Source organism: Anoplolepis gracilipes, unplaced genomic scaffold (genome assembly GCF_047496725.1).
Source record: "Anoplolepis gracilipes unplaced genomic scaffold, ASM4749672v1 Contig18, whole genome shotgun sequence".
Lineage (NCBI taxonomy): Eukaryota > Metazoa > Arthropoda > Insecta > Hymenoptera > Formicidae > Anoplolepis > Anoplolepis gracilipes.
In genome coordinates this window covers 1-144,179 of record NW_027328669.1, presented here as the reverse complement: position 1 = coordinate 144,179, position 144,179 = coordinate 1, and the positions used below count along the sequence as shown (strand labels likewise).

The window sequence follows — 144,179 nt, the reverse complement described above, 5'->3', positions numbered from 1 at the left end:
ATATGCATATGCATATAAAGTGATTAAAAAAAAAAATTTAGGAGATGATTCTTTGTCGAAAATTACAGATTCTTTATATAAATTTATATATTCTTACATCTCTTTTTGATTTTAATAATTTTTTATTAACATTTTTTAACGGACCAGAATGTGATCATCTAAAAATATACGTTAAAAAGCATGATTCCCTTAATTTATTTTTTCGTAAAATTAATAATTTTTTAAAATTAATTAATTAAAAAATGTTAAAAATTAGAAAAACTAAAATACATTATCATGTACAGCTTTATGTAACTATACGAGAGGATTAAAAAAAATATTATTAAATATCCTTTTTACTAGTGAAAAATGTCTACAAAAAATTGAAAATTTAATTAAAATTTCTGAAACTTGTCCAAAATTTAATAAAAAAATAAAAACCTAATCTTCAGCTCTTCTTTTAAAGAGTATAACTTTATAACTAAAAACATGAAAATATATAGTTATGAAAGATCCTCCTTAATTTTCGATAAAGAATCATATTTTACAATTTTTCATACTTATTTAGAATCACCCTGTATATATAAATGTGTTAAGAAGTATAACAAATTAAAACAGCAAAAAAATTTGTTCTTTTATAGTTCCTGTTGTTTTTTTTTCATATAAAATTAATTCTACACAAAAATAAACTCCCTCTCTTTCTCTCTTGTAAACGTTCTAATTAAAAATTATAATTAAAATTATAATTCTTTTACTGATAATAATTATAATAATATTTATGATAATGATTATAACATACACATATGTTTCATTTAATATTTTAAATATTCTTTTTATTATGTAAACATTTGCGTATTTAACTTTAAGGTACTTTTTTATTATATACTTAATTTCAAAGCTATAAAAAAAATTATTATTAAATATAACATCAAGAATGATTCACTACCAAACTTATCATACATTGTTGCACTTTAACTACCGCTATTAATCTGACCGCTATCAAGAAACAACGCGAGAATCTTATGTTAGTAGTGTATTTTTAAGATTTTATTTTATTTTTTTAACAACTATAATATCATGAATAAAAGCTTTTTTTCATAAATAATGCACATACATATATAATTAAACTGCATAGAATCGATGTCATCTTCAAAATAATTAGTCATAGGATGTCTTCAATCTTGTAAAAAGATAAAATAAAATTTCCTTCATCTTCTAAGTATTTTTGTTCAAAATTTCAGATAAAATTAGAAAATGTTTAAATGCTTAAAATTAAAAAACTTTTTAATAAGTTTTTTATTATGTGCATTTTTAATGGTTTTTATCAAGATATCACAAAAGAAAAATAACTTTTTAATGTTAGATTTGATATTGAAAATAATTAAATGGCTTTCGTAAAATAAACATTTTTCACTTGCATAACACTTACATTTTTTGCATTAACCCTTTGCGATATGATGTGTCACTCAATCTTTTCTGTTCAGTGTCTAATTATTTTAATGAATTTCTTGATGTTCAGTTGGTTTTTTTTGTTTTTTCCAGAACCTTTAGCACATGAACAAGTGTAATAAAAAAGTAGGTAACCGTACATTTTATATAATTATTATAAAAAATACATTTTTATAATTATTATAAAAAATTCATTTATGTAATTATTATAAAAAATAAATAAATAGTCAAAATTTGTGCTTTTTATAAAAAAAATTCATTTTCTTCTAAACTATTATTAATATCAAAACGATAATTTAAAAAATTATTCAGGACATTCCGAAGTATTTTTAAGAATTTTTTCAGATTTTTCCGCTTCATTGTTTTTTATAATAACTGAAAAATCAATATTTTATATTGTAAATTCAAATAAATAATTTGATAATCTCTTACAATCTGAAGATTTTTTGAGTCACTGAATCCAAATTTGGGATCAGAATTACCAAATTTTTTAATTCAAAACGGTCAAACCAAAATGGTACAATTTGGCAGACCTAAATATAATTTTTTTTAGTTTTATTTTTTTTATTTTATTTCTGACTTTAAATTCATGATCATAAAACTCATAAAACTTTCAGATGTAAAATTTCAAAAAATTAATAATACGAACATTCGTGCTTCAAAGGGTTAAAAATTACAATGAAAAATGTGTATTGCATATTCAGTATTTTATTAAGACATTTAAATGTATAAATGTTAATAATATGTAAAAATTTTAATGAATATGTAAAAACAGAAAAAAATATTATGTTAAAAAAATGTAACATGCAAGCCGCCTTCTTATTTTTATGTCATCGAAGATGATATCAATGTGGAAAAAACTGGATCTGCGTGCTTATAAAATTCATGCTTGTCTGTTTTTGCATTGTCAATAAAGCACCATATATACATTTATAATATATTTTAAATACATTTATAATTCACAACTTGATCAATCAGACCGATTGCTTACAATATAAGAACAAAATTACTAAAGAAAATTTTTTTTTAAATTCTGTGTCCCAAAAAATTCGATGATAATTTTCTGATTAAAAGAAAAGAAATTTCCGGAAAGAGAATTCCAGATTTTCGAAGGAGATATTGAGAACCACTGATTGATAAAATATATATATATATGTAATATGTACATTACAGGCGACCTAGGTGCAGTTGCATAACGATCTTACTTTTAAACAGTCGATTGCACGACCCATTTACTATATCAGCGTCGTACAATTACATAACAATTGTAGCATGGTTGTAACAACGTACTTACTTGAGCAACAATTGAATAGTAGTAGCATTATTATTCTTCTAATGATAAGAAAAACAGTCTTTACAACAACTCCATCTGTTTATGCAAATTGACTCGTTCTGCAAAAATTCAAGGAATATCCTAAAACGCACAGATATGCATATAAATATGCACAAAATAATGTATTATTTTTGCAGATATAAACAAATTGTTTCTTATCTCATTTCTCGTTATCAAAATAAACGTACAATGCAATAATGTCCCGACATTGACGCACTAGTATAAAATTTGCAAGAATTTTGAAGTTATATTTGTAAATAGGAAGAGCTAAAAAAGAGAGGAATGATATCACAATAATTTTTAATAATACACTCAACATATTTTTTTGACAAATTATTTATACCATTAATAATATATTTCCCCTAACATTAATATAAATGTATTAATTAATAAATTAATAAATGTATTAATTTAAATTCTAATAAAAATGCATTAATTTAAAGCATTATGAAAATATTAAAGATATTTAATTCCCATTTTCTGGCACTATTTTATCAAATCATTCCGTTTTAATTGAAAATGCGTGAAATATTTCTTGCGCGTAAAATATCAGTGGACGATTCCGCATTAATTTCATGCTTGTGAAGCTATGAAATAGTCTTTGACTCGCAATATCTCAAGAATCTCCGACGCATGAAATGCATCTGTTAATAACGTCTGTACTTTTACTTTTAAATATCGTTTTAATTACCTTAGCGAAAGAAAAAAATCTAGAAACTGAAAATCTTGAATCAAATAAAACAAAAAAAAATCCAAGTTAATTAACAAATAAAATTTCGCACGCCTACAAAAAGTTTTAAAACTCATTGTCAGATAACAAAAATATGTAAAATTATACTGTCGTATATTTTCGACAATATTTTTATTCTCGTTATAATCACGTGTATATATCGGGTAAACTGAACGCTACTTATTCGCAGCAGTTGGTCTTTTACTGTTTTTACGGAAAGACCAACGCGGTTACTGGATAAGAAAAGAATGGCACGTGCCAACGCAGTGACTCGACGCGCTTCGGGTGGCCGCTTGTAACACGTGCTCCTATTTATTCTGGAGTAATCTTTTTGCATGTGCACACTCTGTTATAGCTCTAGCGTGAGCAATATACAAGCAATAACTATCCATATGTATATCTCATATATAATATATAATATAAAATTATATTATATATATATATATAAATTTAAATTTTTTCATTATAAAAAATTAGGGAATAGAAAAATAATAATAATATTGTACAATAAAATTTGTTTATTTTATATATATATATATATAATAAAAATAATTATATATTATTATATAACTAATATATAATTATATTGTAAATATATTATAAATAAATAATATTAGATATAAGTATATATATATATATATATATATATATATATATATATATATATATATATATACACATACATATACATTTTTAATATATATTTTTCTCATATCATTAGTAATATAAATAAACATAAAAAATATATACAAATATGTAAATAAATAGAACGATTTAATTTTAACAACCATAATTCGAGATATAATCATCATCTTAATGCTTTGAATATTTTAATGTCGATTCGACGGTGCGACACGAAAAAAAGTCATCATACTGACACGGTGAATTGCCTTCGCTAGCAAATAAAGTGCGAAATTCCAGAAGCAAATATCAGACAGGAAATACGAGCGAAATGCGAGTTCTGAAAGCTCGAATTCGTGCATACACTTCGACTTTATTCCGCATCTAGCTCTTTCATCATCAACAATTCAAGATATATTTTATTGCGTTATGCCATTTTCAATAAAAAATGATATTTGAAAGAAAGATATATTCAAGAAAATATTGCACGTGTGTTCATAGAATGGTTTTATTACAAGTGATAATGGCAAATCATTAATGAAAATTTAGTTAAAAGTTTGTAAATATTATAAAAATTTAGTTAAAAATTATGAAAATATTAGAGACTAAAGAGAGAAATTAAACTTCAAAAGTTATTAAATAAATCGAGTTATTCAATAAATTAACAATCATTAATATTAAATATATGTTATTATCTGTATCATATAATCTTTATTAAATAATATATAATTTTAAAATAAATTTTAGTTAAAAAATTGTTTAAATTACCTGATTGAAAGTCAAATCTAAACGTTAAAAAAAGTGTAACATGCAAGCCACCTTCTTATTTTTATGTTATCGAAGATGATATCAATGTGGAAAAACTACATGCTTATAAAATTCATGTTTATCTGTTTTTTGCATTGTAAATTAAGCACCATTAATGTATTCATTTATTTATTTACACAATTAGATTTTTTTTAATGTGAATATTTAAAATCCCTAATCCAGTATTTGAATATGCATCTCGCGTGATGATGCCTACAGCGTAAAAAGTATATGATCGAATGAATAAGGATTAAGAATCATCCCATTAAGAACGAAAGAGTGACGGATAATCCATTGAAAAAACACTCTTGAATGCATTGTATATACATGTATTGTAATATGTATTTATAAGAGATACAATTTTTATATAAAAAGAGAAAAAAATAATTAATCGGAAAAAAGTTGGATTAAAAAAAGGGAAAAAAATATTAAAATATTATTTTAATATTTTTTTTTTAAAGTTTAAGGTAAAAAAGTATTATTTTTTTTAAGGTAATATTTTTTTAAACTTTAAGATAAAAAATTTCGTGTTAGAAATAAATATGGTAACAAGCATAAGTGAAATAATATATTTTTCATTTATGCTTGCTGTCGTTATCATTCATTTATTATAATAGTTATGAATCATTATTTATTTCTTTCCGAAGAGTATTTCTCGTGTACAGAAAGAAAAAATAATCTATGCCCGCAAGTAACATATCGTATTGTATTTTATCGACTTTTGAAACGTGATGATGATTCATCACGCGCGCATCACGGGGGTGACACGCTCTTAAAATGGCCCTTATACATCGCATACAATTTTATCATGCAGGATGTAGGAAGGGGTTGTGCCTCTCGTATACCGGTAATGCGATCAATAAGATAATTGAAGACTTTCTCGACAGTATGATCGCGGCGGAAAAGAACAATTCCACTATCTCGTTCACAGTAACACAAGGTCATTATTTTCAAGACGCAGCCTTCATTTTCGTTCTCCTAATTTTATTATACATATTCGCATAAACATGATGAAAAAAATACTTATATTTCTTAACATTAAAAATATATCATATATATATATATATATATATATATATATATATATATATATATATATATATATAACTAAAAGATCTTAAGGGGATACCGAAGTACCGACCGAGTTCTAACCTAACAAAACAATAATAAAAGTTGCAATTTATATACATAAAATAAAATAGGTTTTCCCCTCTCAGAATTGTATAAAAGAATATTTGTCAACTTTTAGAAATGAACTTAGAAGCCTAGAAAAAAAGTATTCCTTTAAAAACAAATGTTGTACTGCACAACATTCTAAGTTCATTTCTAAAAGTTGACAAATATTCTTTTATACAATTCTGAGAAGGGAAAACCTATTTTATTTTATGTATATAAATTGCAACTTTTATTATTTTTTTGTTAGGTTAGAACTCGGTCGGTACTTCGGTATCCCCTTAATTAAAACTTATTAAAGTAAAATCAAATAAATATTAAAAATAAAAAATAGTTTCGCCTATTTACGATTTTAAAGCTTAATTCGCGAAAAACGAAAATTATAATTACAAAACGGATAATTTATCGCGAAATTTAATTACGTCCTGTATATAATATGCCGATATTCCAATGCAAGCTGATTAAATGTTTTCGCGCATACCGTAGCAAACTCATTGTTTGTCTTGAAGTCACGCGGGATTCGATAAACCGGTATCATAAAGAGTACGCTAACTTTAAAAGGTCCTAAAAATTTCGTATAAAACCTACGACAACCTAAAAACCAATCAATACTCGATGCAACTGCACAAGTGTACATTTAAGAAATATCCACTTTCTCGTAAAAAGTCGGCTGAACAATTAATAATTATGACATCCCCATTGACCTGGCATAAAACTGTATTAATTATACAATATATTCCGAACCTGATTTTTTTCGTAGTAGAAATGTCAAAGTATAGATAATCATGACTTATAACATATAGTTGCAAAATTACATGATATATATATTGCGTATTTTTCGAAATATTTTCTCGAAAAATACGCAATTTCGAAAGAAATGTTTCATACAAAAGTTATTGGGTTTTAAGTGATTCATTATGTAGTAGGATTAGTATGATCCTGAGTGGCGTCGCCAAGGTCAGGTCAAGGTCACCTTATAGCCAAAACGAAAAAGTTCATTAACATTATTTGTTTTGCTCAATGTCCTTTTTCACCTCCTACTTGGTTGACCTTACCTTTTGAAACACCCTCTATAATTATATGATTAAAATATTTTATATTATAACTCGCATCAAAAAGCCTACATAATCATAATATAAAAAAATTTAATTAAATTATCATTATTTTTATGTTTTAAAAGTCTCACACACAGATTAATTCTAAAATCATTAAATAGCTTATAATTTATAGATGCATTAATAGTCACATTCAATTTTGTGATATTCATCATTAAAATCGTTTCATTTATAATAAAATTTCTATCACAAGAAAATAGGACGTTCGTCATAAATGGACTAAAAAATAGATTACTAAACATAGAGATACATTTATTATTATTATATCATTTAACAATTTAATAACGACCTACTTCTCGATATTATTTCAGACCATAAAAAATTGTATGTTATCAGATAGTTATATTCAGAGCCAGGTTACCTTTCGAAAGCAATCAGAATCAGTAATAAAAAAAGAAAATGCTTTCGGAAACGAACAGTTACGTGCTCACAGTCGATCAACCGTGAAAAGTCTGTCACAAAGAATAGAATACAATCGAGTAGCAACAAAACTCATACTAGCAAAAGCTGTAGTTAATATATCTGTGGTTTTTCTGATTTATCTACACGAGATAAAATATGATAACATAAAGAACAAATATCGCCGAAAAAGGAAGCTACGATTGGAGAATGTTTACATACAAAGATAGGCTATCTTTCCTGCCACCCCTTATTCCCACCTAATTTACTTTACAATATATAAAATGTAGACTTGGACTTCTAAACTATAAAGTGACAATTGTTATCTCTAATTTGTGTATCACGTGTGAATTATTTCATAAAACTGCAAAATATAATATTATTTGAGTTTTTTCTCGCAATCAGAAATTGAGCTAATACATAGTTTTCGAATTACTACTAATTAAACTTATGATATCGATAAAACTATTACTTATTAATTATTATAAAATTTTTTGTTATCTCAGATTCAATAAGCCTTATTGTTTCTTTTATCGATATCACAATCTATAATATGTTTACAATTGCCAACAGTTTCAAAAAAAATATTATTAGATCAACCAAGTATATACATCGCTACATCTCCACGTGTAAATCATACTATCAATGTTTAGTAATATTTAATTCATATCGTAAAATTGTATTCAACTGTATCGTTCAAAGATGCATTGTGACGAAAAGTGCATTGATCAAACTTTTACAAATTGCTGTGCCATGCTACACATGAACTCTAAATGTATAATATGTTTGTTTGTAATATTAACTAATAGCTTAATTAATTGTATTGTTTAACATTATACAATTTAATAAAGTCAAAATTCTTTACAAAACATAAAAATTGAAAATATAATTAAATTTAAATTTAAATAACTTATTTAAGAACAATTTGAATTATAATAATAATTAAGTTACATTATTCACAATAATGTATGTATTCAATAATGTTAAATTATTTACATTATTTAAATAATTTAATTTTAAATTTAATTTAAATTTCAAATTTAAATTTGATCGAGCTATTTAAATGTTATATTATGCAATTTATTTAAATATAAGATAATAAAAGTATATTTTATATTAAAATTACATGATTTCTCTGTTATTTATTGATTTCAAAATTTAGTTTTGTATAAATATTGAATATATACAGAGTGTATTTAATAAAAAGTTCATCATATTTTTCGCAGAAACCGGGTCTTCCATCGAAACATGTTTCCTACAAAAGTTTTGTGACTTTGAAGGAGACATAAGATGGTTGATTTGACTTTAGATGCAGATATCAAGGTTATGTAAAGATCAATCTAGGTTTTTTAATTTTTATAGTAATCTTTTTATTACTTTTAATATATTTTTGCTATATATATTTTTTAAATTGTTCTTTAGTAAATGAAATTTTTTAATAAATAAAATTATTTAACATTTATTAAAGCAAATCTCTCTTCAATCATTTCAACAATTTCATATATGTATCTCCGACATAACATTTTTTATGATCGGAAAATACGCAATTTCGCTTACAGCTTGGAATAAATATATCGGCATATTCAACTTCACTGAATGACCTGGCGCGAGATATGATTCATCTTAAAGGACGTTCTCGATTACAGCTCTGATTCACACAGGTGCGCAGGAGGCGCCGATCAGCACCTATTCTACTGAGAGGGCGGTGACAACCGGCGGCGGCTTCCGCAAGGTTGTGTTTCAAAATTTATTTCTCGGAGTAGAGTAGCGTTAAATTGACTAATCAGGACGAGAGAAACAAAAATTCCTTGTCCCGTGATTGGTCAATCAAATACTACTCTACTCCAGGGAGTGAATTTTGGAACGCAACCTTGTGTGAAGGTAGGTTTCCACCGGCGATCGATAAGAAACCGCGTGCTAACCGCGAAAAAAGGATGAAAGAAAAGTATGCTATTAGATCGAAGAAACGCGGATTTTTCACGAGGATACGTACCGCTTGAAATTGCTCCAATAGCTCCTGCCGGTCGTCGATCGCAGTGGCCATGTTTGTCCGAATATATAATCCTTCCGTCTTTCCTTTCTCCGCGACGGCGACCCCGGTCGATGCTTCTCTGTCACTCTTTCACGCCCGCCCGGCTCAACCTTTCTTTCTCTCTCTCGACCTCTCCCTCTCTCTCACTTCCTCTTTCAACCGTCTGTCCCTCTCGCGTATATACTCTGTACACACCGTGACACAATGCGGCGCGCAACGTGCGATGGCACTCACAATGGGCAATTTTCTTACTCAATATCGTCGCACGAACACGAATATTGCGCGATATCTGATACCGATACTAGGGAACAGCTCAACTGCCGCGTTTTGGAAAAAAAAATGTGTTTGAGACTCTGGAATCAGTCAGCCAAAGTTAAACGCGCAACGACAACCCACTCGTTCGGAGTCGCAGCGAACACTGACGTAGGAATTAGGAATGAGAAATATACAGAGAGAAGATAGGCGCGCACACACACAACCGGTCTCCGACTGACTCCGAGAATGCACGAGCTTTCCCGAAACACCCAGCGTCAATTTGACTGGCTGACATAAATCGTCCCCGAATTTTCACACTTTGTAGAGAACATTCTTACACTAAATCTCTACATTTATACCAGTATTTTCTGTTATCTAGATGATTATCTCAATAAATTATGAAATTATCTAGATAATCTGCCAGACACTAGCAACATGCTTCTCATGATTATGTTTTCATTTTCTTCTTAATTTTAAAGCAACTTAAAAATTTAAACAGATTTTTTTATAGCAATATTATCTTAAAATCATATAAATAAGATGTTTTATAATTTTATTTTTTTATATTATTATATTATTATCTAGACAAATTTAAAATAATTCATCTATCTTATCTGACATTAAAATAAAATTTTGTCTTATCTTATCTTATTTAGCTAGATGATTTCAACGTTATTTACGCAAAATACTGTTTATAACAAGTATACTCAATAAAATTATTTGTAGAATTATTACTTATCAAACCTTCTCATACATAGGATGTCCGGTTATAACCATATCACTTCTCGTTTAACTCATTCTACCTGCACGAGCGGTTATTACAGAACACTGTACATGTATTTATATTGTAACGTGAAAATTATAAATAGAAAAACTGTATAAGTTATATCTCAAAAAACGATTAGATTATATTAATATATCCCAGATAGCACAAAATGTTTATTGGACGTCCAATTTTGATTTTTATTTAGTCCAAATGTCCATGGATATAATGTAAACGTTTTAAAAATATACATTGGACGTTCAAAATACATTTATATTTAGACGTCTTAAAAATGTCCATTTTACGTATTTATAAAAAGAATTTTTAAGAATTCGTATGAAACTGTTATTAATTTTTTTTGTATCTAATAAAGATATTCTAATTAGAGTAATTCATTCTAAGTATCTAATTAAAGTGTTTGTGTCTAAATGAATAAATAACAATAGCGGATAAAAAACCTCAAAAAAGAGACAATACGTATATTCAAAATATGTCCAAAAGACATCCCAAAGACATTTACAGGATCGCGTGAAATCGTAGCTGATCATAGAAAATTCATGTGAAACTTTTTACTTTTCACGTTTCTGCCCTAAGGAAAAAGTTACATGATCAATACCCAGCAACAAATATACAAATTTAAGAATGGTTATGCGCGTAGTAAAATTAACAATTTTGGATATATATATATATATATTATACGTGTTTTTTTTTTGCTTGCTACTACGCCGCGCGCTCAGATTAACTCGTATTCAAGTTTTCATAAAATGTATATAAAGCAAAGAACAGATACTATACTAAATATGAAATTTAAAGTATGTCTTTTGTATCAGTTTAATTTCTAATATATAATCTCAACAAGAGATTCAAAACGTGAAATAGATTATTTAGAACTGGTCGGTTGAAGTGGAAATAGTCCGTTTTACTGCCTATTTGACAAAATCGAAATTTCTATATAACTTAAATACATATATAATTTATTATATTATTAATGACAATCAATTCTAAATAGAATTACAAAGCATTTTGATATAATTAATTGATTTGAATGAATTTAAAGGTGAAAACGTCAATAATAGATTAAAAATGGTCATGAAATGAATTACGAAAATTAACTCTAATATGTATTAAAATTGAACAATACTCTACCTCTCTACCTATTTTAAAAAGTTTTTTAATGTTTGAAACAGGTCCAATGTTGGTCTGTTTTCGTCCTTAAAATGGACTTTTCGGATATCTAGAAAAGTAACACTGAATATCTTTAAAATGTCTTAAAAAGGCTTCAGTCTGGATGTTTAAATACGTAAGAAACATCCAATATGTACATTTTTAATATGTATATAAAACATCACTGTGCTGTCTGGGATTATATAAGAGTAATAAAACGAAATGTCACAAAGAGTAATACATATATATATATATATATATATATATATATATATAAATGTTATCGGTAAGTTATTGATTCATTGTAATTTCCCACTCTTAAATGTAACATGTAATAGTTATATCCAAAGATCGACATCATCGGTATTTTTAGTAATATTTTCAACTTTGATTAACAATTATTTGAATAATCAGTAACCAAAGTCAAATTTTTTTTACATTTGATTAATCAATAATTAAAGTAGAAAACTTTTTTATTACTTGAATATTCGACAATAAAAATGAAAAAGTTTCAATTACTTTGAAAAAATGAATGGGTACAAGGTATGGAGAACTATTTTTATAAGATTAAGAATGTTTAAATGTACATGAAGTTTAATTCGATAATATTAACATAATAAAAATAAACGGCGCAATATATTGAAACAATCATAACAAAGAACACATCGAAAAGCGGACGTTTCGGCTTGACATTTCAAGCTCTCTTCAGCGCAATAATATTAATGCAATAGTTTGCATTAAAAAAATACATTTTTTTATATATGTAATTTAAATATATATTATTATAAATTTATTTATAAGAAAATTTTAAATTTTAATCAATAGGAAGGTATTAAAAAATGTAATAAAATTTAAATTGTGAGAAAACGATTTTGATTGTTTAGAGTGCGTGACGTCACAGTGCAATAGTTTCAAACGTTTTTGTTTTCTGTATTCTGTATTGCGATATTTGATCATTCTTGAAGCGTTTAAATTTATTGGATGTTTTAATTGTTGTACTTTTACATAGAGGTAGAAAACCGGTTTTGTACGTGTTACCTTTGCCTACTTTCACAATAACTGGATATTTTAATAAATAAAAATAGTGTGTTGTCACTGTATATATTGGTTAGGTTTGGGGACGCTATTTCACGCTATTTAGCGCTACTAGCGTCTCCCCGAATGCAGATATTGCACTGTGACGTCACATCGCGTTCGAGAGGACTCGGTCGTTTCCGGATCGTATTCGACAATTTCAAATAATGTAATTTTTATTATTGATTTTCTCGCTTAATTTGCATTAAAAAGTTACGAAAAAAATAATTACACTTAAAACTATAAATAAATTATAAAATACAATTGTTTTTCAAAATCATGCAAACTGTCAATTGATCATACACGTAATAAAATATCTCAGATACAGTCAAAACGCTCTACTAAAACATGCATTACAATAATGAGGTTATTTTGGAAACAAATTTATTTGCCGGTACAAGTATAAAAAAATCTGATAGATCGCAACTCATACTGTAAGTAAGTTGAAATAAATTCACTTCATGAACCTCATGGGAAACGTTCATATAGTCACTTCTCGCCAATTTATGTAGATTGGGAAGTATGTGTTTCAATTACTTTATTAATCACTATTCACAAAATTGAAAATTTTTCAATTACTTGATCAATTAGTAATCAGAATGAAATATAATTCTAATTACTTGATCGATCACTAATCAGACCTAAAAATTTTTCAATTAGTTCATCCTTCTTGTAATTAGAATTAGATGTTTCTTAATTATTTAGATAATTATTAATCAGCAACAATTAGAAATATAGAAAAATAAAAATGAGTTGAACGAAATATTTTTTTAACAAAATTAATTGAATTAGACTTTTTATGACTGATAATTCAGTTAACAAAATAATTTCTTCGTAAATAAATATATTAATAATAAATAATAAATAATTTCTCTAATGAACAAATATATTAAATCGAAATGGAAAATGAAGAAATCTTCATTTGTTGAAAAAATATATTCCATAGAATACAGTGACTGTTTCTCTCAATACAGTATCTACAATATATAAAGTATATAAAAAAATAGAATTTCAATAAACCAAAATTGGTTTTAAAATCTTAAGCGAAAATTTACTTTAATAACTCATATAACTTAATTCATAATGCATAAATAGTAAATTATTATTATCTAGTTATTCTCTAGTATAACTTATTACAATTTGAAATTATTTCACTTTAAGTACTGATTGATTGAGTAATTCAAAAGAATATTTAATTTGATTACTCTTTAGTTACATAATCGAAAATATTAAATATTTAACATTTTAATATTAAACATTTGTTGAGATTATAATTAAGAAATTGAACTAACAAAAAAGATATACTTTGGATTTTATATTAGTACTTATTGTTAGTACCCATCTTTTGTAAGCTTTAAATGCATTTTAGAGCAAAAACTTAATATGAGTTAATTAAATCTGGATTATCGCATAGCAACAGACAAAAGAATACGCATATAATAGTATTATATATTATTATAAATTATTATAACTGCAATAATATTCTGTTACATTATTATAATGTTGCAAAATAATATGTGTATACATACAGCATATTATTATACATACATAGCGTCCGTATCCATAAATGCGTCTGGATAAATATGTTACAACTGCTTGAAGTTACAAGAAAATTTAATGAAATAAATTTGCGCAAAACAAGTTTTTCGTTTGCAATAAACCGCATGTAAAAAAATTTTTTTATTCATGTCTTTTTGGAATTGTGAAGGTCATCTTAATTTTTTAAATTAACCACCCTGATTTCCTTATAAATTGATTCCCTACAATATTCGGCGTAAAAAGTTAGGATAAGATAGCAAAAAATTGAATATTTTATACTTTAATTTGACATAATTTTACATAAATTATGAAATATCTCGTAATATTCATTTTTCGATTATTTTACCTCCAATATTTTTATCTACAAAATAAGAAAAATTAATTGGTGTAAAGAAAAACACATAATTATCATAAAGAATAATACTCGTATTTTTTATTAAAAACAACTATGTATTCTTTTACACTAATTGATTCCTCATCACTCTATGCATAAAAATATTAGGGATAATCGAAAAATGAATATTAATAAGAATAAGAATAAGAGATCTCATTAATTTATATAAAATTATGTATAAAAAAATTAATAATATAAATTATATATAAAATTAAAGTATAAAATATTTTGTAAAATATTCAATTTTTTTGCCATCTTGTGCTAACTTTTAACGCTGAATATTGTGAGGAATCTATTTATACGTATAAAAAAAATTAGAGCGGCTTTATTAAAAAAAAATTAAGATGATTTTCATAACTCGAAAAAATAACGAGTAAAAAAATAAAACTCTTTTATATCATATTATGTAGCACAAGTTATATATAATGATATAAAACTGTTAGGGTGTTCGTCAATAATGTACTGACAAGTAAATATCTCGCAACTGGTTGAAATATAAAAAAGGTTAACAATAAAAATTTTCACTGTTTTTAGTTCGCAACAAAGCGCAGGTAAAAAAAATTTTTTACTCGACTTTTTTTTAATTTTATAAAATTTATCTTTTTTTTAATGGGATCACCCTATTATTTTTTTGTTGCTTGTAAATTTTGCTTAACATTTCATAATAAAAATCATTAGCTTAATAAATTATTGCAAAAACATCCAGCACACATTCAAACATTTTTTTCCTAACCTGTAAGGTATAATTAAGTTTAGTTTTAATAAAAGTTATTTTTTTTCAAAGTTCTATCCAATTATATTCAACTTATATTTCCATATTATTATATTTGAAATTTCGAAATTGAACCCAGTTGCACTTATTTCCGATTTGTGTGTCCTGAGAAATGAAACTAATATCATCACCAATAAATACTTTAGTATCGTTTAGAAATGAAATTTTTTACCGTAACTTCCTGTGACGTTTTCAAGAAAAACGTGTAGTCTGAATTACCCTGTATATAGGTAATAATATAAAGAAATAATAAAGAATATTACACCAAAAAAAGACAATAATTGCAGATATTGAGAAAATGAGAAATTAGATTAATTCTAAGTATCATATTAAAAAGTAGAGAATTAAAAGTATATGAAATATATATATATAGCCCTTCATGAATTAAATATAATAGTTTCTTTGACGTTAATTGATTTATTGACGTATTATAGATTTAAAACATTTGTGATAATATATACATATAACAATCTTAAGAAGTAGGTACTTAAATTGCTTTCTTATCGAAAGAAGCGGATCTACAAATAATAATAAAGGCCTATCATAAAATGGTTTAGCTTTATCGCTATATCTATTAGAGTTTTCAATCGAAAATTATAGAACTGTTTCATTTTACACAATATGTATTTTTATGACAAATGATAATACCAAATAAATTACGCATTGATTAAGATTATAGCAAAACAAAAGACTAAAACACATATATCCAATAGAATAATAATAATAATCTATATTTAAAAAAAATATGCAAATATTTTTAACAAAATAAGTATAAAAAGATTTTATAAATCAATAATAACCATACTAGTAAGCCAATTCTTGAAAAAATGTCTGTCCTCTCAAAAATATCCAACGCAAAAATTACATTTCTCTCTAAAAATACATTTATTACCGATTATAAAACAATTTTGTTATATTTGTATGTGCATATGTAACATGACAAGCTCGCAAAGTCATAGGCACTTGTCTTAGGTATCTAACGAGTAATTACATAATACAATAATACAGATTAATATGATATAGTACGATAATGCAGATATAACATATAGATATACATATATGAATATGTTGTGATAACGGTATATAAATTTTTTCGAATATAAGCATATCTTTGGTAAAGCGCTCGTTATATTCAAAGAAATTGAAAATACTAAATATTGTTAAACACAAAATATTTTATATTAAAATGATGAAAAACACAAATATACATCGTTATATGAAAGAGAAATAAAAAAATATAAAAAAATCGAAACTTAGAGGCTAATGCTTTGGAAAATATGTATTACACCTATCTGTCAGAAATATGTACACTGTGTTACGTTTTCAACACACAAGATCAAAATTATCGAGCATTCCATCTTATCAATTTATATTAAAATATTCGTATTATCAAGAATTTTTGTTTTGTTAACCTAATATTTTAGATGAAACATATTTATTGTACGCTAAGAAACATATTGTAACATATTCGTGTACGGCTTGTTGCATTCACGTTTGCGATAGATTCTCTATTAATTAAATTAATTTGATATCCCTCTTACATTACATTCAATGGTGTAATATAATTGATGTAATATAATTCTTTGTCTTTGTTAACTTTTTCATAAAATGTCAAAATTCCTCTATCATTTTGCATAATACACTATGAAAAAAAATTAAAGAGACACTTTCTTCTATGCAAAAAAAGGTCATTTTCATGTAGTTGCAACTTCCTTAAAAATAATTAAAATAAGATCAATAAAAAGCCGTTTCAAAGTTTGAAGTTTCTAGTTTTACAATCTTTAAATGAATTTCAATTTTTTTTATTCGTTACAAAATGATATTGTAAAAAAGCAACGTCCGTCGATTGAACAAATTTTTCCAAAGCTTGTCCAAAAATACCGAATTAAAAAAAAATCTTAGCACAATTTCATTAATTGGGTGTTAAAAAGCAGAATTTTAGCTTTAATTTCTTTTTTTTAACGAATGTTTATTTTTTTCCCGAGATATTTATTATTAAAGCAAAATCAAGCTATTAACTTTATAACTGGTGAAAAAAATGATCGTAGTAATCATTAATAATCAATAAATAATAATTAAAAAAGCAATTCAAAGAGAAAAATTAGCACTTTAAAATGTTCTTATCGTTTTTTCATTCATTATTCATTTTTAAAGCGTAATTGTTACTTAAAGATCATGTAAAAATATTCAAATATTCTAAATCAATATTTAATATCCAAATATTCTAAACTAGAAATTTCAAGTTTTGAAATTTTTTTAAATCTTATTCCAATTATTTTTAAGGAAGTTGCAACTACTTGAAAATTGGCCTTTTTATATGGAAGAAAGTGGCCCTTTCGTTGATTTATTATTTTATTTTAAATCCATATTAGAAAAAATTCAAGATTTTTAATAAATAGTGTACAAAGCTCTTTCCTTTCTAGATATGATTTATCTGCTCTCGAAGGATATTGTTTTTCAATATCCAAATATTCTATGCGAAAATTTATATATAATATAAATGGTATATAAAATAAAATTATTTATAAAATAAAATACTGCATCCCAGAAAAAAATCCATGCTTTTAAAGAATTTAACTACTTATTTTTTAAATACTCTGTATATACGGGCAGAGAAATTATACAAGAGAAAAAAATATATAAACATATTTTATGTATAATATGTTTAAATGTATAATATGTATAAAAAGTATAATTATATTTTATATATATATTTATATCCTACAATCAATCTTTGATAATACAAGATATCTATTCAAATTTTATAAAACTAAAATTCCTTAATTCCCCATTTTCCATCTTGTTCTAAATGTTTTTATTTAGAATTCCAGATAAAAATTTTAGTTGTAATTTTTTGAAATAAGTTTTTTTATTGTTGGCGTTTTCTAAAGCTTTTCACTTATTAAAATAAAAAAAAAACCACTTAAGTTTCAAATATTAAATTTGAAAATGTGTAGAGGAGATCAGGGCTAGTTGTTACAATATCAATTCTTGACTTTTTATAAGATTCCTATAGTACCTAAAATATTTAATTTTTTTTTTATTCAAACCAACACATTTTTAGGCATCTGTAAATATTTTTTTCATTTGAACAACTACTGTTATGAAAATATTAATTTTTGAACTCGACCAAATTGTAACAATTTGCTTCACTATGGGGCAAGTTGTCGAGGCACCATTGTGTGTTTACACCAAAATTGTATACAGAAAACCATACATATATAAATAAGAAAACCGACATTAGATCATTAAGAAGACACAATTATATAGTTATTCACAAAAAGATTTATATTTATTTGCACAAATTTTTTTTCTTACTAATTTATAAGAATTTATACAAAAATTTACAAAAATAAAAATTAATCGAAAGATCAATACAAAAAAAGTTTTTTAAAGTAGAGTTTAAGAATCTATAAATTTAATCTATAAATTACATTTATATTTGTTGAGAGAAAGTTTCCTCTATACTAAATATTTGAAATGCACTAAATATTTAAAATATAAAAGAAAAAAAAAAGGAAGAGAGAGAAAGAGAGAGTGTGGGAGAAAAAGAGAGAAGAGGAAAAGAAAAGAGAATTTTTCATTTCCATAAAACATTTTCATTCTTCAAATATATACATATAAATATAATATATATTTGAAACACATATAATTTACAACTTAGTTAATCAGTGAATTATCAATTGCTTTTGCAATATATATAAGCAAAAAATTATCATAATTTTTTTTTAATTTCCTGAGTTTCAATAAAATGCCATAAGAAATCTCAAATAATTTTTCTACGTAAAAAAGAAATCCCTAAAAATGTTTTTCCAATAGACATTCTGCGATATGAAATTTTCTACAAAATATAAAATAATGACGGTTTTTTAATGAAAATTTTAATTTATTAAAAATTCTTTATAAAATGACTCTTTTAGTAAAAAGAAATGTAATTAATATTTTTTAAATAATTCTCTACAATTATATACTATATGATACACACAAATTAGTAATTTTATTATATTACATTACTTGATATCAATTCAAAATTATTGAATGACTTATCAATGATTCAGTATCTTGATTTTGATTAGCTACCTGAAAATATTGAAGGAATGAATAAACTCAAATCTCATTATTTTCCAATTTTTTTTTATTTAATAAATGATGTGATAGGAAAAACAAATAGGAAAACTGATCATTTATAATATCCGCATTTATGCACATAAATGTTGTGTGAACAATATTTACATGGATATTTATCATTTTTTTCTCAAAATACATTAAGCAATATAATAAAATAAATGTACAACTATTAGCTAATTAGATTATTAAGAAAAATTGTGTAAACCTTTTTTTTTTTTTTTTTGTTTTTTTTTTAATAACGAAACTGACGGGAAAAGATAATGAAAGAATTGTGAGAAAGAGCAGACGCAAAACGGTTGTATTAGCCTCTGGTGCAAAATCGACAGGAAACATCTACAGATTATTATTTCGAGAAGGCAGAGTAGATGCTACATTTAATATATCTGTTTGTTAATCATTTCTTTTTATTTTATACAAACTATAGCTTGCTTATTCTATGCGTTCTGATATATCCTAATATATATATATAGTAATTCAAAAATTCCGGATATTCTTTTTTTACTAACAGATTCTCTGAACAATTTGCAATCAATTTTTCCTTAGCAAAAATATTAAAATTTTTTGCAATTTTTCATTTTTTTCATGTAATAAATATTTTTTTATGACCGAGCCTCAAATTAAAATTTTATTAAATTACATCTGAAAAGAGCACTCTTCTAACTGAATAATTTTGTTAATCTTTTAACTTCTCTTTTCAATTGCTCGAAAATTATTCCCCTTGACATTTTCGCTAAGAATTGACGACAAAAATTGTCTTTAAATTGCAAATTCATCCGATCAATTTTGATCATCCTATATATATATATATATAATCATAATACACACATCTCTTACTTTAATTCTGTACATAATATACTCGGCGCAAATAAAATCCTCGCTTTGTGCGCTCAAGGGACACTTGAAAGCCGATGCAAAAGATCGACCGAATCCCTTTCCATCAAAACGCGACAGTATTTCCGATTGATTTCAAGTTTCATCAAAATATACTGAAAACGTTCTCATTGTCCGGGTCACTTCAACTCGCGATACATCCCTATTTTCAAAGTCAAATTTATCCACAATGTCAATTAATAAGGTAAGATAATACACACCTACGGATCGTGTAGTTAATTTATCGTTGTTATAAACAATCTGTAATTGCAAATTTTTCTAGCGTAGAAACTGCTTTATTTACAGTGTGACGAAAAACAATAAAAACAATAAAACAAAAGCATTTTTCTACGATATTGTAAAATTATTAAGACGTACATCAACGGTTCATCCGTGATTCGTCAGCGCGAGATACGCAAATTTTTAATAATTAAAAAAAAGAAAAAAACAAAACGACGAATGGACGAATAATACTCTCACAGTCGTGCGGATTAAAGTAAAACAGACGCTCATTTCTGTACAATTGAATTTCGAGGACGTGCGTAAAAAGAATATGGAAGCACAAAAAAAACCGATTTTCTAACATTATCATACATCGTGTAACATTATTCATACATTTACGTAAACGAAAATTTTTTATATATCTGTATAAATGCAAATGAATGAATGACTAGGTACTACTAGTATCTAAAAATAATATATAATTACAATATGAACGAAAATAAACAGGAAACATTCATCATAACGTTCGGTTAGGTGTGTTGCAATTCGATTATGCTATAATACTTTTACTTTTTAAAGTTCGTCTGTTCGTAAAACTGTAGTAATTGAATAATGTACGACCTCGAACAATGTCACTGGTTCCTTAGATAACGATAAGAGACAATCATAAACGTTAATTTCGTATCGCGAGTTCTTGAATCGAGAGTCACAAACTATCGCAAACACCCCGGAATCTCGTGCAGAGCTAACAGACGACATAAAGTGGGCTCCAGTGAATCCTAGACACGAGGAATGTCGCTCTTCTAGACGCCCGCTTCAGTGTCAGTGGTACTGCCATGGTATCCCTGGGGCTAAGAAAGGGAAAGAAGTGCATCCAGACCAAATGATTCAGTCAGATCTAGCGCAGATCTCGACTACCATGCTAAAAGAAAAAAAAAGAAAACTTCACTCTGAAATTATATGATAAAGTGAATAATAAAATAATGAACGTAAGAAAAATGTAAAAGTCAAATATGCCAAAAAATGTAACGTTTAGATAAATATTATATTTTTATGGGATGAATCATGTAACATATTGTTTGAAGAAATATGCATTGAATGAAAAAATTTTTTAATACAAGTTGTTTGATTTCGAGAGGGAAAAAAAGTGTGCTTTTTTTTACTTTGAATGGTGTTGATGATCTGAAGATCAACTTTATTACTTTTTAGGTGCTCATTTAGCATTAGTTCCTCTTTTCTTATGCAGTTATCATCGAAAAAAGTATTTAATAATGGCTTATTTATTATCAATAGAATATAAATCAACTATAATATCACCTGTGACAGGAATCTATATCGTGATTAGTTCGTTCCCCACACTCTATCAGATTTTTATTTGTTACATCAAAGATAAAGTTTACAGAATCACTCTAATTATACCAAAAGGTATAAAACAACGAATCATAAGTACTGTTTAAAACATTGATAGAAAATCATTGATTAGAATAAAACGATCATTTTCTCATCGCATTACAAAATGTACTGAAATGATGGCCAAGATAGTGAACATCTTTTAAATTAAAATTGTAAAAAACATTGATATGGATAGAAAAGACTCATAAATAAATAAGTATCCAAAAAGTGAAGATTAGTCAGTGAAATATCTTGACTCTAAAACTTGACGAAAAATATCGAAAGAAAGTTTTAATTTTTATGCACTGAATATGAAAATATAATAAAAAATTCCATTGAAATTGATCTTCAAATAATCTTAAAACTCCAGGTTCAATTAAGATAAAAAATAATCACATCATTTTTTTCTTCTCAAAACCATACAACTTTTATTTAAAAATTTTTTTCATTTGATGCATGTTTGTTCAGTTACTTTTAAACGACCTATTGAATGACTCATTGTTCGTGTGTGTGATGTATAAAATAAAATATGAAAAAATGAATTATAAGATATGTGGTAATAATAATCAAAATTTGATAATGTGCATTGTACATAATCTAATAAAAAAAAGTAAAGCAAAATATACTTTATTTTACTCCAAACACTTTTACTCTTACCGATGCATTTTGATCGATTTCTTTACAGTTGCTACAAATATAATCGTCTTCTTCAGCAATTTCTGTGCGGTCCAAACCAACACAATGCATGTGGAACCAGCCTTCGCAACCACCATCACACTGAACCCAATCAACTTCTTTACCTAAATAACAAATAAAATAATATATCTTAAAATATTGAAAGAAAAAAAATGTAAATTTAAAAAATACCAAATTTTTAAAGCATATATATTCATATAATATACATATATATTTATATGTACAAAAATCATGTAATATTTAATACATAATCTAACAAATTTATGTACATAATAACATTAACAATATTTATTGTAAATTAATTATTGATTATATATAGTATATGACAATGTACAATTATTATGTTTAGAGCATATTTGTAATGCTTAAAAATGTCATTAAAATTACGTTACAAATATATAAATAATAATGTCATTCTTACCACTAGGCCGCAAACAATTAACCGCCGCGCAATCGTCTTCTTCATCTGAGCTCTCTTGTTTGGTTTTTTTCGTGCGATTACCACCTCGCTTTTTAGGACCTTCGTCACCTTCACTCTTGCGTTTCATCTGCAATTTATATGTAACTAGATCATTGATATTCGAAAATCCATAAATTGTATCAATTGTCATAATAAATCATAAAATGTCTCACAATCAGATTTAAAAAATATTATATTTCTATAAATAAATAAATAAATTATATATACAGGTGTCCTGAAATTTGAGCATAATAAAGTTGACAACATGAAAAAGATTAAAAAATTAAATAAAGAAATTATTATTAAATAACTACTAAAATTTTGTAAAAAATTTCCTGAAAATCTCTTGATCTTCCAAGTATTTTTGTTGAAATTTTCAACTAAAGAGAATATTTAAAAAATTTTTTGGTATAACTTTTCACTCGTACAAAGGAAAAACATAAGGCCACTTAAATAAAAAATGTTGGAATTAAAAATATACTGAAAAAACGGAACAGCTTTCGTAAGATAAACATTTTTCACTTGCATAACATTTTATTTTTTATCTCATTATAAAAATTAAAATAAAAAATAGAAATAATTTAAATATAAAAAATGTGAATAAATTAAAATAAAAAATTTGTATTCAATATTTTGTTAAAATATTGAATGGATATGTATTATCTAAGAATGTGTGCTGATAGAACTCTTCTATTATGTACTTATTGTTAGTAGGTGAGAATTAATTATCATTCTGTGGGTATATATTTCAATTCATTACAAATAACCCCTTACGTGGCACGGACGCACTGGTGCATCCAGACAAAACCGTATTGTAAGTGGCACGGACGCACCGGTGCGTCCAGATCATTTTCGTGTTGTATTGAGTTTTAAGTGTAATAACTATTGTTAAGGATTTTTATCAAGTATTTTGGGTCACTGATTACAAATTTGAACTTAGTTTTTATAATTTGTTAATAAAAAAAAACTATAGTATAAATAGTATAAAAACTATATAAATTAAAATGTTGAAAAATTGTAAAAAAAATTTTTTTAAATTTTTGTGCGAACTGTGGTATATAGGGATAATTAAAGTTGCTAAATTGAAATTTAAGATTGCTACAAAATGTAAAAGTCAGTATTATAGAAATATTCAGATAAAGATTTTTTTTCTTCTATATTTTGACCTTAAATTTAGCTTCAGTGACCAAAAAAACTGAAATATACAAATTATTGAAAAAATTCGCCCTGTCATTTTTTTGGGGCGATTTGAGTGCATTTTATTGAATTTTGGCTGCCAATCAAGGAGTTAATAACTTATGTGTGTGAATAAAATAAAAATTTGATATAAAAGATTTAATTTGTGATATCATTGTTATCAAGAATACAAGAAGTTAGAAAAATCAAATACCTTGCGAGGTCCACGTTTCATGGGAACCGGTGAACTGCTCTGTCTCTTCTCCTTAATGATAGGACTGCTTTTGTTACGTTTGACTACATTTTTGTCTTCAATTTTCTGTCGTCCAATTTTTTTTGACAATTCGAATTCTTCCTTCCTTTTCCTTCCTCGTTTTTTTATGTCCTTCATCTCTTGATTGGCATTCACTTGAACTTCTTCGAACGACTTATATTTTCGCATGGTGTTATGATTATTGATGTGACTTAAGATGCGCCAGATATGTTGCGTCTCGTCCAAGGCAACTTCCAACAAATCACCCTCCATCATCAGTTCTTCTAAACGTAATCTCGCGTTTGACGATAATAGGCCAAACGATTCGCCACTGTTGTCATCCGATTGAGCTTTTCGCCGGATTTTTGAGACTGAAATAATACAAAATTTATTATAATATTTTAAATTTATTATACATTATAATTATTATCCGACCTAATATTTTAAATATATGATATATTGTCAGAAACTTACTGTATGAATACGCATGTTCGCTGCTATTAAAAGTACTACACGTTGGTTCATCATCCATAGCAATGACATCATCATCATCATCATCCTATAATATTAGAAATATAGTTTAAAAAATATATTTTATATTTTATTCACGTAAATCACAATGTTGTTCATAAAATAATTATATTATTCATAATATAAAAGCTGCAGATATAAATTTACAAATAGCAATTGATACTCACAGCAGTACTAAGTGCGCTATCATCTGAATGCACTCCACTGAGAGGCGCGATGGCCTGCACTCTTTGATGCAGTTCGGGATTATTCGCTGCTTTCTTCAACTCGCTGCTGATTATCTTCTCCGTCTTCTCCCTCGCCGCCGCTTCAACTAATTTTTGCGACATCACAGAAAGTTTCGCCAGTATCGACGAGATCTCTTCATTAGCTAATGCTTGTCTCGCTCGATCCTATGTATATATATATATATATATATATATATATATATATATATATATATAATTAAAATTTCAATACTATAAAGATGTAATTTACTTAAACGATATTAAGGAGCGTGTTTGATGAATAGACTTTACCTGCCAATTCATCGCACGTTCGGTCAAGCATTGCAACGCTTCACCCTCCGGCAACCGAATCGGAATTTTCTGGAGACTCACTAAGAGGGCTAGTATCGTCTCCAGGCGAGGTCGTCGTGAACGTAGACAACACGGACACAAGAACTTTATGTCCCTCGGACCTGGTGGTTTACCCTTGTTGTACGATGTCTTAGGTAACGGCACGCAATTTGCTGCAAAATAAAAATTGATAATTAATAAATTGATAATAACAGCGATCAAATTAATTTTTTTCTTATACGATATACTGTCATACTTACTGTGAAACCAATCCTTGCAAAGTTCACACTGAAGCATAATGCCGAATCTTGGTCGCCGACAGACGCAGTATTTGGTATCTTCCACATCGGCTTTCATCTTCATCAGATTTCTCTCCCTTAGGCTTCTCATCGCCTCCATTTCGCGCTGCTCCGCTAGCTTAAAGGCAGCAACCACATTTGCCGAATCACTAGAGTCATCCAATTTTGTATCACAGACATAAACAGCACCTACGGAGTCCTCGCCCTTATGCTTTTTAGTCTTCATCGCCTGTACACCAACGCCGATTCGCGGAGATAAAGCTTCCATTAATGTGTAGTGAGAATTCTTTCTCAGGAATGTTCTCGCAGTCCTCTCCTTCCACGTTTTTGCCTGCGAGAGCGTAGACTCCAGCGTCGGAAGAGCGTCCAGATGCAACGAGATATTTCTACCTTTCCTTATTAAATCGTCCAGAGTGTCATAATAAGGAAAGTTTTCTTTCGTTTGTATGTCATCTACGAGCTTTGTCCAATTCTTCGCCTTGTTCAGAGAATCCTGAAGACTATCTAAGCTCGGCAAGTATGCCTCAACTTCGTCCGCTTCGCGAATAAATTCCTCCACGCTAGTAATGGTTCGTCTATTTTTCATGTTAAGAAATACCTTCGCCTTCTCTTCCCATTTATCAATCGCTTTCGTTAACGCATGCAATTCCGACAATGTACTTTCGATACTGAAGTGAGGTGGTATTGTCATGCCTTTCTCGATTAGCTTCACTACCTCTTCACGACTGACAGATTTGGGATCGTCTTGGAGAGATTTTACTTCATCTAGCCACTGTATCTGTGCTAATTTCTGTAAAATAAAAAAATGTATTATGTCTAATCCCTCTCTTAGAGAATTAATATATTTCTATTATTACATACTTGTTTCAATAGTACAAGTTGAGGCAGATCAATGCAGATGGAATCTCCAAAATCGATGCACTTCTTCAATTTCTCAACATCACAGTCTTCATCTTTGGACTCTAATTCTTCTGCATCTTTTTGAAACTGCAATACTTGGTCGAGTATAAACTTCACGCCATCCGATTCTTTAAGTTCGCAGCACAGATTGGTTATTTCCTTATAGAAAAGTGTTAATTCTTCTACAGTGAGTTTATATTTAGTATCAACTGATTGCCTAGTCCTAGAATAATAACAGTATAAAAATAAATAAAAATTGCACAAATCCTTATATCATAAAATTTTCATTTTATTAACCTTGTACGCTGTTTATTGTTCAACAACTGTTGCGCGACACTCGCACACTTCTCAGCATCTTGCACAGCGGTGGTTAAAGCTGTGAGTAATTCACTCTCAGGGAATTTCTTGTTCTCAGCCTCGTTGAGAAGCTCCTTCAGTTCACTCAGTTCAATTTTGTCATTCTTGGGATCCATCGCCTCCTTCACTTTAGTCACCCACGAGTCGAACGACTCGGCTTTTAGTTTTAATTTCTGCAGCATGATCGGTAATTCGTCCAATGTATACCGATAACGTAGCGTATGTTTCTCCGGTGGACAGGTACACAGATCAGCGAAGTGTCTTAAGCAAACTAATTGCGAGTTGTGGCACGAGCATGTAACCGCACTCAGAAAACAGGTAGTCTTGCATGCTTCACACTGTCTCTCGTCATCTGGTAGAAGCTCGAACGCCTCACGTTCCGCCTCTGTTACACCCTGTAAATACAGAAAAACAAGTTATAAATTCGAAAAAAATTAGAAAAAAAATTCAAAGTTACTAACAAAAAAACCTCGCGAACCCAGAAATTCTGATTTTAATGAAACTTTGCATATATGTAAAAGGGATAAATAGATGAATTTAGAAATTTCCAGTTGCGATGGAAAAATGTCTTTAAGGGGTGAAATCATCCCTCATATATAAAGCAAGTTTTTTACTTTTCTCGATACATCTCGAAAATGAAGAGATATCAAAAAATGTTTTATACAAAAGTTTTATGGTAAAATCACCTCTATTTAATCACATTAATAAAATCAAAAATTTTCAAAAAAATTCTTTTTTTAATTATTTTTTTTTTAATTTACATGAGAAGTGATTTCACTCCTTAAAAATGTTTTTTCGTCACAATTGAAAATTTTTAAATTAATTTATCCCCTCTAGATGTGTACAAACTTTCGTTAAAGTCAGAATTTCTAGATTCGCGAGGTTCTCTTGTAAGAAATTTTTCCCTCACTATTTCCTAAACTTCACATGGAAAGAAAACTTGTCATAAGCGACGAAGTTCCGCGAGACGAAAAAGCAAGGAACGAGGAAAAATCAAGCTGCGTGTTTAGCATCATGAGCACAAGGCTTCGAAAACATAACCTTCTATACGTACAGTAAGTTACATAATAATCCGAGATCGCCGAGACGTGCTTGACAAGTGAGCATCGGTTTCAGTCAAGGCTAATGGTCGCAAACTACGATTATTATTTTAACGATAAAAACATAACAGAGTATCGAGAGACCATCGAAAATACGTGGCGGCATTAATTAGATTTATATAAACGTGGACAGTTTTGTACCGACTCCAACACGTCTAAACAACGCAATATCGCGCGTATATATATACGGATTTACCGCTCGCGCGCGCAGGCCACGTGTACATGTGTATACGTTATACGTGAGCGCGCGGTCTGTATGTACTACTTGGCCTGAATATGTTGACCTTTCGCGGCAAATATATTGCCAGTGTTCACATGTGGAATCTCTTCTGCATTGAAAATAAGACCGCATACCATTAGGTTTGTTCTTGTATAGCTACTGAAATCGAGTAAAATGAAATGGAGATATGCAATAGGTGCGTTCGAAGAGACGCTATTAGCGTGTTCTGTCCTTGTTTAACTTTCAGTAAATAATAAAGATAGAACGACATTTTAGCGCGAATAGCGTTTCCTCGAATGCACCAAGTGTGTTCGGTTTATAAACACTTGTCAGTTATTTTTCTAAATAATATGTAATTAATAATAATAGCTAATAATTATTTTTTTTTTAATATAAGTTTAAATAATAATGTAATAGTTTGTTTTTTAATAATAGAATTTTGTTTTTTTACTCATATCTAAAAACAATACAAGTAATAATATCTGAAGAACAGTTATAAAATACCTAGAAAATACTTGAAAAAAATTGTAATAAAATAGATATACTATTCCATTTAAAAATATTTAAAAACTAATATATTTAAAATATAATTTAAAAAATAATTGAAAAATGTTAAATCATTAATATAGATCTTTTAAAAAATAATTGTTGTTCCAATAAAACATTTTTTTATAACTCCATTATTTAAAAAAATAACTGAGTGTTTATATATTCTCAATTTATATATTTTGAAATTGAAAAGAAAGAGAAGAAAAAAAACAAAAAGTGCAGCAAATTTCACTAGAAAGAACAAACCTATTGATTCTTACATACAAAAAATCAAATAATTAACATAGTAGAAATATTTGATTGTGATTGCTTGATTTGCTTACAATCTTATAGTTATTAGTATTATGATTAAAACTTTTTTATGTGCAATGGTCTTTAAAAATACATAAAATATTGAATACTGTATATATTCAATAAACATATATGTGTGTGTGTGCGTGTGCGTGCGTGCGTGCGTGCGTGCGTGCGTGCGTGCGTGCGTGCGTGCGTGCGTGCGTGCGTGCGTGCGTGCGTGCGTGCGTGCGTGCGTGCGTGCGTGCGTGCGTGCGTGCGTGCGTGCGTGCGTGCGTGCGTGCGTGCGTGTGTGTGTGTGTGTGTGTGTGCGCGCGCGCGCGCGCGTGTGTGTGTGTGTGTGTGTGTGTGAGTGTGTGTGCGCGCGCGTGTGTGTGTGTGTGCGTGCGTATGTATATTAAATTTATAAATATATAACAATAATAATATATTAATAATATAAGTAAATAATACACACACACAATAATGTAAATAATATATGTTAATAACTACAAATACATAAATATAAATAAATAAGTAAATTACATTTATTCAATTAGAAATCAAAGAATAAAAAATCAAAACTAAATTGTTGTGCTGATTGATATAAAAAGACCAAAATATTTAAAAACTATTATATTAATAATAAAGTATTAAAAATTATTTAATAAAATCTTATTAAATTCTTATTAAAAGAATTTTCATGTGGAATGTCAAAGTTTTGTCAGTTATCATTAGAAATTTACAATACTAATAAGTGCTTATGTATATTTTAAATATTACTTAGAAAAAAATATTGATAATATAGATATATGTACAAACTTACCCATTCCAACAAGTTTTTTCGTAATTTTTTCTCATCTTCCACCATTTGTAGCATATCGTAATATGTAGCAGTTGCGACACCAATATCTAACAAATCTGGATCCAGTGACATTTTGCAAACTAACTCATCATGAGAAAATACACAAAATCTCCTCAAATTCGAATAATGCGTGATACAATCTCGTCCAACCTTAAGCTAAAATGAAAAACAATTTAGTATAATTTAAATAGAATATATAATTTGTATAATTTAAATAGAACATATAATTTGTATAATTTAAATAGAATATCTAACAATAAGTATAATGTATTATTTATACTTAAATTAATTTAAATTCTTGAATATAATAGTAACTGCATTCTTTATTCAATAAGGCTTATAAAAGCAAACTTGGTCGTGCATCTATTTACATACCCAATCAGCAGGTGCGAAATTGACGGCTTCAGCGAAATTGTAACCCTGATTAAAACCTGCGTGATACGCTCTCGGAAATGTCACAACAAATTCGCCTGCATGTTGGTCTGTTCTAAATACTGGAACTCCTGTTAAATAATCATAAGATTATTTTGATACATATATTTAGAAAAGAAACAAAATAATGTCCTTTGATCGAGAATTATTTAAATGTAAAATATAAACAATTTATATAAGGGACAAATTTTTAGCCAAATTTACTCACAATTTTTCTTTTTTTAACGAGAAAAAAAAAACATTTTTTGAAATCTTATTTCTTCTTCTAATGTATAATTAAATTAATTTTCTTGTTTAACTTTAAGTTTAATGAACAATGACGTACCTTCGTTCGTTAATATGTTCGGATTCATGATGGTGACAAGTTGATGCAATAAATCGGGCTGACTGTGAAACAGTTCTGGCGCAGCAGACTTCATGGAATGTTCAAAGCGCTCTGCCTGAGAGCCAGGCACACCATACCATGTCTTTGGTTCGCCCCAATGTAGATAATTAATAGAGTAGCTCCAATGGTCTTCGTTGTGCCAACAGAATGTAGCAAAGCACATACCGACATACATCCAGGGTACTTTCATGCCGCTGATATCGGCGTTAATATGACCCAAGATACTGCCTCGCAAGACTGGCAGATTATTTAAATTCCATGAAGATTCGGCATACTCCTGATCGCAAGTGAACAAATTGACGCTGGTCTTCGTCGGAAATCCGGATCCGTGATCCATCGTATGCAAATCAGCACCGTATTCCACGGTAACGTCCTCGTCGATAGACGAGACTATTCGCCAGAATTCCTTCTCCACCAGTGATGTTGGAACCATCTGCAAACAAAAATTTATTAAATATACAATAAATAAAAGCTAAATACAAAATAATAATAAAATATATAAAATAAAAAATTAATACATAAATAAATAATAAATAAATATATACATATATACACCTATGTGTGTTAATTTATTTAACTGTAAACTGTATTTTAAAATATATGTATTTTGTAATTGTCTGAACAAAAGAACTTACATGAACAGGCATATTAAAATAGTCGCTTTTAAATTGATCGGCCATTTCTCCGAATTGCTGCAACGTGTATTCCCTCTGAGCTTGTTCAAAGCCGAACGCCTCCATAGGCTTGGAAACTTCTTCGGCAACGCATTTAGGACATCGCCAATCACCTTTTGGTATTTCTGTCAATGGTGGCATAAGGCAAAAAGTGTGATAGCTGTCGTCGCAACCGTCGCACAATAGCATGTTCTCTTCATTGTCACCTCTTCCGCAATTGTGACAAATGTATTTTGCCAACTGAATAAAAGATAAAGGGAGAATTAATACATAATTAAGTTACTTGATCTAATTTTTTAATTAGAAAAATGCACGATAGATTGCCAAAATCATACTTACAGGATCGAAATCGTAAACGAGTTTCAAGCCGCGTGTTTTGTTAGATTTCTTTCCCTCTTTGGTATTAAAACCAGCCATTTTCGGGCCTGGTCCGTAAAATTGTAATTTTTTAAGCTCCTTGCTTTTGTCCGTGTCAAAACTGAAATGCCTACTTTTAATTTTATCCTTGCACTCGTTGTCCGAGTCGCATTCCTCCTTACAGTCCTCCTGTTTAATTGATACATCCTGTTTCTCTTCCTGGCCGGAATATCGTTTGGATCGCCGCGAGAATTTCTCGTTCGGCGGTTTAATTTGCTGACGAGATATTATACCGTGAGGCTTATAATCGCGATCCCTCTTCTCATTCACGTCCGATTCTGGTTCGATTTTCTATATAAAACAAAAACTCTTTTATATTAAACTAAAAAATTGGTTACAAGTAATTATATAAATATATAATAATTACTATCATTAAAGTAAATTATTAATATTATTATTAAATTGCAAATAATTGATATTACGATTTTTTTTTTTACTTACAATATCTGACAATGCCTTTCCTTGTTTAAAGACATCAAACGGATATAAAATTCTCTCATAGTGATTCTTCAATATGCTGCCTACGCTTCGTCCGGATGGGTAACCTAGTTTGTTAGCAATTTTTGCCCATCTTCTTTCTCTTGTTACAGTATCTATGCCTCCTGCAACATATAAGGATTAAAACCGTGAAAATGTAAACATATAAATAAATAAAACATATATAAGAGTAAAACTGACCTTCATCTGTGACTATTTTATGTAAGGAATATAAGTCCAGTGCTTTACGTTCCACAAGCGGAATCTTCAAGGAGGAACCTTGAAGTTCCCAGAATTTTGCAATTTGATCTAAGAAATTAAGCTTTATCCTGGTTTTAGCTTCTAATTCATTTAATCTTTGTATTCTCGGAACAAATTTAAATTTGTCCACGTCCACGGCAAATGGTGGCTGCCAATTCTGCAACAAACCATAGATCTTATAAATATTTCTCTCATAAAAACTTAATAAACTAAACTTAACTAAATTTATTCCAGGCAAATTATTTTTATTTCATGAAGATTAAAAATATTTTAATTTGAAAATTGCTTAACAAATATACTTCATATCGATTTTAAAATCATATATACTTAGGTTTTATTAATATAAAAAATCCTATATTAAAAATAGAAAATCCTTAAGTTATATATATATATAAGATGAGACATATACGTTACTATTATTATTTTATTTCTTTGTTACAAAATAGTAATTAAATTAATTATTATTTTATAGTTTATGCTACTTTAAAGCTTTTAAGCTTCTATGACTTGCTTCAGCTTTTATGACATGCAGTAAAATCAGGATTATATCTCTTTGGAATATATATTTATAAGTATTATTAATCGATAGTGCATAATATATGCTCGCGAAATAAGGTACAATCGAATCATGTTTCTAAATATATACATCACCTATATATAAACCGTCTATAAGAATTATGTGATGAAACAATGAAAGGAGATGATCGATAACGCTTCGAAAGTTTTCTTTTGTGATAATATACATATTATATAATTGAATAACAAATATAAAAAATGAAGTATATACGTTATTTTATCTGGCAATATAGAACGTTAATTAATAAATCTTTACAATTTTCATTTAACTTTACAATTCTTATTTAATCGTAAAGTTTATATTTAATTTATAAACTGTACTTTTTCTGTAAAGAAACTAGTAAATTCAACTAATCAATATCGCTTAACTAAATAAATTAAATCATATCATATTCTAATTAAATAAGAGAATTCTGAATAGTAATGGAATAAATTAATTTATATATGTATTATTAATGTATCCGTATACACATTTTCCAATTTTAGCGTGTTTTTATTTAAATTATTCCAAATAATAAAATTTCTAAATAATAGAAAATTTAAATATTATCAAACTAATAAGGAAATTTAGACTTTTATCGTAACATGAGCGATAACATGATAACATGATAAAAAAATGACAAAATTTTATATATATATATATATATATATATATATACATATATATATATAATAAAAAATATACGATAAATATAAATAAATAATCTAAAATAAATGATCCATTTCACATAACTATATATGTATGTATATACAAGAATATTAATATCTAAAAATTTATATGTTAAAACATTATGGTTCTATGTATTTATTCCACTATATATTTATACCTCTTTTTCTATATAAAGTTAAACATTTTTCCAAATTGAACATCATCTAGATATTTATATAGCGCGATTCAGAACTATATTTAATAATATATGTACGGAATGTCTGTATTAAAATTAAATAGATAACACGAATGATATTACATCAGATTCTAGCAATCACAATGTACAAGATGTGGAATGCGATCGACTCGGTAATACCTAATTTCTGACATGAAGCCACAAATAATGCCGAGTTTATTGTTATGTATATATTCGAGAAATGTAAACTGATGGAATATTTTTGATAATTCAACAATGGAAAATATTCGATAATTCAACATGTCGGCAAGCTTTATTATTGTAAATTTATATTTCTATTTCAATTTCATGATATTTGAATAATTTTAAAACAAAGATTATTGCTTCTCCAAATAAATTTTATTCTCACAAAGTATACTGATCTTTCATTTTAAAATAAAATTAATTTCAAAATATAATTTTTTTAAGATTTTCGAATATATTGACATATCGCAAATTAAAAAAAAAATTTTAATAATCTTTAAAATAAGTACTGAAATATCTCACACGAAAAAAAATTATATTTTATAAAATACAGGATTTTAAATTTATTTAGCTTTTCTATCAATATAATAATAAAAATTACTCGAAGAATAAGTAACACTGCGCATTAACGTCTTCAAACATCACACTAAACATTATTACATTACACTTACTGATGCATGTATCTTGGAATAGATAAACAAAACAATTTTAAATCTTTCTTCAATATCACACAATAACGATTAGATAAAAACGTAATAATATCGTAATTAAATTACCTAGTATTACTCATAAATTGATTGCATAAGAGCAAAAAAAAATACATACTAGAGTAAATTTTAAAAACTTCGTTGGGCAAAGAAAATAAACAACCGTATGCAGCTGAATACTTAATTATTAACTATTGATTAGTTACGACGTAAATAAAAATCAATAATCACTTGAGAGATTGTGGCGCTTTGATACTGCTTTTGGCACTTGTCCGAGAGAGTGGCAACGAAAGAATGACAATTTATAATCACATGCAATCCTATGTGCGTGTGTGATAATCTATTTTTTTTCGAGAAATACGTATGCGATCTTTCTGCGATATCTCAATTATTAATGATTACTATTACGTGTATGTGTCACTTATACACATTTACTATTACACTCTTAATAACAGAATCGTTCAAAAATTGCGAAACAAATAATCAAAAGTCGTGTGTGTGTGTGTGTGTGTGTGTGTGTGTAAATATATATATATATACACGAAAATATATAATGCGAATTTTGTAAACAAACAAAAATGTAGTATAATCAAAGTGAGGAGATTTATTTATTTAGAAAACAAATATTTATAAAAAAAAATAAATAAAATTTTGAATATATATTTTAGATATATATTGATAAATACACAAAGACTATACGCATAATTAAGCTGCCATTATGTAAGCATTTAAATATTCTTTTCAAAATAGTATTCTCATTATATTTTACCGAGTTTGTAAATTACATATCTACATTGGCAATATATTTGCATATATTCGGTCTCTCAGTATCGATTACGCGAGCTATGCCCTTCGCGGATTTGTCCAAATATTCTTGTCGCCTACACTTAAGAAAGAACTGGATCAACTACATTAAAATTAATAAATCTAATAATCTAACATTGCGCTAATAAGTACTTCTAGTCTTTTAAAACATAAAATTATTAATTAATTTGCGAATTAAAGTATAAAAATTTACTCTGTAGAATTAAAATTTTATGTTGATGACTTTTTATGTACAATCATTATACAACTTTATACACTCCTTATAAAAAAAAAAGTAGTTCGATATAAAATAATATTCACGATTTTGAGATTAAAATTATGTTCTGCAAATTTGTAATTCATAAATTATTTATTTTACTTTATTTTATTATATTTTAAAAGTGTTTTGCGCGCAATGTCAAATTCATGAATTTCAAAATGTATTATTAAACTTATTGACTTTGTACGTAACTGATTTATCCAATTCCTTCTTAAAGTCGTAAAAAGGAAAAGTTTGATTTCCGGTCCGAATTTTTCTTCTACATACGCGGAAACAAGATGGTGGCGCAAATCGTTTCTAATGGTGGCGTAAATCAACGACGTGTGAGAGCGAATCATAAGACCGTCTTCATAAAGGACACTGCCTCCGCTCGGATGGAAAAATCGCAAAAAAAAAAAAAAAAAAAAAAAATTCGCCAACGAAAGATCCAAAATCCTGTGTTACGATCGAGAGGTGACGGAGTGAAAGGTAACGATAGAGCGGAAAAAAAATTATGTCACGCGGAGAGATTCTCTCTCGCAAGAATAAATACGCGCAAATCGAGACTTTATATTTTCAAGTCCGGTTACACGAAATAATTTTCCCGAAGAACGAACGAGGAGAGAAAGTCGAAGGGAAGTCCAGAGTGACCCGGAAAAAGCACATTTTTCGTCGATAAAATTTTCTAATTACGTTTCCTTTTTTTCTCCGATTTTTCTCATTACCAGGTATTTTCTCGACGTCACGTCGTCAGGTCCTATTGTCACGGCCATTTTATCATATGGCGTTGTCGTTTCGTTATTAAACGTCGACAAACAGTAATAATTAGTTGCTAGACTTTATTTAATTTCATATATTCGTATTGCCTTTTATTAATATTGCCACTGTCAATCGTCTACTGCATTTACGAAAAGTCACTTAACACCTCCATTAATATAGTCGTGACACTAGTCAAACGAAAGAGAGAGAGAGAGAGAAAAAGAAATATAGTAAAATTCTTTTATTAATTAGGCTAAAAACGATTGTTATATAAACCTTATATTTTATATGCACAATATTACTACACTGTAACCACTGTAAAATGTTTGTAAAATTCCTTTTTAAAGCCGCGAAAAACCCAAGAAATAAATTAATATATCAAAGTAAAAATTCTTTCCATTTTGTTTCTCATATTTTAACGGTTTTCGACGGTGGCATGAATTTGTTTTTCTCATGTTCTTTTCGGTTTTTGGCTCGCATCCCGAATGCAATGTCGCAACGTGCGACACGTACAGTTACATATTACATATTACATACGTATTTCACAGGCAAGGGAAATATGGAGAGACGCCGTGGAAAAACAGCGTGCGCGAGTACGCGATTGTGCGTACATTCAAATGGCGTGTGCGTCGAAACGCCTCGATCCGAGGGAGATCAGGTCCTTGTTCCTTCTTTTTTTCTGGTCTCCATCGTTTTTATCATTAATAATTTTTTTACTTATTCTATAGAAAAAAAAAATCACATGCTTATCATATTCGAACGTGCGTTACTTCCTTTCGGAAGAAAAATAATGATCATCATTTTTCAATTTTAACATCCTTCGAGCGCGTTCGAAGAGACGCTATTAGCGCTAACAGTGTCATTCTATCTTTGTTGCTCATTAAAAGTTGAACAAAGATGACGACGATGATGATAATAATGATGAAAAGAAGACAAGCTCATGACGCGACGCATGCAGGAAGTAATAAGAGCCATAAACGTCCGGACCGTCCGCTCGACGTCCTGGGTACTCACGGGCGGCGGTTTGATCTTGCAGATGCCAGACTTCTCGGCGATCGGCCGTATTTTCGCGATGTAAGCCAGAGGATCGTGAAACTCCTCGTTGGTTGGTTCGAATACCGGCGCCTCTGGTGGCACCGTGAACTCGAAGTCGCTCTCGGTGCGGTCGCAAGCCATGTTGTCTTGGACGCAACGTTGATTCCCGCAGTTGCTCCTCGATCCCATGACCCGCTGGGGATCGGCAGTGGTGGCACCGCCGATCGGCGGCTACTTCCGACGCTCGCTGATTGATCGGCTGGCACGCACGTACGTACGTACGTACGCATACACGCACTTTAAATTCGAGAGAGCGAGGTGCCCACGCTAGGACGTTATGCTACTCAATTCAGATTAACCGTGTGAGTCACGTAACCCGCGACCCGTTCCTGGACCGACCATGTTTCCCGACGTGCGTATATTCACTGGTGCTTTTGACAATTAACGACGCGCGACGGATGCGAATCACGCGGACATAACATCAACGTGACACACTAACTTCTCGTACGACTCGCTGCAACTGCACGTAACACGTAACTGATTATTCCGTGTCCGTGTTTCGCTTGCTTCCCCCACCTCAAGTATACATGGGCTGCATTTGAGAGGACGCTATTAGCGTGCTCTATCCTTGTTCAACTTTCGGTAAATAATAAAGATAGAATGACACTTTTCGTGCTAATAGCGACTCCTCGAGCGCACCAATAGTCTCGAGTAAAAGTTAAAACCACTGTCTTAAGGCTTGTGTCCACGATCCGAGAACTTGGTCCGAGTACTAAAACTTGGAACACTGGCCTTGTTTACACCGACATACTTTGATACGCGTACTAAATACTACTGGCCAATCAGAGCCATTCCATTCTTTAGAAGACTGGCCATGATTGGCTAGTATAGTACTTAGTACGGGTATCAAGTGCTCGGTGTAAACTAAGCTACTGAACTTGGATGCAAAACTCGAATCAAAATCTCGGACGAAAAAATACATCACGTCCCATTTTTCCGTACTAGTTACTAAACTTTTCGTACTAGTTACTAGACTTTACTGGTTTAATTCTTTATTGCCAACGTGAACCTCTGATGTGAATTAAAGTCACTAGATGTAATCTAGTGACTTTAATATGAATAATATATGAAAATATGAATAATACATGAAAATTTTGGTAAGCAATTATATTAAATTTCTCTGTTTATACGAATATGAAATAAATTATTAAATTGAATAAATAATATATTTATATATTAATATATTTATATATTAATATATTTATATATTTATAATATATTTTTATTCACTTTGACTTTTATGTTGGCAAAATAACATTGATCAGAAACTCATCGTAACTAGAATCGTAATTCGACGACAACGTTATCTTTGGGCGTTTTCCAGCAAAGACACAGACGACACAGTGTAACACAGTGTCCATTAGTGTAAGTGAGACAACAAATGTTCTCCCTCATACTAATGGACACTGTGTCGTTGTGTCGCTTGCTGGAAAACGCCCTTTATTTGCCATAGTGTAAATACTATTATCCGAGAACTCGGAACGAGAACTTGGATTGAGATCTAGGTTATGTTCCAAAACGTCTTCTTCGAGTGAAATTTTACTCGAAATATATAGTACACGTAACGTATACTATATTATGTTGAGTAAAATTTTCCTTAGAGAGGACGTTTTGGAACGTAACCCTAGTATCGTGTATAAGCCTTTATGCTTAGAACGCACCGAGCGATCATCAGCTCCGTAAAGTTAGCCGAACCACTTTGATTTTTTTATAATTAAAATTAACTAATTGTTTGGAAATCGTTTGGAGATGATTGGAAGTCTAATTAAAACGTTTGAAGGTTCATCGTTTTTTTTTTAATTAAATAACTAAAATTTCGGTGTAAAGTTAGCTAAACATTTTTATTTTTCGTTCAATCGAGTTAAACAAGAGTTTATTTGATGCAGAATCGTTAGGTAGTCACGAATAAATTCTTTACAACGTTTGGAGGTCCATAGTTTATCCGAAAAATGAAAAAAATCATGTGCGGTAAAATTCCAAATTCTTTTAAGGCTGATTCATACTTTGGCAGAAAAGCAGGTAAATGTGAAGATGAGCGGTCCTCCTCACCGATTCTTTATATAACTTTATATAACTTTTCTATCCTGCACGACAAATAAATAGTACCTTAAATCAAGTTAAGTAACATTTAATCAACCAATCAAGAGAAAGAACTTTTTGTTTTTTTGTCCAATCGATTGGTCAATCAAAAATTTATTCCAAGCAATTCGGATCTACAATAGATGTAAGGTGCGTTCAGGGAGACGCTATTAGCGTTAACGGTATTATTCTATCTTTGTTACTCATTAAAAGTTAAACAGAAATAGAATGATGCTGTTAGCGCTAATAGCGTCTCCCCGAACGCGCCCGTAGTAAACCTTAAGTCGTAAGGAATTGACCAATCACAATTGAATGTGAAAAGAATAATCGAATGTAATTGGTTAATTTTTTACTGCTTAAGGCTTACTACTATTGTAAATCCAGCTTAAATTTTGAAACACAATTCTGCATTAGAAAATGCGAAGAAAGAACAAACTTATAGATACGTTGGACAATCATCAGATGGCGCTTTTGAGAAAATCGATATGAAAATAATTGCCTACAAATTTTATTGCTGCCATATATTCTTTTGTGTGTGTATGTGCGTGCGCTGAGTAAGTAAAGAAAGATTTTATAATTATATAATGTGTTTTCATATATTTTATTAAGTGACCAAACGTGATTTAAATTCAAGAATTTATATATTAAATTTAAGTAATGTTTTAAGGAACATTTACGTTATTATAATTGTCTGAGAATGGTTATGTTTTGTTAAATCATCAATTATAGGTATACAATTATAAATTTTTTTATAGATTCTAACTAACATGGGGAAGCAGTTCGGAAATCTCGCCAAAATTAATGGCATTGTCTTTTTCCGTCTTAGTCCATATGAACAAAAACCCTTCAAAGGATTAGTTTCTGAAGGTCTACCAAACTTGGTACGGCGCTTTCAAGATCGTGTATTCCGTGTTGCACCTTGTAAGTATATTTGATAATTCTATATTTAATATGTTAGATGCCATGAGAGTCACAATTGACTAGTAATTCATTTTTCTATGGCGATTGTTTGTGTGATCAATCATATTTAAACTAAAATATTTTTGACAAATAAGTTGTAATACTTCAAAATAAAATAAAATATATGAATACGCCTTAGGAAAGTCACAAGAGAAGGTGAGATGAATGCATATATAATAACATTGGCAACAATTGAATTATATATACACTATATATATATATATATATATATATATATATATATATATATATATTGTGTTTTCTAATTATATACTTTCCAGGAGTAAAAATTTCTGACATGGGTAGCAAACCATGAATTACTGAGCATAAAATACATATATATTAATAGTTGCATATTTATTTTTCAATTTAATTAGATATTTTAATGTTCTAATAATGAATTATTTATTTGTTACAGTTTTCATGTTTTCCTACTTGCTTATAAATTGGGCAAAAGAGAAGAATCTTGAGCTTTCTCGCAAAAATCTCAAGGATTATGAAAATGATACATGAAATATAAGTGAATAAATTTTTAACTCTAATAACATAGACATATTAGATGTATTACTTAGGTAGTATATTGTAAAATATTAATCAATCTTGTACATTGAAATAAAAACTGTTAATATATATTAGAAAATATCTATGAATTTGCTTTTTTTATATAAATTCATTGCTCCCTTTTTTACACAGAATATCCAAATAAAATATAAAATAATTTATAAGAAAAAGGACATTTTATATATTTGTAAAAAAATTTATTAAGATAAGATAAATCTTAATAATACATTTATATTTAATTAGATACAGCTTAGATATTTTGTTTAATTATACATATATATAATTACAGGACATCTAAGTATGAAATTATACAGTGTTTTATTTTAATCACTAGACAATCACTTATCATTTTAATCCACTAGACAAATATTTAAAAAAATATGGAAAATGTGGAAAACGTTTCAGATAAAAGTTGTTTGGCTCAAAGGGAGACATAAGATGGTGCTATTGATTTGACGTTTTTAAATGGAACTACCTAATTTTTTTTTTTATATAAATTGATTTTATATAAATTCATCACAATATTCTGTATAAACAGTTATAAAAGTGTATGATGGCCAAAAATTCAATAGTTTATGAGACATTTCATATCTTAATTTGACAATTTTATATAAACTATAAAATACTTTGTAAAATATTTATTTTGTGATTATTTTGCTTCAAAACTTTTATCTACAGGATAATAAGAGGAATCAATTTGAATATATAAATATATATATATATATTTACCTATATATTATATAAAAGTATTCAGAACGTGTTCTTATCAATAATTGCGTGCATTAAACATATCGTTCATACTTATATTTTTAGAATTTCAAAATTAAATATAACGTACACAGAAAAAAAAATATTCTTATTTTAGCAATATCTTTAGTTTCAAAATGTAAATCTTGAAATGAGATTATATTGCGTTAAACAAAGAAAATTTGCTTGGATAAAGAATTTTATATAGTTCATCCATCAAAAATACATTCTTGTTATTTAAGAATAATTTTCTTGAATGGAGAGGAAAAAATATTGGATAGAAAATAACACATGTTCAAATCGAAGATTATAATTTTTTTTAGAGTTAAAATAATTATTTTATTCTTGAAATGACCATTGTAGTATTGAAATAAGATTATATTTTTGAAATTTAAAATTTTTAAATTCTAAGAAGATTATAAATTGTTGCGTATATGTGAAACAATGAACGAGTTCATATGTGTATGTAAGTTTTGATTTGACACTTACTTTTTTTTTGCGTATTTACCGATAAAGGCGCGTATTTGAATATTAGCCAAAGTTTATAACATCATTATAGTATATAAATTAGTAGACGAACATAATGTCAAATATAAAATTTTGTTACATTTTTTAAATATTTTCAAGATTATTTTCTTCTATTATTAAGAATTTTTTATACATTTTTTTATATATTTTTATAATTTTTGAATCTTTATAAATATTTATATAAATCTTTAAATAAATATTAAAAGACAATTTTCTTTTTTGAAGATTTACAATTTATAATTAATACTACTAATGATTAAAAATTAATATTGATATTTCTTGTCTGCAACGAAATGTAAAAAAGATAATCATATGCGCGCGCAGGCAAAAATTTTTTTTAAACCGATTAGTTCTACTATATATACGCTATTCATTTAAGTTTCAGACAGCACGTGATATATTCAAAAATAAATACTATTCATAAATATTTTTACTATTTATGTTTTAAAATATTATATAAATATTTTATATACACATTTTATACCTTAGATCTACACTAATAAAGACAAAAAGATCATAAAAACTGTATTTAATATACTAAAATAGATTAAATATTGTATATATTTATGGTAGTAAAAAGATGATAAATATTTGTAATAATATTTTGTAAATATTTCTCAAATATTTGCTGAAATATTTATAATAAATCTTTATGATTTTTTAAATTTAAGATTACAAAAATATTTACGAATTAGTCTGATAAATATTTAAAATATTTAAGTAATTATTACAATAATTATTATTATATATACAAATATTTAAATAATTATAAAATTTTTTATAAATATTATATTATATTTTATTTAATATTGTGTGCTGTCTGGGATATCTATTGAATAAAAAGGGAATTAGATTTAATATATATAATATTTATTATATATATACAAAGCGCGCGACATTTTAAAATATTTTGCTATTTAACCACCCGATCCATCAAATTACGTTCAACAGGTGCTTTTCACCTTTCCTCGAGTCACATTCTTTATGATCTCCCTTTATAACAAGTAGTTTTATTGGTTCGAGATACCAGTCTTCGGGTGCGTTCGTCTTATATAGTGTAACATTATCGCAGCACCTCGCGCTACGCGTTTTTAAATAAAAAAATCACATATTTATTATTTGGCGCAATCCTTTTGTGACGGCATTATATCACTCTAATTGCCGTTATAGTAAACTCTAGAAAAAAAAATAAAAATACTTTTGCAGGAATCACATCAGCTGTTGCAACGTTGATTTTTCTGTACGATCCTGGCATGACCACGGCGTAGATTGCCGATTCCAACGAGTCCGACCGCCATATTGGTCTTGCTCGATGTTCAGCCAATGACACGTTGCGTTATGTGCGGCTTACCTGGAACAGGTAAGGATGCGTAGATCGACGGCGATCAAGTCGGATTAGTCGCCGGAGTATTTGCGGTCGAGCATGTTCGAGACGTAATTTTCGCCGCGTGTCTGTCTGTCGCCTCGAATCCGTAAGCTTCCCCCTCCTTCCCGTTTACCCCTCTCCCTCCGAGTCTGTCAACGTCTCTAAAGTGCGTGTGTTCACTGGGCGCGTTGGGAAAAATTTGTAAATAGGTAAGTAATCGCCTTCCTTCTCGAGCAAATATCGCGTACACGGAACGATCTTGTGTATCTCTTCATTGAGGATATACTTGTGGTACTCTGAGAATTACTAACACGAGATTCTGCACCGATCGTTGCAACGACCTAGGACGAATCATCCGGTCACGCGCACCTGTTGCCACCTTCCGCACCATGCATGGCCGCCCTGGTTGCGTGCCTGTGCGTGCTCGTCTACGATGATGACGAGCGAGCCTCAGTAGACGCATAGCATATAAAAATCACCTGGTAAAAGGTGCGGGCCGTACTACTTTAAGGATAAGTTGGACGGATCAGTTACGTCAAAATTAATGAAGCTAATATATTTTGAGATTCATGAATTTGACATTCCGCAAAACACTTATTTTTAGCCTTTTAAAACATAAAATTAATAATTCATTTGTGAATTAAAGTAAAGATTTGCCATGTAGAATATAATTTAATTCCCGAAATCGTAAATATTATCTTGTATCGAGCTTTTGTATCGAATTTTTTATAATGACTGTAGTACGAAAATTTATAATGATTATATATAAAAATTCATAAAAATAATTTTAATTCTACAGGACAAATCTTTACTTTAACGCGCAAATTAATTATTGGTTTTAAAGGATAAAAATACTTTGCGTAATGTCATATTCATGAATCTCTAATATCAGATTTATAAACTTTTGACGTAATTCAAATCCATCCAATTCCTCCTTAACTCCCGTTCATGTCACCGACATGAAAATATAACTAAAATACCGACATGAGATTCAATACGAATATCTTCTTCTTTTCCGATGAGAACTAGTGCATTATAATGTGGTATGACTGTTGGCAATATGAATATCTGTTGCAACCGGAGAGGTCACAAACGCAGAAGTCTGAAGGAATATAGAGCTAACACTTTTTATTTCCGACTGTTATGTTCGCTGCATAGCGTCACGTTTTAATTCCTGATCATGACATCGAAACTTTGCAAATGTGAGAAAACCGTGTAATTTTGAAGAACAAAATTTAATTTCGACTAACGTGAAAGTTTTAATCAAAGTTACAATTAAAAATCAGATAAACAATATTTAAGGAAATAAACTAACAATAAAATGAATAATAAAATTAGATTATCTCTATTGACATTCCAATTTTAAATAAATGAATGTGCTTAATTTTTTTAGATATAATAATAAAAAATATATATACACATACCTAATACTTTTATTTTCATAAAATTTGAAGAAATAATTTGATATTTTGTATAAAAAAGGAAAGAAATTTCTGTGTATTAAAAATCACCGCCGCTTTTTTTCTGACAGATTTAGGAATAATTCTATCGGAATGTTATGTGTGTATGTGTGTGTGTATGCGCGCGTGCGCAGTGCGTGTATAGTATGCTGATGCATGTGCGTGCGTGCGACTGTACGCTTTCAATGACATCAGAATAGAGTTTACGCTGTTTTCTAGTGTAAATTTCTAACTAATTAAGTAAAAATTAAAGATCGAAGTACTTTGGAAATTAAGGTAAGCTTCTTAATTGGATGGTATGTCATGTTTTAATTGTCGGATATGTTATTGTATCTAGATCACGTATGGTATGTTTAAATTTCTCTCGAGTCTCTATATCAGTTTAATATTTTAAAATCCAATTATAAAATCTAAATCTATAATATTAAAAAAAACATTTATTCGTAATAATATAAAAAAAAACATTTATTCGTTTTTATTAATCTTTATTATTAATAAAAAAGCTTGATACATAAAATCGATAACAAAAAGTAGGACACAGTATATAACAATAATTACAATTGAGAAAGTTAAAAAAGCTACAGTTTATATTAAATGTGAGATTTTGATGAATTTAATTTTTTTAGTGATTATGGGAGAAACACTCTAATTGTAATGTGTAGCCACAAAGATTATTTCCTCGTACTAATGTGCTTTATCTATAATGAACGCGCGATATCGATTATTATAGCTATTGTAGTATTGATTCGCCAATTCTTATCGGACTATCATTATCGTGATCTGTGTGATGATCTGATGATTCACTGATCGCTGACCTTTGATCATCCTCTTTTATTCTATCAAATAATTTTATTGTGTGAAATTTTAATTTTTTACCGATGATAAGCATTTAGTCACAATTTAAATCACAATCAACATTTTATAATTTTATGTATTTCTAAATAATAATTATAATTGAAACAATATAGTTAATTATATATCTAATAGACAAATATAATTACCTACATTTGTAAGTTATGTAGTTTATCATATTTTAATGTTATGATATGAGTTTATAATATGATAATTATTTTAATATACATAATCAATGATATTCTTATATAATTTAATTCTGTGAAGTTTTAGTTTGTACATACATGTACATACACGTACACATATAACTATATATGGTGAAATATAATACAACACAACATAGTATTAGAATTAAAAAAAATACTTGAATGAAAATAAATTATATAATCATATTATATAGATGTTCATTCTCCACAAAGGTAAATTACAATAATAATATTAATTGTAAACGTTCTATTCCATATTTACAATAACTTCTTTTTATCACGTCTCTCTTTTGATTTTCTCAAATATGTCGAGGACTTTGTAAGAAACGATTATTGTATTTGTTAAGACTTATTGTTAGAAACGCAGCATCGTTATTTGTAAATAGTAATCGGTAGTATTTGTAACTTGAAATCACATGAAAAACGTTAATGTTGGCATCTTTTCATTGAGTAGGTAAAAGTTCACGACAGACATCGTAAGAGAAGAAGAGCTGTAAACATTCCTCAGCCTTCCGTTAAGCTTTAATCTCGTGTCGCTGCTCGTTCGTGACATTTACGATCTGCATTCCTTCGTTGTGTCACACACAACTGCATTGTTTGCCATTTATAATAATCAGTAATGACGTGCTGTACGTACATATACATAATCGACAATGAATGACGTCAAGACTTTGTCATATTATATATTGCGTGAATATCATGTTTTCACGTATGTTTACATTCGATCGGACACGTGTTGATATCGAGATTGACGTTGTCGTTACCGAAATCAGACAAAAACTTTGTTCCAAACGGCCGACGATGATATGTAGGGGAACGTGAGGTAGAACGGCCAACGTAAGCATTGAGCAAGTTTTCAACATATTAAAAAAAAATAAATTGATTTTTTTTACTAAAAATATTCTTTGGATTATCCACTGTAAGAAAAAACACAAGTTTATTATAAAATAATAGTTTAAATAGACGAGATTATTGATTTAGTAAAAGCCTAGATTTTCGTGATATGCTTTTCATGCGGGGAATAATGGACCACCTCCAAAATTTGTTTATTTCATTAACATTGATGTCTAAAACTTCTTAAAAGTTGTATATTATAATATGATATATAGAATATAAGAATATAGATTTGTATTTTTAAATGATAACTATAAATTAATAAATAAAAACAATTCTCTTGTTATAATAAATATTTTTAAAACATGGAAAAATATCCTTTAATGTAATAATTTTTGGTATTAATTTTGAAAGACAGCATCTATGTATACTTTCTTTCTTTCTCTAGTATAGAACTAAAAAGTACAACATACATTTTGTGGGCTAATATTTCATTAAGCCTCAAAACATATTTATTTACTTTTGATAAAAAAAAAATTATAATTAATCAATATTTACATAGACACAGTATGAAATTAATAAGAAAAGATTATTTTAAAACATAAATGTATTTACGGTAATAAAAAATAGAATTTTATCATTGTTTAATTTATGTAAATATATCGAAGAATTACAACTCAGTCGCGGAGAGCACAGCAAGTGCATTAAATAATTTATAACAACTTTCAACTAAAAATATTGCGACCACTGATAACAGCACGGAGAAAGAAACACCTAATAGCAATAATTGCAACATATTTCATGACATGGTAGCATCTCTGTAAAAAGATATCGACTCTGCACCATTGTACCCCGCGGTGTTGTTCTACCCCACGTTTCCTTATATATAATTCTTTGAACCATGACAGGGAAAAAGACATTAAATAGCATACAGTAATCCACTTGAGCTCATCCAAGCAAGTCTTGTCATATCATTTCTCGTATCCCATCGTCAAATGACACCTGTAATTCACGCCTACGAAGTGCCTACGTAATCTCCCACGTGAGACTAGCATCGTGACACAGATCGCGAATGTTTATTACTGCACGTATGAGTTTTCGTCATTTCAATATTTATGATGAACGTATTATAAATCGAGGAAGGCTATTTTTACAAATTATGCTAAATCTATATATTTAATGAGATCATCGCAATGCAATTTAATTTGAATATGTATTTTCTTTGATGAAAAATAAAGCAAAAATTATTAATATAAATAATTTTATTGATGGTTTTATATATAAAAGTGAGACACTTTTTTAATTATAATAGAAAAATTATTTCAAAATCTTGAAAATTTTAATTCTATTTTTAATTTAATATTTTTTAACATAATGTTATTCTGAAACTTGCTCGTTGAATTTTGCTGTTTTTATACCGTACATATTGGCTTTAATAACTATGTTTCTCATAATCTAGCATACATAGAAAATGTAGCTGCACATAGCAATAGTTTGTTGACCTCTTAATACGTCTGCGATTTCATGACATACATTGAGAATACTTCTTATCCATATTTTGTGTCCATCAATATAATTTTTCACCATCTGTTTATAAACATTAAAAACTTTTTTACTTATAAATATTTTTATTTGTTAATCATGTTATTTCTATAAATATATAATTGTACTATGTTCATAATTCAAAATATTATACAAGTCACAGCTAACACTTGATAGATTATTTATCGCAGAATTTTATCGATTGATATTAATATTTTTATCTTTATAACACTTGTTACAGCAATGAAATAAAAAAAAAAACAGAAAGTCTTATATTTTCTGAGTAATATTTAGTAAAGTCAAATAAATTTCTAATACTGGTTTCTATACTAATTGTAAAATATTCCGAACATTTCATCAGTGTTTTTTTCGTGCGCAGACATTACACTGTAAAAAAGAGAGAAAAAAAGCGGAAGATATCGGAAACGCAAATTATGTTTACCATTATGAAAACTATCTTGAATTCCTTTCTAGACTCATTGGTTTTTTATTCGGTTTTTTTCCTTATATATATAAGGATGTTTATTAAACTATATCTCATATCTTTATATTTATTTAGTTAAATGCAAGGAAGATTTACATGAAGCACGTAATTAAAATAAATATTCTTTTGATCTCAGGATATATATTGAATCATATATATGGGAATAAACGTACAAATTCGTTCGACATACAGATGATTGATTGCGAAGATTGAATTAATTCTTAATGATTAATCAACGAGCCAAGTGGTCAAGTGAAAAGTTGATTCGGGTTGTGGTTTGGTCCATTCACTGCGAAACTTGTTCGCAACTCAACGCGAACGGATCAATGTAGGTATGCGAAGTGCATTGGCAACTTTCTTTCCACTTTTTCAGCGCTTATATCGAGACTCATGTCCGCGATGTATGTATTTACTTTCAACATGTCTTGTTGGTGCTGCCGGCATTCCGATCTTATATATGTATAAGAGTGGAAAACGATCAAAGTTTCATTTATATACATACATAGTTCCGTGTGAAAATATCTTTCACGCAAGGTTAACTTTCCGTGAGTTTTCTGATTTTGTTGAAATATTTTTTCTGAAAAAAATACTTTTTATATGCATTTTTAAAATATTATTGAAATATGTTGAAACAAATGTATAAATAAGCACTAATTTGATTTTAATTAATAATTAATTAATATTGAAATATCAAATTGTCTTTTGTGTAACTTTGTGTGATTGCATGCAGACTATATATTCTTATTGAGTCTTCTACCCTTTCTGTAATTTGCATATGCATCCCACATACCTCCTATCGGATCTATAGATATAACGTATTTGAGTGTATTAAGTAATAATTACCACATGTTCAAGGAGAATGACGTAATATTCACGCATGATCATTCACTTTTATATTTATATATTATATATTATATATGACAACAATCTCGCAATATTAACATTTCATAAAATAAATATACAGTAGTAATTGATAATCATTACAATTATTATAATCATATCTATAAAAATTTTTATGGGCTGCCGTGCATAACGAAATGTAATCAAGAGATGGCCATAATTTCAACATAAAAATTATGCTAAATATTCAATGTTGTATCATTATTGACGGAATGTTACTGTAATGTGCAGCATTGATCGTGAATGATTACAACTGTATTGCCGTGCTGTCCCCTTTCTTTAATATCTTTTTTACATTTTCTAAAATTTGGCACGCTTATCAGCTTGTAAACTATTAAGTGTATTTTTCATATATATGTGTGTATGGGTGTCCCATTTTAATTCCTCCAGTGAAATATCTCGAAAAATATGGAAAATTCGAAAAAATGTTTAAGACAAAAGTTGTATGGTTTCTAGGGGGACATAAGATGGTGTCATTAGTTTGACCTTCAAGAGTCACATGAAGGTCACGTGAAGGTCATTTTGAATTTTTAAATGGAACACTCTATATATATTTTTGCATATTCTTGTAGCTTATCTTGAGAGATTTCCAAAACACTATGATAAAATGTTTTTTCATTAAATACTTTTCGAGTTATAAGGCTTCAAAGTTGCAATATTTTGACATAAAATACAAGATATCTCGCAAAATATTCATTTTTCGATTATCTTATCCTAATACTTTTATGCACAGAATAACGAGACAAATCAATTGGCGTAATTAAAACACATAATTATGTTAAAGTAAAAATGTGTAACTGCTAGTTGCAAATTCAGATTTTTTCTTAAAGATAACTATGTGTATTTTCTTTACACCAATTGGTTCGTCTCATTATTCTGTGCATAAAAGTATTAGGGTAAAATAATCGAGAAATGAATATTTTACGAGATATCTTGTATTTTATGTCAAAATATTGCAACTTTGAAGCCTTATAACTCGAAAAGTGTTTAATGAAAAAACATTTTATCATAGTGTTTCAGAAAGCTCTCGAAGTCAGCTACAAGAATATGTAATAAAAAATAGTAGGTTTCATTTAAGAAATTAAAAATGACCTTCACGTGAGCTTCAAATGATTCTTCAAGGTCAAACCAATGGTACCATCTTATGGCCCCCTCGAAATCATACAACACATGTCTGAACCATTTTTCTCTCCAAAGCTTGGTTTTTGAGATATTCGACTGGAGGAATTAAAATGGGATACCCTGTATATAAATTACCGGTGCGAAATAATATTATTTATCACACACGCGCGCGCGCACACCCACAAAGACACACACACACACAGTTGAAGCACATGAATGTCCAAACAAATGTTGCAAAATATATATTATGAGAAAAGCGAGATCGCGAATTAAATTTTCTATGCACAAAGAAGTAAATCTTTTATAAATAAATAAAAATATATTTCTATCTATGAATTAATATTATCAATATTGGTTAATATAATCTTTATTAAAATGAAGATAATCATAATTTTCACATTGTATACTGCAGTCAATGATAAATAAGAATATAATCTAAAAAAATGACAAGAGTTGATAGAATTGTTTGCTAAGCGCATGAAAATTTAAACTCTTGTACAGATTTTAATTCACAGCTAAAGAAAGATACGTAGATAAAATACAGGAGAAGTGATAGAGATGGAATTATATTTTCCCGGATGACATTTTCTCGAACGCGCAATGCAAAATGCGCATTCGCGCATGTACAGTACCTGACAAAAGTTTATGAGTATACCTCGTATTTAAAAAAAATTGGGCTATTTTCAAACTCGATGAAAAATCATTGTAAACAAAAAATTAAAAAAGTATTTTGAAATTTCAATTTTAACGCGCTATCAGTAGTTTTTAACAAATTTTTTTAATCTTCTCAATTCTGTGCGCTTTAAAAAAAGATATACTGTTTTTTCCTCAAAGTTACATATTTGTTGACACTCTACAACTCGATAAAAAAAATTTCTGTCGAAGAATTTAAATTAAGTTTTATAAACATTTTACTTATAAAACGCTTTTTTAAAAATTTGTCTACGATTTGTTTTTGACTGAGTTATAAACTAAATTATATTTTTTAAATGATGTCGGTACTCGACGAAAAATCATTGCAGACAAAAAATTAAAGAAATATTTTGAAACTTGAAGCTTCAACTTTAATATATGGTATTAATAGTTTTTAAAAATTGTTTTACTTTCTCATTTTTTAAAATACAGGTTTCAAAATCGTATAACTCAGCCAAAAAACTCATGGAAAAATTAAAAAAATACGTTTTACAGATAAAATGTAATTTGTGATTGTAGTCATAAAACTTGATTTTAATTTTTCGAAAGAATTTTTTTTATTGAGCTGCAGAATGTCAAAAAATATGTAATTTTAAGGAAAAAATACATCCTTTTTTAAGACACAGAACTGAGAAGATAAAAAAAATTTTTATAAATTACTGGTAGCGTGTTAAAATTGAAACTTCAAAATTTTTTAATTTTTATAATGTTTGCTTTTTGCCGAGTTGTAGCGGTTTGAAAATAGCCCAATTTTTTGAAACATAGGCTTAAACTTTCGTTAAGTAGCATGTATGTACATACATGTTCATCAAAACATAATTGTATTGGTATATTGTATTGTCGAAAATATTCTTTAAAGTACAACTTAATTTTGAATCATGTGTATTTCGACAAACTTCGATTCTAAAAAGAAGTAACATCTGCAGTATAAAATTTAGTTTTTTATTTTTATATACTTATCAATTTATTTTTTACTTAAGTATCTAGAATATTTTTATTCTTTTTAATGAAAAAACGTAAAATTATCAAAGGAAAAAATTGTTTATTTCGAAGAAACAAACGTTATAATAAACAAAAAATTTTTTTTGAGGTCATATTTTTTTAAAAGTGATTGATATTTTTTAAATTAAACTTACATATTTTTTTATTATTATTTGTATCAGCAAAATTAATTCAATATGTGACCTATAATAGTATAATTTCGAGTACGAAACATTCAGAAATGTATAGAAATAAATACAAATAATATGAAATAATTATGATAGAGAAAAAAATTTATTTTAACAAAATAACATACTCAAAATTGATATCTATAAACTTTATAAAGAAATATTTCCAATATTGTTATAAACAATTGTTATGAACAATAATCACCTTTAGAGTTTTCTAATATGAGCTTATATTTTAATACATTTTTTGGTATAGATAGATAGATAGATAGATAGATAGATAGATAGATAAATAAATAAATAAATAAATAAATAAATAAAGAGAAATAGAGAGAGAAAGAGAATTAATTTATATTTTTATTCTAATTTGTATAATATGTATTTAATTGACATTTAATTTAAAATATTTAAATAATGATAAATGCCTTTTTATTATTAATATATAGATTATTTAAATTTAATATTTTTATTTATATAAGAAAAAAATACAATACATACACATACTTTTTATTTTTATGAAAATAGAAGATACCTTTAAATAATGATAAATGTCTTTTTATTATTAATATATGTAGATTACATAAATTTAATATTTTTATTTATACCTATAAGAAAAAAGTACGGTACATACACATATTTTTAATTTTTATAAAAATGGAAGATACTTTTATATATTCTGCACACACATATTTTATGTGTTTGTGTATTGTTTGCGATGACAGTTTCTATTATAACTCATTTTGAATTTTTAATATTTATATATATATATATGGAACAGGAAATATGTTAATGAGAATAGTTTACATTAAATTAAAATTAAAATTTCATTATAAGCAGAAAGCTGACATTCAGGGCGATAAGGAATTTCTGGCACGCAGAAAATACATTGACAACTTTAATATCGAGGAGAGACATACACATTGAAGCCCACTCTCGCCTTCCTTCCTTTTCCCTTCCCTTTTTGCCATGATTACTGTACGTTAGGTCGCTGTCGAGATTCTTATGCCCGCGAGCATTAGAACCACACCGTGAACAGGAATTCTTTCACGTCGAGTCGAATAGCTACCTACAATGCGTGAGAGAGAACTCGAGGTGAAACAATTATATTCAATATTTTATATAATTTCTGTAACATCTTTTTAGTGTGCATTTTTTATTTTTGTAATGTACATTCTGCTAGATTAATTATTTCTCTTTCTTAGCAAAATTAAAGAAAAGTTAACTTAAAATTATAAAACCTATATAAATATATAGTTTATAAATCGACTTTTGGAATATTCGTTTTTTTTTTTTTTTTTTTTTTTTTATTGTAGATTTTATGGGTAATCTAAGGACTTAAAATATTATACCTTGAAATGTCTTTAAATTAATTTTCTGCGAAAAATTTAAAAAACGTATTTTGATAACAAAAAATATATTCCCAATGTCTGTCATTACTTTCCAGATAACTATTAAGGCAATTATGAAATGAAACTTTAATTCTGTTAATAGTCTTAATATTAACAAACTGTGAAAAAACATGAAAATAAATAATAAAATAAAAATTATGTCAAAATATTATAATCAATACTTGTTTTCTTTGTAATATTAGTATAATTAGCATCTAGTGTTAAGCATCAACTGATAAGAAGAGATGCAAACATATTTGTTGATAGTACATTTATCTTAATTTATTAGATTCTTTCTTTTGAGGAATATTAAAAAACATTTACATGCCAACAATGCCGAAAGATATAATGCGCAGAATAGTGTCAAAACGTATGTAAATTTTTTATTAATAGTTAGACTTTATAAACAGAGTTTATTTGTTATTTATTTTTCCTCTTGATAAATGTTTAAAAGTTGATAGCATATTGAAAATATGTATTTAATTATTATGGTATATTTTTTGAATTTTGTTTGCACAAGGTTAATTCAAAGACACATAATATTAGATCATTGACTTGTTCATACAACATACAAAAAAAATGTATAACAAAAGATGAGTAATTATAAAAAAATAAGAATATTTAAATTATAAAAAAAATTAGAATGTTTAAATGATCTATCTTTTTAAATAAATAAAAAATTGATTTAAAAATATTCGGACCCTTAAAAGTAAACAAATCCATAAATATTATTTTTCGAAAAAATAATTACTTAATATTTTAAATATAAATAACTATGATTTATATATAATAAAAATAATAAAATAAATGTATGTGAGATAGCAAAATAATAAATTTTTGTTATACTAATGGTAACAATTAAATGTTTTCTATATATTAAGTTTTCTATAAATATATTCTCTCTTAAATATCTTCTATTTTAAACGTTTGCCAAAAGAAAATTGGCAAATAAACTGAAAATTTGAAGAAATAAAGTATAAAATATAAGTATAAAAAGCTAAGGTATCAGATGCATCAGTCCATTTGTTGACAGTGCTTCTCTTTCTTATTAGTCGCAACCACAACCAAGGTAATAGCGTAATTTCAGAAAAATTCAATAAGTGTTTTGTTACGTGTAGAAACATATATATTGTATATATATATAAGCCACATTTTTACAGACAACAATTAAAAATCCTTATCGAGTCATATATTGTTGCGCAATACTATTAACTTATTGTTAGTTGGTGAGTTTGGATGATATACTGTACGACTTTTGATACATAAAATAATACTTGATACATAAAATAATACTTTTAATAAAATGAAAATCACTACTTATTTGACTATTGAAACCAATACCTATTTCTTTCTTAATCTGTCTCTCTCTCTCTCTTCTTGCTTTCTTGTTTTCCTTTTTTTTTCTTTATCTTTTTTTTTGTTTTTATTAGAACATTTTAAATATTTTGTTATAAAAATACGTCATCATAATCTAACTTTTTAAACTCTATTGCCTTTATCAACCGTTTAGTTTATTATAAAAGAGAGCCTTGATCTTATTTATTTATAATCTAACTTTTTGTTTATTGATATTAAATACATAAAATAAAACCATCATCAATAAATATATATACAGGGTGTTTCATTTTAAGTGATATGGTCGATTATCTTGCGAATCGATGATTTTATTGAAAAATGTTTCAGAAAAAAGTTGCATGATTTGAAGGGTGACATAAGATGGTATCATTGGTTTGACCTTGAAGAGTCATTTGAAGCTCACGTGAAGGTCATTTTTAATTTCTTAAATGAAACCTACTATTTTTTATTACATATTCTTGTAGCTGACTTCGAGAGCTTTCTGAAACACTATGATAAAATGTTTTTTCATTAAACACTTTTCGAGTTATAAGGCTTCAAAGTTGCAATATTTGGACATAAAATACAAGATATCTCGTAAAATATTCATTTCTCGATTATCTTACCCTAATACTTTTATGCACAGAATAATGAGACGAATCAATTGGTGTAAAGAAAATACACACAGTTATTTTTAAGAAAAAATCTGAATTTGCAACTAGCAGTTACACATTTTTACTTTAACATAATTATGTGTTTTAATTATGCCAATTGATTTGTCTCGTTATTCTGTGCATAAAAGTATTAGGATAAGATAATCGAAAAATGAATATTTTACGAGATATCTTGTATTTTATGTCAAAATATTGCAACTTTGAAGCCTTATAACTCGAAAAGTATTTAATGAAAAAATATTTTATTATAGTGTATTAATGAAAAAATATTTTATTATAGTGTTTTGGAAAGCTTTGAGGTAAGTTACAAGAATATGTAATGAAAAATAGTAGTTTCCATTTAAGAAATTAAAGATAACCTTTACGCGACCTTCAAACGACTATCCAAGGTCAAACCAATGGTATCATCTTATGTCACCCTTCAAACCATGCAACTTTTTTCTGAAACATTTTTCAATAAAATTATCGATTTGCAAGATAATCGACCCTATCACTTAAAATGAAACATCCTGTATATATATTTTTTTCTTATATATTCTTTAAATTTCATATAATAATCATGGCATTATTGACACAAATATGTATATATATATATATATATATACATATTTGTGTCAATAATGCCATAATTTTTATATGAAATTTAAAAACTATAAAGTTTATACAGCTGTTTATAGGCATAGTATATTATGTGTACACAGCTGACATACATTTCTATCACCGCACAAAATGAAAACTGATTGTTGTGTCTCCTGTCACATAATAATTCTCTTTTCAAGCCATGATGTTTAATCTATCGTAAATTGCGAAACTGCCTTCAAATATTATAGCTCTGCAATCATTAGTAAGAAAGCAAATCATGAGATTAATTATCATCATTTAATGATCATCTCTTTATAGATAATTTCTATGTATTGAACTGATTTAGTATTGGCTGATTTAACAGTCTGTTATTTTATAACAATATAGATATGTCGAAATCGATAAATTTAGCTTTGTGTAATTCATTTATAGACTATGGCATAGAAAAATATAAGCAGAAAGCAAATAAATATTTTTTTATTTGTTTATGTTTTCAAATTGATCTGTGACAATATTCGATCAGAATATTTGTAATTGAAGAATTTGCTTACTGCTTATATTTTTCTATGTGTCATGGCCTTTACTCTTTAAGTACAAAGATACTTTATAGCCATGCATTTGCTTATGTGATTAACTCGAGGAACGACTAAGGAAGAATTTCTCTTGGAACAAATTCAGAATTTCACATTCCTCACGCATAGTTATACAAAAACTAATCGTCATCTTCTCTCAGTTTCTCTCGCGCCTATTAGGAGTAATTATTGACGAACGTGTATTGTAGATTTTGTGATGCATTAATCTACACGACACTTTCCCGTTTTCCTGTTAAAAAATGAAGGGAAAAATGTTGCTTTAACAAACCACAATGGTTTCAATATTATATACCAAATAACTTTCCTTATCAGAATAAGTTTCTATTTTCAAGTTTCTATAATTCATTTTCTTTGTTTATATAATATATATACACATACACAGAGGGTGTTTCCTTTAACCCTTTGAGTCACAACGGGTCACCCAGAGACCCACCTTTTTTTCGTAGTTTTTTATTGTTTTAACTACTTTTTTATCAACAAATACCGGACTTTTTGTTTCTACAAAGTCTCTAGAACATCAATAAGTGTAAAAAAATATGAACCGTCATTAATTGTTAATTGCAAAAATATCATATATAAACAAATAGTCAAAATTAGTACTTTTTTACGAAAAAGTACATTTTCTACTAATCTGACTAATTATGACAATAAATACGGCAATTTTTTTATAATCTTAGTACACTCTAAAATATTTTTCAGAATTTTTTTAGAATTTTCCAGCGTCTTGTTTTTGTTAAATCCTTCTTTTTTTGATCAAAAATATAACAATATTTTCTGTTCTAAATTAAAAGTAACAGTTGTATTTTTTTTAAAATTTTTTTTTCTGAAGGTTTTTTTAGATCGCAGAATCTGAATCTAAAGGAAAAAAAATTTAATTTCCAAAATTTAATACAGGGATCCAATATGGCAGGAGTAAAATTTTGAAAATCTCGTCTGCCATATTGGATCCGCCATCTTGAATTTTGAAAATCTGACAACGGATTCGTAATCAGCGACCCCAAAAACCCTTGTATATCAAATTTTATAAAATATTGACAAGTAGAAAAATTCGTGACTCAAAGGGTTAACTAGAGCATTTGTAGTTAAAATATCTTTGTTTGCTTTGATGATACGAACAAAAGTCAAAAGCGAAAATTGTTCGATACAAAGACATTAATATTGTGATAAAAATTTTTTTATATGTTATCTTTTATGAGATTTCAAGGTCATTGATATTTTTTTTAGTGAAATGATATTTTTATTAATGCAATGATGTAGGTTATAAAAGAATAAATTCAACCACATAAGATGTGTTGACTTTCAAGTGACTTTGTTTACAATTGATTTCTCATCATTTTGTGAATAAAAGAATTGAGATAAAATAATCGAAAAATGAATATTTTACAAGATATACATATTTTATGTAAAATTATCACAAATTAAAGTACAAAATATCTTGTAAACTATTCAATTTTATGATTTTATAACTTTTTACACCGCATATTGCGAGGAATCGATTTATACGTATAAGAAACTTTGCATTCCATTTAAAAAACTAGATTGATCTTTCAATGACCTTGAAAAATAACCTTAGTTAAAATTCCAAATTATTAACTTTTTTTCTCTTGGAATCCTATAAATTTTGTGTGAAATATTCTGTATATATTTTCATAAGAAATAAGAAGTGAGCAACATTACATGGATGCAAATTAAATGAGGAGTGAAGTGTCTGAAGGAGGAGTGAAGCGAACGATTAGCTTCGTTGAATGTAAAGTTTCACCTTCAACAATAAAGTTCAATAAACCGGGAGAAGAAGATAACGGAGAAGGAGGAGAGAGAAAAGAATTCCAGACATGTCCGTTAAATAAATTAGGGCTCAATGAAATGATTTCACTTCAGCGGTGTGTTAGTTTTTTGAGCGCCAAATATGACACTCTTTTGACTCACTCTTGCATCAGATATGCATCGCACAACGCGAATATGTTGCTATCATTTAAGTTATTAAATACAAACTATTGTCTGGCTGTGCTTGACGCTTGGCAACACCAATATCTACGACTAATTCTGTGATTCGGAATAAAAAGACGGCATGTGAATAAATTAAACGGGCAAACGCAAAGCCTGAAGGCCAATTAAGATTTTCTTTGCCCTCGCCCGTGACGACTTATTACGTATCTGACATACAATTCCTAATTCGTGACTTCTCTCTTTCAGTTATAATCAGGATCGGTATATCCTGTTTATGATGCCGTACTACAATAGTGGTCACAGTCCCGCTTATAACAAAGGTGAGTAATCGTACTAGATTAATTTCATTTCAAAGTAAATTATCATTTGCTAAAATATTATTTTTCTGCTAATTTTATTTGATTTATTTACTATTGCAAATTACAAGGAAATAAGGAGCTTTATGTAAATGTATAAAAATTAGAATAAAATAAATGGTATAACAAATTAGAATAATTTAATAAATTAAAAATATTTTGTATTATTTTAGAAATAAATAAGAGGAATAAATTAGGAATGTTTGGAAAAGAAAAATTTAATCAGATTGTGCTATAATAAAAAAATTATGTAAGGAAGAAAATTATTATTGTATAATAAAAATTATAAAAGGATTATTTGTGTATTATATCATAAAAAATTATATAAATATTTTGTATTATCTTGAAAACTGAACAATAAGAGAAGAAATAAGAGTCGGGTTTTTTTTGACCGAGTTAATTAAAAGCAAACCTCATATTTTAGATGGCGGTTCTAGCGGACCGTCCAGTACTTCTGGCGGTCGCGCCAGCGGTTCGGAATCGACGTATATGATGGAACACTTGGCCACATTCACCGTCACGAAGGACACCGGTATTATGTTTCCGACTGATGGTATGCGCCGACTTCTACAACTGGAGAAAAGTAATGGCATCTGGAGTCAAAAAATGCAGCTTCGTCTCGAACGAAACTGGGTTCTTATCATGGACAATGAAACAGGGGTAAAATTTATCTCTTTTATTTCACTTATAAGTATACTTTAAAAATTGAGAAAGATATTTATAGGACTTGATAATATTTTTAATTAAATTCATACTTTTCATCATGTTCTCTCGATCGTTTGCATAATTGTAGAAACTATTATGATCTTTCTCTTTCTCTCGAAAATATAATGATCTTGTCAAAATACTTAAGACTATACAAATATTACAATATATAATAATATTTTTCAAACTCCTCAGTAATTCTGTATAATAAGCAACCTCACAAATTTGAATGACTCTGACATATATTGTCAAGGTCATGAACCTGAATCTTTTTAACGTCTTGAAATGTCATCATCTGTGACATTAATCATTTTCACGTCATTACATTATGTCATTTTTGGATCCAACTGATCAAATTTTGACGTCAAAATGACATGTACTTGCTACTTGGAATATATCAAAGTCATTAAAATCTCTGAAATCGTTTTTATTATGTATAATTATTCAGTTATATTCAAATATGGTATTACTTTTAAAAAATAAAATTATACATACTTTTTATTTTTGATAATGTAAACGAAATTATTTGATATAGTTGAGGACTATTTGCATAATTTGTATCAACATTTTAATTTGACATTTTATACGAAGAAGTACAATCAATGACAGTTTTATTTAATAATATATTGAAAATTTTTAGGCTGTCATGGAACGGTTTCCGGCTTCCTCAATACAGGAACCAACGGCATTCACATCAAGGGACCCGATGGAGATGTACAATAATATTTTAGTCTTCACGGTAGGCGACGACAGCGGTTCCGGACAGCGAGTAGAGATGCATATATTCCAGTGCCAGAGTGTATCGGCACAGGATCTAGTTGAGGACCTGAAGATACTACAAACGGGAAAACTTGTTACGGGCGGTTCACCCAGAGCTCACAGAGGTCACATTCCACCTCCGCCGACCTTACCGCCTCCGGAACCACCTCTAAACGGTGTCAGAGAACAAGTGTCCACTTTCAATACAGCGAATGGTGAGTATACAATTATCGAAAATTAATATTTTATATGCGAAATTAGTCTTTATTTTAATTTTCGAGAATTATACCAGTTTGATATCCATCTTTTTTACTCACAAGTTTCTTATTAACTAAGGATTAATAGTGTTAATATCAATTAACCAAAGATTAAGAGTGTTAATACAGGGAGAATATTTTTATGTATATTTATTTACATAGCAGACGGTCAGAATGACATTTCCCGGGAAGAAAACAATGACGAGGTATCATCGACATCGTCAGAGAAATACGAGCGCGATGTGACGATTCTGAACCATTGCTTTGATGACATCGAGAAGTTCATTGCGCGTTTGCAGCATGCAGCTGCTGCATCACGGGAGCTGGAACGTCGACGACGTAACCGGAAATCGAAAAAGAGAAACCTCGGTGATGGTATGCTAACGATGAGAGCGAAACCACCACCTGAGATGGAGTTTGTTGATATATTTCAAAAATTCAAGCTCTCATTCAATCTGCTCGCTAAGCTCAAGGCACACATCCACGATCCTAATGCTCCGGAGCTTGTACACTTTCTCTTTACGCCGCTCGCGCTCATCGTAGACGCATCTCACGACACCAATTACGATCCGAATTTACCTAGTAAGGTGGTGTCGCCGCTCCTTACACGAGAAGCTGTCAATTTATTGATAAACTGTGTAACCAGCAAAGAGACCGAACTCTGGCACTCACTGGGTGACACGTGGCTAATACCGCGTGATCAATGGAAAGGTCATGTACCGCCTTACCATCCGATCTTCATGGATGGCTGGTCTCCGGAATATCCTATCCCCGAGGATAGAGACCATGATCACTTGGCGTCTTTGCTAAATGCAGATAAACAGAAGAGAGACGAATTACCGGAACAACAGAATGACCCTTATTATAATCACCGTGATGTGGACGAGTCACATTACAGCAGCGATTATTTAGAATACGACAGTCGAGAAGAGCGTGGCGGTAATGAGTACTTTGACAGAAATTACGGACCTAGTTCAGAATTGTATGGTAGAGAGGAAAGAGCAGACCAAACTAGGGCGCATAGCGACATTTCTGTAGATTCGATTGAGAGAGCTCCCAGAGCGTCGGCCGGTATAGACAGAGCGCAGGAAGCTTGGTTGGACGAATTGGCAGCACGCCATGCCAAGATCGTGCAAGTCACCTATCCACGAACGGCAAACAACGACAAGGAGCTCACCGTGGTCAGGGGCGAATATTTGGAGATCCTCGACGACAGCAGGAAATGGTGGAAGGCGAGGAATTCTCGGGGACAGGTTGCTCACGTGCCACACACTATCGTTACGTCCCACAATTCCACCGCTCACGCTGGTGACAATGATGTCTTTAACAATCCTTTGTATACGAGCAGATATCCGAGGCAGGGTCACGGCTATAACTACGAGGTGAGAATTTTTTGATAGATAGATTATTGATGAATAATTATGAGTGGTGTAGTATGCGATTCTGGCACAGTGAGTTGTGCGTCTGCTTGCTGTGCCTAAGATCTCGGGTTCAAATCCGACCAGAAATTTCGAATTTTTCTTCGATTTAATTTGATCGCCACCTCTCGGATGGCAATGGCAATCCACCAAAGAGTATCTTGCCACAAAAATTTCCTCTATCTAGGCCGTTCAGAACCAGCAGTAAAAAGTAGGTCCCTTTGACTTGCAGATAAGACGCACTCTGCGGTTGAAGTTAGAGGGATAAAACCATCCTCCTTCAGGAGATGACAGTTGAGAAAAAGGGAGGTATAGGGTTGTAAAAAAGTTGATATACACGGCAAATCCTGAGGGGAGTCCGGATTAAACCAATTTACCAATTTTTACCAAATTATGAGTGGCGTAAAGAATTCTAGATAATCAACTGTTTGAATCAGTTGCTGTTTTGTTGTCAATAATTGTATTATTGTTGGAAACATGACAGCAATATGATTAATCAATAAGATTAATCATGCTTGGTTATCTGAGATGTGAATAAAATTGTGTTTATAGATAACCAATGCTCATTTTAGCAAAAGTTTTGAAACATATAATAACCCCTACAGCACGAAATATTGCTAAAATATTGCATGAATATTTCAGTATTGTGACATATTACAAATATTGCAGCAATATTGTGCAAATATTATAAATTTAATATTTTATTGGAGATATTGCAAAATATTACTGCTATATTATAATACACTCACATATCTTTTGCTAGTTTGTTTGCTTACCGCTATGTGACGCACTATGCGTTATCTATTCCGTATTCAGGTTTTTTTTTATAAGAGTATCTAAAACCTGCAAATACAACACAACTATAGTAACATTATATATATTTTTCTATCAGCTTAATTTCTGATACAATCCTAACATAGGAAATTCACGTATTGAACTACTTGTTTAAAAATTAGACAAATAAGTATTATGCATATAAGAAATATTCTGCAATATTTTGTAAATATAGTATCACGTAGCAGAAATATATCAGCATCATTATAGAAATATTGCATAATATAGTCTGGGAGCGGACATATCTATATTGTGATAAGCTTTCAGGAATATTGCATGCAATATTCCAATCTTGCAAAACAATATTCCATGAATATATCGTGCTGCAGAGGAATTGTAATACTTTATTATTGTACAATAATACGATTTATGATCGCATGATAATTTAATATAATTATAGTAAGAAATCGAAAAGTTTAATGTTCTTTAGATTAAAACATCAAATTAAATTTTATAAATTTCTAATATTTATAAAATAGCATTTTGCGTGTATGTCGCAGGATTCGGAGCTCGAAAGAACCAGCACTAGTCCAGGACCGGAAGCTACGCATCGAGCACATGCGATTCCGCCACCAGCACCTGCTGATTGGGTGAGAAAAGAAAGACTTGGGAAAAAAGGTGAATTTCGATACTTTTAAGCTATTTTATTGCGATTGCAGGGGCGTTCTATATTTTTATTCGAATTGTGGAACAATTCCTAATATATTTTTTCAGCAAAATTACGAAATTATAAAATCCAGCGTTTTCTCTCTAAATAAGTTTCGATTTTAGAGCAACAAATGTCTTTCAAAATCGAAAGATGCTGCCTTAATTGGCGTGGTTAGGCCACTAAAGTCAATATAATATCAAATCTGATAAAGAGAGTTGATATACATAAGAGATAAGGAAACGCGCATTACGTTAGTATGTAAATGAATTAGCATAATTAACCATGTTAGATCATTGTTCACGTCACGTTCCAATTAGCGCATTTATCGAAGAATATTGTAATATCTGATGATTTTCTCTTGAACGTGTACATATAAAGAAGGTATCATTAATAAAAAGAAGTTCTCTAAATGTGAGAACCAACAATAAGTAGTAATAATTCGTTCTATTACGTGGATATTCATATAATATTTTTATTCTCGATGATTGATTATTTTATTCAATTTCTTTTATCGCGCTTAGCATAGAAGATATGATTGATAATAATCAAAAATAAAATATGACATTGAAGATACTGAACTATTTTTCAACATTTAATGATATATCCGAAAGCTAAGATATATACCAATATTGAAGCTCGTTTGATATGAATTTTATTAATTGATCAATATGCACAATATGAAAGTTAGAATTATCAAGTAGTAGTGACTGTCAACCTCCTCCCCCCCTCTTCCTCCTTAATATTTAAAATAACACTATTTAAAATAACAATAAGTAAAGAAAACAGTAATGACTATTATCAAGTCCGACATTTAACTTAGTTGAGAATTACCGGAGTTTTTAATATTGTATTTTTGTTTATCAATTGTATGATTATTGAAGATTATCATCATATATTATATTCTCTATATTTATCGACTAACTAAATTTAATTATATAATTTTATAATAGCAGAATGAAGAAATATATATATATGTATATATGTATACACACTCATATACATACATATATGCGTATTATATTATATTTTATGGAAACGTTAACCCATTGAACATTCTCTCGTTAGACAGTACTTATATACAAATACTTACATATATACAAATAAAGCAATGCAAGTTATGTCAAGTATGAAATTATATACATACATAAGGAATCCCGAAGTTCACAAATCAAAAAAAAAAACTTTTTAATTTAATTTTTCGAAAATTTTCGAGACCCTGTATAATTTTGCTTTTCAAATATTATGTGTATATATATATATATATATATATACATACACACACACACACACACATAGTCTGTTCAGAATCTGGTGCGACTAATTTTTTTAAAATTTTTTCTGCAGCGCACTCTTTTAATTATTGATCACATTATGAAATTTGATATTTTAATCACGACAACCTAAATTTTCAAAACGCTTCTGAACAGACCGTGTAATTATATATATTTTGTATGTGTGTGTATTTGTATGCAATACTCCTAAATAAAATTAAAGCTCTTCGAGTCGATCGAAAAAAATGAAATTTGTATGTAACTTTGCGATAAATGATCATACATCAATCAGTATCATACAGCATTTTAAAGTTGAAAGTCTCTTTTGAACAACAAAATTTCAATTTTGAAATCAAATGCATTTATAAAAGAAACATTTTTTAAACATTGCTTTATGATCATTTTGAAAAGTAAAATTACATACATTTAAAGTCATCATTTTTTTGATTGACTCGAAATAATGTTTTAATTTTGTCGAGAAAAATTTTTTTTATTTGAACAGCAAAATTAAATTAGTTAGATTCTAATATACTATACTATATTTTCATTGAAACTATAGCAGAATTGCTGTGTCTGTCCTTTGTCTTTATATTGGGAATTTCATTGTGAGAAAAAGTTTTATTTCGATAAAAGCTCTTGATAAGAATCCAACGACAAATACGGAGAGAGAGAGAACAAAAAATTTTTCTGATATCATAATATCATTTTGACATTTATTGCACGCTCTGTTTTATCAATAGCTTTTATTGAAGGAAAAAATCTTTTGTCCGATTCTGCTTGTACATGTCGTCGCATGCATTTTGTATTTATTAGATCGATGTAAATAAGCTTGTACAAATAATTGAAGGAAAATAGTAAAAAAAGAAGAGGAAAAAAAATCAGAAATAAAAGATGTTTGCCAACTCAATATTAAAAAAAGAAATTATATTTATATTTATAATTTCTCTAACAAGAAAATTTTTTCTCATATAATCAGTTCTTTTTCCCTCATATTTATATGAATTTCATTCAATTTATTTCAATATACATTGACTCTAAATATCTTTATATTATGTCAAAAGATAATAATAGAAGGTACAAGCATAAAATACGAAATTGATATCATCAAATCAATACTCATCACTTCTTAGCTTGCATTATTTATTATTATATATTTAAATTCGATAATATAAAATAAATATCGAGTGTTGAATTTAATAATAATAAGTGGACCAAGAAATCAATCAGCAATATACTCGCACGTAAACAATAATCGTGGACAAGAAAGCATTTATTATATAATCTTTCCCTGTCATAGATGTATTTCTTCTGTTCACTCCTTTATTGTTCAACTATAATATAATATGTTGATAAAATGCTCTCTAAAATGCAGTAATCGAAAATCACGACATATATAATTTCTACAAGAAATTTTACGATGTAAACAGTTTATTTCCTATCTTTTCTCTTTTTACGATGGAAACCTTAAATCTACATTTGTATAGATATGTGTCCACGAGTGGGTCGGGGATGCGATTTATGTCCAGTATTTCATTACACTGTAATTTATGTATATCACTCTTATTGTTAATAAATATATGCAGTTACAGATTATATTTGTTCGAAGTATCGTCGTCTCTTTTATTTTTTCTCTTCCCTATAAATTGATTAATTAAACTTAATTGTAGTAATATTTCATCATATTTTACACGAACACTTGGTTTAGTGCAGTGATAAAAAATACATTGTACACATTTAACACGTATATTTAACAAATGGTAATTTATTATCCCGATTTATAATTGTTCAAGTTGTAGAAAATTTTGACTATTGTTACTTGTAGCGCTTAAACTATGCTTAATGTTTGTTCGTCCAATACATCAAAGACTATCTGTGTCTGTATTCTAAGCTTTGGGGTAAGTCTTTTCATGTTTTTAATAGCTTTTCTAGATTGATTATGATTTATACATATGTGTACATGTCTACCAGTGAATTCTATCCTATATTGGAATGGCTAGTCCTTTGTTTGAAAATATGAAGAGTGAGAGGGAAAAAGCTGCCATTCTCTTCCGTTTAGCAAATTCTGATTGGCTAATGATTTTCTATGATCTTGTCTACTTTATAAACCATATTGTTTATAGTTTATACAATTCTTTATTGCACAATATTGTTACATTGTTAATCTTGTTTTTCTTTTCTATTTTATAATTTCTTTGATATTATACTTATTAACTGGTTGTAGTGGAGATTATTACTGCACATTTGAATAAGCTAATGTTTTTTTAGTTCGGATAGTACAAGACTAGAAAAAGAGGGAAATGGCAGTTTTTTCCCCTCTCGCTCTTCACATTTTCAAACAAAGGACTAGCCATTCCAGTATAGATAGGCTTGAGTTCACTGGTACCTACAGCAATGAAATGTTCCTGCGATAAATAATTCTTTATCGCATGGCAGTTTGTAATTTAAATTAATATTGCAAAAAATTATTTTATAGACAACATTAATGCTTACAACGCCATCAGTGACAGCAGCAGGTCGAGTGTTTCCTCTATCGAGAGTACCTCTCAATCGCACGGAAAGCTCAAAACACAGCAAAGTATCGTGGAGGTGCATTCCCCGCCTCGTGATATAGTATCAGATGAAGTATCCGATAAATCGGTGTCGCCATCGCCATCCTCTTCGCCAACATTTACCTCGAAATCAACACTAGCTACGTCAAAATCGGCACCAATATTATCTACACTGAAATTAGCATCAGCGTTATCTGCAGCGAAATCAGCACCCGCATCACCTGCATTAGCTTCGTCGAAGATACCTTCGACGCCTCCACCACCACCTCCACCACCACCACCAACGCCAATAGGTTCCATTCCGCTGTTCCAAACTCAAAAATCTGCGCCCTCGACATTTTCCACATCCAATAAAACGGAGGTTTCCAAAAGTATCAAGTTCTTTAATAGTGAGTTATAATCAAATTTTAACTTTTTGCGTAGAACATTTTAACTCTCAATAGAAATGTAAATAAAAAAAACAAAAATTTTTTCTTCATTAAATACACTTTTTTTGTGAAAAAAAGCAAGCTTTGTTTTTTCAAACAATTTTTTTTTCTCAAATATTTAACATATTTATGTTTTGATTATTGCGAGTTTAGTTTTCATTATTTTTTATTTTTTAGATGACAAATTTGCGCTAAGTATCACTATTTTAAATGTAGATCGCATTTCAATGGTTATACAGGTTGCCATAAAAAATATACTTTAGAGTCACTATTTTAGTATAATAAAAAATTAAAGTTTTTATATTTTTAATTAATTTTTTAAGTAATTTTACTGAGATTTAAAGAATTAAGAAAGATTTTTGTGATTAAAAAATACCACATAATTCAAATAATTTTTAATTAGATACATCATAAAAATTTTTGTTATACATTTAACTAAAAATTATTCAAATTATATGTTCCATATTATTTTAATTGTTAAAACTTCATTAATCCATTAAAATTATTTTTAATAAAAGATAAATTAAAAATATAAGAATTTAGTGTTTCTTTTACTATATTAACAGAAATGAAGAAAAATTATAATATTATATTTTAAAAAATATTGAAAGAAACTAAGCTTGTTTTAATAAATAAAGAAATGTTTTTTCGACTTTTTTTTTGGGAAAAAAAAATTTTTACATCTCCAACTGTTAGTAATAGCTTTTGTATTGTTAACATTCATCTTACCTGATTATAAAAGGCACTTCCGGTCAAGAAGAAGTTCAAAAAGAGCTGAAGTTTGTCTTGAAAATGTTCCGAGAGAAGAAAGCGAATTCTTCTTCTCTCAGCAGTGATATGCGTGAGATTTGGGTGAATCAATACTCGACCTCTCGGGAAATTCAAACCTGGTTAGCGGCCAAAGGGTTCTCGGAGAAGTACATATTGACTTCATCTATCTCAATATTTAATATGGCACCGGATTGATTTGATCACTCAACGATTTATCTTACTTGCAGAATTTGCAAACAATTGGAAAATGTGAATGGATTGGAATTATTTAATTTATCGCGACGACGATTGGAGCAATTGTGCGGATTGTCCGAGGGAAGCAGACTTAATGGTCAATTAACTTTAGCGAAAAACGAATGCGGGGTAAGTGCATATATCTTGAATTAGACAATCCTACGTCACTTTTCTTGTGAGTAAAATTTTTATTTTCAGTACAAAACAGCTCGGTCATCGGAACTCAAGCAGATCTTAGAAAAAGCGCGCCAAAGAGCAGAGAAATTAAACGATAAGGCTGATGATTTCAAACAGTGAATTATATACTTATGTCATGAACCATATGTTCCTTACATTCCGCCTTCCTGTGCAGGAATGATGCAAATGTAGTGTTTTACATAAAGTATTACCAGATGTTTCCTCCGAAAATTGACGCTATACAAAAAATGTTACAGACAAAATTTTTAAGGTTTTGAGAGAGAAAAATTTGAATGTTGAATTTTATAACTAAGGTAATATAATTATATAATTATATTACCTTAAAAAGGTAATTATATAATAATATAATAAATATAATAAAAGATATATAATAGAAAGTAATGTTTCAAAATTATGTGAATATAATCTAGTTTTTTTTAAATGGACTCAACTTAACTTCTTACACGAATCCTTACAATATGTAAACAGTTATAAAGGATAGTTTACGAAATATTTTATAATTTATATGTAAAAAATATTATCAAATTAAAATATAAAATATCTAAATTATTCAATTTTGGCCATCCTATCCTTATAACTTTTAATGTTGAATATTGCAAGGAATCGATTTGTATAAAACTATTAGTGTGGTCCTATTTAAAAAACTAGAAAAAAATCGTGATCTTGAAAAATGACCTTTAAAGTTAAAATTCAAAATTATCAATTTTTTCTCTTTTAAAACTCCATAACTTTTGTTTAAAACATTTTTTGTTTGATGTCAAAAACACTTTATAACACTTTATGTGAAATACTATATGTATATAATAGATGATATATGTGAACTTTATCACGCGAAAATTATCACGTGACAAGAGAATGAAGGGTAAAATAAAATAATATATTTTTTTCGTAATTTTCAATAGAAAAAAACTTATCATAAAAAGAATTTTCAAACCGCGAAAACTATCTTTAAACTTTATCGATGAAAATATCTTTAAACTGAAATATTTTATTTTACCTTAAATATTGTGATAATAATATTAACACAGCAAATCAAAGCAATATTGTATGCCAAAGATTTTAAACAAGATACAAGCATGTATTATATACAATAAAAATTACCTGTGATGTTTTTTTTCTTTTTGAAAAAATACAAGCAATATATTATCCGTTTGTTATATTTTAACAAACTCGAGCATAAAAATAGGATGTTTCCCAGCGATACCCAGTTTGCGATATTTGAATTAAGAGAATTTAATTGAAGCATTTTAATTTAATATGTATTTATAAACACATACATAATAATATATATATGTAAAATAAATAGAATCTTATTATTTGAGACAGCAAAACATGTTAAGCAAAATAAAGTTAAATTTAAATGTTGCAAAAAGAGAATTGTTATCAAATCATAAAACTGATATTAAAAAATGGTAATTAAAAGATTAATCTATATGTAATCAATATGACATATCAGAAATTTATATTATACCTGCAAAATAAATTGTTAAATCGTTGATTAAAAGAACAAAAACAATTTATCGGATATATAATCCTTTTATACATCCCTGATATAACAATTATTATTCAGCTTATATATTATATATATATATATATATATATATATATATATATATATATAATAAGAATCTAAATAGGAGATTTTGGCTCTCTGTATTATTCTATCGAAAAATCAAATGTCAATATTATTGATGTTACATTATATATTTATTAAAGCGATCACATACATTATAACAGACATAAATAGAATACTCTAGTTGTGCCATTTATGTCGATAAACTATACTTTTTCCGAATACTTGACGCAAGGTCACATAACACGTGAACACATTGATAATTATATTTATGCTATTTGTCGTCAAGCCCTCTTATACATATATATGCCTTTTAAATAATTGATATCACAAGATATTCAATAATGATAACGTAAAAAATTTTTTACACTGGTATAAAATATCAACAGCGTCACATGTGCAAAATATAATAACTTTCTGTGTAAAGTTTAATTAATAACAATATGTTAAAAATATTTCCATTATACACAAGATACTTTACGAATCAGTATAGCTTATATTATAATTCGCCATCTTCGAATACTCATAAAATGCTTTAAATAAAATTTGTTTTTAGAAATATTAAATTAATATTAAATTTATTGTTCTAAATATTTTCAGGAAATTAGTGTAATTTCCTTTTGAATTTTTTTTTCTCTCAAATTCAAAGTCTCAAGAATAATGAGTCGGAATAATTATATAAAATCGACGATATCATTTTTGTGAGAAGAAAAAGCATTTTACAAAAAGCATTTTGCACAACAAGTATTTTGTGTCATAGTTACTTTTAAACAAACGAAGGCGAATCTGAATACAAAAAAGTTACTATTTTAAATAAATATTACACGTCATATTTCTCCTGATTACATACTTCATTAGAAAGATATCTAGAAAAAATCAAAAATTTGCGAAATGTCGATAAAAAATCTATTATATAAAATTTTTTATTTTTAACGTTGCTTGTGTGAAAAGATATGAAACGACGTTGACAGCAAAAGAATTTTGATTTTTCCGATTTATATTATTTGCATATAAGCTCTAGTCCTACGACTTTTTATATTTATTAATAATTGCGTCATTAATACTCGGTATGCGATGATGATGACTATACGATTATACTTTATTATTTCTTATCATATCAAATTAGCTTTGATAGCAATACGATACTTTCTGATATATCTTAAGCGTTAATATCGTTGAATAAAATAATAGATCAGAAAAAATAAAATTGTAAAATAAAATAATAAAATAAAATGTTGAAGGAAAATATTCGATACTTTAATTTAAATAAAAAAACAGGTGAATTTTAGACTGTTTTAAAGATCGGAATGTAGAAAAACTTGTAAATTAAATGAGAAAAATTAATAATGATACATAAAACGTGAAAATGATTGATTCGAATGTCTCTTAAGTAAATTTTTCTTACAATTAATGAATATGTATTTTTTATAAAACGTATTATCTCTTATTTTGTTTTTATCGCAGTGATCTTTTTACAGCGATAACTACGAGCGAATACTATTAAAAATTTGTGCGTCGTTTCATATCGTACGCCCAGACGCCATAATCGATATCAGTATCGATATCCGTAAACTTCGGCTGATAAGAATTACATACATTTATATAACTATTTGTTAAACGAAAATTCTGATTCGCTGATAATATTAAAGTGTATAAATCGTCATTCGACCCAGAATCGTTTTCCTTTGATGTATTCTTTCTAAGATTCTACAGCAAGTACAAATTTTTATCGAAAATTTCATCATAAGAAGATATTTCAGATGTCAAAATTTCTCTGATTTACACACTTAAGCTAGTGATGACTTGTGTCACTTGTCACAATAAATTTAAAATGCAACATTCAATCTCAACACTTTTAGTAAAATTATGAGAAAACACATGTAAATTTATACGATACACTGTGTGTGCGGTTACATAATAATGATTATTTAAATTAATATGAACTAAAATTGCGCATTTTTATATACATCTAACAACTTAATTAAACTATGTACTGAAATATTTTCTTATTTACTATAATATAAATATAACGTAATATGAACGTTTATATTTTGTTGGAAAAATATTAATGAAATAAGTAAATTAGATCAAAAGACTTTTAATGACTTGTGTGATTGTGTGATTAATAAAAAAATCTATAGTCTTTATTTATTAATAAAACATTTATATATACGCGCGCAACTAAGATATTGATTGTTGTGAAAATTAAGAAACAAATTTCTTCAACGGTTTTTGATTATATGTATACAAGCATACATAAACATACATAATTATGTCATAGAATGCAATTAATCCATATATATACATTTGTGTATAACATACATTATATCATAATAAATCAACATAATTTTTTATCGATGGCTCAATATGAGTGTTGCAACTTAAATCTTTTATTACATTACTTTGAGCCACAATTCTTTTCGAATGCGAATCCTCTTTATCGCTGACAATAAATAAGCTATTAATAATAATAATAATAATAATAATAATAATAATAATAATAATAATAATAATATTAATAATAATAATAACAATAACAATAATAATGTTAATAATAACTTATTGTTTAATAGTAATAATAATGTTAATTATGTGACATATCACAATTTTTTATTTTCAAATTTTTTAATATTTCCATCTATTGTAATATATCTTTCTTTTGAATTAAAAAAAAAGGATTGTGACATATATTGTAAAAATGAAAGAAATTATTTCAGAAAGTTCAAATTTAGCAGATAACAAATGCTCTTATTATGATTGACTTTGCAATTTTCAAAGTTCATTCAATAATTATCGCTCGAAAAAGTTAAAATTCACCAAATATATTTGAATGTTAAATATGTATCTTTTTTTGCTCTATATATATAATATGAATTATATATATAAAATTTTTATATGTGTGTGACAATAAATTTTAAAATAAAAATAACAAAAATGATTTTAAAGAATTTGAATATGAATATTATCAAAGAATTAAAAAATCAGAAAAAATATCAAGATCAATGATTCATATATGCCAAAGTGATACAGTGCAATGCTATATAAAATATTAAAGTGAATGTGGATTAATATATGAATATATGAAACATACAACCTACTGATCAGCGACTTCTGCATCCTTCTTCGATGGAACAGACCTTGATCGATGGGAATAAAAAGTATAAAAAAATGACTAAATTCAGTGTAATATTTGGTGAATAGCGAACCTGAAAGCGCGGGGCTGGTACTCTTCGAAATGAATAAAGCATGTATTATGTATATGTATGTGATGATGAAGAAAAGAAAAAAAGAAGAAAAGAGGATAAACATTCCTTTCTCGCATTAAGTGACCTTTATACATAAAGCGAATCTTGAAATTTTTTTTTGCATAAATTACCAAAAGCCTCCCGCACTGCGACCGCCCGGTGGATTATTGACGCGAATGCATGCCCTTCGTGCTTCTTCGACATCCTCTGCAAGAATAGTACGCCATTTTATTCCCGTAATATAAGAAATAAATATAATATTAATAATATATAATAATATATAATATTGATATATTTATATAATATTAAATAATAAATATATAATATATTTATATATATTATGTTCTTATATATTAAGTATTATATAATATTTTATTTATTACATTATTATATTATACATTATTATATATTTGTATATTATACATATATTATACATATATATATATATATATATATAATATATAAAATAAAATAAAAATAAGTCATAAAGTAATAAAGATCTGTTAATGTGGGTCATTTATGTGTCAATATATGATGTCGAGCTCAAAATCTAGTCTTTATTAAAACTGTTATACAGCCATCAGAAAATATGTCCTGAAGTGTGAAATATGAAAGTTGAAAATTGTCAATCGTAAAACTCACCGCTGATAGAGAAAGTAGAATCTTGCAGATTTCTCTGGCCTTCAAGTCTTGGTCCTTTCGTAGATGGTGTCACCACAGCGGATTCCGGCAAGGTAGGTACACATATGGGTCTTAGTTTTTCTCTCGGACTCTCGTGAAACGAACCATTAGTCTGATTAGCTCGAGCTGCAGCGGCTGCTCTCGCTTCTTCCTTGGCCTTCGCAATCGCAGCGTCTTCTTCCGCGTATCTCTTGGCCTCCGCTTCGGTACGGGCGACTCCACGTGGTTTCTACGCAGCACAGTTGCAATATTAAATTTAAATTATAAATTTTAAATGAGAATTTTTATTCTAAACTATTAATTTTCCTAAATTCAGTTGTATAATATAATTATACTTTAATATTATTACTTAAAAATAATTTTATGAAAAATAGCACCATAAAAAAAAAACAAAAAAGATTAGAAAATTATATGCAGTGTTAAATACAAGGGTCACATATTTTGAAAGTAGATAATATTGATCAAAACAAGAAAAAAAATACTAGTAAATACTTTTAAATATACTAAAAATAATAAAAATAATATATAATAAATACTAATAAATATTCTTTTGTTTGCTGTATTGTAAAGATAACACGAAATTAATAAAAAAAGGAAAAATAACTCACAATATAGCCCTTGTATATTCGAAGATGTTAATTTACCCTGTTTACTAAATTTTTTTTTCTCGTTTTAATTAATACTATCTCTCAAAATATGACCCTTTTTTAATATCCAATATATTATACCTTTTCTTTATCGTTTATCATGTCGTACACATAAGTGCCAAATGGCTCCGTATTTATATATTTCCCAAAGCCGTGAACAGCTTTGAGCTCACACTCGTCCACGCACACGCGTCCACTGACAATCACATATTCAGGTACGCCAGTTACTTCCATACCCTGTATTAATAATCGAATATTAGTAAATAATTAAATTGTATTTAGGTAAGATATTTTTATAATTGCGATATCAGAATGACTTTCAATAATCCACTTTCTTTCCGAAAGAATTATGCATATTAAGTCGCAGTTATCACTTCTCGCCAAAAGCGGACGAGTTGATTAAACTCGCCTCGAAGATGTTGAAGTCAACGGCCTGGACGTGGGTCTGAGCGGAAATGGTGCGTTTCCTGTTAGGGTCCCAGACGACAATATCGGCGTCCGAGCCGACAGCTATGACTCCCTTTCGAGGATACAAGTTGAAGATCTTGGCGGCGTTCGTGCTGGTAACTGCAACGAATCGTGTGGGATCCATTATCCCGGCATGCACGCCCTTCTCCCAGAGCACCGCCATCCTGTCCTCGACACCGTTCACGCCGTTGGGGATTTTCGTGAAATCATCCTTACCCAGAGCTTTCTGCTCAGAGTTGAATGTGCAGTTATCACTGCCCGTAACTTGGAGAGTATCTCTGAAAAATGGCTATATTAGAATCTGTGAAAATTGAATTAAGATGATTTCAGAAAAAGAACCAAGTACTAAGGGATACCTTGACATCGAGTAAGCTAATGTAATTAAAATTAATAAAAAATAAAATTACCGCGAACATTGAACGATTAGAAACTAAAAGAGAGGACTGTTTAATAATAATCATCAAATCAGCTGTTTTTCCATCATCTGTGTCATTAACGCGTATTGCATATGTACAGATGACTTCCCACGTCGCGGCTATTAATATTAACATTACGAGCATTTATGCTTATGTCATTCGCGTCAAGTTGTTATTATAATTCATCGCTGCAAAAATGGACGTGCAAAATAACGCGATTATTAATCATAATAATGAATCCTTAGCTTTGTGACGTCTAATTTAATATATTTAAAGTATTTTTGAAAACATTTAGATAAATCTGTAGTTTCTATTAATACGTCCTGCAACTTATTTAAGAAGAAAAAATATTTTTAATAATTTATATTCTATAGAGTTTTCAAGAAAAATTCCTAAAAATTAGTATAAAGATATTTATAACTTTTTGAAAAATAATTTTCAAGAAACATCCCTTCATTCATTTATGGATCTTTGATTTTAGACTAATTTTTATAGACATTGCTTAAAAAAAATTATTTATTCGCAAGAACAAAACTATGCTAAAGAGTGTTACTATTGATTTTTTTAAATTATAAGTATTTTCTTCATTCGAGAAGAAAATTCGCCGGGAGCAGTTGACATCATTCAACTTTTTAACGAATACTGTATATTTTCTTCTTCGATAGATCATTCTTTCATACAAAGATAAATTATTTATTTCTTAAATAACTCATCAAAATAATAAATTTCATTTTAAAAAATTAGACTTTTTATTAGAAAAAATAAATCATAAAAAAGAGTTTCTGTTTCTAATTTTCACTCGCTGATAATACAGGCTTGTCATAAAAAATTGTTCAATATTTTAACTGTTTTTAAATGTATTTTTTGGTGCTGAATTCGAAAAGCATAATAAAAAATGTTACATTACAACAGTTATTTCATAAATTTGATTTTTTGATAATTTTTGTTATATGTATGAGAAATTTGTGATCAAGAAACATTAAAGAAACGTAACTTTTTATTGAAAAAGTGTACATTCCTTTGGAGAATGAAACTAGAAGACCAAGGTAAACCATGAGTTTCACAAAAAATTTATTTGCATAGAGGATTTAAAGGCAGAAAGAAAGCATTCAGTTTTAATTGTGCCAATGAAATGGAGAGAGCCAAAAATCACTAAAAAAAGTCTATAAGCTGTTTTTTATACAATAAAAACAGATATAATCCTCTTTATAATTTTAAATATTCCTTTTTTGTAAATAAATCGTATATTCAAAACTGGCCACAAAATATATAGGGTTCATGTGTATAATGTTTTACTACTAATTTTGTTTAGTTATAACATAAAAACATCAAAGCAAGTGAAAAAATTGTATGGAGCAAATCTGAGGTAATTTTTAGATTCTCAAATTCCTGAAACCAGAAAAAATTTTTATAACATTTTTATGACTCTCAATTTTGTAGACCTATATAATCAGAGATATACCCTTCTCTTTTTTTTTAATGGTGTCAAATCCTTTTTTGTACAAACTTTTTTTAGGAAGAGTAATCGATTTAAAAAATTCAGCCATTTTGAAATATTCTTATGGAGGTGTGAATATCTAAATAATGCAATTTAGAGATAATAATGCGGAAGCTAACCCGTTTGTTATACATGTACAGGATGAGGAAAAGTATGGAAAATCTCGAAAAATCTCGCAAAATATAAGTTTCACAGAAAAAGAATCTAAGGCGAGATCGAGGAAGAACCTGGTCACCTAAGACAAGATGTATTCATTTTTTCATTTATTTTTTTATATTTTATATTAGAAAGTATCCCGACAAACTTTAAAATATCTCAGGAAATTCTTAACCAAAAGAAGTTTTATTATAGTGTTTTGGAAAGCTGCCGAGGTAAGCTACAAGAATATGCAATTAAAAATAGAATGTTCGATTTAAGAAATTGAAGGTGACCTTCAAGCGCCTATTCAAGGTCAAATCAATGATACCATTTTCATGTCCCTCTCGAAACCATACAATATATTTGTCTGAAACATTTTTCTGTAAAACTTATATTTTTTGAGATTTTTCAGGGTTTCCATATTTTTTCCTCACCCTGTATAAACATGAAGGAGGCTTTGTGTACAATCTACTTACTGGGCCAGGTGTTCGGTTAGATAAGCAGGTGTTGTTGGATCGGGCCGTAACGGCGGGTTAGTAATGAAACGCCTCGCCTTTTCCATATCTTTACCAAACTGCTCGCTACCATCGATTCCGACGGTGCTTGCTAGGGTTTCTCCAAACACGATGACACCCTCCGACCGCTTCGCCGACACGACGTCGGCGGCCGACTTGCTCGAGATCGCCGTTACGTACAGTGGACTATTTACCTAAACGCGATATTTTTATCCTCTCTAAAATTTAACTTACTAAACTTGTGCTCTCTTTCTCTTTTTTTATTCTACAATTTAGATAAAACGCATCACGGCTGAAAATATTTTATCATTTTTTTTGCATCATTTATATAACTAATTTAAATTTTTAAAAGCTTTAAAAGTTCAATATGTTTTGTATGGATTTATATGGAATTAAAAATATTAGTGACAATTTTTTAATTATATTATTTTTTATTATGTTATTGTGTATTAATATTGTATAACGCCTACATTTTTATAGAAAATATGTCTATTAAAATAATTCAAATGTAACACGAATGTCTAGAATATAAAAAAAGTAATGCGGCTTTCATGTAAAACACAATTTAAATTCCTTGGGCTAATAAAAGTCAGACGCGAATAAGAGAGTGCGTATTTGAAAGAAAATTAATTTTTTTTATTTATTGTTAGGTAGAGGAATATTAAAAATAAATCTTGAAATAAGATTTATTTAATTACTTGATATTGTATCAAGAAAAACTTGTGTCCTGTATACAACTATTTCACACGCACGCAGACGCACATAAGAAAAATTAATTTTAATTATATTTAATTTTCTTTGAAACTCACGCATTATCATCGGTTCGTTTAGTTTCTAATCTAACCCGGGGAATTTAAATTGTCACAAATATATATGTCTAGAAGTATGTTCTCAAGTAGACACGTAAACACGTGCACGTGTATATTATTTAATGTATATTATATATATTTTAAAAATCTGAATATTTGTATCTTCAATATCATTGATGATAATAATAGATTTAATTTTGTTATTAAATATTTCATTTGTTAAATTTTAATAAATAAGAAATAGTAATAAGAATTAATGAATCGATACATAAATATACATCAAATTTACATTAAATAAAAAAAATCTTTCAGCCGTGCTCGATTTATCTATAATAATTTTTCAGACACTATTAATATTAATACTTTTTTTCTATATTAACTTTACGTAAACATTTTCAAACATTTAACGCATAACGTTGATAAAATAACGTTAAAAGTAATTGTGAAAGGCAATTGTGCTACTACGTATGGCAGATATATTTAATGCATAAAAATAGAGGACGAGGAGAAAACAAAAGTGACCATATATTTTTACTTTCAATATGCATGCAAGTAAAGTTTTGGTCGTGCAAAACCGCACACTAAAATAAATTTTAGTGTGCGCAATAAAAGACAAATTGCATAATTGGACTTTATGCAGTTTGTACGTATGTCACGCAAGCCTCTAGCGGAATAAGGTATAAACTTAAATTGCTATTGCCGCAATTGCAACCTATTTTCGCTAATTGACTAAATAGAAAGTGTGAGGGAATAAAATGAAATAATCGATATTTTAAACCGAATGCAGATGTGCATCCACGTTATTTTGGGAGATATATTCAATAGAATATTTAGTTTTCTCTATTCGAGATTTTCTCTATCTGAATCCAACATTTTCCCTCATTCACTCTCTCTCTCTTTCATAGTTGTTTAGGAAAAAACTGGTCGGTGCGTTACTCCTTTTAAATAGAAACTACGACTGTCGGTGCGTACTAATTACGCTGATTTCGAATGACAGTTTTCCGACAACATTCTTGCGGATAAGAAATCATTGAGCGATAGTTTCACCGTTTAGAAATGCTAATCATCGATAGATATGTATTCAAACAGTCATAATAACTAACAATTTATACTAACTCTACCTTTTGAATACGGCTTTCTTTTTTAAATCAAAATTTATAAAAAGCATTTTTTTATTAAAAATAAATATAGTTTTGATTAAAAATTTGAGTTAAAGTATGAGATTTCTTGAAACAATCAGTTACAGAAATCAATAATATCACACATTTCTATCTTGATTCTGATTTTTTTTCTTTTCTTTTCTTACTGATCGGCTACAAACGATACAGCTTTGTTTAATAAGAGAATATTTTGAATAAGAAAAGGGAAATACCTATCAATAAGTTTCTTCGGATGTTTTCCTGTACTTTTGGTTTTTTTCCGGTTCCAATTAATTTCACATATTGATTGATAATTTCTCTGAATTGAACTCACCAAATTGATTCCATTTTCAGAAAACTTCAAATTTTAGCAGAAGAATGAAGAAAAAAAAAGATTTAAAAATGCGACATCTATAGATTAAAGTTAAAAACTTACATTTATATGTTTACTGTCTGTTGAAAAAAATTTCAAAACGTATATATGTACGTCTATCGTCTTCAAAGGGTTAATTTTTGCTTATAATTTACATTTTTGAATTGCAAATTGTGAACTCTTAATTTGTTTATGATATCACTTATAAAATAGTTCTATACGCAAATAGAATCATAAATTTATGTTCTAGCCTGCCCCCGATGTCAAAGTCGCCCTGAATTCATGGCTTTTTAGTTGGTTTTGACTTACTTGACCAACATGTTCACAAGTACTCGCGGCGTATCCGTATCTGGCCTAAGTGGCGGACTTATAATGTGACCAGCGGCGTGTCTCCAGCATTTGTGCGAATAGTTGGTACCGTCCGTGCCAATTGCAGCCGCCAAGGTCTCGCCGAAGACGCAAACACCGCGTTTTCGCGCAGCTTCCACTTGTTCGGCGGCGCTACGACTCATCACATGCACTACATACAGCGGACAATTGACCTAAGCAAAATTTCGATACTAGTACGACTACTGAGAATGTGAGACGATAGTGTCTGATGAATACACTTTTGCCTATGGGTACATTTTAGCTTCCTTAATTAAAAAATAAATAAATAAAAAGGAGGTAAAAAAACAAGAGAGCTCAAGTGTGGAAATAAAAAATGATATGGGTGTATATATATATATATATATGTTGCTAAACTCTATCGCATGACACAGATATTCCTGGACATAGCAATGAAAATTTTGGATACATTGAGAATTGGGCATATGCCAGTAAATGCATAGCAAAGCAGTGGTTTATTTTGTCCTGAATTCTAAAGTAAAGATTTATGTTCGTGAACTAAATACTGTGACAGGTAGCGTGCCAAGTGCATTCGTAACAGACGGATGAATGTAAGAGATTTACATGTATTCAGGACAATTATATGTATTCAGGACAAATTAAAGTATAATATAAAAATATAGATGACGAGGTACGAATATACGAATTATCAATGTTCAACAATAATAGTCAATGGTACTCAGATTATCATTCCGCTTACCTGATTTGCGATAATGCACGCTCTATTGACAGCTTCTGCTTCAACTTCTTCAGGTCGTGACATTTCGTGGCCTTCTGGACCTGTCACTCCTGCGGCGAGTAATTTTTTCGCATTCTGTAACAAGTTTATGGCGATAAGAGAAAGCTTATATTTTATATTAACATTCTATTGCAAACAACGCGAATATCTTTATCTTTCGTTGCCCAACGTAACTTTCAAGTCATACATTAATTTTATTACTTAACTTCCTTTTCACGTTTCATTATTTAACGACTATAGTAATTTTTAAGTTACAATATAGAAAGTCATTATTATGTTTCTTGTATTTTCATAAATAAAAGTTTATTCATTATATATTTTATAGTTACTATATATATTTTTACTTGTTTTTTTTAAAGATATTTAGCACCTACAATCGGAGCAAAAAGTAGTCGAAATTGACGAATAAATACTTTTCTCATATATCTTAATATATGATTATTATAAAGATTGCATAAAATCTTATTATTTATTCATAGCTAGAGTGTAGAAATGTATTTTCGAACTTTTATTGCTTTTTTTCGGAGAATTTTCGTGTTTCTTAAATTATAATGAGAAACTTTTATCATTGATAGTACCTCGATTTCAACATTACAGCACAAAATTTGAATTATAAAAATAAAAGAATTTACTCGTACAGAGTAATTTAAAATGTCAGAATAAAAATTATAATAGTGAATAATGACAAAATATAGAAGATTTTTAACTATTTCTTTGATAAATTTAATAATTTGTCATTTCTCCGAGAAGAAAGAAATGTGGCAACATGGTAATTTTTCATAAGTTGGTCAAATTGCAAATTGACATGTGAGGCCTAGTCGCTTCTCGCTTACACGTTTGTATATAGAGGCTTCTTCAGATGAAAAGATAGGTTATTTAATATGTCAAAAGAAGGCTTAGCTGAATGCTATGTTGCCACGTTTTCACAATAAATAATATGTCATTTCGGATAATAGGACGAAATTGAGAAAATTATATTCAATATCTTTTGAACTAATCAGTACTTGACCAAAATTATGTGATCAAATATATCCTCTATGTTTAAACTATATTTTTGCAAATTTTGAATAAATTCCTATTATTATTTCTATCTATTTTAGCTCTTAAATCAACACGATCACAGGTTTTTTATAAGATAGAAAATCAATTTAAGGGCTAAAAAGGACAGAAATAATTATATTTATTTATATAAATAATTATATTTATAATTATATTAATACTTTTACTTATAATTAGAGCCACAAAATCATTATATTTATAATAATATCGATGGGTAAATTCATTGCAAATTAAAATCTTTATAACTTTTGATTGCTTCAGTGAATCAACTCTAGGTTTTTTTATAAGTCTCTAAACATGTATCAGAACAATCTATGCAAATTTTATTAAATTCCTATATTTTTAAAAATAGGTACTAAACATCCTTAAATTTTTAAATATTCTGAATATATTTTTTTATATTATAATTATATTATATAATTATATAATAATTTATTTTTAATATTATTTACTTTTGTTTTATTTTTAATTATGAAATTGATGCTAAACAATTATGCATATTGGTATAATCATCATCCCTGCGTACCTCCGCGATAAGGTCACCGTTCTCCGCGTGTACCATAGCGACGGCGCCGATCTCTTTGCACGCTTTGAAAACCTCGATCAGCTCCGGGTCTCTGAGCATAAACATGTCACGATAAGCCATAAACATCTTGAAGCTACCAACGCCATGGTCCTTCGCCAATGTTACCATGTCTTCTTTAACCTGCAAAAGAGGAAGTAGCAAGCATCGATGAATAATAAATCGAATGGCGCTTCCTTTTGTACAACGAACGGCAAATAAGGCGCGATGAACGATTTGCTTTCATTGCAGTCTCGTGCGATTTCCTCATCCGTCATTCTATATACAGTATTTCAACTACATAATCACACAGCAATTCACGTCACAATTTACATATAAAATATGTTTTTTGTTTTGCTTATATATAAATATAATCTTGAAAAATGAATGACTAATCAAATTTAATTGATTTATTCTATTAAGGTAAAATTATCGAAATACGAATCCACAATCCCAATGACCTTAACATGTATGTACTCAGGATCATATATGTTGTAACATATGAGTAACCTGAGTAACTACCAAATAATTTTAGCCGTCGCTCGTTGTTTATTAAAAAGTTATAAACAAAAAGAGATTTACGAATTAGGCGTAATTTTCGAACATCCTACACCGCTTCCTATTTTCAATGCAAACTGAAATTTATTATACAGTTTGTTTTGATTTAAAAAAATTAAAACAAAAACTTATTAAAGTTAAAAACCTATATATGGAACCATGCATTGATACACAGTAGCTTCGTCTTTTATTATTGAACTGACCGCATTATAGACTGCAATAGTTCAGAAAGCATTTTTTCCCTTTCATTGAAAGGGGAAAGATACCCTCTAAACTAGTGCAGCAAGTGTAGCAATAAAAAACAGACCTCTTGTTTCGCACAGAAAGATGGGTAGTATGGAGTTGTACAGCTTGTACTAATGGAGGAACCTTTATATGCCGAACATATAAGGATCTCTCGAAGAAGGATTAACTAACAATAAGAGGATATATTATTATTCTATCTCTCTTTCTATAGTCTGGGTTGTTCTCATGAGAAAAAAGGACAATTATATAAAACCTATATAAAAAGAACAACTACAAGTCTGTCATTGTTTATCATCCAATATTTTCTGCTCTTTCTGCCCTATTTCAGTATGTCAGAGTCTCTCCATTAGTATAAGCTCTATGTATGGGGTACTCCTCGCTCCGCGTGGAAAGTTGAAAATAACCCATGTGGAACCGTACAGTAATAAAAATTTATGAGTACTGATTTCACACAGGGTTTCATAGGAGCTGATGGGAAATATTTCTTCCATGTCTCAGAAAATAATTTTGGGCTAGGTTAGGCTAAGTTAGTTTTTTCGATAAGGGCTGTTCGATTTACTACACGTAAATAAATAAAATCTTTGCTAAAAGTAGATTCTATATTCTATAAAATGTATATAGTATCCGAAAATTACATATAATTCGAAATAAACAAAATTTTTTGTTGATAACTTTTTAACGAACAATAAGCGACAGCTAAATCTTTTGGAAAGTTACTAAGTGTGACCTTGGCAACATATGTCAAGGTCAAGGTCATTAGATACATAGATAGTTAAAATTTATCCTTGCGAAATATCTTGTATCTGTAAAGTAATTTTTACTAATCAAAATAAGATCACCATTGGTTTTGATATCCGAAAAAATTTGCAAAAATACTATCTCTGTGTTTACAAATCAGAAATTAAAAATTTTATTTAAAATAGAGCTTATGTAACAGAAAAACGGCAAATCTTTTGTACTAATTGAACAATATCAGTGACCTTAAACAGAGATGTTCAATGAATTCATTAGTATTTTTCAATTGAATTATACAATTCTATCAATTGGAAGTTGCAATTGGGTTAATTTTATGGGTACTCTGTGTACGTTTACGTAATTACCATTGTTGTAGAATTACGTAAAATTTTATCTTTATATTGGCGTCTGGTCAATGTCATCAACATATAATTCTGACACATAAAACTCGTGTATTAACTTAGATTAAAAAAAAAAAAAAATAATCACAAAAGAGTTTTTTTTCTAAAAGAGTTTCGTGTTCTTGCAATTATTTCGTTCCGGGTGACTAAAAAGGCAAAATAAAGAGTACAGACGAACCGTATCGTACATGATATGATAATCTAGCGCAAACATTACGCTATACTCACAATGTGAGCGTTTAATTGATACATCAATGCCGTAAAAGTAGGATGTGTTTACATACTAAAGCATTTATTAAAAATAGATCATATCGAAATAATTATATAGAAAACAATGAATTGTAGGTAGAAAAGCTGATAAAATTAGATATTTTATATGCTATTATCATAAATTATACGCCATCGCAAACAAATTACATGATAGAAAAGCTTAAGTTTAGTCTTAAATTGCAATTTTCTATGGTGAAGTATTATTTGAATTATTCCTAATTACGAGAAAAATATATATAGTTAGAAGAAATTTCAAAATCTAATAAGTTACCGCCAACTTGTTTAAACTATCTGCATGATTTGCGATATATTATAACGAGAATATATTTTATAAGAAAAAAATATATATTATAATAAATTTACTTTTGGATTCCAAGAAGTGACGGCGACGTGCAGCGCATAATCACAGCATACTTTTTCATCCGCGGACTGTCTGTACCTCTCGTAAGCCTCCACAAGACTCTCTTCTTTTCGTGGTATTACAAAATCTATGATCATCGTGGTACCGCCAGCGACTGCAGCCTTCGTGCCCTGGTAAAAGTCATCCACCGTCTTGGCTCCCATAAACTCGAATTCCAAATGTGTATGCGGATCTATGCCACCAGGCATTACGTATTTTCCCCGTGCATCAATGGTCCTTGTGCCACCCGGTATGATAAGATTGCGTCCCATTTGCCTATCGATTTAAAAGACAAAGATGTTTTCGAGCAGTTTTACTTTTTGTGCTCTATTTGATTCCTTGATGACTTTTTCTAATAAAAAATTCGGAGTTATTTAAATACTTAAGCTACACTTTTTAGTTGCATCAACATATGACTGACGATTTAACAACGTGCTTGCTGGCTACGATCAGTCACGTCTGTTTGATAAATCAAACGCTCTGTGATTGCCATCTCTTTTAGCTTCAGTGATGAAGTAACGACATGTATATCGCGTTTCACTTGAATGTAAAGTGGCGGTTAGACACGTGAGCTGAATCTATTGCACGATTGTCACAGTATATATCAGTCATAACAGAACTCTCAATATCTTCGAGAAACAAACGTGCGAGTTTACGTTTGATAAATTTTTCTTTAATAAGTGAGAGTAAAAAGAGAATATTAAAAAAATTTTTTAATGCAACTTTCTAAAGTAAGATTTTTTATTATACTTTTCTAATGCTTTTCACTTATGTGGAAGAAAACACAGAGCCTCTTAAATCTCAAATGCTAGATTTGCAAATGTAATGAAAACATTGAAGCTTTTCACTTTTTTATTATTAAAACTATGATAAAGAACCTCTACAGCACAATATATTGATAGAATATTATGGTAATATTGTTTTGCAAGATTGAAATATTGCATGCAATATTTCTGAAAACTTGCCACAATAGGGTCATTTTCAATTTTTTTTTTATTATTCCAAATAAAACTAGAGATTTTAAAAACATTATAAAAAATATTAATATATACCGTAGAATCATTATAACAACATAAAAATAATTTAAAAATAAGAAGCGTTTATATATTTCTGCAACGTGAATACAATATTTACAAGATATTGCAGAATATTTCTTATTTGCATAATACTTATTTGTCTAATTTTTAAACAATTAGTTTAATATTTGAATTTCCTGTGTTAAAATTGTATCAGAGATTAAACAGATAGAAAAATATATTTAATGTTACTATGTTGTATTTGCAGGTTTTAGCTACTCTTATAAAAAAACTTGAATACGGAATAGATAACACATAGTGCGTCACATAGTGGTAAGCAAACAAACTAGCCAAAGATATGTGAGTGTAGTATAATGTAGCAGTAATATTTTGCAATATCTCCAATAAAATATTAAATTTATAATATTTGGGCAATATTGCTACAATATTTGTAATATGTCGCAATAATGAAATGTTCATGCAATATTTTAGCAATATTTCGTGCTGTATGGAAAGTGTGCATGTTTAATATTTTGTTAATATTGAACATATTGATTATATAAGTAGAGACAGATATATAATTATAATTTATTTAGAACAATTCGCAACTTGCTTAGTATATAAGAAAAAATGATTAAAGAGAAAACTTTTAAAAAAATGTCCTGAATCTTATGAGAATTTCTTAATATTTCCAAATATAAAAGAAATCCTTAAGAATTTTAGATTTTCCATGTTTTTTCCAGGAAGTAGACACTTTTACGTGCTACATAATAAAAATGTACTTTACAGTCAGTTTGATCATACCTGATAATACCATCCTCGATGTAAACGTCGCTATCGATAAGTCCATCGTCATTGACAACCTTGCCATTTTTAATTAGCAATCTGTTCTGCGCGCTCTGTAATAAAACAAAATAATATTTTGCGTTAGTTGTAATTGCAAAAAGATGTAACTCTTAAATCATTTAACACAAATTAAGCGAGTCTTTTCTATTGACCGTGACTCCGATCATTGTCCTTGATGTTAGTAACATACACAATGTGAGTGAGTTCCAACATCCGGAGTACACAATTAATGTGCCTACTTGCATTGCTATGTATTACGGTATTATCAATCAACGCTGTGTGAGTGACGAGTTCACGCACTTCCGCTAATGCTAGATTGAGAGCATGTATGTCCGCAATGTGCATGATCCGATAAGTGAACAGTTACCTGCGTTAAGGGAAATATGCGTGCGCGCATGTACATATACATATAAAATGTATAAATTATGTTTTATATTATTTTTAACTGTGATATAAATAAAATATACATAATAAATTATATATATTTTCATAATACAATGTAATATATACATTTATATATTTAGATTTAATTGGCATAACGAATTTCATAAAATTAATAAGCACTAAAATAAAAAAAAATATAATATAACGTAATTTTTTATTGTTATTTTTTCTTGACATAATGCATTAACTGGATATATCTATATTTTCCTGGAAAAATAAATATTGAAGAAAAGGGCCGGCATTGTTCTGTATGGCATCGACAAAGTGCAGGTTGATGAATAAGTGTGTCCTTTTAAGGGACACAGACTCTCGGTCTTTTGTCCTGCAAAGGGAATATAAAAACTAATCCTTAAGGAGGAAGAAATAGTGATGAAAGGAATAAGAATGGCGGTAAAGTGTCGAACAGAAAAGAACAATTCTCGAACATGTGCTGCCGCCTACATTCCGGAAATATACTAGCAAGTCTAAACCTTTTCGCGCCTCATGAGACCAATGTCCAACCATGTTGAACAATGAGCCTTTGCGGGCGAGTTCTATTTTTTGATGTATGGATTAATTGTGTCGAAAGTTAATACATCTACATTTTGAATACATTTTGAAATTCATAAATTTGACGTGGCGCAAAAGACTTTTAGCCTTTAAAAAAAATATAAAATAATAATAATAATAATTAATTTGTAAGTTAAGATGAAGATTTGTCTTAAAATTAAAATCTTTATTTTGATGAAATTTTGTGTATAATCACTATAAAAATGTTTATGGTACAGTCACTATGAAAAAAATTAATTCAATATAAGATAATATTTACGATTTTGAGATTAAATTATATTCTATAATCTATAGGATAAATTTTTACTTTAACTCATAAATCAATTATTAATTTTATATTTTAAAGGCTAAAATGCTTTGCTCAATGTCTTCATTTCGAAATGTATTAGATGTATTAATTTGTTACGTAGTTGATTCTTTTTAAGTTTTCCTCGAGACTTCTGTGTCATCGAGTCTTTTTTGTTCTCACGTAAAAAAGCATTTGATTCGAAATTAATAAAAAAAAATTGACAAAATCTTTGCAATCTTCTTCTATCTTTATACAAATATCACTTATAGTATATAATTGTTAAGTGTTGTAAATGTACTATTATTAATATAGTCTTCAAAGCAAATATGACAAAGGCTCCAAATTCCTTCGCACACTATAAAAAATTCAACTATACTTCTCGATTTAGAACATCTGATATGTTGAATGAAGACAATAAAATCGATATATCAAAAAGAATACATTATGACCAAAATAACAAATAAAACTAAATATAAAAGAAAAGATAAGATAGTTACCCATGTATATAAAGTTTTATTGGAAAATGCAGAAATACGAATGCTCGATCTCTGATTTTTGTATGTTGAGAGATCATTGAGAAACCTGGCGCAAATATAGTTTATCTATAAATGGAGATCTTGTCATCTTCAAAGTCTAGTTATTACCAGTTGGTACTACCAGCATGTGTGTTTCATATGTTAGAGATCAGCATTCGGGTATTTTCGGCACGCTCTTAGAATATCTTCTCCACGCATACGGCATCTCATGTGATTTTTAAGAGAAATCTTCTCGAGAGTGTTATAAGAGCGCTACAAGAGCGATAAAATCTCATAAAACAAAGTACACATTAGTCTCTGAGAGACTCTTAACTTTCTCAATATCTAAAAGTCTACACATACAAATTATATAAAAAATTCTATTTTTCTCTTTTTAATTATCTGCTCCTCTTAAATTATTAATTAGTAGTGAAATTAATTTTATATCTTGTTTTTTCTTGTAATTTCATTAACAAAAAATAAAACTACATTTCTTATATGCCTTTTAATCGACATAAAAAATAAAAAATTATGTCAATCTTGAAATTAATATATAGAATTATATTAATAATAATGTGCATGCATTATATTAAAGTAGAAATATAATATACATATAAAATTATTATTTTTATCGTAGAGCATTTGCTGAGAAAGCAAGCCGAATATGGCACAAAATGCGGGCTGCGTCGAGCCAGACAAGCGGCCCTGGTTAAAATCAATAATCTGACTTCCTGTCTATATATCTCTCCTGCTGGTACGAATTGACGCGGTTTTAAGCGAAAATCGCTTATCGCGAATATCTTTTCACGATTAGATCATTAGTGGTAGTTTAACGTATCAAAACGTGCGATTTTCTGTCTCTCTCTCTCTCCTCTCTCTCTCTCTCTCTCTCTCTCTCTCTATCTATCTCTCTCTTTTACAAAGGTCTTGTGAAAGATATATGTGAGAAATAGATTCTACTTTTAGATCTTCGGTGCAAGGCACGAGATTATATATAGATGTATAGATGATTAGTTTCCCTGTGAAACTATGTTAAACTATGTTACTTTATTGCGATATTTGAGATATGCATTATATCGCTTATTATTAAAGAAGATAGATAACAGATGTAATTTTCACATGTAGAAAATAACTCTCACATAGCTCCAATTTATGTATATTTATGTATATTTAATTTAATTAAAAGTCATATTAATTTTTCAGACACACATGGGATGCCCGTTTGAATTGCGAAAAATCCTAATTGAAGACTTTGATATCGAAAAAGACAAGTATATCTGGAAGCACTTTACTTTTTTACCTTTAAGAAAAGAAACTTAGAAAATTTTTCTTTGATTCGGTAAGCAAAGCTACTGAAATTCAGGGCGTATCATAATACAGATTAATTCATCTAACATTAGCATAAGTTTGCTTTGTGCAGTGTGAGATAAAACGCGATGCAAAACAAATAACATCAAGCATATCTATCTTAAGTGTATCCAACGTCTCGTTTCTTGAGTCACAAGAAGATTTCGTAAAATAATTTTAAAAATTATAAAATAAAAATTTATACTATATTTTTTCAACTTTAAAAATGAATTTATTACATATATTTATTCTAAATATTCTAAATATAATTTAGAAATGTATTACGATAATAATACGCACAGTATAATATTTAAATATATTCTACAAAAATTATTTTTAGAAGAATAATAAAATATTATACATATTATTTTTACGCTTCTTGAGAAAAAGCGTCTTAAATTTAGATTGAATCATGTAGTCTTTATCTTTTTCTATATATATATTAAATTAATTTGCATTTGAAAGATATTTCAACAGTTACGCAAGAAAAACTTTGCTGAATAATTATTGCATGACATCGATGTAAAGTGTAATTGCGTCTCGCTTCTTAATGAAAGATGCCGTATGTGGATGTACGAGCATCTAGTTCGCAGCCGAGCATGAAAGCTACAAGACATCTCTTTGAAATAACATTATCGTCACGATCAAGACGTCCTTGGACCATATCCCACGATCACGTTTCTTCGCGCGAGTGAAGATGCACAAGAAATTGATCTTGAGTGGATCCTACGCAAAATGTCACATCCGAGATCATGAAAATTATATTTTATGTATATTAATTTTTAACTAAATTATTTATGATATTAAGAAAGTAAAAATTACATTTTTTGTTATAATTAAGTCTTGCCTATATCTATTTTCTATATCTAGTGAAGCGAGGATGTAGCTTTCATGACGCAGAGTTGTATGTTTGCTCTCTGTGTCAAAGACTCGGATTCAAATCCGGCTAAAAACATCGGATCGATTCGATCGCCACCTCTCGGAAAACAATTGCAAACCAAAAACATCTTGCCAAGAAAACCTAATTTGGCCGTTCAAAACCGGCATTAAATGATGTAGGCTCCCATGTCCGCGGAAAAATTATAAAAAGACCACAGATATAGAAAAATTATTATCCCTTCTCCTCTGATAAGGAGTACAGACTGGAGAGAGAGAGAGAGAGAGAGGGATACCTATCTATAGTTTTTAAGTGCTCGCCTTTAGAATGCCTCTGCGAACTCTGCAAACGGGGTCGCAAACAATCCGTGTATCTAATCTACTTTACATTTATACACACGGCAGCACCGGAAACGACATATAAGTCACACCTGGCTTCTTCTATCGTGGTCATTTACATTTTAGAAATGATGCCGGCAAATACGCGTTTCTATTGACTTAGCAACTGATTTAGCAATCGAGTCAAATTTAACACTGCCGCATTGTAAAAACGTGGCGGATGAGAGAGAAAAAAGAAAAGAAGAGAGCAAATTTTCCGCGAAATTACTATGACCAACAATGAATAAAGCTTTAAGAATAGACGGATGCGGATAGCGAAAGAGGAAACAGAGCGAAATAAATAGCTGACGAAAATTGCCGTAATAATGATACTCTTCGACATGCTTTAAAAGTCATATGTGTCGAATTTTGTGATCAATCATTTAGAAATTATGATATATTACAGATCCATCTTTATAACGTTAGCACTTTATTTTTAAAATTTCGATGTAATGACTAAAGTTTTACTTTTTCTTCACAAAGTTCTGATACCCACGCAGAGAAACAATGTTATTAATAAGCAATTAAATTAAATAATATAACTTTGAAAATATTTGTATGAAGTGTTAATGTCAAGTTATACAAAATTTGATAACTTTTTTTATTTCGATCACTGAACTCTATCCTGATTAGAGTGAGTGTTATCTTCAGATTACACGAGCCAATTTAAGAGAGATGATAAAATATACAGAGTGTTTCATAAACACTGTTGGGCTGGTTATATAATAGTCATGTTCTTTTTATTAAACAAACAAAAAGGTTCTTATAAAAATGTTTCTTAAAAAGTTTATATAAAACATGTTCGTTAAAAAGCTAATGTCAAATTAAGATTAAAAAAATAAATTTCGATATTAACGTATGTTAATATATATTTATTTGAAAGAATTCTAAAAAGTCAAGTAAATTTAAGTAATAATCTAACATAGTAGCCCCTATTTTGATTACAATTTAGAGTCATGGAACACGGAAAATACTCCAGAAATACTTTTTAATAAGACATGTTTAAGGAACATGTTTTATAGGAACTTTTTTGTTTATCTTGATGAGAAGAACATGATTGCATACAGTCAGCCCAATTTTTACGAAACACTCTGCATATACATATATTCTGTATATACAGAATGTCTCAAAATCCGCATCACCTGCTAATGTAGCAGATGGAACACTTTATACATATGCAGGGTAGGCCATTTTAATCTATGCACTGTAATATCTCAAAATCCATAAGTTTCAGACAAAAGTTGTATAGTTTCGAGGGGGCCATAAGATGGTACCATTGGTTTGACCTTGAAGAGTCATTTGAAGGTCACGTGAAGGTCATTTTTAATTTTTTAAATGAAACCTACTATTTTTTATTACATATTCTTGTAGCTGACTTCGAGAGCTTTCCAAAACACTATGATAAAATGTTTTTTCATTAAACACTTTTCGAGTTATAAGGCTTCAAAGTTGCAATATTTTGACATAAAATACAAGATATCTCGTAAAATATTCATTTTTCGATTATCTTACCCTAATACTTTTATGCACAGAATAATGAGACAATTGGTGTAAAGAAAACACATAGTTATCTTTAAGAAAAAATCTGAATTTGCAACTAACAGTTACACATTTTTACTTTAACATAATTATGTGTTTTAATTACTTAAACTTATGGATTTTGAGATATTACAATGAATAGATTAAAATGGCCTATCCTGCATAAGCGAAAATTTTATTTCCTGATATATTATGGATATTTATTTTGTGACAAAATATTAGTAAATTATGTGAAAAGTTTTACAAAATATAAGTAACACAAGAACAATGTTCAATCCGAAAGCCTTTCCAATGAACAATGTTTAACTTTTTTCATTGTCATGTTGCACTCATTTCAATTAGGATAGAATTTAGTGATCAAGATTGATTTGAATCATTTAAAAATAATACATCTAAAAATAACACAAATTATTAATGCACTAAGAATCAAATAACATTGAATGCCAAATATAGGATATAAATATAAGCTATAGACTAAACGTGAGAAAAATATGCGTGTATACAATTTATTATAATAAATTGCACGTATATATTTTTAATAAATAAATTTATATTTGTAATAAACATATTTTTAATATAACCAATATATAATATTTATAATAAACAAATCTGCTCGATAGACTTTTATGCAATAATTAAATAAAAAAAAAATATATATATAATTTACTGCTTACAAATTAATAAACTATCAAATAAAAATTTGTAATTTACTTTTCTTGACAATTAAAATAAATTAACAAATTATTACTAACAATTGCTATTTTAATCATTAAAATAACAAGTTTTTTAAATAAATTATACTCATCATGAAGCGCTTAAGGTAACGTGAGAAATAGAACCAGATCAGTTCCCATTAATTACACATTTTCTATGATTATACGCCTTCGCAGGTATTATACTAGGTTATTTAGTACGTCATCGCACAAATGCATCTTTGTTTGCTTCTCTCATTCCTGACATTGTAGATATGTACAAGTAACATATTAACATAAGATAAAAAAATGTCAAATGATGAAGGAGAGCAATAACGGGTTTTTTCTATGTTAACAATATACATAAATATTCTGTGTTAATAATAATTTTTTATAAGAAGGGTAGAAGGGATAAAAGAGCTAAACTAATACAAATTAAATAAATAACATTTCTTTATCTCGTCAAGAAAATGCTAGGGACAGAGTTTTCCCGACATTAGGTCGACGAGTCGAGTCGACGAACTATTGATTCCTGGAGCGCCAACTACACGTTCTCAACTTACTCCTGACCGTATCGCAGTGCCGTATGATTTTACCTTCAATGTCCCTCCATTTTCCGTTATATTCGAGATTATTAGAATGACGGATTTTTGAAACCTCCAGAATATTCACTTTTCTTCATAGAATTTCTAGTATCTCATATTTTATTTTATTTTCTTTAACAATAAGTAATTTAAAAAAAAAAGTGTAAATCTTTTATCTCCCAATACACAATAATTGATTTAAATTTATCGAAATTATTTTCCTGTTCGATATTATACATGATACTTGCATTAAAAGTTGTATGCATTATAGAATCGAGAAAAGTATCGAGGTATAGGTTCCCGATAAATAGTTTTTAGTTTTTCGATAAAATTCACCGATAATTATAAAGAATAAAAAACATCATTATTGTGAAATACGGTGGGTTAGAATTATTTATCCAGTTGTATATAATTGTAATTTTAATATTTCTAAATTAAAAATGAACATATATATGAAAATCCGATACACACCTGTTACAATTGTTATATTAAATATAATTAATGTTTGAGAACATGTTTGAAATATAATATGGTGGTTCCATTTACAGAGTTAGAGAAAGAGGATGAGAGTTTTTTTGCTTCCAATTGATACTAATTATAAGTTAGCTCGTGCTAATTAAACGCAACATCGAGTTCATCATCCTTTAGCTCCATTAACAGACAGAATTAACATAAAATAATCTAAACATAAAACAAAAATATTTTCAACAATACACAAAATCTACAAAGTTTATCTTGACATTAAAATATGTAATAATCTTATATATATTGATATATAATTTCAAAATATAATACTTTTTAGAGTTGTGAAAGAAAATCACTTGATTTTATTTTTCTTCTCTATACAAGTTAAGAAACATTATTAGTTTATGATTTTTGCATTTCATATCAACACGCATTTTTTATTATACAATATGATTGAATCCAATAAAATATATTTTCGCAAACATTCTTTATTCTATATTAAGAGATGATTATTAGCAAAAAAAATGCAATACATCATTATATCATTAATTATAAAATATGAAGAAACAATGTAGAAGTAACATATTTTTTGTAATTGTTATATTTTTAAATTTTGACAACAAATTAACAATTATGTATTAATATGTAATAATCAATAATAAAATATTGATTCACAGAACTGATTATGTAAATTAATCACTGCCCCTTACAATTAGTGTCTTGATTGACTCTCTGTGTGAATATACCTAATAATTTCACACTTCAAAAGATATTTATGAGGCATTGATATAGAATAAATTGATTATAAAATGAATGATATAATGTAAACAAAAGAATGTATCGAAGACTTTTCAAAACATGACAATAAATTTTTTAAATTTAATTCAATAATTATTTAAAAATTATGTATTAGGTTGTTGCAGACAAAATAGTCGTTTTTTTTTTTTTTAAATTGAAACGTATATATTGCAAATTTAATACATATTTTCTTAATCAAAATAGCTACGATCTATTTAAATACACTTCTTTCAACGCGATACAAATCCTTCAATGCCGATTCTGACTCTATTAAAAATTATTATAATTGATATCCGCAACCTAATAAAAAATAATAATGTTTTAGGATTGATTAACTTCACCAAAAATTTAAATAGTTTCGCATATTGTATTTTAACTATGTCGTCATAAATTTATTACAAATTAAACGATATAAAAATCTTTCCATTGATTAAAAACTGTCTAATTTATTTATAATGTACATTATTTATTTATAATGTACATTATAAATAAATTATGCTAGTACATATTATCAAAAGTCAATTTCAATAAATTCCGTCATTTATCTAACAAGACACATACATACTACATGTATAGTGTGTAGAAATGTATGTATTAATCATGATTTCGATTATGGCTCATTTTTCCGATTAAGTAGACATTATTTCATATGCATAAATTGCAACCTCAATAAAATAAACGGCTTCGTATAATCAAGATCACAATTCTCACGCCGATTAAATGGTCTCATATTATATAATCAAAGATTATTAATTCTCAATCAATATTAATTACAATATTTTTTAGAATCATAAATGTAGTCGATTACAAATACATATTATTTTATCAGTAAATTAACTAAAATACAAATTACTCCATAACGATTAATTTATTTAAGCTCCATAATATTATATAAATCGTATGCCAACAATCATAATAATCTTTAGCAAAGAGAGCAAAGGACGTGATAATGTTCCTTATCATACAAATGGTTATTTATTGTACGGGTCGATTGATCATATGTATATCAGTAAAAATAAAACGTATAAAAACACGATTCTGCAAAAATCTCATTTACTGAAAATTGTTTTAATTTAATTTTAGCTAAAATAAAAGCTTGCGTGTATGTATTTAATTAAATGTTCTTTCTTTATATTTTTAATTCTCTGTGCAATTCTTTATATCTCAAAGCTACAAATAAAGATACAAATTGATAAAGCTATCTCAGAGTTTACAGAAGAGTTAACCGAATGTCGAAGCAAACTGTAATAAAGCAAATAATTCTAAAAAATATAATTCGACTATTATATGAAAGATTTCAAAATAAAACAATTTTGGAAATAAAAAGCAGTAATAATTAATTTTATAACTATATAAAGTAATAATTCTAAAATATTTCTGGCGTAGAAGTGAATAAAGAAGTGACTCAATTCATTTGAGGAAACAAAATAAAAAATTAAGTTAATTTAAAGCTAATTATAAGCATTAAATGATGTTGGTGCAACAAGTTCTTTGAACTTGAAGTTTTCAATAAGTAAATCAATTGTACGTTGTATGTTTAATCTAAGATTTTGATGCAACATACAATTTGACATTACACTTTTCCTGGAGCTTTATTCTTTGCTCCGAAAAAAAAGGGAAACTGACAGAGTGGCTTTTACGTTACACGGGTTACATAATATCGTAAATACGTAAAAGATATGATGCACGTATAACACATAAATGTTCTACTTTGAAACATGAATGTACATATTTAATAAATGTTAAATTAAAGGATATGATACAAATAATGTGCATAAAATTAAATAAAATTTTATTTCACGAAATATTCTAGAATATTATTATAAAAACTAAAAATAAATGTTATAACTAAAAATAACCAATTCCCAAGAAAAAAATAATAAAAAATATATGGAAGATAAAAAAGGAAATAAAAAACTTTATTCATGAATCGGTGAACTTTTTCACACGTAATTTAAATGATTGCGCATACATCTTAAATAAAAAGTGTTCCTATTTAACGCTGTTGATAGTCAGTTGTTCGTCCACCAATTAAATGCGCGGTATTAAAACAAAAAAATCAATACGAAACGGAATAAAAAAATTCATTTTATAGTAGAACTAAAATTTTAATAGTGATGGTAGATTTATCACAATTATCGCTACCACGTTTTTCGTTCGTCCACCATTACGGAATGCATGTAAAAATAACTTTTTTCTCTTCTGCGAAAAACACACCAAAACGAGACCGCAAATGCGAAAAATTTACAGGTGCTAAAACGTACTCACCTGCAGATGAATGGGCACTTTCTTCACCGGAGTACTCATCTTGCGGAAAAAACAACGATCACGCGTACGTATTTACTCTCCAATACTGAGTCACTTATTTTTATTCTTATAAAACAAACGTTGGTTTTTTATAACGCGTTACTACACAACCTACACGATCGACTAAATGCGACTGCTGCGACGCGTCGGTATCGTTTTCATCACTCGGAGAGGGTGGATCCCCACTCGACGATCCCCTTCGCTTCCACCAATCGGGCCGAAGCATTGACAGAACGCGGGAAATGTCAAACGTAAATAGAAGATGCATTCCATTTGACGTTATAAACGCTTCGAATTACGTACTTGATTCAGGAAATTTCTTTGCTTTCATCAAAGTTTTTTCAGCTTTTTTTGTGTCCTGTGGACATATAATCAATTTTAATTTTTAATATAAAATTAATTTTCTGTGAAATATTCTGTCTCTCTCTCTCTCTCTCTCTATCATCTGTCTAGTTCTTATTAGTCGCGGGAAATTTAAATTTGCGTTTCACAAAGAACCTTACTAGTTTTTGTTGAAAGTTTATTAACGTCAAATAGAATAAATTAAAATATTGTGCATATTTGTCATAAAATATCAACTTTTTTCTTTATCTATAAAATATATTATAAAATATAATAAATATGTTATAAAATATATTATAAAATTATAAAATATAGTAAAAATTTTCTTAATGTCAGATTTAAGATAAATGATTAATTAAAAAACACTCTTTAGTTTAATCTGTCACATTATTACATTTTTCTAAGTATCAATAATAAATTTTGAAACATCTGATGTACACAATAAATTAAATAATATGAGTATACAATCTAATACAAATTAGGATATGAAAATAGTTTGTCCATTATAAAAAAAAAGTAATAAATTCAATTTAGCATTTTATTTTGAATTTTGTGTAGGAAATTTAAATCCAGTTCTCATTTATATCAGGTGTTTTTATCTATCATCTCGAAGCATAAAATTTTATTTTCTCTTTTTTTATATTACGATTCATTACACAATTTTTTAAGTAAAAACATATTTTATTCACGCAATTAAATTATATATCGATGAAATAAATACTTCGACTTGTTTATTTTTTTGCGTCAAAAATAAACAGTTATATTTGTGTAAAAAAGATACGTTTATTACATATATATTGAATATGTCGAAAACAGGCAGAAGAGTTCTAGGCATATATGAATCCTCTATCTTCAAATTCCATGTCGCATGTGATAATTAGCTTAAACTATTTACAATTTTATATATATATATATATATTTATATACTTTTCTCATCTAGCGTTACGATAAAAAAATTGTAGCAGAAATATATATACAGAAGCGTAACTCCGATATTTTAGACTGAATATTTAGAGCCACATTTCTTTATTGGCGTTAATCTCAGGCCTTTAGCTAGCATTTGAGCTTCGAGGTCGCGGTCTTCGCTCTGATATCTAGAAGAAACAAACATATATATATATTTATATACATATATGTATACATCTATTATGTTTATATATCTATTTATACATATATGTACATTTGTAATAATTAAATATTATTTATTATTTAAAGTTGTGCATATAACATATTTGCATAAACCTTTTATTCAAAATCACTCTCCTTTTCCAAAATATATTGGCATTCAATTTAGTTATTGTCAAATGGAAAAAGTTTAAATTTATAAAACAGTTTATAGATACAATATTATTGATTTATCTTCTATCTTTGTATAAATAATAGCGACATTATTTTTTATCTTTATTTTATTGCAGGCAAGATAAGGAATTTATATTATATTAAAGAATTTGTAAATATATAACAACAGTTCTAATATATATAATGTTTCCGTTTATGACAATAACACCCATGAAAACAAAGACAAAAACAAAGACAAATTTTATTTTATTAAAAATATATCTAAAATATATATCTCTCTCATAATCTAACAACTACATGAATTAAAATTACAAGTCACATAACATTTTACCACTGTAGGCAATATAAATATAATTTGGAACAAAATTCAAATAGAATTCTATTTAAAAAAATTTTTTTTAAAAATATAAAAATACACGTGCCAAATAAAAAAATATTCAAACTTATATATACAAATAGAAATGTAAATATTATAAAATTATTAAAAACATAATTATTAAAGAATTACTTTTTCAAAAAATAAATATGAAATATAGCTAATTAAGTAATTGATTATATACTATCAATTTATAATCAATTTTAAGAGTTTTAAATTTCTTTAGTGTTTATAAAGTATATTTAATATAATGTATAATTTAGAAGAAAACTTAAAATAAAAACTTAATATACCAGGATCACTTTAAAATACACTGTGTAAAATCTGTATTTTACAATATAAATTATTTGACAAGTACTAATAAAAAATTCATACAATATTTACATTTTTAATATATAACATTTTATAAAGTTTTATACTTGCAAAAAATATACAGGGTGTCCTAAAACTATTGGATATTCTTTTAAAGGGATTCTGGATCTTCAATTTGAAGATTTTTCTTCATCAAAAATGTCAAAAGAGGTCATTATTTTTTGTAAACTTCCAATTTTTACCATTATATATCTTTGTAACTAAGTTTTAAATAAAAATTTTAATGAAGTAAACTCCACCTGAAATTAACTGAAAAATGTACAATAATTGTATTAATCTTTTAACTCAACAAAATTCAGTTTGCGAAAAATCCTTCTTTTTTAATCGCTTATAACTCGAAAGTTATTAATATCTCAACTTTAACCAGAAAATTTGCCTTTAAAAGATTATTTAGTAGTTTTGGGATACCCTGTATATATAAAAAAGACATTTATATTAGCTTATTAAAAAGTCTAAAGTTTTACATGCGCGAAATATATTCATTATTACATACATATTGTCCAATTGTCTTATATATTTTATTCGAAATAATAAAAAATAATTTATCATCATTATTACCATCATTTATCATCATATGTATCTGCAAATTATTAGAAAATGTTAAAATAATACATATTTACATATTTTTAGAATTTATGTCTTAATGCACATTCCAGGTTTTACGAAAATTAAAGGAATCTTATATATAATTCATATGTAAAAGATTATAAATTGACAACACATAATCAACTATTAGGCTAACTGTGTGTATTGATTTTATATCTTATTTTGAAAAGTTATTTTTTAACAATATTTAACAATTTTTTATTTCTTAAACTTCTTTTTGTTAAGTATCTACACTAAAATATAAATTGGCACAATGCTGTTAAGAAATTTATAAATTAGATCAATTTTAAGTTATTTATAATTGTGTTTTGAGAAAAGTATATATGCATTTTTGGCGTTTTATTTAATGATAAATAATGATTATATTAATATGATGTTAAAAAATATTATATCTATTTTAATAAACACTTCTTTTTTATATTTATTTTTAAAATAATAGTGAACTGATAAAGCTTTAACAATATGATACAAATAAAACAAACATGGTAACATAATAGAGCCAGACACAGAAAACTGTCTTTAGAAAAGTTTAACAGTACGTTTCCATCTTCTTTTAAATGTTCATTAATGCAATTATAAATCTGATGTTATAAATAAACAGAATAATGTCCACCAAACATAAATTGGGACGTAAACAAGTGGGCAGTATGACGTAAACAAGTGCAATGTTTTTTTAGGAAGCTCTCCGCAATCATTAAGTATGGTGTGATGTAATCATTCTGTATCGTTTTAAGATTCAGAGTATTTTTGTCATTTAATAAAAAACATTTCAGACAACAATCTCTTGTGTAGAAAATTGGCTATCCCCCATCACACACATACACATATATCCAAGATTTCCATTTTATCCCAATCAAATTCATGATTCATCAATCTGTGGTCCGTGATAATCAAATATTCAAGCAATTTTTACATAAATAAATCTTTTATCATGTTATTACCAAAACGTTTTGATAGAATATTTTTATGCACTCGCGGATGAAGTTATTTAACAGTTTATTTATACCGACACATTCTTTTATCAAGATCATGGATTGAGAAAACTGAAACATAATAAGTGTATTAAAAAACCGAAAGTATTTCATAATAATATCAACGTTATTTTTGTTAGATATAGTCAATTTTAATTTACATTATTTTCCAACAACATTTTTGGTTGTTCATGTGAAATATATAAAATAATGGATATCTATTATCGAACAAAATCTTAATAACAAGCTTATTTTTTAAGTAGAATCTTGGATAGGAGAGTAAAAAGCTTTAAATCAATGAATGTGCATTTTATATGACAGTCTCCTAGTTTATGTCAAAAAAAATAGATTTATGAAATCAGTTATGTTCTAAAAAATTATTAATAGTTATTATTAATAATTATTAATAATAATTAATTAAATAATAATAATATTAATAAGTAATTATTAATAATAATATTTATTAATAATAATTTTGACATCAAAAAAATTCAATTGATTATCGGTACTTTACTTTCGTATTTTTTTTCATTTTAAACAAACATATCATGAAGTCCGTTAATAAGTTTTTTATCTTCCTTTATTAATATATAAATATTACTAAACGTTAATTTTATTTTAATAACATTTTTATCAGTAGTAATATTTGTAATCTCTTCACAAAAATAGCTGTTTATAGTAGTTAATTAAGCACTTATCAAGAGGTCACGTATGGAGAAAAAAATTGAAAAATTTTTATTGATAATGTAAGATGACCTGCTTTTAATAGCTATTTGAATATTGATAAGAAGTTTATTGATGCTGTACTCATACATGATTTTAATAATTTCGTTGATATGGAACAGTTACTGAAAAGAAATTGAAAACATACTATTTCTTTTCTAATAAAATTAACTTTTCTAACAATTCTGCGTTTGGTTCTTATTAGTTTTTTATTATATTCGTTTTGTATTACGAAAAAATTATCACTCTCCCCCCCCCCCTCCCTTCCAAGCTGCATGCAAGTTATTTTAAACTATCTACTGATAACAAATATAAAAATTAATAAAAAGTAACAGTGAAATAAGTGTAAAAAGAAAGTAAAAATAATTATACAAAAAACTAATTAATTTACAAAATGCATTGCTTTTTAGAAAAGATAACATTATATTTAGAAAAAATGTGCAAATTACATATATCATTGCAATTATTCATGATCAGTAAATGATGAAATATTGTGTTCTGCAGATTGTGTTTTGAAAAAAGCATACATCTGTTACATGATTGACATTCCAAAATGCATTATGAAAATGCTTGTGGAAATTTTAAAATTTAAAAGATGCTAAAAATGACTCCTTATTACAATTGATAAATATTTCTGCTATATAAAGGAAGAAAATATACACAAATAAAATAGTTAATAATCTAAAAAAAATGCAAGACAAATACTCCGAGTTATCCAAAGGCATTTTCAAAATACGAATGTAACATGCATTCATATATATGGAAGTCAAATATGATGATCTACACCACCTTTGTCGTTCTTCTTCTAACAGAGCAATTAGGGAATCCCTCTTTGCTACTATCTCCAACATTTCCGTCAAGATTTCTCCTTCCTTTTTAACATCATCACTAGTCTTCTTATCATCTATAAAATAATGTAACTTTTATCATACAATTATTTTATGATTTAATATTCTTTATATTTATTAGAGCAAAATTTGAAAGAAAGAAATTGAATTTTTCTTTACAGAAAGTACTTCTATGGAAAATAACAATTGGCTGTACTATTTAAAATTTTCAATGTATTAAATATTTTATATAACAAAAAATCTAAAATTAAAATTATTATTAATTAATATTTCATTTATTATTTTCTAATACATCGAACATTTATATTAATGAATGAAAAGCTGAGTTATTTGACAAAGATATAACCAATATTTTAGAAAAGAAATTATGCAAATAAAGAAGCAAATTTGCATATTACAACGCTATTTATGAAAATGACTACAAATGAATTTATGAAAGTGATTACATGTACTGTAAGTTACATTCTCTTGCTGCAAACGCTGAATTAACTTATTGTTAGTTGTGTATCTTGAACTATTATAAATATTGTTCAGATCTATATTATTAACAGAATATTTTCTCTTTCGTATATATTTAATTAATGTATATATAATTATCTTATATAAATTAACGAATTGCAAAGAAAAATATATTTACCGTCATTGGCCAAACGTTCACGCAATTCTTGTTGCAATCGTTCATGTCGATCTTCCAATTGAACTTCTTGTGCACGTACTAAAAGCTCTTTTTCATATCTACGCAACTCAGTGCTTTCCTTCATAAGGTCAAACCATTCCTTCAGTAAATCGTCTTCTTCATGATTGGGACAATCTAAATAAAATTATAATGTATAATTTCTCAAACTGTATTTTTCTCTTCTATGTAATAATGCATAATATATTTATTTTATCATATGTTTATTTCAAAACAAATATATAATATTCCAACTAAAAAATTTTTATTAAATATCAGATTACATTGATAAATGAAAACATGTAAAAAAAACAATTCAAAAAAGATTAAATATTAACATATATCGAACAAAATAAAAATTTAGAAATTTTAGAATTATTACCTCCTTCACCACGCAGCGCTTTCTCGACACTTACACCACGACTTTCCAATTCCTTCTGTTTTACCTCGGTTTCCTCTAATTTTCTCTGTATTTCTTGAGCCATACGCAATCTTTAAAATATATCTAAATTAATCATGTTTTCGAATTCAAGCTGCTTACTTAAATATTTGTATATTAAACGCAAGAACAATGAAATAAAATTTATTAGGGAGAATATCTTCTACAAGCTTTCAAAAATTATAAAATTATGAAAACACACAATGGCCTATTTTAATATTTTTATTAACAATAAGAAAAAATTGTCTGTATATTCGTCAAGAAAAATATTTTGAAGCATTTCAGGTAAGTGACTATTATAGTGACTATTATTGTAAAGTGACTATTGTATTATAATTTGATTTATATATATATATATATATATATATATATAAACATATATATTATTTTTTTAATTCTTATATTTAAATTTTTCTAGTATTTTTCTAAAAAAAATTTAGTGTATTTAACTGACAAGAGCATATATTAATTTTCAAATTATTTCGGATATATTACTTGAGTACATTTCTTACCTCTTTAATTGAGCTTGTCTAGCTACTTTTTTAGCAGACTTTGATTTACGTGGAACGCTACCGCATGATTCTTCAGTTGCAGTAACTTTTTGGGCACACGATGTCGACAAAGCAGCTGTTTTCGTATCGTCATCCGATAAACTGTTATCTGCAATTTCTAAAATGTTTGTTTTGCTAAATTATATAATATTTTATTTTATTTTTGACGAACTGATAAAATGAAATAATTCATACATTTTTATTTACATTAAAAACAGAACAAGTATATGTGTTTATTATATACTTTGTTAAGTTAAACAATTTACATATACAATACAAATAAATATTTATGAATATTGAAACCAATATTTATTTATACAGGGTGGGCTATTTTTATCGATCCAGTCGAATATCTCGAAAACCAAGCCCGGAAGAGAAAAATGTTTCAGGCAAAAGTTGTTTGGTTTCGAGGGGGCCCTAAGATGGTACCATTAGTCTGACCTCAAAGAGTCATTTGAAGGTCACATAAACGTCATGTATAATTTTTTAAATGGAACACCCTATATATTATTACATATTCATGTAGCTTATCTCAAGAGCTTTCCAAAACACTATAATCAAATGTTTTTTCATGAAGTACTTTTCGAGATATAAGGCTTCAAGTTGCAATATTTTGCGAAAAATATTCATTTTTCGATTATCTTAACCTAACTTTTATGCACAGAATAATGAGACAAATCAATTAGCATAATTAAAACACATAATTATGTTAAAGTAAAAATGTGTAACTGTTGCAAATTCAGATTTTTTATGTCAAAATATTGCAACTTTGAAGCCTTATAACTCGAAAAGTATTTAATGAAAAAATATTTTATTATAGTGTATATTTTATTATAGTTTGGAAAGCTCTCGAGATAAGCTTCAAAAATATGCAATAATATATAGGGTGTCTCACTTAAAAAATTAAACATGACGTTCATGTGAGTTTCAAATAACTCTTCAAGGTCAAACCGATGGTACCCTCTTATGGCCTCTTCGAAACCATACAACTTTTGTCTAAAACATTTTTCTCTCCCGGGCTTGGTTTTCGAGATATTCGACTGGATCGATTAAAATGGCCCACTCTGTATAACATGTGTTAATTTCAACATTCATAATTTAGTTAAAAGAAAATATTTATATAATTCGTACCTGATACTTGAGTGGTAGATATTGAGTAATTAAGTGGTGGTGGTGGCACCGGTGGTGAATTTTCAGTGAGAAAATTTCGTACAAGTATATCTTCACACATACTTTTAGGTCTTGCATCGGATTTTGACGAGATTTTGTCAAGCTGTAAAAAATTTTAAGATATCAATTAGAAAATAATTATTTTGAATGTTACAATCATAAGATTTTAATAAACTAATGAAATTGTTACGAAAAAAAATTTAGCAAAAATCCAATAATATTATATGTACATAAATTTAATATTAAAATGTTATAAAATATAATATTATAAAAATTGACAATTATATTTTATAAATTTGTTTCGTTAAACAAAATAATATATGTGCAATATATATTATCAAAAATTTAAACAATTCTCGAGAATCTTAATAAAATAGAGTTTACAAAATACCCAGTGAAAAATGACCATCAAATCAACATCAAATTGATATCGAATCGATGCAATTTACATCAATTCGATGTCAATTCGATGCCAACTCGATAGGTCCTTTCTCACTGGGTAATACTAAAGCCTAAAAATAAACTTGTTGCAAATCACATAAAAAATAATAATGTAAAATACAATAATGACGTTTCTGTCCTAGGTTGAAATGTCTTCGGTAATATTAAAACATATAGTGGTCAAGATGTAAAAATTGTCCAAAAGAATTACTGTTATTTATAAATAAAGTTGACTATTTATAAATAACTCCAAAGATACATCAGCAAAAATCGGACTCACTTTTCCTTTTGATTTCGAAGTCAATCGAAAGACCGACAGCTTGTCTTTCTGGTTAGGCGATGTAGGACTGGTTTCTTTCTTGAAAAAAAAATCCGATACTGCTTGTATAATACTCTTCCTTCTCTCTGAATCTTTCGGTTTCTTTTTATCTCTCTTAATCGTTACACTATTGCTATCCGAACACGATAAACCTGCAGTATTCAACAATTCGTCCATTGATTTCGCGCTAGTCGCCGATAATTTCTGAAGATTTAACTTCTTTGCGATATTCTTCACATTGTCGGTACTCTTACTAGTTTGTAATTTCAACTCGGAATTGTCTTTTTTCTTGAAGTGGTACAATCTAGCTCTTTCAGTTTCTGATGTATCATCCTTTTTCGCATCATCCATCGAAAGTTGTCGGCGAGCTGTCACCTTTATTCTTAATTCCTTGATCCTATCCTCAGGGCTTAAACCTAAATCCTCGTCACTCTTCAGTCTGGCTCGTTCTCTGGCATCTTGCCTGGCCTTTTCGGCTGTTCTTCTTGCTTCTTCACTCTTATATCTTGGTGGCGCGATTGGTGTCTTGAAGATATCTTGTAGACTAGTCGGTTTTTTGTCTGTTACCTGGCTCAGCTGATCGGCTTTCTTTGGAATTTTCTCTTTGGCTTCCATTTGATCACTTTGAGAGCGTGAAAACAATGAAGAGTCCAGTAATTTGTTTGCCTCGCTGAAAGTTGTATCAACTGGACTGTTTGTTAGAGATGTTATGGAGGTAGGCACAAACTTGTTACCAATGGAAGAACCATTAGAACCATTAGATTCCTGTTTCATCGGTGATAGAATTGTGGTAAAGGACGAAGCTCTAGCGGCCCTTCGAGCCTTTTTCTCGGCTGACTTCTGCTTGTGAGCCTCAACCTTATCCATCAAAAGATCTTGAATAACATTCTTCTGCTTCGAGCGCTCTCTAGTGATCTCCTCAAGTTTTCTCGAGGTCGCCGGTGAATTGATACTACTATTATTCGCAGTTGTCATTTCTTGACACTTGGTCTCTTCGGTAATTATTTCCGCTGTACACGTCTGCGATACGTTCTTCGAGTTCTTTCGCTTCTTTCTCACGTCGATAGAATCTTTTGCGTTGCTAAATTCCGCGATTCTAAACTGCAGCCTTTTTACGTATTCTAGATAATCCGGATTGTTGGAATCAGCTTTGACTGACTCGTCGGGCTTCTCTATCACTTCTAAAGGAACTATAGACACTTGAGGGGTAACCGGACTAGCAAGTACCGTGACAACTTCACTGGTTGTTGTATCTTCTGCCGGCTCCATTGTCAATAAACTATCTTCCTCCATCGATTGGAACAATTCCTTATTAATAGCTTCTACCAATGGCGCTGCCGGTGCGTTCTCCTTAATTTCTCCCCTAAACTTCTCTTCGCTCTGTTCTTCTCCAAAGGCTGTTTGAATTTCTGATTTATTTATGGCGGGTTCGTTTAGCTTGCTAATCACATCCTCCATAGTGATAGGATCAATCTCGATCACATTGGCATCCTTGAAGCCTTCTTCTTCTTCGCTGTAGGAATCGTTTTCAAAGTCTAGTCTCGCTATTGGCGCATCAGCGATTGATAAATTGCGCGACGAGTTATCAGGAACGATTGTCTTGACATTCACAAACTCAATGTAGCCTCGGTTTCTCAACATTGCAATATTGGAAGCGTCTTGAAGGCTATCATCTAGCAGTGACTCATTGTCGGTATCCATGTAATTAATGTCCTCGCCATTAACTAATAAATTCGATGTGCTATTGTTCGGATATTTCTGATCGATCAGTCGGTCGAGCCTGGAATAGTCGAGTTCCGTGTCCTCTTCTTTGGCGATTCTGACAGGCGTGGAAGTTAATTTTGCGTTATTTCTTCGTACAGTAATAAAATTAGGATCAATGTCGAGCTCTACATCACGGAGATCGTCAGAGACCAAAGCTTCCCCGTCGCGGGCCCATTCGGAAAATTCTGTCTCGGTAAATGCCGCGGTGGTGATGTCATTCTCTTCGGAATCATCTTGCTTGTTGGACATCGCCGAGGCTTCGGAAGGACTGCTGCAGTCTCTCTTATTGTCGTCCCGCAAGTCCAATTGTTCCATATTATTATTCAGCGTTTCAATAATATGTACATTATCCACTGATGAATCAATATTCGATGAATCGATCAGTCGGCGATCCTGCAGATAGGAGACCTCGATAGAGTCCGGCTCGAAAGTCTGACCATCGTCAGGATCGTAATGTTGTTGATTGTAACGATCAACCCCCTCGTCCAACAGTAGATCGCCATCAGTACTGTGGATCTGTAATCTGGGCGGCGAAAGATTTATAGCGACAAATTGGTCGTTCTCAACTTCTCCCACTTCGTTGGAAGAGGAAGAAGATAACGAATCGCTCTCCATCTCGGAGTCACCTGAACTGGCATCTTTAGCCTCGTTCTTTTTGTTCCAATCTACTTGCGGAACGACAATGGACGTCTCGTGAAGCGGACTACGCGGTCTGAAACCGTTAGTTTCTTCCGTGTTGCTTGAAAGAAATTTTTCCGTATTTTGTGAACTTTTCATATCCTCTATGGAATCTTTCGTTGATTTATTAGTTTGATGTAGAAACACTGGTTTGTCGATTAACTCTTTGTCCTTTATCGAAGATTCACCACAGATGTTAGGAGCTGTCTTTGACTTTAAAATGCTGGTTTCTTTTACCAAGTCAGGTAATTGTGGCGCTTTGGACGGATTTTCTATCGGAGTTGTCGGCTTATACGCAATATCGTTTGATAAATTTCGGCAGCGATCGGTTGAAAATTGTCGCGAAAATAAAATCGTAGGCGACAATGGAGAAAGTGGCGCATTGTTGGTTCGCAGCTTACTAGTACCTTGAAAAAAAATCACATATAATTACATTGAATTTTAACTGAAGTCATTTTGAAAGGTCATGAAAAGGTCAACTTAGAAATCAATTTATGTAAAGAAAACATAATTGTTTAAAAAAATAATTTGCAACAGCTACATTTTTTTAAGAAACAACTATGGGTTTTCTTTACATCTATTGACTGATGTTGAAATTTATAATTAACAAAAAATGATCTTAATTAAAATTCAAGATTATCAACTTTTTTCCTCTCCAAATCCTATGGATTGACTCCAGAGAGATAATGAGTTTAGTAGACTAGGTCTATCAACCAACAGTCTAGGTGTTCTCTGAAAATCCTCACAACTGTCAAGCGCATCCTACTAGACTATGGATGCTTGGCAGTTGTGGGAACTTTCAGAGAAGACCTGGACTTTTGATTGATTATATTCTTCTTGTTTGTACTAAACTTTTCACCATTATTTCTATCATATCAACGCAATACTCCTCAAATTTGGCCTCCATAATATTATATACGTATAAAAATAATGATGCAAAATCATAAACACAAAATATAAAGATACCTTGAAGAAATGCTTGCATAGTAGGACTGGGTTCCGGTGCTGGGTTTAACAGCTTTTGGTGCTGAGAGATCGCGTCAGTGAAGTTCCTGAGTTTCGTGTCCACGTTCGACGTCGACCCTGATTTCACGACGGAGCCACTCAAAACTGATCCGCCCAGCAAGTAACGTTTTTTCAACTCTAAGGACAGTCTCGAGGCGATACCTCCGGTGGAGTGGGTGCGATTCAAAAGATAATCTCCCTTTCGCGGGTTCAGCAATGGTGTTCGAGTATTGGTGTCGACAGTGGTAGTTGAGATATTGCAATTCACCTCCTTGCTCGGTTCGTATTTAATGTAATTGTCCTTCAAAAGCTGTTCGTTGTTGCTGTTACCTTGTTGCTTCGTGTCTTGCTTTAAGTTGCTGTTAATCGAAGAAATCACCTTGCTCTTTATCTGCACTTTCTTCGGCTCAACGTAAGTACCTCTTGTTTTCCGCACGTACGAATCATTGATGGTGATCTCAGGGATCTCGTGCTGCGTCGGAGTCGCCTCATCGTGCTCGAATTCTGAATCGGTCGAGATCTCTGTCGCAGAATTTTCTGCACTTTCTTCAGTCGAGGCTTCCTCCGATGATGCAACCTGCAAAACAAAGTCATTATGCTGAATGAATATTATAGGCAATATATAGCTACATATTAGTTATGTTTTAGTAAATTAGTTGAAGAATGTGAAGCAAGAGCCACAAATATGGTAATATTCTGCCTATAATATGTATAATATATACATTGAATGTAGTTTTATTATTCTATGTAAATTTATATATATATATATATATATATATATATATATATATATATATATATATATATATATATTTTAAAATGTATGTGAATGAAATGTTACTTCTATAAGTGTTGCTAAAACAATGCTAAAATAATATCAGAATTCTTTTTTTCACAAAAATATGTTAGTTTAAACTTACTTTGTAGGTCAAAATAATTGAATATTGCAATAAATAATTTTAAAGATTTAAACATAAAAACACAAAAAAACAAATATTTAAAATAATTAATTAAAGAAAAAGTTAAAACTAAAGTTTATCACATTATATTATCATATGAGTTTATAAATGTTCAAAAAATATTTGTTTAAATATCAAGATAATATCAAAATTATTCTTTTTAATTCTTATACACATACAACAAGCACACACGCACGCAAAATACCAGAACAATTTTGGAATTACAGAGCAATATTGATTAGTGACTACAGAATGTTCTATGGGAGCTAAGTTGCTAAAATTAATTTGCTGTTATTTTTAAACGCATATGTTATAAAGAGCAAGAAAAGTAAAATATATTCTATTATTAAAGAATTTTGACAGTTTTATTTACATATAAATTGAATAATCGAAGATATTTTACTTTTTCTGCTCTTTATGTACGTTTAAAAATAATAGCTGATTTATTTCAGCAACTTTCCGTGGAACACCCTGTATGTAAGTTGATATTTCTTGCAAATTTAAATTTTTACATTTTTATTTAATATTTTTTTGCATGTAATTTATATAAATTTTTATAAAATTGTAAAATATCATACAGTATGTCAATCATATACTATCATGATAGTTATTAAAATCTTTAAAAGAAAAATCCAAAAACTTGTCAAAAAAACTTGTTATTCATTTTCTATGTAGAAAAAATGCATTCTACACTTATTTTGTATGTATGACGTATTATATAAAATCTCTAAGTTTTGTAATTGAAAATGAGAATGTGGTGAGATATTTAATAAAGTATCGGCTGGTGGAAATCTTTACACAAATTAGTCAAAATTGGTGAGTAAACTGTTTTTAACACGAGCACTAAATCAAACACAAACGATTATTAATGCTTTGAGTCACTGTTAATGATAAATTAGTTCAATAACACTCCACTCATACACAATAAAATGATTACCTTTTCTTTAGTGCTCCTTACTCAGTTGCGATTAAAAATTATCCTTTCGAGAATTAAAAAATCATTCACCAGCCAAGATTCATACATATTCTTTTTTTTTGTCTACTTTATTAACACATCTCACAGTTTTCTCAAGTTTAAAATCACAATTTAAAAGCAAAATTACAATATATATATTAGTGACATATAAATATCCATAGAATTATGAATCGTAAATACAATTATAGATTTTCAATTTTATAAGTGTGAAAAAAATCAAATCTATAGATTCATAAATCTGCAGAATTTTAGATCTGACAAGAAGAGTCAGACTATAACTTCATTGATAACTTCACTCATACAAGCAAAATATATAGAATCACCAATATTCAATAATCAATTATGTAATACATACACACATAGTATTATAGTATCGAGTTAGTGTACAAATAAATTCTTCGATCAATTTGAAGCCAACTTTTTATTAAAAATTTATTTATACGCTATATTTTTCATTGTTAATATTAAACTTTTTGGTAAATATACATAAAAAGTTACACTTATGATCACTCACTTTAAAAAGTTGAATATTTATGTTGAACCGTATAATTATAGATCTTATTTTTTTTCAATTTGTTTCTTGATAAGAACAACCATATTCAAGATAAGAGATAGTGTACAAATAAAATAAAAAATACCAACAAAGAACAGCGTGAATAACAAAAAAAAAAAATCAAATACAATTAAGAATAAAAGTGAAGTATTGCAAAGTAATATATCATAAAAATCAGAAATATATCTGTTATGTAATTCAAAGTATAGGTGTGATTCAGGATTTTATTTTATTCTGTATACGTTTTTATGTATATTTATCAACTTTTTAATTGTTAATATTAAAGACTATTTTAGAATATTTTTATACAAAATTAAGCTTCCAATTAAATTTCTCATTTTACTTAAATTATGTAAAAATAAAATGTTTGTTATCTAATTATATTTTCTGAAACTTAATTGAAGCAAAAAATTTTCTATTTTCAGTCGTTTATAATTGAACAATTACCTAAGCATTTATATACTTTTTAAAAACCTACATACTTGTAAACTTTTATACTTTTTTCATAAGCTTTTTATATCAAAAAACAATAGAAAATTATACTATCAACTTCGATAATTATCGAATATTAATATCAAATATTTAAAATGTAATTCAAGTTAAGCTTTCTTTTGTAAAATATATCATTGTCATAAAATTTTTTAATGTGACATTATATCAATATATCACGAAATTACACATTTGTCTTTCTTCGACTGACTGTTATAAGAAACAGATTTTGTAAATTCCTCAGGATTATTTGGCAAACGCCGATTTGTAGAATGAGTTTTTTGAATCGACGATATACTCTTGCTTTGATTTTGTAATTTTACATCTGCAATGTTTCGATTTTCTGCTGCCGTTACATTTATGTTATCCTTTTTGCTAATTTCGTTATTGACGTTCGTTGAAAAATTCATTACGTCAGTTTGTAATTTTTCGACATTTGACCTTTGAATGATATCGTGACTTTGGATATTTGAAACATTCTGAATTTTCGGAATACTATTAATATTTTGACTTTGTAATGCGATATTTTTTATATCCTTAGCTTTAATTTCCAAAAGTTTTTCAGCATTCTGACTTTGAGTATTGGAAACATCATTGCCATTTTGACTAGATAATTTTAAAGTATTATCCACAGCTAGATTTTGTAGCTTCAATATATCTTCCACATCTTGATTTTGACTTAAAGATTTTAAATTTCTTTTTACCGACTTTTTTCTTACCGGGATTTCAGGCGTAGTTTGACTTTGTAGTTTCGATATATCTTCGACATCCTGCTGCGAAGGTTTTAAATTTCTTTTTGCAGACTTTTTTCTTATCGGGATTTCAGGCGGAGAAAGTTCCGCGGAAGAAATTGCGAATAAATTATTATTAGTTGCTGTTGCATCATTTTGAGAAAAATTAATATCATTGGGTAAATTTTCTTGCTCCAAGCTTTTAGGAACTTCTGGAATACAATTTTGTGTTGAATCATCACTCGCAATCTTTGTATCTATGACAGAGTCCACTATTTTGTCAACAACTGTAACTTTTGCCGCAGATAGATCTTCACATATTGTATTTCTTAATTCAGGCAATGATTTTGAATTAGCTCTAATGTTTTTACACAAAATCTGTGGTGTATATTCATTTAAATTCATATCACTTTTATATATCATGTTATGTTTGATGGCTTTATCTGTATCATTTTGAAATAATATATTTTTATTTAACTTCAAAATATTTATTTTATTGGCTATATTTTTATTACTATTATCCAGAACAGTTTCATCTAAAGACATTGAATTTACTTTCTTTTCTTCATTTTCTTCACTATTTAAAATACTATTCTCTGGATCAGTATTAATTACGTCTTCTTTTTGAATTATATCATTATCTATTATGTTGCTATTTAAATTTACGTTCTTAACTTCTTTTTCTTTATGTATGTCACTTATGTCATTCTTCAGATTCTCATCTATTGAATTAATTTTTTCTATTTCCTTTGTATTACTTGTAATATCAACCTGATCACTTTCTAAAATAGTTTCTAGACCTATATCTGAATATGAGACAGTTTCATTGTGATTTAATTTAGAAATATTATGATTCGATGTCAGAGAATCTACATAATCAATATCAATATCATTTAAATCAGGATGCAATTCGACTAGATCATCATACATTAAGTCCAAATTGTCATATGCTGTGTCTCTTTTGTCATTACATATTTCAAATACGTCCGACAAATGGGATTGAGAGCCCATCCCATTATCTTCCGCAACCTCATTCTGCGCTTCAATTTGATTAAATTCTCGATCAATCATGACTATTTCGTCGTTTATATTTTTGATATCAATTTCCAATTTCGGGGGTTCATCTTGTTTAATAGCGTTGGAAACTTTATATTTGTCACAACTATTCGAGGAACTGGTCTTATCAAAGTACTTAAACATTTCCTCTGTGTTTATCTTGCCGGATAATCTAGGTTTAATATCTAACTTTATCACTTTTATCTCAGATGTGTCTTCAGTCCCTTCATTTTGTGCCGGTTGACATTTCGAAATCATCTTTTTATTCTCGATGAAATATTTGCTCATTTTCAACCGAGCATTTTCGGTCGACAGTGGTCGAAGTCCATTCCCTACAGCTTTGTTCTTCGCCTTTCGTTGTTGTAAATCGCGTTTCAGCTTATCAAATGCGCTGTCGCAATGCGGAATATTATTATGCGATTCCAGGGGAACCAATAATTTCGAAGGTTCTAAGGGTAGTTCTTCGAGCTGTATCTCTTGTGTTGGAGATGGCGACGTTACTGTCACTGTTGGATATATTGACCTTTGTAATAAGTTTGCAGCAATCATTGGTGTTGCTGCGTCGATCTTTTTGTCAGCAACATCGCTCACGTGACTATTATTACTATCATCGATATTGACGACATTCTTACTTTTGTCAATAAAATTGTTATCTTCACATTGTTTAATTGCACAGACATTTTCGTGCTTATAAATTTCTATTTCTTCAGGTAAGTTAGATTTCGAGCATTCCACCAAGTCGTCTAAATGATTGCTGCTGACTGAATCGTTACACGATATCTCATTTGATCGATACGTCTCTGATGATGAAGAAGATGAACAGTCTCTACTTCTGTTCAAAGACGAAGCAATCACACCCGGTAAATTATTAACATTCAGAATAGTTTCGTTATCAGAAACCTTGGGATCCTTGCTTACTTCAGTGCAAGGTACATCCGAAAGTGTAATTTTAGCAACCTGTTCCAAACTACCTTCGTCATTTTGTGCAACAAAATTATTTATAGGAAAGTTTAACGAATTCTGAATTGAATCATTTAAATAAGATTCATTAATATTTAGATTTAAATCAATAGGGTTTAAATTAAAATTTTTCATATCAATATTAACTTGATTATTTTGCAAATTATTGTTATCGATTCTGTTATCTGAACTGTTTAAATCTAATTGAACATTTTCGTCCACAAAACTTTCGTATTCGGAGCTGCAGTTTTCTTTATCCAAATAATTGTTATCAGAAATATTAGTAAGAACAATTAAAGATTTGTTTGGATTCGAGATATCATCGTCAGCATCGGCTGATACTGGAAAAAGCGGTGGATGGGTCACGCAAATTACACCTTCGGAAGTTTGTGGAGTAACATCGAGAGATGTACCATGTTTATCGGCGGAAGTCATAGTGTCCTGACTATATGTACTTAAAGCTAATTCACTAGAAGTTAATGCAACCTCGTAGGAAGATTCTTCGAGATTGTTGTTTTCGGATAATGATTCACTACCATTCGTATTCATGTTGGATACTGTTGAGGGTACTGTTACTTTAGATTCGAAAGAAATGAGTGATTCCTGAGCTATTATAGTGGAATCTACAGAGTCTTGAAAATGTTTCACCTCTGTTTCCGAGCCGGTGTCAGTATCGGAGTTGCGTGGTGGTACCTTCAACCATACTTCTTGCTTGCGGAGTTCTCGAGCGCGTATGTCCTCCTCGTCTTCGGTCGCAGTCCCGCTTTCATCATCTAATAAAGAAAACAAGTTATATATGTAAGATATTATGTTATTAAAAAAAATTATATTAATTAAATAATTAATTTAATTATATAATTAAATATAATTTAATATAATTTACAAACACATAACTATAAACTTGACAATGAGAGCCATGCGCGGATGTTAATGCGTAAAATTTCTTTAGAAATTAATTCTTTCGCGAAATTTGAATCGTGCACAGGGCACATATTTTACTTGGTGTATTTTACCAAGAAATAGATTTTCATTTTACGATTCAAATTTCGGGAAAGAATTAATTTCTAAAGAAATTTTACACATTAACATCCGCGCATGGCTCTCATTGCCAAGTTTATAGTTACGTGTTTGTAAATATTGGAGCCTTATATCTTTCAAATTATTAATATAATTTAATTATAAGTTAAGAAATTAATAATTTAATTAAATAAGATATTTTTTAATTAATTATTAATTTCTTAACTTATAATTAAATTATATTTCTTAAATAAAATTTAAAATTAGATTTTTTCTTGTAATATGTATGAACATAAAACTGTACGAAATCATGAAATATGTATGATACCAAGAAACAATGAAAAACCTCAAGAAATTCAAAGATTATCTATCACTTCTAAATGAGTGAATACCTTCACTAGTATATTCATCACTAGAATCTTCATATTCGTTGCTGCCAGTGTCCGATTGACCGATTGTAGCGTGCGGATAAGAATAGCGCAGTGTCCAATTTTTAGCCAATTCGAGAGTTCCCTCGGTTGTTAGCGGCTGGTCAATAGCTTCTTCAAATATCTCATCATCTTCATCGGAATCACTGTGTATCAAAATTAAACATTAACATTAATATTCATCTAGTTTGATTAATAGATGAAAAAGTTATTAAAATTTTCAAATTTAATAAGTTAATTATTTATTTTAAAAGTTGATAAAAAATATAAAATAAAATTGAACGGTTCACTAATGGAAATTATATAAAAAGAAATAATTTTTTGGATAGTAAAAAAATAAAAAGTGTCTTTTAATTCAAAAAATAGAAATTATTGTATTCATAAATGAAATAGAGGGGTACTTAAAGAAATATAAAAGTTTAAAATAAAAAAGTTATTAATTATTAATTATGTAGAACTGTATAAACACAAATAATTGTTTACAAAAATATATAAAACTTGCCTCATATCAGAAATATCATCACTGGACCCCATTTCTGCAGTAGAAACACCAAAATTTCTATCTGTCCACTCGTCCTCGTCCATTTGGCTATGAGCTTCCTCAGGATCTGACATTTCTGCTAGATTTTCAAATTCAATTCTCTCCGGAGTTTGACCACGATCGAGGAGATCGAGTCCAACAATGCCTTCCAATGGTGTTTTAGCCTAATGTAAACATACATATATACATATTTGCTCATTAGAATATATCATTTTAGATTAAACATTTGTTTCAAATTCTTTAATCGTTTATTTATGATCGTTTTATTTAGGATTTTTTTTTGTGTTTAGTATTTGATGCATTTTTATTACATTATTATAAAAGATTATACCTTTTCTGGTGTTTTCAATGTAATCCCAGCATTGGGTACATTTTCTTTATTCACTAAATTAATTCTCTTCTTTTCTGCTCTAGTCTTCATCGTTCCCGATAATCCAAAGTGTTGAGTACAGTAAAAACGCCCTCCATTTTTTTCTCGATCAAACGTGTGATTTCCTATAAAAAATAAAAAAAAACCATAGTATTAGCAATAATATTAAATTACTGAAACATAATAAAAGATATGTATTAATATGTAACATTATATCAAAATATGTAAATACATATTTTTATATACAAGGGATATACAAGTATTCAAAACTGATAAAAATTGAAATTTATTGTTAAAAGAAAAATTTAATTGTAAGAAGCTTGTATTTTTTTACATATGTCCATTTCTAGATTTAAAGGGTAAAACAAGTTTCCAAAAAGCTGATACTTATATTTGAATATAATTCTAAACAATTATCATCGAAACGATAAAATATATAAAAAATGTTTTATGAGTTCTTGAATACTTAAAAAAAAACTGTGTTTGGATTTTTCAAAAATTTAATTTTTTAAATACTCTGACTTATAATTATTTTTGCAAACTATAAACTCTTTTAAAAATAAAAATAAAAAAATTTTTCTGCCAAATAATAAAAGTTAAATTTCACAAAAAATAATATCTAACAGTTTATATTGACCTCGATATCGATATGTCAATAAAATAATTGCACAAGCTCTTTTTTTACATTTTTGTAATCAAGACATTATATGAAGAAAGAGAGATATTACCTATCCTTAACGAGGTGGAGCAATACTCGCATCGAAAACAACCGCGATGAAAGAATTTGCCTTCCGCACTAAGTCTTTCCATTAAATAAACTCTTTTGTTGCAAAAATGGCACATCTCCGAACTTCCTTGCACCGGTAGCACGATGGTGGATTTAGTATTCTACACAAATAAAATTTGTATAATCTAGCATAATAATTATTAATACCATATTTTTCAATATAAAAAATTATTAAATTAGCAAGATTTTTTAACAAAGAGTTTTCATAGAAGTTTTTATATTATTAATATCATAATAATAAATTACGTATACATGCACATACAAACAGACTACATGCAATATATACATTTAAAACTAGTAAAATACATACAATTTAAGTTTTAACTAAAACAAATTTTTCTAGATAAAAGTTAAAAGATATTAAATGTTATATACAAAATCTTTTGCTATTATTATTATTATTATTTTTAATATAGGTACCTTTTTAAAGTTATTTCGATAAATTTTTATAAAATAAAAGTCTATATTTTTTATTATACAAACTTATTCTAAGCATTAATATTTATGATTTTTGTAAATGAAATTTTTTATCTAATATTTCAGAAATATTTTATAAATAATAGTTATTTATATATATGTATGTGTGTGTGTGTGTGTGTGTGTGTGTGTGTGTGTATCTGTAATCAACTACATATGCATACATATATAATTGTTTATAAAATATTTCTGAAATACTAAAGCAACTACTTTCGCTTTTACCTAAAATCAACAATGTTATCTCTTAAAATATCTTGGATAGAAAAATTTTTTCAAAAATCTTTTAAATATTGAACTATAATAAAATTGAAATAAAATTCCGCAAGAAAAAAAATATAAATTTCTATTTAAAAACAAAAAATTAACTATATAAATTAATAATAACTACATTAATACTAATTAATATAATTATATAATTATATTAATATAATAATAACTATAAAAAATAACTATATTAAGTAATCATCAAAATTAATCATCATTTATGAAAAAAATAATGTCAAAAATTATCTCTTTTAACATCCTCTAACTTTTTATCTAAAAGAATTTTTTATAAACTTCTATGTTTTAAATGTTTGATATATTTTAGTTTGTAGTTTATTTTGTATATAAGATTTATTAATCTGAGCAATTCTAATTATAATTTATAATCGGTTCAAATCTTAAATGTTATTTTGCAAGTAATTCATATTTATAAAAGAATATTTTTATACAATTGGAAAAAAAAATACATTCTAAAATTTCTTCAACAATATAAGTCCATCATTGATCTGTGTCTTTCTTAAAAAATTTCGTAGTTAAGTAAAATATTGTTTAGAAATTGATCAACATATACATACATATAAGATAAAATAGATATCTGTACATCAATAAACACAAATTAATTAATATTGCGTTGACCATCCTACGGAGATCGTAAAGATCGTATTTACCGATTTCTGCAGCTTGGGTTCCGTATCCTGACTTTTATTCGAAAATTGTTCAGCCATAGCTGAAACTTTATTGTGTCCGAGCGCGCTACCCTCTCGGATCTTCTTGCCTATATTCTTCAGGGTATTGTCTATGTCAGCGTACTTACTGTAGGTGTCCCTTTGATCGTTGCCCCGCTTTTCCATCTTGATCTGCCGAGCTAAAAACTGAATGAAACATATACACATCTAAAAAAGGTGCGAGAACGTCAGTGCTATTGCGCGTTTCTTTGCCAACCTGCTCGCGGCTCCACTTTGGCACTCTCTCGACGCGATCATGACGAATCCCACGGCCCATCTTGTTCTCTTCAATTTTTTTCTCGATCTCTTTCACGTTCCAGTCCGTCTTCTCGATCTTACCTACGTCCATACAAAGGTATTTTATTATATTTTTTATTATATTTATTTATATTCGACTTATTGTTAGTATGGCATTATTTGAATTGATACATAAATAAGTAAATTTTAGTAAAATATGTAAAAGTCAATCAAAATTATTTCAAAACTATATAAGTTTCTTTTTCTCTCTTTTTTTCTTATTAATTTTGTCACATATAATATCTTTCAAAAATCTGGTAACACTAAAACAATCAACTACAATGAAAAAATATGTAAGAAGCAAAGTTGTAGCTTTAAAAAAATCGTAAAATAAAATTAAAATTTAAAACTTAAAAATTAAAATTTTTTGACCAAAACGATTTTATATCACTTCGGAAACATTTCCATGTCAGCTATAGAGTATACAATAAAAATAAGTTCCCATTTTAAAAATTTGAATTGTTTTTTATGTATAAAAATCTATAAAATTGTAACTTTATACAACTTTGAAGACTTTATCTAAAATCAAACTGTTATCAGATTTTTTAAGCTCTGCAATTTTTCCTTACATATTTTTTTATTAATTATAAACTTTTGAAGGATTCTGTATAATTGTAGATGCTTGAAACTTTATTGGAATTCGATAAATAAGAGATTAAAAATGTGTACAAACCGATAGCACGTAAAAGATCTCTGGGTTTCTTTTCGGACGATGTTGTTCCTTTTAATTTATCTTCAAAATCTTTTATTCTTCCCGAAAATTCTTCGTCCACACTACCTCTTTCGAAACCGATGTGTATCTTAGGTTGTCTGTCCTAGGAATAATTGATAAATTAGTAATCTATCACAAGCAAATGAAAATCATAGGGAGTACCAAAAATAATGCAAGCAAGTATTTCACAAAGAGTAATTTTAATAGATTTTATAGATATATCAGAGTTTCTCGAAAAGTCCATATAATTATGAAGCCGTTTTCCAACGAGTTCAAAAATTAGATCTTTCTTATTCATTCATTTTTTTTTATTATCGAAATTTGTTTGGAAATTAAGGAACATCTAAAAAATTAAATAAAATAAATTTTGACAAGATTAAATAAATAATATTTAATTCAAATAAATGAAGTTAAATAATAATTAATATATTAATTTTAAGTTTAAGCAAGATATTTAATAAAATTTTTAAAAAATTATAAGCAAAATAGAAATTAATAATTTTCGTGAAAATATAAAATTTTTCTGATTAATTTATGTGCTCTTCATTTAGAGATATAAAATATGTTACTTAAAAAATAAATCTTTATTTGTGTGTGTGTATTTAAAATATCTGTCTAAAGAAAGACATTAACGATGTAAAAAAGAGCGTCAGTAATATCATTCTAATCAAAATAACTTTTTACAAAATCTCTCCGGCCAAAATAATTGTTTACCAAAATAAAGTTTAAAAAATATAATAAAATTAAATTAAAATATATATATTTATAAATTAATAGCATTAAAAATTACTGAAATCATAAAGAAAACTAAATATGTTTAAAAATTATTCCTTTTGCCAGCGGATAGCGTGTTTCGAAAAAAATTCGCATATGAAAAAATGTCTAACACAGACATACGTATGTTATTATTTATAATTTATATCATTATAAGTATATAGTATTTACATTTGTATCTACACTTAGTATGCTCGTTTCCTGGATAATGTAATTCATAGACAATCAAGTATATATTAATTTTCATACATTAATATTAAACCAAGAAAAAAATATGTTGGAATTGCACAATGATTATAATAATAACAATTTTTTTAATAGAAATTTTTAAAACAAGGAAAATTTGCATTATATTATCCCTGTTCACAAGACGCATAAAACAATAAAAATGACACTATTTGCAATTCCAAACTATTGATTAAAATCGATTATCAAGTATCGATCAATCTAGCTATTTTTGAGATTCGATAATTTTACGATAAAATACTTGCGTCACTGAACAATCCGTCTCGCTATTGTTGCAAGACACTACCATGTTTTTTGATTATCTTGTTAGTAATAAGATGAATTTAATAACAAATGTCACAATATTAGAGATCATCAGTTATTCAAACTTAAAAAAATGTAATAATGTTATTGACTTTTAAAGTTAATTTTCTCAGAAACAAAACCTTATATATAAAACTTTATTTTACATTTTCGACTTATTTTTCCATGTTTTATTATTATATTATCTTCTCGATTGTACCATCAGTTACAGAATATTTTGTACATAGAGTTTCTAGGACCATTTATTTATTTTAACAAAAAATCTAATAACTTAAAAAACTTAATAGCTTTATTCATATAAGTGTTATTAATGAAGTTGTAAGTTAAATATGTCTATTATTTTAAATTTTAAAATTAAATGCTTCTTGATCTCAAACTCTAATTTTTTAAACTCAAAAATAAAACTAACACAATTTAAATTAATTTCTATAAAATTAAAATTTTAAAAATTTTCTAAATATTAAATTATATATATATATATATATATATATATATATATATATATATATAAAATGCTATATTAGAGAATTTTTTTAAATTCTCGCTTTACATAAATTAATTTAAATTACGTTAGGTTAAAAAAATTACAAAATAAAATATATATACATATATATATATATATATACATATATATGTTTATATATTTTTAAATATATATATATATTTTTTTTTTATTTCATAGTATTTTTTATTTTGATATAGACATTGATCTTACAAGTGTGACAAAAAATACGACTGTAAATAGAATAATTTTTCGTAGAAAAATAAGTCGAAAAAAATCTATTAAAATTTCTATTATCACAAAAATCTTATTAAGCATCATATTAATCAAAAGTATTTAATAACATATATAATTTATATCTTGCAAACAAGTTTAATTAGTTAATAATAGCGTCACTATCATGCCGAGCAACTTTTAGAGACAATATATTCTGTTATCTTCAGCATTGATTTGTCATCAGAGTAGAAAAAAAAAACATTCATCTGCACTCATAATCAGTCTCTAGCTTACTGGGTAGAGTATTTTCTGTTCTAAATCTTTTACTCTGTCCTTGAAATCTGGCGCAGTTTGACGGTATAAAAAAATCGAATAATCCTCAAACGGCCCGTCTTTCTCGTGTTTCGCATTGGCTTGCAGCATTTGCATGCTTTTGTAGAATTGTTGCGTCGCCATCTTGCGCAAATATTGCCGCCTCTTCATGCGCTCAGTTCGATGCTTTTCAATCTCATCGAGTCTTTTCTGTCTTTCATCCTTTATTACACGAGTTTAGAATCGTCATTAGCCAATGTAAGTTGACCAATTGTAAATCGTAAATGCTAATATTTTTTTTTACAGCAAAAGCACACTATATTACATTTCGAATTATGCTACTGCATGAAACAGCGTCAAAATGATTCATTGACTTCTGAATTATTTAAGAGTCCAATCTATTTTAGAGGGTAAAAAATCGATTTTTTTTTTACATCTTCTGAAAGTATGATGTCTTTCAAATTTTATGGAAAATTCGTAAAATTATAATAGTTATACTGACTTTGAATAGGATTTCAATAAAATTAAAATATCTAATTTTAAGATGGCAATATATACTTTCTTATTTCTTAATTTTCTCTAATAAAACTAAGTTCACTATCTCATAAATATTCTACAGCATAAAACTAGAGAAAGTATATTCATTTCAGATAATTGAGCAAAATAAGTTAAAATATCTAAAATTCAAAAACACTGGCGTACTGTATAAATATCAATAAAAACATGCATAAAATAGCAAAAAGATCAATTTTTAATATTCTTAAAAAAAAATTCCTAAAAATTATCGACTTTTTATACTACTAGAGTAGATTAGGCCCTTAAAGAATACAATTTTATGGAATGCAAGATTAAAGAAAAACAGAAAATTATTAAAAAATAAACATTAAAACAATTAAATCGAAATTGCTAGCTTAATTCTAAATTTGACATCTACAATAATCAATTATATTATTGCTGTATTTAACCGGTATTCAGTGAATATTTACATATTAATATCTACAGCAATAATTAATACATTGTAATCAATCTTTTGTGTGGTCTCTCTCCTCAGAGTTTAAAGGAATTGTGATAGCAATTGTATAACAACATATGCATAAGATTGTATAAAAAATATAACCAACAGTCTGTTCCTTCCTATGCTGGATTACGCGTATTCAGTACATGTCTAGTTTCTTCCAAAGTATGGTAAGGATAAGTCCAACAAATGCGATTAACAATGATATGAATATCCTGTGGCATGTAACAGCTTCGACTTTCTGCCATTGTGACTATATAAGATTCAAGCATTTCAGTTATTCTAGAAGTAAATTACTACACATGTGATTTTTACAGAATTTTCTTTTGTTCTATTATATTCTTGCCAATAAAATTAAAATTTTATTAAAAATTAAAATAAATTAGTTTTTTTTTTAGTAAATCAGATTTTTCAAAATAATTTTTTTTTATATTATTCTACATTCTTGTAAAAAAGTGTACAGGTGTCATTAAAGAAACAAATTGTGTTTTTGCAGAATAACATCCTTTACGAAATATTGAATTTTGTTTAAAAATTAAAATTTTATTTTAATATAAAGTATATATATATATTGCGTGTAATTACTTTAAATATTCATAACTTTCGATTTATTGCAATTTAAATTTAAAAAAAAAAAAATTCTGTAATCTGATTACGCGTACAAACACTACCACACATTTGTATATTTTATTCTTGTATTTGCAATATTTTTTTGTACATTTATCCAATTAAGTTAAAACAAGTGCATTAATGATATTATGCATTAAAAAAAATTTATTTCACTTACCATTGTTGCACTCATTTTCTCGGTACTGCGTCTCTTTCGAGAACGTCGACTAGTTGTATCTTTCTTATCCACGTAAGATTGTACATTTTCATTAGCGTACCGCGAGCGCGAGTGCCTTTTCGTAGCTTTTTCCTCAGGTGTCAACTGTTTCGGTTGTTTCGGATGTGCGCTGCATTCTTCTATTTCTGGTTCCTATTTACAATAAAAAACATAAATGTTTAAATTCTTGATTAAGGATATATCTTAGATATAAATAATTTTTGAAATTTTTTTAGGAAAATAAACAATATATACAATAAAATAAAATAATACAATAAAATAAACAATATATAATAATAACAATAGCAAGATATCAAAATTTAAGTGTATATTAATAAAAAAGAAATGATTTTAAATGAAGAAAGAGATTACAAATTTTTAAATAAAAACATTTAATAAATGATTGTTACAATCTCATAAACTATGATTTAGCAATAAGATGACTGAGCCTGAAAATATTGAAAAATATTAGCTTTTCCTGATATCATTGTTTTTTTATAGATAATATACTATATTTATTTATAGATTATTTATAGATTATTTATAAATAAAACTATAAATATACTGTAATTTGAAAGCAGACGATTGAGATTTGTAAAGAGTTCTAGAAAATGGGCAGAGATTCTCTATTTAAAGCTACTTACAAATTTAATTAAAGTTACTTACTAATTTTGGATGCTTGATATACGGGATATCGCCTTTGAAAGCTTCATATATTTGTGTTAAGTAAGAATACATTGTAAGTGCATCAGGAACATCACATTGAGCCATTTCTTCTCCCGTCATTATCTGTAAGTACAATTATTTTGGATTTTTTTTATATGTAAACAAAAAATATATATTATACGGATAATATTGTTAATATAATTCTAGTAATCCAATAATATGTAATTTAATAATTGTATTACTATCTGAAATAAAAATATTTGTCAGCAGCTCATTCATAAACAATATAGTTTATATCTTTTCTATATTTGTTATTCTATTTATTGTTTATTATTTAAAAATCATACAACATATTAAATAATTTATAATTAAGAATATATATACAATAAAAAAATTGGATAATAATAGCAACCAATTTTAAAGTCATATGTTTGTATTTTATTAAATGAAGAAAAAAATGTGTCCACATAATTGGTGATATTGAAGCAAACAGATAAATATGTAACATGCTTACCGGCGGTATATTTAATTCTTTTTCCAACATGTCAAAGGCGAGTTGATTGTTCTTCACTACATCTTCCGCGTTTAAACTATAAAAATTTATTAGATCTGGACGGTATCTATGAATTATTGCACAAATAGCTAAACCATTTTTGAAGGAGGCACCCATGTCTTCAATATGAACTTTATCGTACAGTGCGACTTGCTTTTGTAGCCAACGGAGTAACGTGTCTGAATGAATCTGAGTCTCTGCTCTCAGATCTATAAACAACATTTTATGTCTCTTCACGTTTACATTTTTAAAAAAATTAAAATAATTAAGATATATTATTTTTTATTGATATTATTGTATACATGTGATTAGTATATGAAAATCTTTAAATATCTTTAAAAATATTTAAGATTTTCAGAATATTAAATTTTTAAATACATAATATAATAAATGAGAAAAATCGATATCAAAATTATATTCATTTTTATAATATCTAACACAAATGGATAAATATGTTTATTTATTATTATTTTTTTTAATTTCTTGAAATCTACAACTTCAAGATTTTTTTGAACTTCTTTTACTTTTAATAAAACTCATAATTTTTTTTATAATTATTATTATCAAAACATATCTAACATTTTAAAACAATTACAATTAAAAATTAATAAAAAATCTTTAAAAAACTCGACATTATAAATCGCTAAACTTACCACGACGTCTTCGTTTCTTTGGAATATCGATCTCGGACTGTACTGTAGATTGTTTAAGGCTTTCAGGATCATCTGTGTCAAAAAGACTGCGCACTTGTATAGGGATCACAGAACGTACGTTAAGGTTTGGATACCTTCAAAAATAAAATTAATTAATTTCATTATTATTGCATATTATATTTGATATAAGGCAAATTATGAAAAACACTTAACAAAAATTTTCTAAAAAATTCATATGATTTCTGTCATGAGAATCTTCCCTAAAACGCTCTCGCTTAATAACCACTTGATACCATTTTCTTTATCTCTATTTATAATAATATTTAATTGACTTATTATACTAATCCAACAGAATTGTACCTTACCTAGTATGAGGATCAAGGGTGTACGCGGCATAATCCCTGTTCAAATTCTCCGGTGTCGTCTGTCCCAACAATCTGTATATTGACTCGCGTTCGGCGATTACTTCCAATGGTGAAAGCAAAGCGCCCCAACCCTTGATTGCCCAACCAGCGTCCAGAGAGCTCAAAAATCCTCTTGCGCAACCAGAACCAGTAGGCCAAAATGGCTAGAATTCGTGAAGTAAATTTTAAGAATGATTTAAAATAAAAGATGTTAAGAATTTTGTTTAATTCCATAATTGTTATTGTCTTTATACCTTAAAAAATTTTTTAAAATAACGAATTCATTAAACAAATAAACTTATAAAGTATTTTATTATTTATGTAAATATTGTTGTATTATTATTATATATATGTATAATATTATATACAGTACCAAAAAACTAATAGACTTAATTTAAATAACATATTTTTGGACTCAGAGATGAAAATTTTAATATCATATGTCAAGACAATATTAGTTTTTAAATAAACTAAAAATTGAAATCAAATGTCCCAAAGTTGATTTATTATTAATTAATTAATTATTATTTTTCTTTATTTCTTTATTATTATTTATCTTCTCTATATAAATATAAATATTTTATAATTTAATTAAATAAAATATAGGTTAAAAAAATTAATTTAAATACATAAAGACGAAATTTTCGTAAAAACAGAAATTATTTACCTCTAAAAGACTGTCGCCTACAAGGATCATAAGTAGTTTGTGTCCATAGCGTTTCAATACGCGACTCGCATTTTCTGCCGCGTACATTGAAGTAAAGTCGAACATGGCTACGTCCGGTTGGCCATAATGATTCACCGCAAATTCCATGTTCATCATTTGATATTCCGTCGAGAATTCCGCCGCTTCCCGCGCATACAACATTAATGCCTCGCGATCTACGTTCTCTTTCGCAAGTAGTTTTGCAGTGTCAGCATGATCCTAGAAATCAATAATTAAAACTAAATTATTTGAGAGACAAGTAGAGAAGTATAAAAAATTTTGCAATAGCTTATTTTCTATTGTTTGAATAAATACTAAAAGACTGCTATTTTTATATTATCTTTTGTTTTTAATTTATATCATAGTTATGCATGTTAGTAGTTTAGCATTCACTTGTAACTTCAGTATTACTTCATATCATTTTAATATTGTATTGATATTTTATAATTTGGTATTTTTACATGTATATATTTCTAATTCTAAATCTATAAAATATTATTTATGATCTATGTATGATAAAATATAAAAATAAAAATATATATATAAAACTTTGTTACCTGTAGAATAACTCCCTTGTCAATTAAACTATGTTTCTTAGCAGTCATAACGAAATAATGCGTGTCATCTTTGTAATATACAATGTTTTCCAAGTCAATTCCCGTTTCTTGATATAATTCCTTAAAAAATTTTTGATTAAAGATAAAGGCAACACCACTGATCTCTTCAACTCTAGCCTCTGCCTCGGTTCGTTTATTTATGAAATTCGCAGTAATTGCGATGGCTAATTTCCCTCGAAATTCTTTTCTTTTAAAACCTTCCAAAGTATTTCTCTTGCCATCAGCTCCGATTAGCACGTCAAACTCGTATTGAGAAACTGGGTGATCCACTGGTAATGTTTTTGCTCTCCAACCAATCTCTGAAAAAGACAATATTAAAGTTTATTAAAATTTTTATTAAATTTTAAGATCAAATTTATTAAAAATGAATCTAAAATACATATTTAAATTTCTTTTTATTAAGAGGATTCCATAAATTATATCAATTCTATTCTTCTTTTTATACATATTATTCATAAACATATTTTGCCATATTTTGTATATATTAAAATTAATTTAAAAAATATATAATTAATTCTATAATTAATCATTACTTACTGCCGTCCTCTTGATTGTCCGGAGGTGGAATCAAGGAATCAAAGCTCACACTTTCATAGAACTCAACGCCAAGAATCAGAGCAACCTTAAGTAAAATACATTGCAATTGCCGAATGCTAATGTGATCGATGGAACCTGCGCAAAATTTTCCAAAGAACTTTTTCGCTCCCAAACCTCGTAGATCCTGGATAACAAAGGGCCACAAGTGCAAAACATTGTTCCTAGACATCCGGTCCCTTTTCTCTATTACTACGACTTTTGCTCCCAACAGTTGTGCCTCTATGGCTGTGCGCAAACCACATGGGCCTCCACCAATGATCAAAATCTATGAAGATAAATAAAGAAGAAACTTATTTCTAAAACAAATTCTTTTTAATATAATATTATATTAACAGAAAGAAATTAATATATAAATCAATACAAAAATGAGGACTTTTATCCTAAATTTTTATTATATATAAATATTTATATTTATTACTTAAATGTTCCATTATTTGAATAAAAAAATGTTCTTGTAAAAAAGATAAGTCTATCAAATATGGTTTATAAGGGAGAACTTTTTAAAAATATATTTCACTTTTAAAAATTTCTTGTTTACAGGAGAGAAAACAATTGGAAAGTAAAAATTAATAAGTAAACTCACCCTTGTGTTCGGGCATGCTTTACCACGATTGTAACATTTGTGATTGGCCCGTTGATCAAATTTCTTCCAGAGCGCTTGTGCCTTCCATGATCGTAGCTTCGCCTTCAATTTTGGATAAAACTGAGTGATGATGTTCGGTCGAACTTTTAGCAATTCGCACAACTGTCTGTAATAACCAAGAATAGACTTCAATGTAGTGGCATTGCAAAACTGATCGAACACCTCGCTGGCCAAAGCCGCTTCCGGTGAGTTGACCGCCTGCTTTTTACTGACTGGATCCATCGTCTTTCACTTTCAGTTTCGTGATAATTCATCAGTTCTTCATTACCTGTAAAAAAAAGAAAGTGTTTTTCAGATTTTATTTAATTTTTCATAAGTATAGTATTTAATTTTTATAGTATATAATATTTGTATATGTGTTATAGTATATGTAGTATTTTTATAATAATTTTTCTTTATATACATACACTTTAGTGTATATATATATAAATACAAAATTATTATTAATTATAATAATAATACATTATAAATTATAATAAATATAAATATATTTATTATAAAAGAATTAAATGTATAGTTTGTGTTATATTATAGTTTATATTATCTTGCAATAGTAAAAATTCCTTAATTGAATAAACAATTATTAGGACAAAGTAAAAGAATAAATTTTTTTTACACTAGAGTTGTACAATCTCACAGTGCATTACTTACAATTAATTAAAAAAAATTGTATTATTAAATATAGATATAAGAATTTGGGTGTTAATAATATGTATACTTATGGATAAGTACATAATCTTTTTTAATTGCAAAATAAATCATAAATTGTTTTGCATTTCTGTAAAGTTAACATTCTCTATTTTCTCCATTCTCAGGATTTCAATGCAATTAATAACATTCTGGCAATAAAATGCGAAAAAAAGAATTTTACTTTGCAAAAATATTTGCTTCATTTTTTATACATTTTTATTCGTATTTAATATTGCATTTGTCATAAGAAAAATTTTGTTGTCAACAAAAAAAGAGCGAAATAAAGAAAGACTCAGCTTACATTTGTCCATCGTGTTCGAACAAAATGAATGTGTGCGTCAGTACTTAAACTAATTAATCCGCCCATTATCAATTTTATTATGATAACTTTCACTTATTCACGGTCTTTACAACAAGCAACTGTAATATGTACTTTGCATTGAAGGTGCCATTGATAGCTCGCGCGTTCTTCTTCAGTTCGTTGAACTTACGGTCTGATAACTTTGTAGCCCGTCTCATGCATTTGCTCTCACGTTTCGCCGAGGAAAAGCGGAAATGCAAAAACTTCTGCAGTGGATTTCCGGAAGAATTATTTCTCAATATCTCCTAAAATTTTGAGCTTTTTATTTCCACGTGATGAGAGATGGACAAAATGTGAGAGTAAAAAAAAAAAAAGAAAAGGAATTACATAATAATATATCCAGAAAATTAGATTTTGGAATTTATTTTTTTATTACATCTATAAAAGTATAATTGGAGAACTATATAATTGTATACTTACATTTATAATATGTAACAAGCATAAATTATTATAAAAATTTAGTATTATCAATAAATAATTTAATTTCGCAAGTACATTAATTAAATTAATACAAAGTTAAAAGAAAACATTTTGAGAAATTATTACATTTTATAATTTAGTTAAATTAATATATTTGATAAAATAACAGAATATTCAACAAAACCATACGATTCGCATTTTTATTTAAAAGAATAATAATAATAAATAAATGTTAATAATAAATAATAAATAAATATTTCATTTAATAATAATTATATTAATTTAATAATAATAATAAATATTTGATATTCTTTCATAGATCAAATTTCTAAAAAAAGCAAAGTGTACATTTTATTAATTTTTTATTAATATATTCAATTAATATTTTTTACTGCTTATATTTTATTAAAGTATTTGATTGTTTTTATCAGTCTTGTTTTTAAAGACATAAAATGCGTAATAAATAAAGAACTTCTTAACACAATGCACTTAAAAAAAGAAGAGATGATTAATATAGTTAATTAACTGTTGACAATAAAAATACTTTGTCATGTGTCAGAAAGAGAAAATAACACATGACAAAATATTTTTATAGTTCATCATGAGAGTGAATCAACTAATTTATGACTATAGTATCAAATATATGTTATTATTGCTCAATGTTATATGAAAAACTATCATTTGGAATGTTTGTTAGAAATTTCCAGTACTTTATCTATTATGTCATTTCTTTGGTAATGTCAAAATTACTAAAAAAAATTGTCATAGAATATAATAAAATAATATCAAAAATTTTTATCCTAAGATCAAACTTTACTTTAAAACTTAGAAAAAAAATAAAATAGAAAAAAATTAATAAAAAAATAAAAAAGAAAAAAAATATTTAAATTTATAATCTATTAATTAAAAAGAATATATTCATTCAGCCATTAGTGTTACATCAACAGTAAAAAATTGAAAGAACTAGGAAAATTTGAATACTAATAAGTAACGAACATAATAATAGGTTCGTCAAAATCCTGTGACAGAGAAAAAGAGAAAATATATGTACACTTATTTTCTCTTGTTGTCTTCTCTTGTTGCATTCTCTAATTTAATGTACTATGATGATTTAATGTACTATGCTCACTAATAAAAGTCATTGTAAAAATAATTGAATTAGCAGCTCCATTTTTACAAATAATAGTTTAGATTGCCATGGATTGTCGTAAATTATGGGTAAAAATTATAAAAAGATATATAATATTTAAATTAAGGATTTTTAATATAAAAAAAAAATATATATATATATATATTTATAACATATATAAAAAATATATGATAGAAAATCAATATATATATATATATATATAATTTATTTAAATTTTAGAAAGATATAAATAATATTCTTACAACTTTTACTTATTTATTTTTCTTTTCTTAAATTTTGTTTAATTTATTTGTATGTAAATTGAGAAAAATATTAAGTAACATAGAATTTTTAAATGTTATTTAATATTTAAAACAAAGAAAATATTTTAGTTTTTAAACATTAATTATAAAAAAAGAGATATTTTTAATATCTTTACAATATTTCTCTTTTAACTATGTGTTCAAATTTAAAGATGATTCAAATATAAGTGGGAGTTGACGAAAAATGGTGGACCAATCAAAAATGGCTATCTTATATCATGACTCTTATAAGGCTATGTTCCACTTGGCGATTGCATGCTCGTAGAATCATTCCACCCTCATTGTTCACTGACAGTTAAACAAAGATAGATAATGTTTTGCTTGGGTCTTTAGTTTATACCAACATAAAATAAAGTACTCCGGAAGAAAGTAATTTTACTTTTTGCAATAGTCTTATTTCATCATTTTTATGGAATAAAAAAAGATTAATCAATTTTAATAATCCATGTTTTGCATAGATATCTCAATGTGCAGTTGAATTTTTTTTACAATATTATATATATATGTTCCTTTTACATTAATAATAATCAATTCATCTCATTATTGTGTACATAAGTATGAAAATAAAATCATGAAGAAAAGGAAATTCTTTTATATTATCAGAACATGTCAAAACATGCATACAAAATATAAAAGTAACAACAATATACATATTAAATTTGCATATTAAATAAATAAGAAAATAAATCCTTGCAAAAAAGTAATTAAATTGACAATATTAATATTTATACCTTCTAAATAAAAATAAAAGGATGTATGTATAAATAAAATATTTAAAGAACATATATTTGACCTAATAAAATATTTTTATAGTTTATTTTACTTATAGTTATATTACAGTTGCTGTCACTTCTAATTTACTTATATTATACTTAGTATTTTACTTATATTATATAATATTATATATAGTTGCTGTTACTTCTGATTTTTATTATTATAATATTCTTAGAAGGTAGAATTTTAACAATTTTGGCTTTTTCGGAAAATTATGGATATAAATACGCCTTGTAACTTGAAAAAAATATAAATATTTTCACAGCAAAAATATAAACTTCAAATTCCAGTAGATTTTAATAATTTATAAAAAAATTAATTTGCAATAGTAAAACTTTGTATAAATCAATTTAATCTTTTAAAGTATTTTCACAAAAAATTTAAAATTTATGTAATTGTTTTTTACAGTAACAATGTTATTTTCCTATAAGAGCACATGTAAAAACTTTTATTTCTTTCTAAAAACTTTTAATCTATATTGTAAGGCACTGTCGAGTTTTTTGTATTACTTTTATTTAAATGCAATATAGATCTATAATTTTTTCATAATTTTTTTATTAGAAATGACACAATCTTAAAAAAATAGAAATTATTCATATCTTGTAAACAATTCCAACTAGATCAAAGAAACATTAATCAGAATAAGTCCCTCTTGAAAAACAAAATTTTGTACATTATTTTGAATCATCATTATATTTTCGAAAATAATCACTTTAACACCAAAATAATGGGAAAGATTAACAAAGAACACATTTTTTATATATTTTTATATAACAAAACTGTAGAGATTATTATTTATCACAACATTCCAATTTTTATCTTTGTGTAGTTAAATCTTGAATTAAAATTTTATCTGAGGTTAGTATTAGATATTTCTAATATTAAATAATCTAATGTTAGATGTTTCTATCTGATATTAATAATAATGTGATATCCGATTACATTTATCTAGTATTAGTTAAACGATGCAATTTTGTCATCCACTTGATATTTCAAAACTTAATTCGCGAAGAACTGTTTTATCATTCATTTATATCTAGGAAATAATACCTTAATATTTTCGCGAAAAGTCGACATCTAAAAGTCTATTATTAAAAAGATATTCCGACATACAAACGTTTGCGAGGGGTACCTTATATAATTTTATATACATGTTATATATATAATCGAATATATTTATATAAACGTATACACATACATAAGCTCATTTAGGGCACATAAAAATTGACGTAATTAATGCCAATACATATAACATTTAATACAATGAATATATGTGTAATCGAATCTGTGTATTTATATGCACTTACGAACGTCACAAATTTATAGGTATGCATGATAGGTGTGCGTGAGATGCATACGTACGTGTGTGAAAGGCTGCGTCATACGCTGCGTATAATTGTATGACTGACGATATTACAAGACTATGATCTCTCTCTCGCAGAGCGATTTTGCGGAGCGGGACCTCTTCCTTTTTATGGCTCGAACTCGCATCGCACAAAACACATACGACGAGAGGGAGAAGAACGAGGGGATAGACGAGTGTTACGTTCACGCACCATGGGAATACCGATGGGACCTCATCGTTCACATGATGAGCTATCTCGACTTAATCATCGCATGCAACTCACCGCATAAATAAGCACTACACACCCACCATCGTCCATTTCCTTTTACAATCTCGACTCGACTCACTCACAACGTTATATGACACATACTGAAGGAATGACAGTCACAGGAATGACGAGTGACTGGCAGACTCCAAGTCGATCTTGGAGACCTCACGTGGTGGCAATGCAAAACTCTGCTGTATTATTTGAATTAGAGACTATGGTCGGTATTCATAGTCCGATATTATATTTAAGATCGTTTTAAGATCCTGTTCAACCAATCAAATAACCGCATAGCATCATTTTATTGGTTGAACGAGATCTTAAGACGACCTTAAATATAAGATCGGACTATGACATATATTGCACATTGTTAAACATATGTTTATATTATATAAAAATAGATAACTAAATTCATTTGAAACAAAAAAATAGATAAATTCATTTAAAACTAAAAAATACATAAACAAAACCCAAGTAGCACTGTTCGTTTTATAAACGTTTTCCAAACGTATCTAATACGAAAAGATACGTTTAGAAAACGTTTATTAAACGAACATGTGCTACTTGGGAACTCATTTAAAACTAAAAAAAAAGATAAACTAAACTCATTTAAACGAATAATGCATCGCCATAGATTTACTGTCATAATATATTCAATTACTTAATACAATTTTACGCTTATTTTTAAATTTTAAACGTACAGTCGCAAATTTTGAAAATAACTTAGAACGCAATTTATGACAGTCTGAAATGTGTTGTGTGGAAACCACAGACTTCTATATATAACTAGACCGCTAACTTTCTTATATACTAGACCTAAAAAGTGACCCCGAAAAATATGTACATTAGTAGGATAGAGAAAAGGAGGGGATAGATATATAATATGGCTACTACAGAAAACTCGTGTGTGAGTGACATTGCTTTAAATTCAACCAATCAGCGTGACTGTCATCCTACTAATGATGACGCATGCGCATAAGTTTTGTACATACTTTTCGGGGTTATGTATTTTGCCGTAGTTATCAGTCTAGTTATATATAAAAGTCTGTGATTCTTATATCTCTATGGATTATAGGCTCTCTAACATAGACTTACTAGAATAGACTGCTCATGAAGGTAGTGGGGGTATCATTGAATTCATTGAATTTATACTTGTGGCTTGTAGCTATGCTTATGTATTTTTGTGTAGATTGGAAATTCAGATACCGTACGCATGCGCATGGTATCTGCTTTCTGCTTACGGCTTCTGCAATTTTATGTGTTTCCACCTTAATTTGAACCGCTAATCTGAACAAAAAGGAAAGAACATTCTTTGGATCTGAATACAGTCGGACCTCTTATCCTACGAAACCTTTTATCCACAGAATACTTCTATATACAACTAGATTGCTAACTCCGGCAAAGTACATAACACCGAAAAGTATGTACAAAACTTATGCGCATGCGTCATCATTAGTAGGATGACAGTCACGCTGATTGGTTGAATTTAAAGCAATGTCACTCACACACGAGTTTTCTGTAGTAGCCATATTATATATCTATCCCCTCCTTTTCTCTATCCTACTAATGTACATATTTTTCGGGGTCACTTTTTAGGTCTAATATATAAGGAAGTTAGCGGTCTAGTTATAGTATAGAAGTCTGTGCTCTTATCCTACGACAAAAAATCCTCTCATGCTACGACCGCGAAAGGGGAATTATACCCCCACTCTAAAATTTTTGTCGTAGGATCAGAGGTTTAAGGGGAAGATTCCGGACCGAAAATGTCGTAAGAGGTCCGACTATATATAGATACATGTTGCTGTTTTTTAGGGAACGCTTTTTCCCCGTCGTACAGTGGCGCTAACTGGATCCATTTTACGGCCGGCGGAACTACGTGGTTGGATCCACTTTCCAGTGTCACAGATTAATAGATCTGTGCTAGTGCCACATGCCACGGTAGAACGACCGATGGTTCGAGTCAAAAATGTCAAAAATGTGTCAATTTTTTTTCATTTTATGTATGTGTTAATTTTTTTTTCATTCTTTGGTATAATTATTATATGTTTAAATGTTTTTTTTTTATATAAGAACTTTATTTTAAAATACTTTATTATGATTTGTACTTTATATATTTTTGATTATAATCTTATTATAATATACAGGCAATATAAACTACTATATATGAACATATTGTATACATATATTTATTTTATAAAAGAAAAAAACAGTTTTTATGCGTGAAAAAGATTTGTTTTCTTATGAAATAATAATAAAATAATGCGTTCACACCCACACACACACATACACACACACGCACACACACATATAAACACATTATTTATATATATATATATATATATATATTTTAATAAAATTGAACTAAATTTAATATATATATATATAATAAATATGATTGTTTATTCACAGATTCAATAAAATAATGCATATATATATATATAATAAATATGATTGTTTATTCACAGATTCAATAAAATAATGCATATATATATATATATATATATATATATGCATTATTTTATTGAATCTGTGAATAAACAAATTTTTCACAAATAAAGGAAAGAAAACGGTATTTTGACCGTTTCTTAAACGTTTTTTTTTGTTAGAAAATAACGTTTCCCTTAACGTTTCTTAAGTGGACATTTATACCAATCAAAAACGTTTTCGAAAGCCGGTTTTAAAACGTTTCGCAGAAACATTTGTGAAACGTTTTTAAAAACGTTTTTTAAAACGAATACGTGCTACTTGGGAAGTGTACCAATAAACTGACACACATATATACATGTATATTGTGAGGACATTTTCATTGAACAACTGTATATTATATAGACCAAACGTCATTATGAGGACGGTCCACATAATAATTTATACGCAACGTATATTATGTAGACCGGACCTCATAATTTTTTAACTGAGTTCCGTATATTATAAGTACCATCTCTGTAATTTTACGAAACGTACATTATGAGTACCATTAGTAAATATATGAAATGTACATTATGAGAACTTTTATGTGTATTTCATATACAGTCGGACCTCTTATTCTACGACATTTTCGGTTCGGAATCTTCCCCTTAAATCTCTAATCCTACGACAAAAATTTTAGAGTGGGGGTATAATCCCAGTGAGCATTTTTGAGAGGATGAGCTCTTGAAGAGGACTTTTTGAAGAACTCTTTAATTTTTTTTTAAAAGATATCAATGAGTTATCTTTCTGTAAGATGTCTTTCAAAAGAGCTTTTTATGATTCTGTTTAAAGATGTCTCTAGAGTCTTGAAAGGAAGAGCTCTCTAAGAGGATTTTTTGAAGACTTCATTAATTTTTCTTGAAAATGATATTATTAAATTGTCTTTTCGCAAGATGTTCAAAAAACGTGTGTGCGTATAAATAAAATATAACCTCTAATTTACATAGGGATAGCCTAAGAAAAAGAAGAATATATACTTTTAGCGGCGTTACGCATATTATTTTAGAGAAAAGATCGAAATTGTGGGAGTCAAAGTATATAGTTGGCAAAAATAGAAGAGAAAAAAGGAGTACGCTATATAAAAGTTAAGTATTGAAAGTCTAAAAATAAAATACACATTAAGGCTCTTGAGTTCTCGCCGCATAATTTTGATGTCGACAGTGGCGACATATAGTTCTGTCTCTTTCTCTCTTTTGAGAAATATGTCAGAAGCGAGAAATGACAACCCAATTTATGTTGCGATCTACGTCGTAATTATTTGCTTTTTGCTAGTGTTGTGATGTGCAACGTATTTATGAAACTTGTGAAAATGGACGGCTGCCAAGCTGTATAAGGAATAAACTGTGTAAAGTAACATTTTTTTTTCCTCTCCTTTCGACAGCTGTCAAATCGCGTGTTTTTCCGCATTTCAAGAGTTCATTTCGGACTCAATTTACAGTTATTTATCAATTGTCAGGAGAAAGGATTACCAGCCGTCCATTTTTACAAGTGTGCTGAAGAGATTGGTAGTATTATTTTGTTGAAATATGTTTTTATTTACATGTCAGTCGCAACATAAATTAGGGTGTCATTTTTCGCTATTTCTCGCTTGTGACGTCACAATTTCAATATGGCCGCGATGACTACTCAGGAGCCTTAAAAATAAATCATAAACGAGAGGTATATATATATATATATATGTATAACCTCTCATATATTTTATTAGCATTTTCTTTTTATTGAGATTTATATTTTTAAAATTAATTTTTAATTAATTTTTGTAGTTTTTAAATATTAATATTTTTTAATATTTTCAAATAATAAAAAATGTCATTACGCAAAAATTTAAAAAATTTATCTACGAGTCAAAAAAATAGAAGGCTTCTTAAAGCTTGCAATAAGTGTTTACAAAGTGATATTGTAGAAGATGAAGCAGGTGACAATAAAGTAATGTGTTCAAGTGAAATAGTGCATTTATTTTCAGATAATGAAATTTTTGATGAAAATGTTAATTTCAGTACTGACACTAATAGTAGTAATGATGAAGAAAACTATTACATTGAAAATATTAATGATGATGATGAGTTAAATGATATAATAGATGACGATAGAATAAGTGTAAATAAAAATGATTTTAACGTTAAAGAACAATTAAACCAATGGATATGTGATTACAATATTACTCATCGAGCTATTGGAGTATTATTAAAAATATTGAAAAATATTAAAAATGTGAAGGAGTTAGAAGATCTTCCACTTGATTCCAGAACATTGCTCAATACGCCTAAACACACTGTTACTCGTGAAGTTCCTCGTGGGAAATATTTTCATTATGGATTAGAAAATGCTTTAATAGATATTTTAAAAACTGTACGCTTGAATATAGTACCTAAGAATTTAGAAATAAACATAAATATTGATGGTTTACTTTTAACGAAAAGTTCGAAAAGCCAATTTTATCCAATATTAGGAGAAATATATCTTAGAATTTGTGAACCATTTGTTATTGGAACGTACCATGGCTACAGTAAACCTGATTGTCCCAATGATTTTCTAAAAGATTTCATTAAAGAGTACATTTCTTTACAAGAAAAAGGACTTAAATTTAATGGAAAATATTTTACAGTTAAAATTCGATGTGTAATTTGTGATTCTCCAGCTCGTTCATTTGTGAAGTGTACTAAAGCATTTAATGGATATTTTGGTTGTTCAAAGTGCATGCAAGAAGGTGATCTACATAATCATCGAATGATTTTTCTTGAAATGAGTGCAAATTTGAGGACAGATGAAAATTTTGTTAATCAAGAAAATGAAGAACATCATACTGGAAGATCAATTTTTGAAAGAGCAAATTTGGGAATGGTAAGTCAATTTCCATTAGATTATATGCATTTAATTTGTCTTGGAGTTGTTAAAAGAATGCTTCAAACTTTTATGTATGGAAAAAACAAAGCAATTAAATTTAATTTTAAAATTATTCATGAAATTTCAGAATCCTTATGTAATATTTCTCCATGGGTACCAAGTGATTTTGCATGGAAGACACGTAGCAGAATTGGAACGTTGGAAAGCAACGGAATTAAGATTATTTCTGTTATATGTAAGACCAGTTATTTTGCAAAATTATTTACCACAAAATTATTTATTACATTTTAATTTTCTACATTGTGCAATTAGAATATTATGCCATGAAAATGATTGTATTAACAACAATGAATATGCTAAAAATTTGTTAATTTATTTTGTTGAAACTTCTAAAGTATTATATGGAAAAGATTTTATTGTTTCAAATGTTCACAATTTAATACACTTACCTAATGATGTTGTAAAATTCGGACATTTAGATTCATTTAGTAGTTTT

At 28.1% G+C, this 144,179-nt stretch overlaps 7 protein-coding genes across 22 annotated transcripts in view; 3 read left to right on the top strand and 4 right to left on the bottom strand.

The window, feature by feature from the left end:
• Positions 1 to 10,077, bottom strand: part of LOC140675722 (plastin-2-like) — a 42,492-nt gene extending 32,415 nt beyond the window's left edge. Inside the window, exon 1 of the mRNA XM_072910347.1 lies at positions 9,600 to 10,077. Coding sequence (XP_072766448.1) covers positions 9,600 to 9,650 — 51 coding nt within the window. The 5' untranslated portion in view covers positions 9,651 to 10,077. The remainder of the gene's footprint in view (positions 1 to 9,599) is intronic.
• A 9,919-nt stretch (positions 10,078 to 19,996) lies between these two features.
• On the bottom strand, positions 19,997 to 38,817 carry LOC140675709 (lysine-specific demethylase 5A-like). Of its 3 annotated transcripts, none has more exons than XM_072910331.1 (18): positions 38,079 to 38,817; positions 33,031 to 33,247; positions 32,794 to 32,954; positions 32,275 to 32,643; positions 31,897 to 32,175; positions 31,202 to 31,694; positions 30,820 to 30,947; positions 30,406 to 30,600; positions 27,381 to 27,835; positions 27,045 to 27,306; positions 26,145 to 26,973; positions 25,846 to 26,057; positions 25,495 to 25,719; positions 25,271 to 25,355; positions 24,758 to 25,167; positions 23,329 to 23,455; positions 22,869 to 23,011; positions 19,997 to 21,670 (listed from the first exon to the last, which is right to left on the bottom strand). In XM_072910331.1, the coding sequence occupies exons 1-18, from the start codon at positions 38,286 to 38,288 to the stop codon at positions 21,623 to 21,625; spliced, it is 4,848 nt and encodes a 1,615-aa protein (XP_072766432.1). In that variant the 5' UTR covers positions 38,289 to 38,817; the 3' UTR covers positions 19,997 to 21,622. The 3 variants fall into 3 exon arrangements, with proteins under 3 accessions (XP_072766432.1, XP_072766433.1, XP_072766434.1); XM_072910332.1 differs by having other exon boundaries at positions 19,997 to 21,741; positions 38,079 to 38,815; XM_072910333.1 differs by lacking the exon at positions 38,079 to 38,817 and adding an exon at positions 37,031 to 37,217.
• A 1,841-nt stretch (positions 38,818 to 40,658) lies between these two features.
• On the top strand, positions 40,659 to 41,848 carry LOC140675743 (cytochrome b-c1 complex subunit 8-like). 2 transcript variants are annotated; one of them, XM_072910361.1, is made up of 3 exons: positions 40,659 to 40,792; positions 40,994 to 41,159; positions 41,617 to 41,848. In XM_072910361.1, exons 2-3 carry the CDS (start codon positions 41,006 to 41,008, stop codon positions 41,709 to 41,711), a joined length of 249 nt encoding a protein of 82 aa, XP_072766462.1. In that variant the 5' UTR covers positions 40,659 to 40,792; positions 40,994 to 41,005; the 3' UTR covers positions 41,712 to 41,848. The 2 variants fall into 2 exon arrangements, with proteins under 2 accessions (XP_072766462.1, XP_072766463.1); XM_072910362.1 differs by lacking the exon at positions 40,659 to 40,792 and adding an exon at positions 40,826 to 40,892.
• A 2,392-nt stretch (positions 41,849 to 44,240) lies between these two features.
• On the top strand, positions 44,241 to 72,089 carry LOC140675697 (epidermal growth factor receptor kinase substrate 8-like). Of its 3 annotated transcripts, none has more exons than XM_072910304.1 (10): positions 44,241 to 44,394; positions 60,428 to 60,501; positions 60,962 to 61,197; positions 61,883 to 62,216; positions 62,421 to 63,640; positions 65,011 to 65,128; positions 68,904 to 69,368; positions 70,150 to 70,324; positions 70,406 to 70,541; positions 70,611 to 72,088. In XM_072910304.1, the coding sequence occupies exons 2-10, from the start codon at positions 60,456 to 60,458 to the stop codon at positions 70,707 to 70,709; spliced, it is 2,829 nt and encodes a 942-aa protein (XP_072766405.1). In that variant the 5' UTR covers positions 44,241 to 44,394; positions 60,428 to 60,455; the 3' UTR covers positions 70,710 to 72,088. The 3 variants fall into 3 exon arrangements, with proteins under 3 accessions (XP_072766405.1, XP_072766407.1, XP_072766404.1); XM_072910306.1 differs by lacking the exon at positions 44,241 to 44,394 and adding an exon at positions 44,443 to 44,609 and having other exon boundaries at positions 62,424 to 63,640; positions 70,611 to 72,089; XM_072910303.1 differs by lacking the exon at positions 44,241 to 44,394 and adding an exon at positions 44,444 to 44,609.
• A 206-nt stretch (positions 72,090 to 72,295) lies between these two features.
• Positions 72,296 to 100,266, bottom strand: LOC140675696 (dihydropyrimidinase-like). Of its 2 annotated transcripts, none has more exons than XM_072910301.1 (11): positions 100,076 to 100,266; positions 89,290 to 89,384; positions 87,433 to 87,745; positions 84,824 to 85,003; positions 83,200 to 83,313; positions 82,422 to 82,654; positions 77,166 to 77,502; positions 76,838 to 76,993; positions 76,071 to 76,338; positions 75,560 to 75,635; positions 72,296 to 75,320 (listed from the first exon to the last, which is right to left on the bottom strand). In XM_072910301.1, exons 1-11 carry the CDS (start codon positions 100,112 to 100,114, stop codon positions 75,278 to 75,280), a joined length of 1,854 nt encoding a protein of 617 aa, XP_072766402.1. In that variant the 5' UTR covers positions 100,115 to 100,266; the 3' UTR covers positions 72,296 to 75,277. The 2 variants fall into 2 exon arrangements, with proteins under 2 accessions (XP_072766402.1, XP_072766403.1); XM_072910302.1 differs by lacking the exon at positions 82,422 to 82,654 and adding an exon at positions 79,753 to 79,985.
• An 894-nt stretch (positions 100,267 to 101,160) lies between these two features.
• LOC140675698 (uncharacterized) lies at positions 101,161 to 138,542 on the bottom strand. Of its 10 annotated transcripts, none has more exons than XM_072910309.1 (28): positions 138,126 to 138,500; positions 134,190 to 134,362; positions 133,007 to 133,334; positions 132,364 to 132,688; positions 131,767 to 132,125; positions 131,171 to 131,428; positions 130,465 to 130,667; positions 130,100 to 130,233; positions 129,408 to 129,655; positions 128,894 to 129,016; positions 128,189 to 128,380; positions 126,369 to 126,608; positions 123,995 to 124,136; positions 123,242 to 123,363; positions 122,968 to 123,192; positions 121,500 to 121,659; positions 120,733 to 120,896; positions 120,363 to 120,565; positions 119,825 to 120,006; positions 119,064 to 119,188; positions 112,653 to 113,268; positions 109,206 to 112,093; positions 108,446 to 108,587; positions 107,276 to 107,432; positions 106,707 to 106,816; positions 106,289 to 106,462; positions 105,593 to 105,707; positions 101,161 to 101,550 (listed from the first exon to the last, which is right to left on the bottom strand). In XM_072910309.1, exons 3-28 carry the CDS (start codon positions 133,286 to 133,288, stop codon positions 101,454 to 101,456), a joined length of 7,986 nt encoding a protein of 2,661 aa, XP_072766410.1. In that variant the 5' UTR covers positions 133,289 to 133,334; positions 134,190 to 134,362; positions 138,126 to 138,500; the 3' UTR covers positions 101,161 to 101,453. The 10 variants fall into 10 exon arrangements, with proteins under 10 accessions (XP_072766410.1, XP_072766409.1, XP_072766412.1 ...); XM_072910308.1 differs by having other exon boundaries at positions 134,248 to 134,362; XM_072910311.1 differs by having other exon boundaries at positions 134,248 to 134,362; positions 138,392 to 138,500.
• A 4,103-nt stretch (positions 138,543 to 142,645) lies between these two features.
• Positions 142,646 to 143,918, top strand: LOC140675758 (uncharacterized; the record flags this gene model as incomplete). Its single annotated transcript, XM_072910373.1, has 2 exons — positions 142,646 to 143,680; positions 143,811 to 143,918. Coding segments are annotated over exons 1-2 (1,143 nt in total), but the record flags the coding sequence as incomplete, so codon positions are not given.
• Between the last annotated feature and the right edge of the window lie 261 nt (positions 143,919 to 144,179).

Excerpts from the sequence above, each read along its gene's own strand:
- LOC140675698 (XM_072910310.1), bottom strand. The coding sequence starts at position 133,288 with ATGGATCCAGTCAGTAAAAAGCAGGCGGTCAACTCACCGGAAGCGGCT. Across the intron at positions 120,007-120,362 it reads GATGATATTTCTGATATGAG|TGATTCCGATGAAGATGATG; the intron begins GCAAGTTTTATA and ends TTTGATACACAG. Across the intron at positions 106,817-107,275 it reads AGACAAGCTCAATTAAAGAG|ATTGCGTATGGCTCAAGAAA; the intron begins GTAAGAAATGTA and ends TATATTTTAAAG.
- LOC140675709 (XM_072910331.1), bottom strand. The coding sequence starts at position 38,288 with ATGGGATCGAGGAGCAACTGCGGGAATCAACGTTGCGTCCAAGACAAC. Across the intron at positions 25,720-25,845 it reads AACGTGCGATGAATTGGCAG|GATCGAGCGAGACAAGCATT; the intron begins GTAAAGTCTATT and ends ATATATACATAG. Across the intron at positions 25,168-25,270 it reads CGAACATGCGTATTCATACA|TCTCAAAAATCCGGCGAAAA; the intron begins GTAAGTTTCTGA and ends GTATTATTTCAG.
- LOC140675743 (XM_072910361.1), top strand. The coding sequence starts at position 41,006 with ATGGGGAAGCAGTTCGGAAATCTCGCCAAAATTAATGGCATTGTCTTT. Across the intron at positions 41,160-41,616 it reads TGTATTCCGTGTTGCACCTT|TTTTCATGTTTTCCTACTTG; the intron begins GTAAGTATATTT and ends TATTTGTTACAG.
- LOC140675696 (XM_072910301.1), bottom strand. The coding sequence starts at position 100,114 with ATGAGTACTCCGGTGAAGAAAGTGCCCATTCATCTGCAG. Across the intron at positions 85,004-87,432 it reads TCACTTCTTGGAATCCAAAA|GTTAAAGAAGACATGGTAAC; the intron begins GTAAATTTATTA and ends CCTCTTTTGCAG. Across the intron at positions 82,655-83,199 it reads CGTGCATTATCGCAAATCAG|GTCAATTGTCCGCTGTATGT; the intron begins GTAAGCGGAATG and ends AATTTTGCTTAG.
- LOC140675697 (XM_072910304.1), top strand. The coding sequence starts at position 60,456 with ATGATGCCGTACTACAATAGTGGTCACAGTCCCGCTTATAACAAAG. Across the intron at positions 60,502-60,961 it reads CAGTCCCGCTTATAACAAAG|ATGGCGGTTCTAGCGGACCG; the intron begins GTGAGTAATCGT and ends CTCATATTTTAG. Across the intron at positions 69,369-70,149 it reads AAGTATCAAGTTCTTTAATA|GCACTTCCGGTCAAGAAGAA; the intron begins GTGAGTTATAAT and ends TGATTATAAAAG.